The sequence below is a fragment of the Protopterus annectens genome, chromosome 8.part0 (assembly GCF_019279795.1).
Source record: "Protopterus annectens isolate FY-2018-M chromosome 8.part0, PAN1.0, whole genome shotgun sequence".
In the NCBI taxonomy this organism is placed as follows: Eukaryota; Metazoa; Chordata; order Ceratodontiformes; family Protopteridae; genus Protopterus; species Protopterus annectens.
Window position 1 is genome coordinate 1,748,167,317 of NC_056741.1, and position 144,179 is coordinate 1,748,311,495.

General features: G+C 38.6%; 1 protein-coding gene across 1 annotated transcript; it reads right to left on the reverse strand.

Moving 5' to 3' along the window:
* Positions 1-37,630: 37,630 nt before the first annotated feature.
* Positions 37,631-95,160, reverse strand: LOC122808555 (phospholipase A2-like). The gene is made up of 4 exons (XM_044079510.1): positions 95,093-95,160; positions 94,315-94,372; positions 84,929-85,010; positions 37,631-37,752 (listed from the first exon to the last, which is right to left on the reverse strand). The coding sequence occupies exons 1-4, from the start codon at positions 95,158-95,160 to the stop codon at positions 37,631-37,633; spliced, it is 330 nt and encodes a 109-aa protein (XP_043935445.1).
* Between the last annotated feature and the right edge of the window lie 49,019 nt (positions 95,161-144,179).

A 144,179-nucleotide genomic window follows, 5' to 3' on the forward strand; every position in this document is an offset into this window, starting at 1 on the left:
TGGATACCACATCCCACAATGCCGAATCCTTCACAAATGCTTTCTATGGACATCTCCGAGAATGCATGGATCATGCAATCCCAAAGAAATCCAAGTCCCTCTCCACCAAATGTAAGCGTCCTGTCTGGTGGACCTTAGCCATAAACAAATTGTATAACAAAAGAAGGAAGCTACTGCACGTCAGAGCGAAATCCCATGAAGGGAAGACATCTCTGATCAACATTAGCAGAAAACTACGTTCTCTCATAAAAACATCCAAGGCAAACTTTGAGAGAAAAATCGCTAAGGACACTAAAGATAACCACAAAGCTTTCTTCAGCTATGTTAGAAACCTGGGCGGAAACCCTCAGATATGCTCAGAGTTGGTTCACAACAACAAAAAATACATTGAACCCACAGATATTAATAACATTCTGGCTGACAGGTTCAGTGCAAATTTCTCCCCTCCTTCACCCCCAAAAGAAGAAATACTTATCCCAGCTGAATGTAATCTCCCTGTCATCTCAGATGTCCAAGTGAGAACCGCTCTAAACAAAGCAAAAAACACAGCATCAATGGGACCTGATGGTATCCCGGGGTGCATGTTATGTGAACTCCAAGAGGAGCTAAACCCACACATAAAAATGCTATTTAACCTTAGCCTTACTTCGGGATATGTACCTGAACACTGGCGTACAGCAACAGTGGTCCCACTCCACAAGGGGGTGCCTCTACAGACCCTGGAAACTACCGCCCCATAAGCTTAACTAGCCTGGTCTGCAAAGCTATGGAAAGAATCATTATGGAACTCATAAACAGAGACATAGGGGACCTACAGACACTTGACCCCACCCAGTTCGGCTTTGTAAAGGGCAGATCCTGCCTTTTAAACCTGGTTGACTTTTTCAAAACAGTCACTAGAGCCATTGATGAGAGCAAAGCAGTCCATACAGCTTACCTGGACTTGGCTAAGGCCTTCGACACAATACCCCACTCAGGCATCATAGATAAGCTAAACAGCTTAAAAGTAAACCCTTATGTCACTAGATGGGTTGCAAACTGGCTAAAGGACAGAACCCATAAAGTTAAAATCACTGGAGCAATGTCAGACTCAAAGCCAGTCACAAGTGGTGTCCCACAGGGATCTGTCCTGGGACCCCTCTTGTTTGGCATTTATTTCTCAGATGTTAAAGCAAACATGGGAGGGCTGTGGCTGATAAAGTTCGCAGATGACTGCAAACTAGGCGCCATAGTCGATACACCAGCAGACACACACATCCTACAAAAAGGCCTCACTGAAACGGACAACTGGTGCCGTAGTCACTGCCTTAAACTAAATGCCAAAAAATGTATAGTCATCCCTTTTGGAAAAAACAAAGTACCCACAAATTATCACATAGACAGCAACCCACTGAGTACGGAAAAAGTAATCAGAGACCTAGGGACCCAAGTAGACAGCGACCTCTCATTTGACACTCTTGTTGCCAAAGTGGTTAGAAAAACATTCTGCCTTGCACACCTCATCATGAAGGGATTCACATCCAGATCCAAGGATGTCATTGTACCCCTATATTCCTCCCTCATCAGACCCATGATTGAGTACAATGCCCCATTTGGTATGTACCTCACCCAGCATTTGCAACAGCTGGAGAGACCACAAAAGTACCTCACCAAAAGGATCAAGGGTCTCCAACATATGTCTTATTCTGCCAGACTAAAGAAACTTCAGCTCTATTCAGTAGCATACCGCCTGCTCAGAGGTGATCTCTGCCTGACGTACAAGGCCATGTCCAGTCAGGATCTGATGGACATGCTCCACCTCAAAAAATCCAAATCCATCAGGACCACGAGAGCTAAAGACTTAAACCTCGGCACAAGTATGAATAGGACATGCTGGAGGGATAGATTCATAACCCAGAGGCTTCCCATGCTTTGGAACAGGATCCCAGTTCATATTAGGCAGAGCCCCTCACTGACTCTCTTCAATAGAAATCTTGAGTGGATGGGACATCGTAAGTTTACCCCAGGGGTCACATCTGTGTCACTGCTAGACAGGGGCACAGTAAACTAATTCTATTATATAAGGGGACCTTCATTGTGTCACTACTAGACAGAGGCACAGTATTCTAGATTTATTCTGTACATTTTTGTACCATTTCATGGGGTGGCAAAAGCCACATCACTATGGCTAGGCTTACAAATGCCCCAGGGCAAATAGCCTAGTACTATTCTATGAAACTAAACTATGAAACTGTGAAACATGAAAATAAAAACATATAAAATGTGAAATCCTTTTTTCAAATCTTAACAAATAAAGAAGTAAATTCTCATAGTATTTTATGGGGAGTGGTTTATCAGAAGCTTAGAATGGTAACAAGAATTCAGAGTGTAAAACTAGACATCTCAGATCCTGTACAGTGCTGTAGTGGTGATAGACTACATGATGGTGTTGATTTATTCACTGGCTTAAGAAGTTTGTCAGTAGAATAACAAATGCAACTCAAATTCCTTGCTATACCAGTAATAAATTATGCTAGGAACATAATAGTAGCTCTAAGGACTAAAGTACAGTAGGAAATTAAGTGAATGCAAACCAACAGAAATTGGAAAATAATATTGTCACTGTTGTGAAGGAAAACAAGACTCACATTTATATATATGCAAAAATCTGAATAAGATGATAATAGTTAATATGTTTACCTACAGGGTTGGATTCCCACCTTTGAAGGAAATTGACTAGGCCTGAAATGGTTTGTAAATGCAGCTAGCCTAGTACATACATATGAAGCTATGAACCTAAAAGAGAATATCACCTACTGCTTACTGTTGAAGGAGTAATCTCCGTAATGTCAGATGATGTCTTCTTTTCAAGTACTAGATGCAATTTAGGTTTTATGACAGATAAATCTAGATGAAATAACCTTCAAATTATGTATATTTAATACATCACCAGGAAAGACCAGATTCCTTGGATTTCTTTTTGTATTTCATCAACACCCCATCAATTCATAAATTATTCCAAAGAGCTGTTAGTGGTAAGTCAGAAACTAAAAAATCATGAAAAGAGACTGACACAATTGTTAAACAGACCAAGACAGCATACTTTCAAATGATTTAAGAGTGAATACAAAATGAAAGTTGTAAGCCTGAAATACATAGCCATACCTCTCAACTGTCCAGATTTTTGCCTCATATGTTTGGTTGGTTCCTCATAAAATTTGTGTTTTTTTTTGGCAAATCATTGAGGACTCAAGTCACTAAATAATGAGAGACATTTGAGTTTCAGACTTTGTATCATTCAGAAAATGCATATCAACACAACACCTTTTATTCTAGAAACATTCTATGTTCATAGAAGGAATATGTAAAATCTGTCCCTATTTTTTCCATTATCTCCCCATTATTTTTTTGCTTTGTCCAGATTTCTTGTGTTAGGAGGTTAAGAGGTATGAGTAATACTTTAATGTCAGTAGTATTGAAACCTGATCAAAGAAAAGTTAGAGCATTTGTGCAAATGCCTGAGTAGAGTAGGATTATCTGAAGAAGGTTTTGTACCCGAAAGCGCTAAGGATTTGACAATTGTTTTTAATGAAGCTTCCTGGAATTTTATTTGTTGATTTTATCCATTGGTCCTGTTTTTATGGATGTTTGTCATGTAATTAAGTTTTGGAACACAGTGGTGGTCTGCAACGTTTTATTTATTTTATTTGGACTGTGAGGTGCGTATAGCAGACCTTTGGTGAGGTCCCCACATTTTGTTCTTTCTGTCAAAGTCAGAAGACAAACACACATACAGACTAGTGCAGTATCTTGTAAGGTGTGTACCTAATATGGCTGATATAGCTATAGCTCTAAGAAAAAGTTTAGAGCAAGATCTAGTCTGGGAATGGAGTTGTGAACAAGAAAAAACACAAAGCTTAGCACCTCACTGCACCTCCTGCCCCCCCAAGAATAATATATTCACCACTCACTTTACACTTCAGCAACCAATATTTGGATCCCCCTTCCAGTTAATGGCTGCCTTGGAATTCCAGCTACATGGCAAGCAACCTTCCCAAATGTGACTTTTAAACAACTGCTCAACTCACCCTACACTTTAACAACTAAGATTTGGACCCCCACTTCCAGTTAATGGCTGCCTTGGAAATCCAGCTACAAGACAAGCAGCTGTCCCAAGGGTGATTTCTATGAAACTGCTAAAGGTATGTCGCTGTTATCCACATTCAGTCACATTTGTATTCGACCAGTCCATTAGACTAAAATAGAGTAGTGGCTTGTACACTCACTAGGTTGTTATACTGTAGGACCCCCTTCCCATCCCACTAATATTACAACTTTGTTTTTTGTATTGGCATTTATTTTTCTATTTTTTATTTAGTAAACTGTAGACTGCAGCACAGGAGTTATAGTGCCCAGTCTATACTTGAGTCTATAAATCCACTGCTCACAAGCTCAAAAATGGCTTACTTAACGTCTCCTACTTTCTAGTAGTGGCACTGATCTGTGATAACGTATGGCAACAGATATTCTTTTTCCCTTGTTGGTTCTCAAGTTTCTGCCTGCTCCATTTGCCCTTGCTTTGCTCAGGCTTACTCCTCTCCCCTACCCTACCCTATTTCCACCCACCTCCACTTACTATACATTTATTTTTAGACTTAATTTTCCCCTCCCTTTCCCCTCCTCCCCTTCTTCTCTACCACATCCAATTACAATCTATCATCCTCTCACCTTACCACACACCCACTACTTGCTCTTCCCTACCAACTTTAACACTACTACTACATTCAATCATTCTCTATCATCCTCCCACCTTACCACACACCCACTATCTACTCTCCCTTACCAACTGTAACACTACTCCACACCCCTCCCCACCCTTCTCCTCCCCAACACTACACACCACTTTACAAATCACAAACACTATCTCATCATCCCCAAGTTCTTCTGTAGCAATTACACTTTTCTGTTGTCCTGACTTCCCTATCACAGCACTCCTAATTAAATGTACAACCTCTTACCACTACTCTACTTCCTACCACTCACACCCACACATGTGCATACATTCTCCTCTCTTATTTTTTACTCTGCAGCATTCCTCCTCACAAATGTATTTTCCACTTGTACCATGCTGCTCATCTTTACCTCCACTCCTCCTCTTCTTCTTCTACTGTTCCATCTCTCCTCTTATCATATTTCTATAGCTCCCATAACACTTCCACCTAATTCTTTTCACTCTACAAGAGACTCACAAACTCAATACACCTTCTAGATATCACCCTCTCTTTTTAATACCTTGATCCCACTTCTACTCAAAACCAAATCAGTCCTCCACCCTCATACCCTCTAAAAACTAAACCTAAATATCACTACTGCTGCATTAAGATTCCTACTCTATTTTTCACTACCAAAAGCATATTACTTTCAGGAGATATACACCCCAGCCCAGGCCCCCTCTCCTGTCATGCACTTAAAAACCCTGCATACACAATCACCTTCATATTCCTCCAATTCCTCCACCAAGTGTCTAACCTTATTCTCACTAAACATACACAGCATTCTTAACAAAGTCACTGAATTCCATACATGGATGGCCCACTACTCTCCTGACATAATTACTCTTGCAGAAACATGGCTAGAACCCCACAGCTCTGATAATGAACTTCTTTCCCTTGGTTTCAACATCTTCTGCTTAGACAGAGTCCATAAAAAAGATGGAGGTGTAGCCATAATTTACTCTGACCAACTTGTCACCTTTGTCCATTTCTCTCTCCAATTTCCATCCTGCAGAACTCCTAATTGTTAACTGCAAACTCAATAACCACATAAAATTGACAATTGCTACTATATACATTCCCCCAAGTAATAATATCTCCATTTTGGAACAAATTATTTCCTGGATCACACACAAGATATCTAATGAAACTACAGTACTAAGATATGTCAACATTGATTGGCCCAAACCACTTCAACAAGCCATCCAACTCCAGCATTATTCTTGATTGGATCCTTGTATCAAATCCAGACCTATACCACCACCCTAAAATGCTACCTGATTCCATAAGTGACCACTCTCCAACCTTTACTCAAAGATACTACCTTCAACAAATTAGGCCTCACAAAAACATAAACTGTCATAGCCTCTCAAATTTCAACCCTGATGAATTTAACAACAGATTCTCCTCCATAGACTGGTCCTTCATAGGTTCATAGATTAGTACTAGGCTAACTGCCCTTGCAAGCCATTTTAAGCCTAGCCAATTATCCCTTGTGAGACTCAAACCCTGCACCTTGTGTTTGTAAGGCAAACACCTTAACCATTAGGCCACCCTCCCCATAGGTACATACATATCCCAAGATGATGCCGTAAAAACAAATTTAACTATATTTTTCTTGATATCCTCAACTCCCTTGCTCCCCTTAGGAAAATTAGATTAAAATCTCTCCTTGCACCCTGGCTGTCAAAATCACCTGCTTGCTTAAGCTCAAGAGGGACAATGCCTGGAAAAAACAGCTAAAAACAAAATACTCCATCCATCACCAAACCTATAAATAACTTCAAATCCTCACTAAAAACATGTCAACAATGATTAAAAAAATATCACCTAAATCCTCAGACATGCTATCACAGCAACCCCATGAAATTTTGGAACACTATCAATAAGATTCTTCATCCTGGTAACCCCTCTACACCTAACCTTAAAACCACAGCTTTGGCCGGCTAAGATCTAATTGTATTCAACTGGATGTATAAGAGAATTTAAGTACCTTTTATCTGCACATTTTTCAAATAATACAGCATTTAAATAGATTTTAACCCAGCCACTGGGGATGCACAAGCCAGTGCATTTCTTTGTGCCGGTCCCAAGCCCGGATAAATGGGGAGGGTTGCATCAGGAAGAGCATCCGGCGTAAAACCTCTGCCAAATTACTTATGCGGAGAACATTTCATATTTCCATACCAGATCGGTCGAGGCCTGGGTTAACAATGACCACCACCAGTACTGTTAGCCAACAGGGTGCTGGCGGAAATTGGGCTACTGTTAGCCGAAGGAGAAGAGGAGGGGGAAGGCATGCCCGAAGGCTGGAAGAGAGGAGGAAGGTTAGGAGTGTAGTAGTGAGGGTAGGAACTTTGAATGTTGGCAGTATGACTGGTATAGGGAGAGAGCTAGCTGATATGATGGAGAGAAGGAAGGTTGATATATTGTGCATGCAAGGGACCAGATGGAAGGGAAATAAGGCCAGGTGTATAGGAGGTGGGTTCAAATTGTTTTATCATGGTGTGGGTGGCAGGAGAAATGGGGTAGGGGTTATCCTAAAGGAGCAGTATGCCAAGAGTGTTTTGGAGGTGAAGAGAGTGTCTGATAGAGTGATGTTTATGAAGCTTGAAATTGATGGTGTAATGATGAATGTTGTTAGTGCATATGCTCCACAAGTTGGGTGTGCTATGGATGAGAAAGAAAAATTTTGGAGTGAGTTGGATGAAGTGGTGGTGAGTGTACCCAAGGGTGTGAGACTAGTGATTGGAGCGGACCTCAGTGGGCATGTTGGTGAAGTGAACAGAGGGGATGAGGAAGTGATGGGTAGGTATGGTGTTAAGGAGAGGAATGCAGAAGGTCAGATGATTGTGGATTTTGCGAAAATGATGGACATGGCTGTGGTGAATACGTATTTTAAGAAGAGGGAGGAGCATAGGGTGACATACAAGAGTGGAGGAAGATGCACTGAGGTGGATTATATCCTATGTAGGAGGGGCAGTCTGAAGGAGATTGGAGACTGTAAAGTGGTGACAGGGGAAAGTGTAGTTAAGCAGCATAGATTGGTGGTCTGTAGGATGATGTTGGTCATCAAGAAGAGGAGGAGAAGTGTGAAAGCAGTGCCAAGGATTAAATGGTGGAAGTTAAAAAAGGGTGATTGTGAGGTGGTGTTCAGGGAAGAATTAAGACAGGCACTGGGAGGCAGTGAAGAGTTACTGAATAGCTGGGAAACTACAGCAGAGCTAGTAAGGGAGACTGCTAGAAAGGTGCTTGGTGTGACATCTGGACAGAGGAAGGAGGACAAGGAGACCTGGTGGTGGAATGAGGAAATACATGAGAGTATACAGAGGAAGAGGTTGGCGAAGAAGTGGGATTGCCAAAGAGATGAAGAAAGTAGACATGAGTATAAGGAGATGAGACGCATGGCAAAGAGAGAGGTGGCGAAGACTAAGGATAAGGCATATGGAGAGTTGTATGAGAGATTGGACACTAAAGAGGAAGAAAAGGACCTGTACTGATTGGCTAGACAGAGGGACAGAGCTGGGAAAGATATGCAGCAGGTAAGGGTGATAAAGGATAGTGAAGGAAACGTACTCACAAGTGAGGAGAGTGTGTTGAGTAGATGGAAAGAGTACTTTGAAGGGCTGATGAATGAAGAGAATGAGAGAGAAAGAAGGTTGGATGATGTGGGGATAGTGAATCAGGAAGTGAAACAGATTAGTAAGGAGGAAGTAAGGTCAGCTATGAAGAGGATGAAGAATGGAAAGGCTGTTGGCCCAGATGACATACCAGTGGAAGCATGGAGATGCTTAGGAGAAATGGCAGTGGAAATTTTAACCAGATTGTTTAATGAAATTTTGGAAAGTCAGAGGATGCCTGAAGAGTGGAGAAAAAGTGTTTTGGTACCTATCTTTAAGAATAAGGGTGATGTGCAGAGCTGCAGTAACTACAGAGGGATAATCAGTCACAGCCTGAAGTTATGGGAAAGAGTAGTGGAAGCTAGGTTAAGAAGGGAGGTGATGATTAGTGATCAGCAGTATGGTTTCATGCCAGGAAAGAGCACTGCAGATGCAATATTTGCTTTGAGAGTGTTGCTGGAGAAATACAGAGAAGGTCAGAAGGAGTTACATTGTGTCTTTGTGAACTTAGAGAAAGCATATGACAGGGTGCCTAGAGAGGAGTTGTGGTATTGTATAAGGAAGTCGGGAGTGGCAGAGAAGTATGTAAGAGTGGTACAGGATATGTACAAGGGTAGTGTGACATTGGTGAGGACTGCTGTGGGAGTGACAGATACGGTTAAAGTGGATGTGGGATTACATCAAGGATCAGCTCTGAGCCCTTTCTTATTTGCAGTAGTGATGGACAGGTTGACAGATGAGATCAGACAGGAGGCCCTGTGGACTATGATGTTTGCAGATGACATTGTGATATGTAGTGATGGTAGTGACCAGGTTGAGGGGATCCTGGAGAGGTGGAGATATGCTTTAGAGAGGAGAGGAATGAAGGTCAGTAGGGCTAAAACACAATATATGTGTGTAAATGTAAGGGAGGGTAGAGGAATGGTGAGGATGCAGGGAGTAGAGTTGATAAAGGTGGATGAGTTTAAGTACTTGGGATCAACAGTTCAGAGTAATGGTGAGTGTGGAAGAGAGGTGAAGAAGAGAGTACAGGTAGGGTGGAATGGGTGGAGAAGAGTGTCAGGAGTGATTTATGACAGACGGGTACCAGTAAGAGTGAAAGGGAAGGTCTACAAGAGGGTAGTGAGACCAGCTATGTTATATGGGTTGGAGACGGTGGCATTGACGAAAAGACAGGAGTCAGAGCTGGATTTGGCAGAGTTAAAGATGTTAAGATTTGCATTGGGTTTGACTAGGATGGACAGAATTAGGAATTGGTATGTTAGAGGGTCAGCTCAGGTTGGACAGTTTGGAGACAAAGCAAGAGAGGCGAGATTGCATTGGTTTGGACATGTGCTGAGGAGGGATGCTGGGTATATTGGGAAAAGGATGTTAAGGATGGAGCTGCCAGGTAAGAGGAAAAGAGGAAGGCCTAAGATAAGGTTTATGGATGTGGTGAGAGAGGACATGCAGGTGGTTGGTGTGAAAGAGCATGATGCAGAGGACAGGAAGAAATGGAAACAGAAGATCCGCTGTGGCGACCCCTAATGGGAACAGTCGAAAGAAGATGATGATGATGATGATGACAGCATTTAAATAGATTTATTTGTGTTGCATTGAATATTAACTGAACTGTAGTCTCATTCATTGTTATCCTGTCACTGCCTATTTAAGTTGTACATTTAGGAATATTTTCTGCTTAAAACCTCAGCTTTGGCCGGCTAAGATCTAGCTATATTCAACTGGACATATAAGAGAATTTAAGTACCTTTTATCTGCACATTTTTCAAATAATACAGCATTTAAATAGATTTATTTGTGTTCCATTGAATATTAACTGAACTGCATGTTTTGACTCTGTTTTCTCAGTTAGTGCTTGCTAGATTTTTATTGCTGTTAGTAATTGCAGGTAGGGGTAGTCTCATTCATTGTTATACTGTCACTGCCTTTTTAAGTGGTACATTTAGGTATATTTTCTGCTTAAAACCTCATCTTTGGCCAGCTAAGATCTAGCTGCATTCAACTAGACATATAAGAGAATTTAAGAACCGTTTATCTGCACATTTTTCAAATAATACAGCATTTAAATTGGTTTATTTGCGTTGCATTGAATATTAACTGAAATGGAAGTTTTGACACTGTTTTGTCAGTGCTTGCTAGATTTTTATTGCTGTTAGTAATTGCAGGTGGAGGTAGTCTCATTCATTGTTATCTTGTCACTCCCTATTTAAGTGGTACATTTAGGAATATTTTCTTCTTAAAACCTCAGCTTTGGCTGGGTAAGATCTAGCTGTATTCAACTGGATGCATAAGATAATGTAAGTAACTTTTATCTGCACATTTTTTCAAATAATATAGCATTAAATTGATTTATTTGTGTTCTATTGAATATTAACTAAACTGGAAGTTTTGACCCTGTTTTGTAAGTTAGTTCCCCACCCACCCTGCCTGTTTTTGTTTTGGTGCTAATCTTGGTGGCTTTGAAACTGCCCGCCCCTCTTGTAAATTTGTGTTTGGATACTCCTTCTGGGCCCGTCTCATTTGCTAACTCAACTGAGTGCAGTGAGATCATATTCTGATTTCAGGCACTCCTACTGTGTGCAAAGAGAACATCTGGGAAAGAAAAAAAAATAATCTTGTTTCCTGCCTTCCTGCAAGTGGTCTAGTCTGTTTGTAGGCTTCTGGGCCCCCAAGCCTTTCTGTTTTGGAGGGAAGCCTTCTAGCTTAATTTTGTTTCTTAGAACTTGCCAGTTTTCTAGTTTCAGCACTCAAATCTGTTTCTTTGAACTCAGCACTTGTTCAGAACTCATTGTAAGCACTAAGTAAGCTGCAAATTACTACAGCACTCAACTTTCTTCACTTGTCTAGAGGAAAGCAGTTTTTAGGACTTAATAAATAAGCACATATCCAGGCATGTCTAAGGGTCAGCTCCTGGTGATTTCTCCTGTCTACCTGATGAATCTGGGCATCTTGGGGCAATGCAGCAATTGCCTCATGTACACAGACAACCCTCTCCTCCTACCACCCAACACTACAACCTGTGAGAGATGCACTTATATAGCCAAACTGGAAGCAAAGCTCTCTTCACCCAAGACTGGACTAGACAGTCAAGAGGAGAAGGTAAACACTTGCACCACACTCATCACATAGTCCCTCAAAACCTACACCACCAAAACACACACATAGAAACACAAAACACACATCTACATTCACGGAGGCTCTCAATAAAAACCTGCCCAAGCATCAGGGACCTCCAAAGCAGAAACGCAAGCAAACTCCACCCCCCCAACACAACTCAAATGACACATAGCCCACAAACTCAGTGTGCCACTCAACCACAGCCCATAAGGCATAACAACGTACCCAACACTCTAGTCATAGGTGACTCTGTAGTCAGGCACACTGATGTTCCACTCACCAGGCTAAACAAGGAGAAAGTTACTGTCAGCTGCCTGTCAGGTGCCAGGATCTGCCACATAATGCACTCACTCACTCAGGTCACTCCACAACAAGTACAAATATGACACTGTCATTGTCCATGTTGGTGTGAATGACCTGAGACTCACCTCCCTGGACTATATGAAAAGAGACATGGAGGAGCTCTCTGATCTTGTAGCCCAGGCAGATATGACCCTAGCCCTGAGTAGCATCCTGCCATCACCCAGAATGAAACCACAGTACAAGGACAAAATGATTGACTTCAACAATTGTTTAAGCTTCTGGTGTCATTCTAAGGGGATCCAGTATTTGTCTGCCTGGGACGACACGATCGACAGACCACAATGCTTTGCCAGAGATGGCCTGCACCTGTCGCCTTTGGGACTCCAGATACTGGCTAAGGCTCTTGCCACCCCTATAGTGCCTTTTTTAGGCAAGGTTCAAATGACAAATTCACCACCATAACAGGTACAAGCAAGCAAAATCTGAGGGTAATGCTACTCAGTGCTAGAAGTCTAAACCTCAAAATGCACTCACTCGAGGCACTCCTTAAAATGGAGAACATCGACATCTGTGCAGTGACAGAGACCTGGATCAAAGCTCCAGAGAGCACCCCTGCATTATCAGGCTATAATTCATACCACACCTTTCAGCCACCTAACCCAGAATGAAGCACTAAAGGTGGAGGCGTGTCCATATTCATCAAGGATATCCACACCTCCAGGCTAGTTGCACAGCATAATGCATCCAAGATTATCCAAGTGCAACTAACTCTGGACAAGACCGCAATCCAAATTGTAGCTTGCTACAGACCCCCCATCATGCCCCAGGATTCCCACTCCTCATTTCTTGATACACTGGAAAGTATTAGGGTACAACCTAACACCCTAATAATGGGCAATTTCAACTACCCCACCATTAACTGGGAAAACTACTCATGTACCAACTCTTTTGCTCAACGTTGTCTGGAATTCATAAATTTCAACGCCTTGGATCAACTTATTCACACCCCCACCACCAGGGGTAGCAGTATCCTAGACCTGGTCATTACCAACATGGGCAACCGGTGTTCCACACCAGAGGTCAATTCCTCATTGGTCAGATCTGACCACAAGCTAATCACCCTAGACATCCACATCCCGCCCCCACCCCCAATTAGGGAAACCACCGTAAAAACCTTCTCCAAAGCCAACTTCACACTTCTTAAGACAGAAATGGCAACCTTCATGACACCCATGCAGACGGACAATAGAGGTACACCTACTGAATCCTACAGAAATGCACTTTATAAGCACTTACACGAGTGCATGGATCATGCTATCCCTAATAGAACCAAGACGGTATCCTCCAAAAAAAGGAAGCCAATATGGTGGTCCTCTGCCATAAACAAACTCTACAACAGAAGAAAGAAACTGTTGCAAAAAAAGAGTAAAATCCCATGACTGGAGGAACTCCCTGGTCAACCTCAGTAAGAAGCTGAGATCCCTCATAGAATCCTCCAAAGCTAGTTACGAAAACAAAATTGCCACTGACTCTAAAGACAACCACAAAGCATTCTATAGCTATGTCAAGAATCTCAATGGCAACACTCAGATCTGCTCTGAGTTACAGCACAATGGCACTAAGTATACAGAACCAACTGATATTGCCAACATCCTGGCAGATAGGTTCAGTGCTAACTTTACCCCCTCTCACCCACTAGAGGGCCCATCTCTATACCGGAAGAATGTAAAGTTCCTGTAATCATGGCTGCACAGGTAAAAAACACACTCTCCAAAGCCAAGAACACAGCATCCATGGGACCTGACAATATCCCAGGATTCTACATGAACTACAGAATGAACTGGCACCCTATTTAATGCCATGTTCAATCATAGCCTCACCTCAGGGTTTGTGCCCACTGAATGGCGCACTGCAATGGTTATCCCACTCCACAAAGGGGGAGCCACGACGGACCCTGGGAACTACCGCCCCATTAGCCTGACGAGCCTGGTCTGCAAGGCCATGGAACGTATCATCATGGAACTCATAAACAAAGACATTGGTAATCTCCAAACTCTGGACCCTACCCAGTTCGGATTTGTAAAAGGCAGATCATGTCTCCTAAACCTGATTGACTTCTTTGAAGCAGTCATCAAAGCCATAGATGAGGGTAAGGTGGTTCACACAGCTTATCTAGATCTCGCCAAGGCTTTCTACACCATCCTCCAATCTGGAATTATAGATAGGCTCACTAAACTAAGTATAAATCCCTATGTCACAAGATGGGTTGCCAACTGGCTCATGGACAGAACCCACACTGTGAAAGTAGCAAACTTCAAATCTGACTTCAGACCAGTGACAAGTGGAGTACCACAGAGTTCAGTCCTGGGTCCTCTCCTGTTTGGTATCTACTTCTCTGAAGTACAGGCTAACACAGAAGGTCTTTGGCTAACAAAGTTTGCAGATGACTGTAAACTAGGAGCCATAACCGAAACTCCTAAGGATGTGGACATACTACAAAAGGGCCTCACTGAGACAGATGCCTGGTGTCAAAGCCATGGCCTGAAGCTCAATGCCGAAAAGTGTATTGTCATCCCCTTTGGTAAAAACTCTGTACCCATGAACTACCACATAGCTGGTAGTCTACTTAATGCCGAAAATGTGATAAGAGACATTGGGACACAGGTGGACAGTAGTCTCTCCTTTGATAATCACATCGCCACAGTGGTCAGGAAATCCTTCAACGTGGCTCACCTCATCACAAATGGTTTATCATCCAGAAAAATAGAGGTCATTGTTCCCCTCTACTCATCACTCATTAGACCAATTATAGAGTACAGTGCCCCTTTTGGTATGTACCTCACAAGACATCTACAACAACTGGAAAGGTCACAGAAATACCTCACAAAAAGGATTACTGGCCTCAAACAGATGCCCTATGCAGACCATCTCAAAAAACTCCAGCTTTACTCCGTTGCCTACTCAGAGGCAATCTCTGCCTAATATACAAAGCTATGTGAAACCCAGAGCTGTTGGACATGCTCCACTTAAAGAAATCCCAATCCCTCCGAGCTACCTGCTCTAGGGACCTAAACCTTGTCACCACAATAAACAGAACATGCTGGAGGGATAGATTCCTGTCCCAGAGACTTCCTATACTCTGGAACAGACTACCTATCTATGTCAAACAGATCTCCTCTTTAGCACTCCAAGAAAAATCTTGATGATTGGATGGGTAATAGGAAATTCACCCCAGGGATCACTTCTGTGGCTCTGCTCGACAGGGGCACAGGAAAATAATTTTCTCGGGTGGCGAAAGCCAGGGTACATTTTTGGCTAGGCTTATATAGGCCCTAGGGCCAATAGCCTAGTACCTACCTATGAACCTATGAACTCTTGTCCTAACAACACTTCCCTAGAAACCACCATTATGCTAAACTCCTACTTCTTTGACTTTATCAGTAAATTAACCCAGAATAGTAACTACTCTATAATCTCTGACCCCCCATGACAGAAAATCACTTTCTCACTCAAATCCATTCCCACTAGTTACATAAAAACTCTACTTAACAAATTAAAACCATCCTCTGCCTCAGAAGATAATTGAGTCTATATTAAATCAGCGAACACTTAAAAAAGCGAACGCTGATTTATCGACCCCATGTAAGCGAAAGCTTACAATTCTGAACACTTAGAACAGCGATTTTTTTTCCAAGGGGAAAACAATCGCTGTTCCACAAAAAAAAAAAAAACTTTAAAACATTACATAAAGTGGGGGGCTTCACCCCCCCACACTCCCCTACTTAAATATACCAACTCCGAGATCGCACTACCATGACAAAAACAGCAAAGTAACGGAGGCGGCCAAGCGATTTCTCTCCCAGGGAAAGAAATTGCTTATATGCCATTTTGGTATTTTGCCATTTCGTGCTTTCAAGTTCGATCAAGATGCATTTGAAAGAATGCATCTTTGATCATATAATAGGAACCCAGATAATCTACCCCCCCTTCCTTAAACTTGCTCCTAACTCTGTAGCATACCATATCTCCATCCTTATTAACTGATCTATCCGTGACCCAACTGTTCCCACAATCTGGAAACAATTTTACACTTTACCAATCCACAAGGGAGGACACTCCACTAAACTTTCAAACTACCAGCCTATAGCCATTTTGTCCCCCCTATCTAAACCACTGGAAAAATGTGTACACAAGCAGCTCATGGACTATCCTCTTCAAGAAAATCTACTCACCACCACCCAACATAGATTTTGTCCTAACTACAGTACAAGTACTGCTCTAATTTCCTTCACAGAAACTGTCTCCCAAGCCAAAGACAATAACAAAGTTGTTTTCTGTCTCCTTTCAGATCTCTGTAAAGCATTCAACATGGTGTTTCACCCCAAGCTCCTTTCCAAATTGTCTGATTTAAGTCTTTCTAATCCGACTGTCTCATGGTTCTTGAGTAATATCACTAACAGACAGCAGTCAGTAAAATGGTTCTCTTCCTTCTCTCCCTTTCTTCCCATCAGTACAGGTGTTCCTCAAGGCTCCATTCTAGGCCCATTACTATTTAACATCTTTACTAACTACCTCCACACGTCCTGTTCTAATTCTTCTCTTATACAATATGCAGATGATTCCACAATCATCTCCATCTCTGATAATCTCTCTGACCTTCACAGCTTAACCCAAAACTCTTTCAACTCTGTTGAAAATTGCCTTACCAATAATCAACTCATTCTCTATCCCCCCCAAAAAACAAACATCTCTTATTCCTCCCCAAATCCATCACTCATCCTAAACCTACATTTTCTATCATATCTCTTAAAAACACTGCCATAAATGTTAAAACACATACCAAGATCCTGAGTGCGATCATTGATGATCAACTCAAATTTGATATACACTTCAATTATTGCATATAAAGGACACACTAAAATTCTGTTTGCTCTACAGAAATAAAATAAATTATTCCCCAATGATTTGAGACTCTCCCTAGCCTATACCTATTTTCTATCTAGTCTTCTTTATGTCTCGCAGATCTTAACTAACCTACAATCCTCTCTAAAAATAAAGTAGGTAGGTTCACTGTAAACCAGCCCTACAACTCCCATCACTGCATCTCACTCAGAACTCTAAACTGGATAGAATTCTCCCAACAGCTCCTATTACTGCAACAGCTGCAAACCCACCTTCTGTCCTGGCATCTCCTCCCTCATCTCTCTTTATACTTGGACTCTCCGGAGCTCTGACCAATTACACTCGGAAATCTACAAGCCCAAAAGAAAGTTGGTCACCATATATATAGCTACTCAGTTGCCCTAACTTGGAATAAACTACCCCTGTCCATCAGAACCATATCCAACACTGACAAATTCAAAAAAGATCTAAAAGAAGATCTATTCAAATCCTGGATCTGCCCCTGCCAAAACCCAACCTAACTCTTCTCTCTCATTACTCTCACTTCTTACTTCCCTTACCACTACACTCTTTTATCTGTCTATGGACTTCCCAAGTCTAATCCACTGGGATGTATCCTTCTCTAATCTACATATCCCTGACCATACTTACCTATTCTACTATCTACTACAGTAACTACCATTGGTTGTTTGTACCAATATACCCTTCTGCCTGCTAACTGATCTATATTGTACTGCACTTGGAAACTGTTTTCTTTGTATTCAGAGCTTTGTATACTCTTAACTATTATTTGTATCATCGATGTGTTATATTTGTGGAGCTTTTCTCCCTGGGCCTCCACTGAAAAAAAGGCTCATGCTCTGTTGGACGTACCCGGTCAATAAATGCAAAAAAAACAAAAAAAAAAAAAACAAAAACAAAATAAATAAATAAATAAATAAGAGGTCTGATGCGTGCGGGGAACATATTATATGCTGTAGTACTAAAATACTGTGATGGGAAGAACCCAGTAGTGTTGCAAGTAGTTGGCAGTTAGAATTAAAAAAGAGATGTGATTTTGCAAGACCTTAAGGATTTGCCTGTGAGTCAAGGGCATTTAGGTATGCACAAAAGGGATATACTCAGATAAAGCAATGCTGCATATATATATATATATATATATATATATATATATATATATATATATATATATAGGAAATTCAATGATTATGTTTATGGTAAAGATGTTCACATGGATACAGGTCACAAATCCTTGCAAAGCATAGTCAGAGAGTACAGAGTACAGAATTGTAGAGAATATTACCTAATCTGTAGAAGTATGATGTGAAAGGAAAATACAGCCCAGGAAAGGAACTGTACATATATGATGAGTAGAACATATTTACCAGAAATACATGAAGAACTTTTATCAGAAGAAGTAGAGATTCCTTTAGTAATTCGGCATTTACTAAGGACAGAAGAAAAAACTAGAATAATTTCAGAGATGTACTGTCAGTCGCTTAGAAGTACAGTTACTGAATGGCATTATAATGTTCCCTAATTCTTTCTTTCCTCATATAAGCATCTGATAGCTGCTGTGGCTGGGGTGAAGTAATGGATTACTGCATGGCTGAATTATAAAACACAGAAGGTTGTGTGAAAGGGACAATTTCCGAGGAAAGAAAATGACTAGTGAAATACTGCTGTGGTTAGTTCTAGTCCAGTACTTTTCAATGTGCTCACTTCAGACATACCTGAAGGAAAGAGAGAACAGGATCAACTTCTTCACTGTTGGCATAAAATTAGGGACAGTATTCAAAGATAGGGTTTAAGGTCTAAGGAAGGCCTTGAAAAGAGTGAAAAAGTGGGCCTGCAAGTGGCAGTTGGGTTTCACTGCAGACAAATGCAAACACTGCACTGAGGTTACAACAACCCTGGTGGAGTAGAGCTAATGGCAGCAGAGGAGAATAGAGATCTGAAGGTGCTGATCACACATGATATGGGTCACAAGGAGTGGAAGGGCAGCAACAGCAGGCATAAGAATGGTAGGGTATATCTTCGTTGGGGGCAGACGTAGAAGAGAAGTAAAAAGGTTAATGCTTCTGCTAACTGGGCCGTGGTCAGGCTACAACTTGAGTACTGTTGCATTTCTAAGGCCATACCAGAAAAGGGGCATCAGGATGTCTGAAGGAGTTCAGATGAATGTCATGTGAAAGTTGCAGTGGATGTAGAAGGAAAGGATATGACCACAGAATACGGAATCTAAAACTGTTTTTGCTTGAGACCAAAAAAGACAGGGGACATAATATAGTTACATAATATCGTGTTTGGGAGATGTGAAGAGGTTACAGGGTGTGATAAGCAGGAAGGACAGAGGATGAAGGAGGAGGAAGCACAAGCAGGAGATTGTAGGGAGCATCAACTGCTGCTTGGACTTGCAGAAATACTTCACAGGGAGAGTTGTGAACCTATGAACTGGATTACTGGAAAGAGTGGTACTGGATGAATCCATGGAAAAACTGCAGAGGGCAAAAGACAGGTAGAAGAAGGGTAAATGGGAAGAGAGAAGACTTGAACAGAGGTAGGAATCCCAAGATGGTGGCTAGTGAGTTTTTGCCTGCTACCTCTTCTTTATCTAAAAATTTAAGTGACATTTTCTCAGAATCTGTCTTTTTCTCTTTCTCTTTGCATTACATTTTGATACTCTGGACTGCTTTGAAGTAGTCATCTTTTTAGAATTAAATTTTTTTTCAGTTCCTGCAGTGTTGCTGACTCATCTCAGTGGCTGAGGGAATTTCCTAATACAGAGTAAGGAGTGTTAGACTTTATTAATTCACAAACTTCCTAAACAAAATACTCTTACATCTTTACACCTGGGAAAAATGTAAAGCTTAAAAGAAGCAAAACTATTGATCAGGAAAAGAAAATTTAACTTTACAGAACTAAATTTGACGTAAGCTTGGCTGAAGTGAAAGAAGCTTTAAGTTCTTTTTTTCAGCAAATGAGAAAACGACCACCAGCTTATGAGCATTACCAGTACCCTCAAAGAGCTTGTTAAAAGGACTTAAGAAGCAGTAAGAAAGTTTCTCACTGTGAGGATAGTACTTCTGGTATTTTCACCAAAACTCATGAACAATACAGTGAAATTCCTTTGTTGAAACAAACAATTCTCAACTTGTAAGCCAGATGTATGCACAACAAGGTTACTGTGAATTGTCTGAGCAGTATGACACCCCTTCTTCACCTTTTCAGACCGTTCAAGAAATATTATAGCAATAACCCATGCCTGGGTGTGGGTAATGCTGGATTTACCCACGGTTGGCGTGGTTTGGTCCCGAGGGCGAAGCCCGAGAGACCAAACAAAGCCAACCGTGGGTAAATCCAGCATTACCCACACCCAGAAGTGGTTATTTATATTAATGACATTATTTAAGAAAAGAAATAATTACTTTTCTTAAATAATGGCATTGTATAATGCCTCTTTACTGCCCTTCCGCAGCTGTCTGGTATTCTGGAGCAGTTCTGATGTACTGCGCATGCCTACGCAGTACATCAGAGCGGTGGGCAAAAGCAACGGAGAACGCAAGATCTCCGTTACTTTTTTTTACTGTTTCGCTATGTTAAATGGGTTTAACATAGCGAGACAGCTTTAAAATAAGCAACGGATATCTCCGTTGCTTATTTTAAAGCTGTCTCGCTATGTTAAACCCATTTAATATAGCAACTTTAAAAAGCAATGGAGATCGCAAGATCTCCGTTGCTTTTTACACACTGTGTCGCTATGTTAAAGAAGTTTAACATAGCGAGACAGCTTTAAAAAAGCAACGGAGATCTCCGTTGCTTTTTTTAAACCTGTGTCGCTATGTTAAACTCTTTTAACATAGCGAGACAGTGTTTTATACTAACGGAAAAAGTCCGGGCGACCGGACCTTTTTCCGTTAGTGTATTGAGGGATTTACAACGGGCACGCTGGTTGGGCTGGCCAATCAGCGTGCACATTTTAGGGGAGGAATTGTATAATAGTCAAGTTAGAAAATCATCTACCTCAGAAGTTGCTATGGTGATAGAATGTGCTTAACAAGCTCTCTGAGTCAAGGCAAAATCTGACCCATCCAGACCTGTATATGTAAATGTTTTACATTACCAAGATACTGCCAAAATTATTACAATGGCCATTAAAAACAATGACTTCTTCCAAAATGGTCAGAATGACCTTAAATTGTTTGAAAGAAACTTTCACCATAATGTCAGTTGCTTGTTTCAGGAGTGTATTTCCAGGTGGCTTTCATGTGGCACAACTGCAAGCATCTGCTTGAAGACATACAGGAAATTCAGACACTTTCTTAAATTATTTTATTTCAGTCCTGTGTGAGATAATAGCCTTGTTCATCTTACATCCATTATCATTGCTTTAAGTAGTGTATTAACCCTGTATGGCGGCCTTATTTAAATGCTATGGTTACTTTTTTAAATTTCTAAGTATTACACAAGAAGGAGCCAGGGATCTGCACACCAAATTCAAAAATCCATAAAAAATGTCCAAACCAAGTAAGTAAACTTGTACTCAATGTTTATTTAAGCCACAAAGTCTTCCTCAGAACAGGAAATAAACACATTCAACACATCCTGTTTAAATACTACAATATAACTCCCAACTTTTGCCACACTGCCACCTGTGGTTGGAATACCAAATTTTCAATATATTAAAAAGAACATACAAAAAAGCATAAGACTATTTAAAAACATATATATAAATATAAAACACTCCCTTAACGATATAAGATTAAAAAACAGTAAGTTGATGGCCAACAGGCTTGACTTGGAAAAAAGGAACCAGAAATATGTATTAAAATACAATAAAATAAATAACTCACTTCATTGTTAATAAATTGGACCCATGATGGAGCAATGCATGTACAAAAACATTTTTTTAAAAACAAAAACTACTGGAAAACATGTATCATAATTTTGCACATTAACGTATGAAATAGCCAAACTACCTTATCAAACTTTTCAATTTCAAAACACAAGAAATTGACAACATGTTGATCAAGCCTGGAAAATGGTATGCTTCCAACCTCAATTGCCAAAGCAATTCTCTGAGTTCCAACAAATGGGAAACAGGCCCCCCCCCCCTGTTGTCATACACAATCTGATCAATCTGAAACTGTATGAGCACCTATATAAACATCTATATGCCATCAAGAAAGAAAAAAATGGCTAATGCACTTGCTAAACACATTAGCGAGTGCCCGGGGCATGGGTTTAGCTTCACAGTGATTGATCAGATTGTGTATGACAACAGGGGGGCCCTGTTTCCTATTTTCCTGCTTGGATACTTCTGTTGGTCAAATGACGAACAATCCTGAGATGAGCAGCTATCTATTTTGAGAAAGATGATGTGATGGAGGAGGTGTTGGCTGTGATATGCCCACATGAGAGGCAAAGGTGGATGCAATATGTTGTCACTCAGACAAAGAAACAGCATCTGTTTTATGGATCATGACAAGACAAACAAAGAACAAAAGAACAAAAGTGATGCATGCATTTACACACCCTTGTTAAGTAGTACAGTGCATGGACTGGTCACATTGTGCTCCAAGCATTATTGTACCTGTGGTGCCCGTGCACTGGCCCAGTAACAAGGAGCCTCAATCCTCACCACTAGCACCAGTGAGGGGTGTCCACATTGGGAGGATAGCAAGTACACACACAGTAAAGTACAATTTATCTTAAGCGCACACAGAGATCACAGTCAGTCTAAGGCTGATTTTTCGCTTTCTCTCCATATCCCCAGTAAGACTCCCCATTTACGCAGCTGTAGGGTTCAGATCTCAGTTGAGACGTCTGGTCAAGCCAAAACCTCCAGCACCCTCTCTATCCAAGCAGTGCTTCGTGTCCCTACCCAAGTAGCTGATGCGCACACACACACACACACACACACACACACACACACACACACACACACACACACACACACACACTTTGAGATTTGAGTTATATACAAACACACAGACACTCTGGGGAAGGCTGGCACAGGTTCTCCAGCTATGCCCCCTTCTGCCCAGACTATACTGTAGTACCACCTGCCACCAACCACCCTTATCAGCTACTATAGTGACCCTTACCAAAGGGTGTCCATTTCTACGGTGCAATGTTACTGTTATCCAATTTGTAAGTGTGACTGAGACTTGAAGGCTATTTAGGTGTGGCCTATACAGTATCACCAAATACATGCAAGTACTCTAAGAACTTAAATATCTGTACACAAAACAGTCACATTTCAATAGTTTAAATATATTTAATAATAAATAATAAAAAACACAAGACAATACTTATCAACTCAACACAATAACATTAGAGAGGTCAGAAATCACAGGAAATACTGTAAAACAACATTGTAGGATAGTCTCACATAAATATAGAAACAGCTAGACTAATCTTGCTATTTCTATCTATCTCTAAGAAAAATACTAAGATCTAAGATCCTACTTATGGAGCAAGGCACAGTGCTGGTGAGTTGTTGTTAGATTCAGAAGAAAATACAAAATGCAAAATCTTTCTCTCTGAGAAAGTCTTAAATTGATAATACACATTACTGTTGAGCCATTTCAGATTACATCATTCTTGACACTTCTGCTTAAGTTTCCCAGGCTCACAGAACTTAAAATGTAATATTTCTTTGTAATCTGTACCTGCCAGGAAGCCACAACAATAAAAGACACTTTACATGTGAAACCTAGTAATTATCTTTCTCTTAGGACAATAGAAAGAAATTCCTGGCCAAGACATCCTGTCTCCGAGTTTGAGATCACACATAGTTGTAAAATTCTTTACTTATCAGCTTTTTTCCAGCAGGGTGCAATGTGGTTACATTTTTGAAGTTCAGCACATAACACAGTTTTCTTACATTTGTCAAACAAGCCTGTGGATCATATTAATACTTACAATGACATAGAATTATTTATAAAATTATATCTAGCTGGGCTGGCAGCCCCTCAGTTTGTCACAGTACCAACATAAGCCAGGAAGTGGGCAAGCTACAATCTTTCGCATCATCATTTATACAGGTGGGGGTCAGTCAGAACGCCACGGGTCAACAATACTGGAATAGTTGAGAAGGGTCATAGATGGTACCTGTGGTAAGCCTGCACAATGCTAGTGTGTTATGGGGGTTCATGTCCTTGGGTGCTGGTGTGAACTGTTGATTATGTGTACCATCTGTCCCTGCAGATGCAGGTATGGTGACATGTGCTTCAGAGGAGCAAGCACACATGGCCTGCATATATGTGAATGTGGTTGCATCCCCTGCTGTGTTATCAAGGCTGGTGGCTGGCTGCCACATTTTCCTTTCCAGATGGGGTATTTGTCATTTAGGGGGCATCTACTGGGGAGTGGACTAATATGGAAATACATGACCTTGAGTGGAATATGTGGGCTGTGAACACAATGGAGCTGGACAAATGTCATGAACATTCAGAGGACCTTCTGAGGCCACAGGTGGAGGTGAGGGTGGAGCCAAAGATTGTTGTCTTTGTCCACTTGAGCAGTCAGGGTTAGTGGTGGAGACTGCAGTGGAGCCAACCATGCATATAGAGTGATTATTGACACATACAGTATGCAGCTGTTCACTGTCTTATATTTTCCATTTGCCAGCATCTGCATGGGCTTACTAATGGCTGCCAGTTGGTCTGCTGTTCCCTGCAGTAGTTGGAAGTACTCAGTGGGACCATGGACATCTTCCCATGGGCCATATAGCTTACTGAGCATTTCTGACATGGTCTAAACAGCATCTTTCTGTGCCTAAGTCACAACCCTATGTATTTGATGGCTGTTGCCTAGTAAAACATCAACATAATTTTGTAACTGCTCCTTGGGGTGGTGATTCATAGGTTCATAGGCTCATGGATTATTACCAGGCTGTAAGCCTAAGACACATTTTAAGTCTAGCCAAGCTTAAAAATGTATGTCAGAAGTGGGATTCAAACCCATGCTTCCAGGGAGACTGTGACCATCCTGATTTGTGATGGGCACCAGTTCAGCTCTTCCCAATATCATATGTGTGTGTGCTTTTGAAGTTGCACACCCCTCAATTGCTGGTTGCATTTCTACTGCATTTATACTATGTTTGGGATGCACATGAACAGGACATCCATCACTAAACATGTGGTGCAGGACGGCCATGCTGGGCCTTCATAGTCCCCTCATCTGTGGGAGACGGGAATGTTCCCTCAACTGTTAGTGTTGCTGACAGTGTCACTCTGTTCTCTGACTATGCCATATCAACAGTGCCAACATCATTAGCCTCAAGTATGTGCTGATTTGTACTGTTGGATCCGGTCCCAGTGGAACCTGTGAAAGCACATGGATGATATAACTTTCATGTATGTGCTTTCACATAGATGACATAACTGTCTGTAAGCCAGTACACCACCAAACAGCAGACAGATAGAAGCATGCCAGGAATATACGCAGCCCATGAGAACATTCCTTTCTCTGCAGGCTGTGTCCATTTCAGTCAGGATGTCCTCGGCTGACAGAAATGTGGAATGCTATATGTGACTACTGTATGCAGAGATGTTTGCTAGCATCCACTTGCAATGGTATGTCATGCAACTCACATATATCATACTCCACAGACACATGGCTAGGCAAAACCTGTTCCTGCAACTGCTCATGATTGAAGCCCTGATGTTCCTGGGTGACACTTAAACAGATGTTGAAGTCTGTCTACACCAGACAGATGTGTTACCAATATGCTAGATGACTGGCATTTGCCAGTACTGACGTGGAGCATTTCCAACAGACACTAAGGCAATCTTGACCACTCCAGCTCTCACACCAAATCCACCACTTGGAATTAGTGGCTTATCAGTTTCTTCGCTGTAGATTATAAGGAGCTCTGCTGTGTCTGTCAGTTGAGGATGTCCTGTGGGACCAGCCCCAGTGGCAGATGTGGCTGCAGTTATATCTTGTGCCCTGATCTTTGCACAGAAGCTCATGTTGTTGACTCTCCAGTGTACCTGCAGCAATGTCCTGTTGTCTCCACCCATAACATTTACTTCCTGTACCATTTCCTCCCTGACCTGGTCCCTGAAGACCATATCTACTATGTCCTTCTTCAGGGTTCACCTTTTGTGGGTGCATTAGGGCCTGTATCAGAGCATTCATTTCTGCTGAGGTAGTTTTCTAACTGTTGCCATTGTTTTATCATCATGGTAGCTCCAGTGCACCTATGGAAACCCAAATGGATTAGTGTGTGTGTGTGTGTGTGTGTGTGTGTGTGTGTGTGTGTGTGTGTGTGTGTGTGTGTGTGTGTGTGTGTGTGTGTGTGTGTGTGTGTGTGTGTGTGTGTGTGTGCATACAGGACTGTCTGTGTTGAACAACACCCACCACCCTTCTGACCTCACCAGCCATGTAGTGTGTACAGCCTTGTGCAATCTTATGATATAACTTCTGTGACACTGTGCCATCCAGATTGTATGTATGGGTATGTCCACACACAGTAACCCATGATGCAGTGCCTACAACCCAGTATTTGCCCACTGACCTGCAAGCCGAGCATCTCATTCCACAGGGGTCCACAACATAGCCCCTCTTGTGCTATCCTTGTTTTAAGTTTTTATTTGATTGTACATATTCCAACAACAATAATTCAACAATTTGAAAAAAAAAAAAACTATATACAAAAGTCTATAACAAGAATTATATACACCAAACCATCAGTACTTTTCTAATAGATCATTAAATTTCTGCCAGGCTATGTATTGATGAGTTACATTTCTAGTTCTCATTTTTATCGTCGATAGTTCATTTTTACAAACAGATTTGACTAGACAAATAAATTCACTAGTAAAAGAGACAGTAGTTTTGCATTTCCAGTTTTTAGTTATAATTTTCCTAGCAATAGCTAGGGCAGTCTAAAGAAGAAAAGAGGTATTTGGGATAATGAAATAATGTCTGGGATTGGGGCATTGAACAAAATCAAGGAATCTGTAATAGTACAACTATTTAACCACAATGCTTGTCAAAATCTTCTAAAATCAATCTAGAAAGATGACACTATGTTGTATTCTAATTTTTATATGAATCCAAGCTGCATCAATGGCTTCATTACAGCTCCAGCATTTTATTTGTTTTTCTGATTTATATATAACAACAATTTTGTGGAGTGTTAGAAAAACTCTGTGTAAAACTTTCCATGTATAAATCTTCTGGTATAGAAAGGAAATTCAATTTCCTGCAGATTTTAAGGATAATTTCTTACTTTTCTTAAAACATGGCTATGATCATGTACAAAACCTGACTAATAAATCCTAGCACACTCCTCTTTTTGCTAGCTCTCTGCTTTCATTCCTTACCTAGCTTCTCCTTCCCTGATTTCTACAGCTTCTCTCCCTCACTACTTTCTTCTATTCACTCTCTCTATCTGCCTGCCAATTCCATTTCTTTCCCTTGCTTATTCTCCTTTCAGCTTGCCCTACAAGTCTATTACTCTATTTTACCTTGACTACATTTTCATCCATGCCACTTCTAGTACTTAAAACTTTCCTTAATTCTTTGTGCGTCTCAAATATGTATGCATTTTGTATTGTACACATTATGCATCTGTTATATTTTATACTGTATATGTTTATTTTATTTTGTATACTGTATACTTTTCTCTAACCGCCTTTTATATTTACTTAAATTTTGTATTTGTGGAGCTTTTCTCCTCAGGCCTCCACTGAAAGGGGGCTATCATAGGCCCAGTCAGATACTCCCAGTAAACAAATATAAATAAATAAATAAATAAAATAAATATAATATATTGTTGTCGAGTAATTACAGTATGACAGTTCAGGGGGAACTAATTAAATTCTAATAATCTTATGTATGATTGACAGGTATGACTTACCTTTAGATGGATTATTATTTATATTAGAAATGAAATTGAATATTTTTGGAATAGTTTTAGTTTGTATGTCTAATGCTATTTTAATTTTGTCTTGAATATTTTCCTTACATGTTTGTATATTTAACGAACTACTATTTCCTAGACTGCATGTAGCAATCAGATAATCAGCCGAGTGCATTTTATTCCCATTCAGAAATTGACACCAATAAATTAAATTGGTATTCTTTAAGTCAAACATTTTCCTTGAATTAAAAGATATTACGCATCCATTTGTGAAAGCTATAGGAAATAATATTATTAGTAGATCTTTGATTAGATAATTCAAATCCATAAATCTGTTGAATATTAATAGAACTTGACTTATGAAAGGGTAGAGAGTAAACTTATCTTTTTCATTTAATATATAGTCTTTTAAAACCCAAAAGAAGGTACTGATGTCCAAATTTGTATACGTTTACGTTTCTATTATAGATTTGTTATTATCTATTAGTTTATTTTCATGTATTGAGTTCCAACAGGAAGCATCAGAGGAGTCAAGCTACTGGAGTATTACTTTAATAATTACAGATTTAGAATATAAGTCAAAATTAGGGAAACCAATGCCTCCCTCCTCCCAACTTTTGATGTGCCAGTTTAAGGAGATTCTTGCTTTTCTGGGATACCATAAGAACTTTAGTAAAATAAAGTTTATTTTTTTTAACTTTTTTAGAATGGGGGCAGGATTAATGACTGACTAAAGAATATGCTTTTTGGTAAGATTATTATTTTGATCACAGTAATTATATCCTCTAATGTGAAAAATAATTTATTCCAATTGTCTGTTAATTTGGATATTGTATCACTTAGGTGTTAGTAGTTAACTAAAACTGATGTTTTATTATTAGTCTCAATAGTAATTCCTAAGTATTTTAACTGTAAATTGTCCCAGTCAAAATTTGTTGTAAGAATTTAATTAGTGGTTATCCCTTTGTTTATAACGAAGGCTTTTTGTTTTATTGTGATTAAATTTCAGACCTGGAATCTTTTCAAAATAGTCCATAGAATTAACTATATGATCCAACGAGAGTTCAGTATTACCACTAGTGAGCAGTATGTCATCAGCAAAAAGTTAAATTTTAGAAGAAAAATTTTCATTTATTTTAAAACCTTTAATTTTTATGTTACATCTTATACAGTTAGAAAATAGCTCTATAATAAGTGCAAATAGCAAAGGGGATAAAGGTCATGCTTGTTTGGTACCTTTTAAGATATCAAAGGGGCTAGATGTAAAGAAGACTATTTTGACAAACTAAATTGAGTTATAATGCTCTTTAATTAACTTTATGAAGTCAGTGCAAAAGTTCTATTCATTTAGTACTCTGAACAAGTATGACCAATTCACAGGGTCAAAAGCTTTATCCAGATCTAAGCTTATTATGGATAACTTTTTTTTTATTTTTGTTTGCCATATCAATCAAAGAAAAGAGTCTTATATTATCTTGAACTTTCCTATTAACTATAAACCCAGTCTGATCTTCATTTACTAAACCAATGAGCATTTGATTTAATCTTTTTGCTAATATAGATATGAAAATCATATAGTTTTTATTTAAAAGTGATATAGGTTGATAAGAAGAACATAGAGCAGGGTCCTTATCTAATTTTAAAATGGGCGTAATAAGAGAACATCTCCATGACAGGGGGGAATATTAGATGTACTCTTAACTTTTTCAAAAGCATTTAATAATGTTTTAAAAATATTATCAGGTAAAAGTTTATATAGCGAAGGAATTAGCCCATCCTTACCTGGTGCTTTATTAGTTTTAAAATTTTGAATTTGGTCTTTTAATTCCTTAAAGGAAAAAGACTAATCGGTCTTGCTTTTCTGTTCTATTAATAGTTTATGATGTACGTTTTACTTTAAAAAATATCCAATAAGTTGCTGTTATTCAAGTTTGACTTTGTTTTATTAATTTCTTCATAATATTTGCTAAAACAGTTTAATATATCTTTTAGATCCACAGTTTTAATAGTGATATTTCCTTCTTTATAAACAATCTCCTTGATATAGTTTATTTTATTCATGTTTTTCAATCTAGTAGCTATTTTATGAAGGCTCTTGGGGTTTATTGAATATGACTATAATTATTTTTTTTCTAGATTAATGTAAATCTTCTGGTGTAAGTTTTCTAGGTATCTCTGATTTAAATTTTTCAGCTGTGTGCTTGCAGCTTTATCATTGGCTTAAGGTTTAATTTTAATTTATCAGTTTCAGCTTGGAGAGCATTTAACTCTTTACCCTATTTTTTTCTTTTACAAATAAACCAGTTCTTTACTTTAATTTACCATATAAGTAAACTTTTAAAATGTCGCATAGTGTGACATCAGTGACCTCACCATTATTGTTAAATTCCATAAATTTATTTATCCCTTTTAATAACCTTTCATTAAAGCTTTTTTTTTAGTTATATATGCCAGGTGTCCTTGGCAAGAAATTAAATTGTTTGGACTTGAAGTTAATTTAAATGTAATAGCATTATGGTCAGATAAGGAGCATGAAACTATTAGCACCTCCTCTAGTTTGGTGTATAATGCATTGAATACCAATACTTTATCAATATTCCTTTGAGTCTGAAATCTAAAATAATTCTTCTTCTTCTTCCGGCTTTTCCCAGTTAGGGTTCGCCACAGCGGATTACCTGTCCACTTATGACTGGCAGTGGAGTTTTTCTGGTGTCGAGTTACCAGCCTGGTGCCCAACCTTCCACAGAAGGCACACACATGTACACACTCAAACCTAGGCCAATTTAGAGTGTCCAATCCACCTACAGCATGTCTTTAGAATGTGGGAGGAAACCGGAGCACCCAGAGGAAACCCATGCAACCACAGGGAGGACATGCAGACTCCTCACAGAAGGCACCCCAGCCAAGGAACAAACTGGAGAACCTCTTGCTTTGAGGCAGCAATGCTAACCGCTGCACCTTCGTGGCCGCCCAGTCTCAAATCTAAAAGAATAGTGAGCATATTTTAAAGAACAATCTAATTTTAAATCTGATACATCCTACATATACATTGTATTAAGATAATGATTTAAATGTTTCGCTACTGAAGATAGCCTGATTTGTTTAATATTTGTAGTGTCTTTGTCTGACAGGATGCAGTTAAAATCACCAGCTATCAACATTTCTCAATTAGAGTATAGTGTTATAATATCTAAGTATTTCTTAGCTATTTTAGAACCAATCCCAGGGATCTAATAGGTATTTAAAGGGTATAGATTTTTTTATCAATTTCTATTACCACCAATCCCAGCATACCATTCTTGTCAGAATAGGAATCCATTATTTTAGGTAGACCTGATTTTTTTTTCTAGAGAATAAGAACACCTGTTTTTTAACCAAACTGAGAGCCAATTAAAACTGAATATATATTTGAACAACAATCTATTTAACTCTTTAGTCAATAAATGAGTTTCTTGTAGAAAAACAATGTCTGATTTATGTAGAGCTAAATACTTATTTAAACTGCTTCTCTTTAAAGGGTTGTTTAACCCATTTATGTTTAATGAAAGGCATTTATATGCTGGCATCTATTGGAATGATAGGTATAGAAACTACTATGAAATAATTGAGTGCATTAAGCATTACACTAACAAAAGACCAAATTGTTATTAAAACACAATAAGGATTATGTGAAATTTTCAGAATTAAAAACATTTTTAACCTTCAACATGGAATAAAGTATTCCAGACTTAATGAAAAGTTCATATAAGCCACTTACTAACAACACCATAACACAACCAGTCACATTGTTTCTACTACTTCTATGTACATAAATTGAAATTTTCTTAATAAATATTTTACACTTTTTAAGAAGATGTTAAATTACTAGAAAAAACCCCACAAAATAATATAATATATAATAAGACTATAATATATAATAAGACCTATCAAATGAATGTTAAATAACTATTCATTTATAACAATTAGCATTAATTGTACATGACATTTATTTATATATTAACTGTCATATTGAAGATATGCTCAGACTATTCTTTGTACTTGAAATATTTATATAAATTAAGAAACTCTGTGTTAAAAGCAAAAAGTGTCTTTTTAAGGTACATATGCCTGTAATTTAACCAGAATAACACTTGTGTCCTATATGTACATCATTGCATAACAAACAGATTACCTGTACTTATTACACTTTGCAAAAAGGTTATGAACAGTACCTATATTAACATTTTGTTTAAGTAAATTACTTACAGTTTCACCACATTCATTACAAATACCTCATAACTAATTACAGATTCTCATCTAATCTCTCACACAGACTAGAAACTTGTGAAAACAGCCTGCATAGATTTTGGCTATTTACATTCATATTCATTATATAACAAGGATGAATTGTAAAGCAGACTGCTAATGCCTGTATGTTATGCAGAAATATAAGTTATCTTAATGAAACTGTTTGTGTTTTTCAACTTATATTATCCCAGTATTCCCTATATAAGACACATATCTGAGTGTTCTGACTAATAAAATGGTGCTACAGCATTATCTAGTATGAACAAATGCTTCAGCTAGGAACAGTACACATTAAAAACTTCAGAATTACATTAACATGTACCAGCTACAGAGGGAATAGGACACTCAGTAGTAATGTTGAAAATATTTAACATAAATTTCCACTCAGCTATTAAGTGTACATTTGTGTATTGTTTGATGTTTAATGAGAACACCTCTGTATCCCACATCAAATAAATACCCTTTGTGCATCATTTCCCTTGTTCCCCCTTCAATAACTAAACAAATATTTCAAGTGTGTATAGCTAAAATAAGCCATTCAAAAGCCTAACAAATTAATATTATATTAAATTGCAATACTTATAGTGTGTCTTTAATACTGGGAAATATAATTTTAAAAGCTAGAGCATTTAAAAGTCCATTTTAGTAATCCTTTTCTGTGTTCCTGCTTCTGAGGGGTTAGAGGTCACGTTGTACTTCCGCTCTGATTCAGAAACTATTCATGAAGGATTCAAAGTGAAACAGAGGCACAAACAATCTCAAAACAAACTGAAAACATTCTAAACCCTTCTGAAGTAATTAGGCAGGAAAATAGACTGAAAAGAAAGTATCTAAACACAGAATGCTCATGGACACATTCTGTACGCTACATTTGAACTGAAAAAAAAATGTTTTTGAACCTCAAGTAAGCAGAGGAAAGTTATACAATCTTAGTAACATCACTAGAAGGACAAGGGGGTTAAAAATACATCAGTGCACACATTTCAACTATATCCCCCACTGTCAGTAACACTATATATAAATATGTGTTAAATATTAAAAATTAAAAATTAAAACAGCAAAGAGTTTTAACATTTCCTCCTACATACATACATTTCCCAACAGTCAAACCAGCCCCCAAACCATACATTTCCCAACAGTCAAACCAGCCCCCAAACCAGACTCATTCTATTAAAGTTACTCAGTTACTAAATTATTGTTGAAAAGGAAAGAGTGAGAGGACAGAAAAGAAAGGAAAAGGAATAAAAAAAAAATAAAACCATTCAAGTATGGTATTCCCCTTCATATTCATAACAGTTTAGTTAAAATAAGCTTATTACTATATACTTTACTCCATCTAGTGGCAAAACTGCAATATTACAGTAGCAGGGAGACTAATACTTGTAAACTGAAATTAATGTAAGGAAAATAGAAAAGTATTACCTTTATGTGATTTCATTTAAAAGATGTTTCAGAAACAACCTATTTTAAGACAATTAACATCTAAATAACTAACATGTAATTTTATTTGTCTCTGAGCTTTTTTTGTTCTTTTTAACTGTCCAGTCATCCCTTGTAGCCTGTGTTTTTAAAGATACACTCAGGTCCATATGATCAGTAGAATTAAGTAAATTATTTTTCTGGATTAAGGAAACTGCATCTTCTAAGGAATCAAATGTTTTTCCCCTCTGTCAAGAATAATCTTGGTTTTGCAGGGTAGATTAGGCAAGCTTTTATTCCAGCTTACTTCAGTGATTTTAATAGAGGAATACAAGCTTTTATTTTCAAAACCACCAGAGAGGAATAGTTATTGTCAAATCTAATGAAAAAATTACCATGTTTTATGGGTGAAGCAGACCAGGCTGTTTTCACAACTAGATCCTCGTCTTGATTAGAAATAAATTTGACTGTTATAGATCCTGAATTTGAAAGTTTTTGCTTGGTGTCACTACAGTCAAAGATCTATGAGCCCTCTCTATGTCAAATGACAGGGCTTCAAGAAGATTTAATGTTTTAGGGATCCAAGTGGATAATAAGTTTACCATGTTATCTCCTTCTAGTTGCTCCATAAATCCAGATGTTGTTCCTCCTCACCCTATTCTCCAGTTCATCAATTTTTCCAAGAACTTGTTGTTTTGTTGAAGGAATAACATAAATGTTATGTTCTCCTTCTGTAAGTCTGCTGTCTATGTCAGTGATAGAATCCTCCATAGCAGATATCTGGAATTTCTTTTGTTTCACAACTTTCGTGATTAATTCAATCTGCTTTGCAGTCTTCTTTTATTTTGTCAACATTGAAGTCCAGTTTATCTAGTTTTAAGGACAGATCTTGTATACTACAAATAATAGACTCTTTCTTCACTGATTTTTTTTGTCAAACTACTTTAGAGTGGTTCATCTTCCTTTGGTAAATCTTTATCTCAAAGTTTTGACAGGAAATATTTGAAATATAAGTTATTCTTTTCCACCAAAATGTCCCAAGATGTTTCCAACATAATTTTCCAACTTGATAGAATGATTTTTGATGAAAATGACAATTTAATTTTGTCAAAAATGGATAAGACAAGCAGAGCAAAATTTCTGTGCTGCTAACTGCTTGCAATCATGGCCATACCCCCAAACCTCCCCTGTGCTACCCCTTGATCCCCAGCCCCTACAAGTATGTCAGATGTCATACCTTTTCCCATGCTTTGTGCATTTGTCTTCCCATAGGAGTCCAACCTGCAGTGTTTGGACAGTGAGACATGGACAAATGCCCCCCCCCCCATTGAAACAGTGACTGTTCTGGCTATTCCTTGTGCCATAACTATGTTTGCCATCCTCACCCTAATGTAGCCTGCAATATTCCTGCCAGGGCCATTGCCATACTAGTATATGCACACAGTAGTCATTTTTGTGTTAGTTGTGTGTGCTGGTTGTACACCCTGGAATTGTCCCTGCAATGTGTGTTTATTCATTACAAGAACTCTAGTCTGCTGACAATTTCCCTTTATTTCAGTTTTCTACACAGCAGTCTATATGCTGTAGCTTATCAGTCTCTGTAGCATTATGTTTCACAGTATGGCACACAAGCTGTTCATTGTCCTATTAAGGGGCTTATAACATTGTGATTCTGCTAATGAGGTAATGCAGTATTCTCTGAATCATGACACTAACACAATGCATTATCTGTCCTGTTCCATGCTGTGAAGCCCAGTCTGCCTCATGCATGTGCTATGTGAGCTGTGAAGGTATGTGCAGTTTTTAGCCAAGCCACAATATAACACTTCTGCTGCATAGTAATGATCATGCTCATTGAACTACCTAGCTGTCCATCATAGCTGGTCACATAGGGTATGCATGCCCATGGAGCCTGGCTGGGAACCTGACATCTTGCCCCTTTCTACTGACTACTTGCGTTGTAGATGGGCATCCCTCTACTGTGCTGCTCACTTACAGCTGACAACAGCTTTAATTTTTTAAAATTTGTATGGATTTCCTTGCCAACTGATGTATTTCTTTGTATTCCAGAACATTATTGATTCTATCAACTATTGTGTTAGTTTTGTTCAGTTATTAGCCAAATTTGCAAGTACAGAAATAAAGTTTATTGTTTTATGGCTATAGAGTTTTGGTGAGTATATAAATGTTAACTTCCAGGTTGTTTATTTGAAAAAAATATATTCTGTGTGTGTCATGTTATTGCATTCTCATTATTCCTCTCAAAAAATAATTTAACAAATAATGGAATGGAGGGGGGCTATAATGTTGTTTACACTTAAGGGGCATTTTAGATAGAACTGTTATCTCCTTCTGCCATTAACAAATGTAACAATATTTGTTAATTTCAGAACAGCATTACAGTGCTGGGCCAAAACTCCTTACCATAATAGGTTCATAGGTAGGTACTAGGCTATCGGCCCAAGGGCCTAAGTAAGCCTAGCCAACAAGGTTCCCTGGCTTACGCCACCCAAGAAAGTTAATTTCCTGTGCCCCCTGTCCAGCAAAGCCACAGAAGTGATCCCCGGGGTGTATTTCCTATTTCCCATCCACTCATCAATATTTTTCTGGAAGAGTGCTAATGAGGAACTTTGCTTGACATAGATGGGTAGCTTGTTCCAGAGTATAAGAAGTCTCTGGGACATAATGGGAAGGAATGCTGTTTTGTTGAAACAGAAAACACTCAGTTTAGCTTATAGCATTCTCTCTTACAATGTATAGTTGTATAAGTATATTTATAATGTTTGAACCCTTGCATTGCTGGAGTCCTTTGCTTAAACTGCAGAAGTACTGTCTCTGTTCATTCCTGCAAAGGTGCAGATTATCTTTTGTCAGAGATAAACCTTGTCATTGTATCCATTGACAACTTTTCTTTTTTCCTCTGATACATTTTCAGAGTTACTGTGTGACTAGTTATGAGCTATACCACCATAATGCCAAATGTCATTAACTTTAGCTATATAAATGCTGAAAGTATTTTTTTTGTCTGTTGTGACCAAAGTTTGTCAGAAATTAACTTAACCAAAAGTGATTAATTATCTACAGTAGTGGTTCACACTTCAGCTGAAATATTCCAGCGTTAATAAATGGAAGCAGAATATTGAGAGAAACCAAAACCATTTGTTTACTAATATTTCTGTGCATTCATTGTAGGTGAAAAACATGTCTAAGCATATAATAATGGTAGGAAATACATAGTAATAATAATCATTTATTTTGTAGACTTAAGTGCCTGGTTTCAATCTATTTCCTTTTGCAGGGATATGCTCTCTAAACTTTATTTGTGATATTTGTGTAGAGTTTACCTAATAAGTGTTGTCTTCTTTTTTCTACTTAGCATTCTCAGTGCTCTGTATAATCTGTGTTGGTATAGCAAGCTGTCATTGTATATACAGTAGTCTGATCATGCACTGTACCGTCTCGTGTAACTTTTCTGACCTTGCCTACAGTTGTGTCATGTGGCTATAATAGGTTACCTTTTAATAATTGTCAAGCAGATAAGAGGTCACCACACAACATTCTGAGCATTGCTAGTCTTCTTCTTCTTCTTCTTTCGGCTTTTTCTCGGTCAGGGGTCGCCACAGCGGATCACCTTGTCCGCACATTGAATGGCAGTGGAGTTTTTATGGTGTCGAGTTGCCAGCCCGGTGCCCAACCTTCCACAGAAGGCACACTCACACGCACACCTAGGGCCAATTTAGAGTGTCCAATCCACCTGCAGCATGTCTTTGGGATGTGGGAGGAAACCGGAGCACCCAGAGGAAACCCACGCGACCACAGGGAGGACATGCAGACTCCGCACAGAAGGCACCCCAGCCGGGGATCGAACCGGAGAACCTCTTGCTGTGAGGCGGCAATAGTTCTAAATGAATGACTTCTCAAAACCTTTAAAATTATTTTATGGTAAATTAGTTAAGTTATGTAAACCACCCTGTGGTGGTTATTGCAGTAATTCAATGCACCTACAGTAAAGTAAAAGCACTTGCCTTCATCTCTTGCCTTAGAGTGCTGTTTGGGCACAAGCATATCTGCCTCATGTAGATCAGTGAATAGTTTTTTTGCTTCTCTTTTCATGAAGAGAACTGTTTGGTAAATGATGACAGGATTCAGAAAGTAAATCTTCAAGAAAGAATATTGTGGGATGAAAATGATTAACTAATTAATTTTTTTATTTTTCTCTTGCAATTTTGCATTCTTTTTTAGGAGCAGGAAACATGAAAGAGCACTAGGAAATGCTATTATAGAAATACAGTTGTTTATTTTACAAATCTTGGTGTTATGCTTTAGCTTTTAATTGTTTGCACTTTGTCCCTTCATTTGGAATATTTATTTACATCCAGTTTTTTGTATTCTGGGTTGTAATGAGCTTTAGCGAAGCACAGGGATGCTTGTTGATTGCATTCACAGATGTGCATCTTACAGGGGTTGTTGTTACCTGAAAAGAAAATCTTCTTCTTCTTTCAGCTTTTTCCCGGTTAGGGGTCACCACAGCAGATCACCTGTCAGCTCATAACTGGCAGTGGAGTTTTTACAGTGTCAAGCTGCCAGCCCGGTGCCCAACCTTCCACAGAAGGCACACACTCAAGCCTAAGGCCAATTTAGAGCGTCCAAGTCACCTACAACATGTCTTTGGGAGGATACTGGAGCACCTGGAGGAAACCCACATGACCACAGGGAGGACATGCAGACTCCGCACAGAAGGCACCTCAGCCAAGGATCTAACCGGAGAGCCTTTTGCTGTGAGGCAGCAATGCTAACCGCTGCACCACCATGGCCACCCTGTTACCCGAAAAGAAAATAAAGAAGCAAAATCTTGTACAATAGCTGGTATGAAATCTGATGTACTTCTTTCTTTATCTAAAACTTTCGGTTAGGTCAGTAACTGAATATTGTGATTCAGTATGTCTCTTTAATAAAAGTCATTGAGAAGACTTGAAAGAATGCAGAGAACATTCACAAGGTGCAACTTCCCTGGGACATATAGGTTACAGGAACAGGGTAAGGACTCTCAAATTATTCTCTATAAGGTATAGGCTCTTGAAGTTTGATTTAATGTTAATGTATAAATATTAACATTATTGATGTACTGGCTTTTTACATTGGGGTGTAATTAAAAAAAAAAACATAATACTGTTTTACATAACACATTCATTTTTGATGTTACGCGATATTCTATTAAACTTACACAGAACTTTTTTTGTCTATCCAATATGCTTCCATTATCTATAATAACTGTCCTTAACCTGGTATATTTAAACGTTTACAAGATTGCCAGTTATGAGATGTCATATTTGAACCACCACTTGAATGAAAGTGAGCTCTTTTATGACCATAAAATTCCGGAGCTTGTTTAACTTCTACATTTTAACACTGTAACGTTGTAACCTTTCACTGAATGATTCTTACAACAGTTACACTTTGTTTCTATTCCATTCCAGTATCCATCTAGGCCTTACTCCTGCATGGGGGTGAGACACAGTTTGAGATCTTTGTTGAACTTCAGATGCACCACATACACAAGGTTTGGTTTGCCTACCAAACTCATTCATAACATTTTACAGACTACACTGGCAAAAGAGGCATCTGATGTAAAAGTCATGCTTTCAGGATTTCTTCTGTCATGGAATATGGAAGCTTTGTCATGACCTTACACAGATTAGAATGAAACCTGCAAGCCAGTAATTATATCGACTGCTTCCTAGATCTAACATTATACAATGGAATAGCTCGATGCCAGACTTTGGAAATCCAAAACACTAAATGGACTTTTAACCAAACCAAGGTGGACAGACATGCATTTGATCAAAAATTCAAATGTGTATATATTTTCTGTGGAAATAAAAAACCCCTGCACTCATTGCAAGATTGGCTGTCCTCACCCTACTACAAGGTTTACTGTGACTTCCTTGAACTCTTGTTTGGTTATTCTTGACTGTGAGCTTATTTGCTTGACTTCTTGTTTCCATGACAACTGTTGAACTGTTACTCACTGCAATGAAATATAAATGTTCACAGGTATGTATTTAAGTCTACCCTGAGGTCAATGGTTAGTAAAGAAAAAGTTATATTTATTTACGTGTGTTAGTAATTATTCTTGGTCTGAGATGGAGTGAAAATATATAAGATGGGAGGGGGATGATATCTCCCATATTGGGAGTGCAGAGGGGTGTGACCACTTGCAAAAATGATTATTTTAACACATTTCTGTGAACTCTTGGTTTGAAATACATATTTGTATATCGTATAGTTACTTGAGATAATGAGATCTCTGGGGAAATGTATGAGCTGTTGTGTTTAAAGCTCATTTATTTTTAGGTACCAACAGTAGACCTCATTACAATTACAAATCAACTTCTGTGTCACTGCATCTTAGAATTAAAGGGGTATCCACAACTGAAGCAACCTCTTTTGATGATCGTGGGTGTGACCACTTGCAAAAATAATTATTTTTGCACATTTCTGTGAACTCCTGATTTGAAGTACATATTTGTAAAGTTTATAGTTATTTGAGATAATAAGATCTCTGGGGAAATGTATGAGCTGTTGTGTTTAGTGTTCATTTATTTTTAGGTAACAACAGTAGACCCCGTTATAATTACAAATCAACGTCTATGTCACTGGATCTTAGAAGTAAAGAGGTATCCACAACTGAAGCAACCTCTTTTGATGATCTTGGCTTTCAATGTTCAGTTCAAAATTAAAGTTGCACTTGTGATTTTGCAAAAACAGGATATGCTACAAGGGTCCACTGTCACCACTGTTCGCTCTTACAGCTCCATTACATTTAGTAATGAGAGACCACACTATGGAGCTTTGCCAGTGACTTACAGCACAACAACTGCTTTAATGCCTGCAGAGGGAGTTTATCGTGACCTTCTTCTCAAAGACTCCATTACTTCTATATTTGTTCCTTAGTAGTTATATTTCCATGATCCCTTCCATTCTGTACCTGCTCTTCCTTCTCATGTTGACACAGTGCCTTGACACTGCTATGTAGATACAAAAGTAAAGACCTCATTCAGTATTTTTGTCATATTTACAACATTTTCAAGCATATCTTTCCTTGCTAATGTTTAGTAATTCCTCTTTGTTTCCTTATATATTTGAACTTTTTTCTCCCATCCCTTACCCTCCAGCTGTCCCCCTTTTTAGACGCATATTGGCCTGCAGTATGAACTTTCTGTTACCTTTTTTGTGGTCTCCCTGCTCCCAGAATAGACAACGCTTCTCATCTTTTTGTAGGCCTGCCTTTGTTTTCTATTGATGACATGCCCTACCTTCTGTTTAAATGGACTGGTTGTCTCTTTTTCTCACTGCTTTTCATTAATCAGTGCTCTTCCATATTTCTTTACCCTTCTTTCCAAACATATCAAAGCCTAAGCAATGTTGTAATGCTACTCCCTATCATTATTTCACAGACTGTAAAACTCAGAACTAGATGATCACTGTTGGCCATGTGGTACTCTGACCTCAAATGCCACTTCATTCTTCACTGGGTAGGACTAGGTTAAGGGTATTCTCACTCCTGGTATGAAAATTCACTCACTCACTGCTTGAGTCCAACAACCACAGATGCTTCTGCTCTTTCCTTCCCTCCTTACACCAGTGTGGGCATCTCCCAGTTCAGTAGCATAATATTAAGATTCCCTATGAATTTAGTTCTCCATGTACTTTACCCATAAATCACTCATGCTTTGAAGGCCATCATCATCATCCTCATTACTTTTCATCCTTTTCTACATCTGATGGTCTGTATATTAGTACTGCCTGCCACAGATGGCAAATCTCCCCCTTGTGCCATATTTCATTGTTAATCTCTAGTTGCCCATGTTGCTGTTATTTTGGCAGTATGTTCTAATGGATAGCTTTGATACTGCGCTCTTCTCTTCTTAAGCTGTTGAAAAAGAGAGAGCACATACTCATACCTCTCAACTGTACAGATTTGTGCAGAATGTCCAGATTTTTGCCTTATAGTTTTGGTTGGTTTTCATAAAATTGTGGTTTTCTAGCAAATCATTGGCAAGTCATTAAAGATTGAGGTCAGAAAATAATGACATACATTTGAGTTTCAGACTTCATACCCTTTGGAAACTTCATGCTAACACAACATCTGTTATTATATCAATGTTTTAAGATTGTAAGAGCAATATTTAAAAAGGGTTCCTATTTTTGGGCCTTTGCCCCCCCCCCCCATTATTTATGGCTTTGTCCAGATATCTTGCTCTTAGAGTTTGAGAGCTGTGCACATACTGTGCATGTTGTCACAATGTCATTAATATTATTAATATTAATCTCAGCCATCTGGAGTAATACAAATGACTTGTAAGTAAAGCAAGCAAGTGATTAGAAGTCGAAAGGGTAGAATTTAAGGAGCCCAAAATGGTTATTCACTTTAAAAAAACTCTAGTTGGAGCTTATGTGAATTTTATCAGCTGCATCTTTGGAGAATGAAGATGAATATGACTAACAAAATGACTGAATACGAATAGAAGACAATTAAAAATGGTAACAGGTATGCAACAGTGCAGCTGTAATGGAAGATTGTAAAGACTGTGACCTACAGGACAACAGTAATACGTGGAAATGTTATCACGATATAATGAGTGTTGAGAGGTTTTGTGTAGGTGATTATAGTGGACAGAAATTAGGCAGTTTGTGTAAACTGCTTATGGCTGACAAAAGGAGAGGCAAGCCAAGATCAAATGTTTAGAAAACTTTACTTTCATTAATATTTCATTGTCGATATATGTGCGCTCTGTCTTTGAATTTGTATTCTGTATAAGTTTTCAATGGTTTGTTCTTGCTTTGGTGTCTCTGTTTATGCATCACTGTATACTTGTGTACACTATTTGTATCTGTACTGGCTACTTTTGATTTAATAATTATTATTATTATTGTAAGTGTTCTTACTATATTGGAACTTTTCTCTCCAGGCCTCCCCTGAAAACAGGCTCCTGGCCCAGTCAGACATTACCCGGTTAACAAATGTAATAAATAAATAAATAAAATACACACACATACATGCAGACAAATTATTATAATCATCATCAAATATTGAACTTTTCAAAAACTGAATGAAAAAAGAATGGTCATTTTACAGTGACACTAAGATGATCAAAAAGTACAAAAAATTTTTTTTTGATGGGGGTAATCACACTGCACTCCCATACCCCCTCTTAATTATATATACTAACTGCACAACAATGGTGTAAGGACAAATTATTCCCTCACTTTGCAGTAATGTGATATTACACAGAAAGCAGCTGGCAGGCTGAAAAACATGGAAACAGAGCATTTGCTTTTCTGTGCATTCTGTTTTATTAAGAATGAGAAAAAACAGTCACTCTTCTGAGAGTTTGCTCTTATGAATAGTAACCTTATATATACATGCATAATATATAAAAAAATATATATATATATATATATATATATATATATATATATATATATTTATTTATTTTTTTGTATATTTGTATGACTGTTTACCACACACATATAATGTTCTCTTTTGTAATACAGATCTCCAGTGGTCCTGCCATGTATCCATACATTCCATATGTTAATTAGCTTTGCCAGTAAAAGAAGTTCATTTAATTCTGTAGATTGACAAGTTCATAGGTAAGTACCAGGCTAGCTGCCCTTGCAGGATGTTTTAAGTCTGCCCAATTTCCCTTTTTGTGCTTGAATTAACCTATCCAATTTGATTAGAGATTGACCTTACCCATCTCTGGTAGATAATTATATATTACCCCTAATGAGAATAACTAGGATCATTCTATAGATGATTTGAGGGGACCTGTGTGTGGGATAAAACGTTTAGGAACTGCCTCTGTCCATTACTAGTAGAAGAGGCAGTTCTGAGGTGAATTTTCTGTTTCCCATCCATTGATCCAAGATGCATTTGAAAATGGAGAGGGGACTTTGTTTTCTGTGGATGGACAGTTTGTTCTAGAGCAGGGAATCTTCAGTGCGATATATACCCGTCCCTCCAAACCATTCTGTTGATGTTGCAGAAGAGGGTTAGATCTCTAGACAGATTGTTTCTGATGGCATTTGATTTGCTGATGTGCAGTAAATCTATCATTATTGCAACAGAGGATGTGTTGTATGCCAGACACAGGTCACGTCTTAGCAGTATGTAGGATACCGAGCATAGTGACAGAGCTTTGAGTCAATCCGCGTAGAACATGTTGTTTAGGCCTTGTATTCTTTCAGTAAGTTATCTCTGAGGTCATTCCAGTTGTTGCATGTGTGTGGACAGTTACATGCAAAAGAGGGCATTATATTCAACTACTGGCCTAATTAGGGTGGAGTAAAGGGGGGCAATGATATCCCTAAATCTAGACATGATGCCTTTGTTTATAAGCTGAGCAATATAGAAGGACTTTTTTACAATGGACAGATGTTGGTCAAAACTTAGATCACTGTTCACATATGTTCCAAAATCCTAAACAACTGGAACAACTCTTAGGGGTGTATTATCAATGTGGTAGTTCCCTGGAGTTGAAGATTTCCCAAAGGATACTATAATGCAGTTTTTGGAATTTAGTTTCAGTTCATGATTTTGGCACCAATTATTTATTTATTTGGAACAAAACTTGCAAGATGGCTAAGTCACATGGGGATTCAATGACTGCTTCTAGCTTGCAGTCATCTACAAACTTAATCAGCCAGAGATCTTTAGTGTTGGATTTTACTTCAGAAAAGTAGATGCCAAACAGGAGGTCCCAGCATAGAACCCTGGGGACTTCACGGTTACTGGTCTCTTTGTGGAGGTAACGCCCCTTAATCTGATTCCTATACCCTATCTGTGAGTCATTTGGTAATACAGTAGATGACATATGGGTTTATTCACAGTTGATTTAGCTTTTCTACTGTGCCTGAATTTAGAATTGTGTCAAAAGCTTTGGCCACGTCGTATTTAGGATTAACTGATTTGAATGGGTATTTTAGAGATACACAGTTAAATCTCTCATGCATAACACAAACCAAAAGCTACAATTCAAAGAGGAAAGGGATGATGATGAAGTTGGGGGGGGGTGTGGATAGTTCAAGAAATAAAGAAAGAATGATATTTTGGATGCAGATGCTTAAGATAAGTAACAACAGTCATAGAGAATGGTTAAGGAGAGGCAAATTCAAACCAAGAGATGAAAGGTTAATATTGGTGGCCCAAGATAGTAGGCTATTTACACGCTGGTTTACAAAGTCCATTGAACATGTGGGAGAAACAGACAAATGTAGGTTTTGTAAAACCAAATTGGAAACAGTCCCTCACCTTGTTACTGGTTGTGATATACTAATGGCAGAAGGACTGTATTCTGAAAGGCATAATAACGTGGCAAGACTGTTGCACTGGAGATTGTGCAAACATTATGGTATTGAAGTGGCTGAAAAACACTGGAAACATGAGCCACAAAGCATCATAGAAAATTATGAAGTTTATATCACATGGGCTCACCCATTTCCAACAGTTCAAAAGATAGATGTTAGAAAAGACATAGTGGTCCATCAAAAGAAGACAAAAATAGCACTGATCATTGAAATAGATACACCCAGTGACTACAGTGTGTTGCATACAGAGAGACACAAAGTCATAAAATATCAGATCTGCAGGCAGAAATGAGCAATGTGGAAGAAATATATCCAGACATTTCCAACAGTAGTAGGAGCAATGGATCTTATAAAAAAAGAATCTACAATCGTATTTAGATATGCTACCAATCCACGTAACCCTGTACGAATTGCAGAAGGAGTCATTACTGGGCACATTGCGGGTGCTGCAAAGAGCACTTTTGGCTGACATGAAAGAATGAAACAATACTAATTTCATGAACTTTAATTGTACTTTGACTTAGGAATGGGGTCCATTCCCGTCATGATATTAGAAACCCAAAAGATTTGGAGAAATTAAAAAGAGTAGAATATTATATTCATAAAGTAGCAGAAAGTATACCAAGAACTAAGCCAGCACTGGAATGAAGAAAGGAGATTCTGCCTATAAGGATGACTGCAGTTAGGGGTACACAGAATAGACAGGAGGGAGCTGGAATTTACTGGAGGAAGATGGCAAAGGAACCAATATATTGGGAACAAATAATTAGAGAAGGAAAGGTAATAGAATGGGAAGAGGTCAAGAAGACATTTGGATTGCAGGCTAGTGATTATCTTTCCTATCAGGGACTGATTATCAGAGCATAGAGAAAGAGAAAGGGACAGGGAAATTCTAAATGCCTTGCACTAGCTGAGTTTTTAATTGAATCTAGAACAGAAGCGGCTGTTAAAAAGGGATAATTAGTAGTGCATATAAAATATTGTATGATAACTATAGAAATCAATCAGAAGAGGTCAGAAAAGACTGAAAAGAGAGACTGGACATGCAATTCACAAAGAAACAATGGAAGGATATATTTATGCCTTCCAAATATGCAACAAAATCTAGAAGATTTAGGGTTTTGGCTTGGGAGTGTTTGCATAAGTATTTTCTTACACCAAGACTCCAAAGAATTTTTCTTTGGGTAGATGGCAAATGTTGGAGATGTGATTTTATTTATTTTTTTATTGTACATTTGTCTACCGGGAAAGTCTGACTGGGCAGGCTGCCCATTTTCAGTGGTGGCCCAGGGAGAAAATCTCCATCATTAACAGTACAAGATCATAAAAATAGGAAGAATGTATTACAGTAGGAGTACAATATAAAGCTAATCTTAATACCTTATAAAATTGTTGTCATACACAATTCACAGTGTTTACATTTAGTGGTAGTTATATATATAATATATATATATAATAGTATATAGCATATTATACAGTGGACAATGCATTCAAATAAAAAAGCGACAGTGCTAACACTTTGATAAGAAAGAATAAGAACTCTTTGAGATAAGAAGGAATAAAAAATAGAAATACAAAAGCTGAGTCAGACCTGTATATGCTAATCGTTAGTAGCATAACTTAGTTTTCAGACAAGGTAAATGAACACAAGAAGTGTTTCACTTAATGCAATATAAGGTTGATATTGTATACTATTGCAGGATTTGATTTTGGGGGTAGTGAAATATAAGATAGTGTACATACTACTGTGATAAAAGACACTATTATTTGACACAAGTGATAGTGTTAGCCTTATGTGAATAACATCCTAGGTATCAAAAATCCAGAAAAAATGCTGAGGTTAGGCTCCAGTGTCCAAATCAAAGTAAAAAAGCAGTCTTCAGTCTTCAATAAAGGTAAAAAAGCAGACTTGAATCGAAGAATAAAAGTATAAGAAGTCTTCTTTATTGTCACACAAGCGCTTTCACATATTGCTTCCTCAGGTGTGGAACCTGAGGAAGCAATATGTGAAAGCTCTTGTGTGACAATAAAGAAGACTTCTTATACTTTTATTCTTCGATTCAAGTCTGCTTTTTTACCTTTATTGAAGACTGAAGACTGCTTTTTTACTTTGATTTGGACACTGGAGCCTAACCTCAGCATTTTTTCTGGATTTTTGTTTGCCTTTACTGTGTTTGCAGAGGTATTCTGGTTGCTATTGGGCATTTTCTGCATAGTACTAACATCCTAGGTATGCTTTACTGTGTAGGACACATGCATTTCCAAAAAGTCTGTATATACTGTGTAAGTAGTTTAGCCTGGGTCAGAACAGGTGCAGATCCATGAGCTAGATAAATGGGATTTGAGAAGGTTTTTGAAGTTGGCTTTGTTGGCTGTAGTTCTTATGTTAAGGGGTACGGCATTCCAGATTTTTGCAATGTAGTTGGAGTATATGGAGTCACCTGAGCTATTTTTACTTTTCTATTAATGTCCACTAGTGGTTTATTACTGGATCATGGCAAGCATTTACTTGAGTAGTGATTTAATAGGCTTTGCAGAGCTGTAGTTTTACAGGTTGGTAAAATATTTGATGGGTCATAGTAAGTTTTTTAAGGGTGAGTAGGTTGGGTAGTTGTATCCAAGATAGTTGTTTAAGGGTCTGGCAGTGATGACCTAAAGGCTGAATCAGTTGCAAACTTTGCTGTTTTTTGTAACAGGTATTTATAGTTTGGCTAAGTTAGATTTGTTGAGAATAAAGAATATGGGGGATGCATAGAGAAGTGTGGAGACAAGGGGGGGGTTCTAGCAATAATGGTTTTATTATTATTGGAAAGGTATTTTTTCCATCTGTATAGACTTCCAATTTTTTTGTGAACTTTTTTATTGTTTGGGCAATATGTAGGTCGAACTTCATGTTTTGATCTATTATAACAGGCTGTCTGCCTGAAGGCATTTATAAGCCTAGCCGGAATGTGTTGGCTTTTGCCACCCCTTTGATTAGTTCCCTGTGCCTCTGTCCAGCAGAGCCATTGAAGTGATCCCTGGGATAAACTTTCTGTTTCTCATCCCCTCGTCAAGGTTTCTCTTGAAGAGGGTTAGCGAGGAGCTCTGCCTAATGTGGATTGGAATCTTGTTCCAGAGCATGGGAAGTCTCTGGGACAGGAATCTATCCCTCCAGCATGTCCTATTTATTGTTGTGGTGAGGTTTAGATCCCTAGAGCATGTGGCTTGAGGGGATACGGTTTTCTTTAGGTGGAGCATGTCCATCAATTCTGGGTTGCACATGGCCTTGTATGTCAGGCAGAGATCACCTGAGTAGGTGGCATGAAACCAAGTACAGCTGGAATTTCTTCAGTCAAGCTGCATAGGGCATCTGTTTGAGGCCAGTTATCCTCTTGGTGATGTACTGCTGTGGTCTTTCCAGCTGTTGCAGGTGTCTTGTAAGGTACATCCCAAATGGGGCATTGTACTCTATGATGGGTCTGATGAGTGATGCGTAGAGGGGTACAATGACCTCTTTTGATCTGGATGCAAATCCTTTTGTGATTAGGTGGGCCACATAGAAGGATTTTCTAACTACTTTGGTAATGTGATTATCAAAGGAGAGGTTACTATTTACTTGGGTCCCCAGATCCCTTATTATGTCTTCTATATTTAGGGGGCTACCACCTATGTGGTAATTTGTGGGTACTTTGTTTTTTCCAAAGGGGATGACTATGCACTTTTTGGCATTTAGCTTGAGGCCATGGTTTGACACCAGGTATCTGTCTCAGTGGGACCCTTTTGGAGGATGTCTGTGTTCATCGGAGAGTCAATTATAACCCCTAGTTTGCAGTTGTCTGTGAACATGGTCAGCCATAGTCCTTCCGTGCTTGCCTGTACCTCTGAGAAGTATATGCCGAACAGGAGGGGGTCCTAGGACTGAGCCTATGTCCATCAATTCTGGGTTGCACATGGCCTTGTATGTCAGGCAGAGATCACCTGAGTAGGTGGCATGAAACCAAGTACAGCTGGAATTTCTTCAGTCAAGCTGCATAGGGCATCTGTTTGAGGCCAGTTATCCTCTTGGTGATGTACTGCTGTGGTCTTTCCAGCTGTTGCAGGTGTCTTGTAAGGTACATCCCAAATGGGGCATTGTACTCTATGATGGGTCTGATGAGTGATGCGTAGAGGGGTACAATGACCTCTTTTGATCTGGATGCAAATCCTTTTGTGATTAGGTGGGCCACATAGAAGGATTTTCTAACTACTTTGGTAATGTGATTATCAAAGGAGAGGTTACTATCTACTTGGGTCCCCAGATCCCTTATTATGCCTTCTATATTTAGGGGGCTACCACCTATGTGGTAATTTGTGGGTACTTTGTTTTTTCCAAAGGGGATGACTATGCACTTTTTGGCATTTAGCTTGAGGCCATGGTTTGACACCAGGTATCTGTCTCAGTGGGACCCTTTTGGAGGATGTCTGTGTTCATCGGAGAGTCAATTATAGCCCCTAGTTTGCAGTTGTCTGTGAACATGGTCAGCCATAGTCCTTCCGTGCTTGCCTGTACCTCTGAGAAGTATATGCCGAACAGGAGGGGGTCCTAGGATTGAGCCCTGGGCAATGCCACTTGTAACCGGTTTAGAGTCAGACCGAGCTCCTGCAACTCTTACCATGTGGGTTCTGTCTGTGAGCCAGTTGGCAACCCATCTCATGATGTAGGGGTTTATGTTCAGGCTGGTGAGCTTGTCTATAATACCTGAATGAAGAATGGTGTTGAAGGCCTTTGCAAGGTCTAGGTAGGCTGTGTGGACCACCTTTCCCTTGTCTAACTGTCTCAAAGAAGTCCACCAGGTTTAAGAGGCATGATCTGCCCTTAACAAAGCCGAACTGGGTAGGGTCCAGTGTTTGGAAGTTCCCAATGTTTCTGTTTATGAGATCCATGATGATGTGCTCCATAGCCTTGCAGATCAAGCTAGTCAGGCTTATAGGGCAATAGTTCCTGGGGTCTGTTGTGGCTCCACCTTTGTGGAGTGGAATAACCATTGCTGTGCGCCACTCTATGGGCACATAGCCTGTGGAGAGGCTGAGTTTGAACAGTGTGTTTAGGTGAGGGGTTAGTTCATCTTTGAGCTTGTGTAAGACGCAGCCTGGGACACCGTCTGGTCCCACCGATGCTGTGTTTTTGGCTTTGGAGAGGGCTGCTTTAATCTGAGTGTCTGTGATTTCAGGGGCACTACATTCTTCTGGTATGGTTATGGGCCCTTTTGGGGGTGAGAGGGGGGTGAAGTTTGCACTAAACCTGTTTGCCAGGATGTTGGCGATATCAGTTGGTTCAGTGTATTTTTGTGCCATTCTACACTAACTCTGAGCAGATCTGAGAATTGCCACTTAGATTCTTGACATAGCTAAAGTATGCCTTGTGGTTAGCTTTGGAGTCCTTGGCAATTTTTCTTTCAAAGCTAGCCTTAGATGATTTTATGAAGGATCATAGTTTCTTGCTGATACTGATCAGGGATGTCTTCCCTTCTTGGGATTTTACTCTTTTCTATACTAGTTTCCTCCTTCTATTGTATAGCTTGTTTATGGCAGGGGTCCACCAGACAGGTTTCCTTTTCTTGGAGGAGTGAGTCTTGGTTTTGCTTGGGATAGCACGATCCATGCATTCTTGTAGGTGCCTGTAGAGTGCATTAGTAAAGGATTTTGCAGCTTGGACAGTGATATCCTTTGGCATGGGGGCTTTGAAATTTTCCACCTCAGTCTTAAGTAACGTGAAGTTTGCTTTTGAAAAGTTTTTCACAGTGGTTTCCTTGACTGGGGGGTGGGGCCGGAATGTGGATATCCAGAGTGATTAGTTTATGGTCAGATCTAAGCAGTGAGGGGTTGACCTCCGGTGTGGAACATCAATCACCCATGTTGGTGATGACCAGGTCCAATATATTGTCACCTCTGGTGGGGATGTTGACCAGTTGATCCAGGGCATTTGAGTTTATAAATTCTAGGAAATGTTGGGCAAGGGAGTTAGTACTTCTCCCAGTTAATGTTTGGGTAATTGAAATCACCCAATATCAGGGTGTTTGGTAGGACCTTTATGTTTCCCAGTGTTTCCAGAAATGTGGAATAGGGGTCTTGGCACATGGTGGGTGATCTGTAGCAAGCTACAATTTGAATTGCAATTTTACCCATTGTTAGTTGCACATGGATGATCTCTGAAGCATTGTGCTGTGCCACTAACCTGGAGGTGTGGGTATCCTTGATGAATATGGATACGCCCCCACCTTTTGTATTTCGGTCCGGGTTTTGTGGCGAAATGTATGGTATGAGTTGTAGCCTGATAGTACTTGGGTGCTCTCTGGAGCCTTAAACCAGGTTTCTGCTACTGCACATATATCTGTTTTCTCCATACTAAGGAGTGCCTCGAGTGCATGCATTTTGAGATTTAGACTTCTGGCATTGAGTAGCATTAACCTCAGTTTTTTGTTACTTGTGCTATTTATGGCAGTAGGCAGTGGCGGCTGGTGACTTCAAATTAAAGGGGGGGGCTGCAGGAGACAGCTGAATGGGTGGGGCCAATGGGAAGGGGTGTGACCAACTAGAAAGGGGTGGAGCTATGCTCAAAACCACAACAACTGGAACTTTAATTAAATACGCTGCCCTGGGTGCCAAACCATCATTATGAGAGTCCAATCAAGACAAAATGAAGTGTAGAAGAAAACATATTTCAGTGCATTGGCTACATGACAACTTTAATGTCTAGATGGAAACACAAAGGTTGTGAGGCATGAAAAAATAAATTGCTTTTTAAATACATTACTGGAATGCCAGTTAAAATCAAGTATAAAAAAACAAGCAGCACTCAGCTCAAACCACTTCTCCTTGCACTGCAGTTCTAATTATAATTTATATTCAACTTTATAAAATTACCAAGTAACATGCTGAAAGTAGCAATCTCTGTTATACCCCCACTTGTAAAAATGTTTCTTATCCAAAAAAGACCTGCTGCCTGACAGCAATTATCTACTTGTTTCATGGAGAACACATGATCAAAGTAAAAATTGAGAGCTTAAGATAAATTTCTTAAAGGATTACTGCACAAGTTATGGACCACACATGGTAGATTGGCATTCTGTTTAGTTTATGGTTAAAGCCTGCAAAGATAACTGCAAGTCTCCAACAAATGTAATGAGCTTCTGAAAATACTGTAATCCTGTCCTTTATTACAAATAATGTCATATGCATTTCAATACCTAAGGCTTATATGTTATCTAGTTATGTAAATATTCTCTGCATGGCAACAATGAAAAGGCTTTCAATGTTGGTAATTCTTTAACAGTATGCTTATTAAAGCTTACTTGCATCTTACAATCTCCGACAAGCTTACCTGATGGTCATTAAAGCATTGCTACTTTAATACAGAGCAACAGGGCACTGCAACAGCATGCATTTTCTGAATAATAAGAAGCATAAATCAACAGTATAAAAATATGACAGAAAACCAGAACATTCTGCAAAATCAAGGACAGATGGAAAGCCATGGTCATACTTGTGATCTACCTTGGATGGGGGAATACTCTGCACACTTACACTGCATAACTGCTCCTTGCCTTGCTTGGGCACATCCAGAGCCACTACATTGGGGAGTGGGATTCAGCAAGTAGGTCACGGTTTGAAATGTCTCTGGCTGACGGTGATGGCTCTGACACTCATACCTCTCAACCTCAGAGCAAGAAATCTGGACAAAGCCATACATAGAAGTGGGACACAGGCCCAAAAATAAAGACAGTTTTTAAATATTGCTCTTATAAACTTAGAAAGATAATAGAATAGTAGTAGGTCTTGCATTAGTACGAATTTTTGAAGTGTATGAAATCTGAAACTCAAATGTCTGCCATTATTTTCTAACTTCAGTCTTTAATGATTTGTTACTAATTTGCCAGAAAACCACAATTTTATGAAAAACAGACTAAATATGTTATGCAAAAATATAAAATTGCCACACAATACAGCTGGGAACATGTCAAAGAATGGACACCTTTTTAAAATTAGTACTGTTAACTTGAGCAGCTGACAAAATAAGAGCATCTACATGTATTTCTGAAATAAAAGTAATCTATAACTCTGATCATTACAGTAATTTATAATTGTAAACCCTCCATGTTTTCTTCCAAAATTGACATTTTGCAGAGGGATTATTAGGGGGAGAGCAACATTTTGAGCCAAAATTGGAGACTGTTGAGAGGTTTGGATATTCCTAATTCTATAAAGCGATTTATTTGCACGTACCTCTCAACCTCTTAATGCAAGAAATCTGGATAAGGCCAAATATATTGGGGGAACATACAAACAGTACTAGAAAGACAGTTGATAGAATAACAGGTCTTGCTTTAGCATGCATTTTTCTAAAGGTTATGATGTCTGAAACTCAATGTCTGTCATTATTTAGTGACTTCATTCCTAAATGATTTGGCAGAAAACTACAAATTTTATGAGGAACAAACCAAAAATAAGAAGCAAAAATCTATTCATTCTGCAAAATTCTGGACAGTTGAGAGGTATAGTTCAGCTGGGGCTGTCTGAGTTTGCTGCCCTCCCCCCCTCACAAAATCATGGTCAAATGGAGCATCCCCCCTGCAGCCATTCCAATGTCCCATTCCTTGGTTATTTCGCCCCATTTGCCATAAACACTGTAATGTGCATACTGCTTTACTTCTGCGATGATATGGATTTCATTTGAAAGTTTTATTTTATATTTTACAGCATAAACCCTAATAGATATCTGCTAAACAAAGCAATGCAGTCTCACAATGAAAATAGACTTAGCATTAAAACTTCTCTGCCCTTGAAACTCACATTCATTGAAACAGCATCAAAACCCACATTCAAAGAAAATACATTTTGCCAGTGGCAGATAAAGATTAATTTTGGGCTGTTTTCAAATCATAGGCCCCTTGAACACGAAACATACACATGCTCTTTGATACACCTTTCTGACTGTATTCAATTATATTCCTTGTATAATACAGTACAGTTGTTAGAAGGCATTTTAAATTTATTGTTTTGAACATTTTTCCAGTAAACAATGAAACAAAATGCATGCACCAATAATGACAAAACTGCCCAATTCAGAACATTTCCATCATAAAAGTCTACTCAAACTTCTACAGTCCACCAGTATCAGTAAATATGCACGATCTCTGAAGAAGTAAAAGTCATCTAAATAATTCCACATTAAAGAAATCTGTTAACTAATGAAGAGGTTACTGCTAACAAACAACTTTATATGTCATTGTTTCATCTACAAATAAAGTGCCTGTTGCCCTTGAGGAATAAATTGCCTATGTTGCATTAAAAAAATGATAATGCTAGTAATATTACAATAGGGAATGGATGGCAAACTGATAACAGGTTCATAGTTACTAGGTATCTTCGCCAAAGAGGACTGCAGCATCCATCCCCTTTACAACAGAGTACAGTATCAGCAATGGATCTACCTACTGTGGGAGTGGAACCCACAGCCTTCTGCATCAAAAGCAAGTACATTACCTGTTGTGCTATTTGCAATGTAAGCAAACTCGTCATAAGCAGCACTAAACTTTTGTTCCCCTGCAGCACTCAGCTCCTTGTAAAGTCTACTCGACACTCAGCTGTATCTCTGAACTTTGCAGCACAAGAAATCTGGAAAAAAACAAAATTTATTTGGGGGGGGGGGACAAAAGCCCAAAAATCAGGGACACATTTTAAACATTGCTTGTGTAATGTTGGAAAGTTGCTAGAATAAAATGCTGTGTTACCACAATGCATTTCATTGCCAAGTATTGAACCCAGGACCCTGTGCAAAACAGCCAGAGCAACATACCACTATGCCAAAGCATCTATTTTTATGAAAGAAAGGAAGACTGAAACTTAAATGGCTACCATTTAGTGAATTCAGTTCTCACCATAGCTGTCAACATCTTAGCACAAAACACCTGAACAAAGCCAGTAAAGGGGGAATACAGCCCCCAAACATATTCAGTGAGTTCAGTTATCACCATAGCTGTCAACCTTGGCACAAAAAACCTGGACGAAGCCAATAATGGGGGAATACAGTCCAAAAATAGGGATAAATATCCACTGGGGACACCAGAGCAAACCCACACAAACACAGGGAGGACATGCAGACTCCACACAGAAGGCACCCCAGCCAAGAATCAAACCAGACAACCTGTAACTGTCAGGCAGCACTGCTACCACTGTACCACTGCACTACTGTCTGTGTCAAGTAACAAAAATACAGAAAACACAGATTTTATGAGGAACAGAACAAATATGAGGCAAAAATCTGCAAATGTTTTACAAATGGTGGTGGGTAGGGAATTCAGGCTCTTGTCACTTGGGCCCAAGGTACAGGGTTCAAGCCTTATTCTCTACCCACCACCATGAAGCAACTGGGACATTTCACACACACACCCTATCTGTACTCAGCAATCACCTGTCCTCAGACCAGCTCCTCCAAAGCAATCCTGCAGACCAATCAGTCTGCCATAATGGCCCACACATGCTGTTGGGTCTGATGTGAGGAGGCTGGTGCCTCCTGCGGGTGATGCAGTCTGGTGACCTTCTGGTTTGTGCAGTGACATCCAGACTGCCTAACAGAGCAGTCTGGAGTTCAGAAATGCCTGAGCATGCGTGTTTGGAGTTCTGGTATGCCTTGCACAGCAGTCAGGAACTAAGCACACATGCGTGGAATCTGAGAATTTGTATTTTAATATGTTCTATGGTGGGGGGAATGGGGAATTTATTTTATCCATTTTACAGGTGGGGGGCTGCAGTCCCACAGTCCTATAGCACGAGCTGCCCCTGGAGGCAGGTTTGTCTTTTTAGCCTTGTTTAAAAAAGGCACTATGGAGGTGGCAAGAGCCTTGGCCAGTATTCGAAAGCCTAAGGGTGACAGGTGCAAGCCATCTCTAGCGAAGCAGTATGGCTTGTCGAGCATGTCATCCCAGGCTGACAGACACTGGATCCCCTTTGAATGACACCAGAAGCCTAGCCAATTTTTTAAATTGATAATTTTCCTTTATGCCGTGGTATCATTCTTGGTGAGGGAAGGATGCTACTCAGGGTTACGATCATACTGTCCTGGGCTATGTGATCAGAGAGCTCCTCCATGTCTCTTTTCATGTAGTCCAGGGAGGTATGGCTCAGGTCATTCACACCAACATGGACAATGACAGAGTTGTATCTGTACTTGTTCTGGAGTAACCTGAGGGCTTGTGTTATGTGTTGGATCCTGGCACCTGACAGGCAGCTAACAGTAACCTTCTCCTTGTTCAGCCCAGTGAGTGGGATGTCATGTATATTTGCTTGAATGTTTATATGGAAAACTTAAACATTTATATACTCTTATTTAATTGTGAAATATCTTGCAATGCTCTACCAGGTTCTTATCTACTCTTATTGTATATTTTGTACACTTGTATTTTCAACCAAAAGGAGGAATGTCCTCTTATTGTATACTAATGGCTGTAAAGTCTACAATCTGTATGCTACTACTCTGTAATGTCTCTTTTGTAAAATTTTCTTCTCTCTGTAAACTTATGGAGTTTTTCTCCCTAGGACTCCGCTGAAAATAGACACTTGTCCAGTCGGACTATCCTGGCAAACAAATATTAAATACATAAATTAATAAATAAATGTTGAGATCAATATGGTGGGAGGTTAGCTGAGCTACAAAAGTAAGAGTTAGAATAATTTTTTACAGTGTAAGTTTAACATCTTGTTCTATGTAAGATTTCATACAGTAGTTGAGAAGGTGTGTGCGTGTAGTATATTTGTAGTTTGGAATGAGTTTTCATGGAATTACAGCAGGAGGGACTGTTTGATTAAGTAATAAATGGTAGGGGAGTGTAAGAAGTGGTATTTAAGCAGAGCTCCTGAAGAGTATTTGTAATTGATGAGTTGAATTTTAGTAGGTGAGGTAGTTTTGTTGGTAAGAGGAGTAAAGAGATATTTGGGTTGTGATTGGATGATTGAGATTAGGAGGGTTGGCTTGTTTGAAATATATGTACAAATAGTGGGAGTGGGTGAGAATTGGGGGTAGGGTAGGGAAGCAGGGTGAGCCCTTGAGAAGTAAGGGCAAATGGAGTGGGGCTGACCTGATCACGGAGATTTCCAAAAAGAAAAAAAAAATCAAAGAAGCTACACAAGGTCAGCAAATATTAGGCCTTAGTTATATCTATATATTAGCTAGGAATAGTGATGGACAGCGTAAAATTATGGAAAAAGAAAAGCAGAGTGGAGGGAAAGAAAAGGGGGATTTTATATAGAATCACTGGAAAGGTACAAGTGAGACAAATGGCCAAAAAATGTAGGGTGAAGAAGAAAGAGAGAAGCAGGAGGGTTGCTGATATTCTTCAGCTCTATCTACACAGATTAAATTTCATAATTAGCACAGGGTGACATACTTAAAATAGATGGAGGAGTTTGTCATTCTTTTCAATGTGTTGTGGAGGCAAGATTTGAAGCAGACTAGGCAGAGGAGATGTTCCGCACTGTGAGTTTACACGAGTTGATGCCTAAAAAGGGAGAGGAAATCCAACAAAGGAGTATGAAAATAAGGGGTTTGAATAGGAACTGGAGAGAGTTGGAGGTGGGGCAAGAGAGCGGAGTACAGAGAATGAGAGCTTTTGAATTACAGATGACAGCAGAGAGAGAAGCAAAGATAGTGGGTTAGAGGGAGGAAAAGAATAGACAAGTTGAAAGTGAGTTACACAACATTACACATTGCTATAAATTTAATTATACATCAAACTTTAACATACAGTAACTTCTCTGCAAGCTAGAGGCAGTGCTTACAGGCTGAGACTGCGGGAATACTTTGAGCACAATTCAACTACAATTAGAAAAAAAGCGCATAGGGAATATCGTATAAAACATACATATAGTAAGCAGTTTGAAAAAAATCAATGCAGCAACCTGCTGGACTAGACAGCTGTGTACATGCATTATACAGAGCCAACAATAATGATTTCACTATATAGTCAATACAGTGATGGTGAAGAAAGACACAATTGGCAGCATATGTTTTGGGAGTGTAATGAATTGGCAGACTTTAAAAATTCCCTACACAGTACTCCTGTCAGGAATACTGGGTGAGCAAATTTATTTATTTATTTTATTTTATTTTACATTTGTTGACCGGGCTAGTCTAGCTGGACATATATCCGTTTACAGTAGAGGCCCGGGGAGAAAAGCTCCAGTATGGACAAAATAACAGAGATTAATAACAATTTTCTTAGTAGATTTATACAAGGTACAAGAGAGGATAACTATCACATTTTAAAAAATAAGTACAAGTTAACAACAAAAAGCAGAATCTACATAGTAAAGTTATTCAGAGATCTAGGAATCCCTTAGTATTCACCTCTCAAATCCAGAAAGCTTCAGGTAGGGCCAGTACGGGGACAGGAATAAAAAATAATAAGGTGTGTTAAGCCATACTTTTAATCGGGATTGGTACAGGGACATAGCCATTGAGAAGTAAGGTGTCCTTTGATTTGTCTTTTGAAGAGAGAGGTGGACTGAAGAGTCGCTATTTCTTGAGGGATTAGATTCCAGTGTTTCCCTATGGAATTAGAAAATAGTGCATCACCAGCTTTGTTATGTGATTTAGTTATAGATACTAGAAACTTGTTGGCAGAACGAAGTGTGTTTAGGTTCTTATATGGAGAGATAAGTTTAGCCAGACTTGGAGTATTTTCAGGGAAGTGAAGGGTTTTATGAATTATAAGTAGTTGTTGGTAAAGTAATTGGTTATTTAGTTCTAGCCAATTTAGTTGATTCAGGTTATAACAGTGGTGGGTTCTAAGGGGAGTTGCATTAATGAATCTAGCTATACTGTTATAACAGGTGGAGAGTTTATTGATGTTATTTTTAGAGAGTGTGGTATAAATGGTCGAAGCATAAAAAGAGTGGAGAGCAGGTGGGTCTGTGCAATGGTTTTTCTGGCTGCTGGGGTAAGGAAAGGTTTAATTCTATAGAGTGTCCCAATTTTTTTATTCACAGCTTTAATAGTACTATTTATTTGTTCATCAAAGTTGAGATGGTTATCAATGGTTACCCCTAATAGTCGAGTGGTATTATCAGGGTTAATGCAGGTTGAATTATTTGAGGTAATAGTAAAGAGAGGTGTAGGAGATTTATTAGTAGGAGTAAAGAGAAGGAGCTTTGTTTTTTTGGGATTAAGTAGGAGGCAATGCTGCATAAACCACTTTTCAACGTTATGAAAGGTTGTCTGGGTGATGGACTGGAGAGAGGGAGTATTTGTGGCAGAGCAGATCAATGTCGAGTCATCTACATATTGGATGCAGGTTGCTTGAGGTATATTCAAATATAGGTCATTGATAAATACTGAGAAAAGAAGGGGTCCAAGGATAGATCCTTGTGGAACCCCTACATTTACTGGAAGTAAAGATGAAAGGTTATTTTCCCATAGAACTGCTTGTTGTCTATTTTCCAGATAGCTTCTAAACCACTGTAGAGTATGAGAGCTTAAAGAGAGGTTGTTAAGTTTGTCAAGGAGTATATTATGGTTAACCATATCAAAAGCTTTTGATAGATCTATAAATAGAGCAGATGAGAGAAGGTTACTGTTTCGATTTTTATTTATAGAGTCAGTAAAAGACAGAAGGGCAGTGGTAGTACTGTGATGGGGCCTAAAACCATGTTGACAGTCAGCTAGAAGGTTGTTTTGAAGAAGGTAATTCAGAAATTGTTTATGTATACACCTTTCCATTATTTTAGCTAATGGGGACAGTAAGGCAATAGGACGATAGTTGGATAATTCGGAAGAAGGGCCTCCTTTATGAAGGGGAATTATGTGCGATATCTTCCAGACTGAGGGAATTTTCCTTTCAGAGATGGTCCTATTTATTAGAATAGATATAGGGTGATAGATAGCTTTAGCAGCAATTTGTAAGTATTCAGAAGGGAGCTGGTCAGCTGATGGGGTGCATGGTTTTAGTTTTAAGAGAAGCTTATATATGATAGAAGAAGACACAGGTTGGATTTGAAAGTGATTAGTAGAGGCTGGAGAGGTATCATGTGAGGATGCAGTAGGTGTTGGTAGAGAGTTTGCTAGTGTTAGAATGGCTTCTGTAAAGTAGTTATTAAAGGCATTTGGGATCAGAGTAGAGGTATTAGGGTTAAATCCTGAGGGGTAGGAGTAGTAGAATGTCGTGGTTCAAGAAGGTTATTTATACCTGACCAAAATTTTTGAGGGGTATTTTGTGTAGTTTGTTGAAGGTGGAGATAAAATTCCTTTTTGTCTCTAAGAGTGTCTTTCTTGGTAGTATTTCTTAACTGTTTATAGAGGAGATGGTCAGATGGAGATTTGGTAGCTTTCCATTTGGACCAGGTTTTATTTCTAAGGATCATTTTTTCTTTTGTTTGCTTAGTAAGCCAAGGGGCAGTTTTGGCTTTTATCCTAATAGAGTGGAATGGAGCATGATAGTCCAGGATTTGCAGAAATTTTGTGTTAAAGAAGGAAACTGCTTCATTGAGTTCGAGGTGTGATAAAGGTGACCAGTCACATGCATGTAATTCCGTAAGGAAGTTATCAGGGTTGAAAAATTTTTTTGAGCGGCATCTTTTAAGTTTATGCATATTAGGAATATTCAGTTTTTGTCTGATCACATATGTAAGTGTGTGATCACTAATACTGTCAGGAAGTGTACCTGGAGTATAGTAAGTGTGGGCATTATTAATTAGAATCCAGTCCAGAATTGTTTCTTTCTTATTTGGTTTATGTGTTCTAGTTGTAGTTGTTATTAATTGAGAGTAACCATGGAGATTAATATGGTTAGTAGGTTGATGGTCTGCACAGGTTTTCCAATCAATGTTGAAATCACCAAGTATTATGGTTTCTTGGGATAGTTGACTGGACAGGGAACTAAGTAGGCTTTCTAGCGTTTGGGTATTGTTGCCAGGGGGAAGGTACATACATATTAGATAGATTGCTTTATTATTGTTTATCTGTAGTTTGATTGATAAAATTTCTGATTTAGGGCTTGTTAATGGAACTTCATTAAATTGGGTAATTTGTAGGTTTGATTTATAAATAATGGCTATACCGCCACCTTTCTTCTTTATACGGTCATTTCTAAGTATGTTGTAGCCAGGAGGGGTAATTTCTTGGTCTAGAGTGGAGGGTTTTAGCCATGTTTCTGTTACACATAATATATCAAATGAATGCAAGTGAAGGAGTGCATGTAAATGGTGGATTTTGTTATTCAAACTTCTGATGTTAATATGAGCTATTAGAAGGGAATTTTTAGTTCTAGTTCCTGATGCAAGAAGAGGAGAAGAGTTAAAGTTTTGGTTATGATTGATAATGGTCGAAGGACCAGGATTAGGATGAATGTCACCATGTAAGAGGAGTAGCTGATGGGGAGTTGATAGTACTTTAAGCAGTTTGAGACAAATATTAAGAAATCTTTTGTTAGAGTTGGGGGTAATGTGAGAAACCCTATGATATTTTAGCAGTAAATAGTTGGAAGAACAGGTAATGTTACTATGTTTAAGGGAGCTAAAGGTAGATAAAGGTAAAGTTTGCTTTATGTGAAGGTTTTGTTGATAGAAAGTTTTAAATTTCAATGAGGTGATATGGTATGATAAAGAAAGAGAGGCTAGAGTAATAATGGAGAGTAGAGCATGGATGAGAAAGGGTTTTAAAGTTAAAGACATTATAGTGAGGAGATGAGGGCCTATGGTAGGTTTTTTAGAAAGAATAGTTAGGTAGAGATAGCACAGTAATACTGTATGAAGAAGGGATACAAGGAGAATAAGTGTATAGAAATTGAGGAAGGGGATAGTCAGTGTTAGATAGGAAATGAGTATGTATTAGATAGAAAGTAGAAAGGATGTAATATAAGTTAGGTTATTAAAGTGCTTTGTGGGAGGAGGATTGAAGAGATAAGGTATAGTAGATTTTAAGGAATAGTGTTGTAGTTAGACGTCAAAAAGGTGGGAGGATATGATATTATAGAGTGGAGGGGGTAGAGTGATAAAGATAAGGGGGAGTTCTAGTTTGTTGGAAGGAGATTGGTTGAGAGGATAGGGGGAGTGTTTAGTGAGGTATAAGTTCAGGACCCCTGGGGGTGGGTGGGAATTGGGGGTAGGGAGGGGAGCGGAGCGGGGCAGACACAATTAGTGAGAGAGCAGGGGAGAGGAGTGGAGAACAATCAGAAAGAAGCTATCCTAGGAGAGTGGGTCTGGATACAGGGAGATAGTTAGGTTAACTAGTAGTAGGAGGACAAAGAGTAGGTTCAGCTCAGGAGAAACAGTTCCCTGAAAAGTTACAAGGGAGGCAGGAGAGTAGTGAAGATATTAACAAAGAGCACAGGGATAGAGAGAACTAGCAATAGTAGATTGGTAAAGGCCAGAAGAACTAAAAGGAATAAGAGTCAGGCAGGAGAGACACTGTAAGCATGAGGTGTGGGAACTATGAATAGAGGCTAGGGATAATAGAGACAGTACTTTAGGTAGGAGAAGGGGTAAGAAGAGAGTACTAGAGTCACAGATAGCTTTAGGTTTAGTGCAGTATATAGTTTAATCAACAGAAGAGAGGAGATATAGTGAGGGAATCAAGCAGTCTAGCAAACGGGGGGGGGGTGGCTGCTGACGAAGACTGGCAGAAGTCTAGTTTCTATATCAGGGGTGAAAACCCAGGACATAACATCAATGTCACTATTAAAAAAGAACAAATATCAATGAAACATACAGTATAACTTTGGTGAGGGTTACTCCAGGTTATAAAAACCAGTTTACAGAGTGAACCCAGGGGAAACAACCCAGGCAGGTAGTGGAGGGTGGAAGTTGCAGTTTTATGAGTCCACGCGGAGCACTTTTCTGAAGTTGAGAGGGGAATAATTAACCCTAAACCAGCTAGAAAGAGATAGAGAAAAGAAAAAAACAGTTAGATTACAAATTACAATTAGGTTAATTAGGCTAGTCCAAATAAAAGCAGTTGCATTACAATACACTACGTTTATGCATGTCAAGGTACAGATCACTAGGCAGCTTAAAAACAGCAAAGATATAAATCCTTAGGATACAAAATTAAGCAGCTATGAGCTGATTATAGTCCCTATATCTCAGCAGTAATCAACAACACGCTTAATACATGAGAGTGGTTGCATTTACACTACACTGTGCAGTACTTCACGGGCGGATACCCTCATTATAAAATTATGAATGTATTGGAGAAATAAGTTATATTTATAAATTACAGCCCCGTCCAAGAGAACACTAAAAGGCTGCAAATACATATATTTAGAAGTCCAAGGGAAAGACAAAAACGATGTTGCCAAAAGAGAGGCCAAAAGGTCACCAAACTGAAAAACAACTTAGAAACGGCTACAATAGACAAAATAAGTCGGAACTATGTCCCTGACCACTGAATAGAGCTACCAGATAACTAAAAATAGCCTAGCAGGCATAGGTAAGGAAATTACTGGAGTCATTAGCCATGCAGTAAAAACGCGGGGTTTTATATACTCAACTAGAGATTCCCCAACACGTGGAATCAGTATGCCCAACACAATGGTCTAAGAAAGTAAACACAACTGTATAGCACACAAAGCCCTCCACCAACATATAAAAGACAATATATTAGAAGCGACAGTAGTTACAGTCAAAAAATAAACAGGTGCAAGCTGATAACTATCTAAGCAAATCCCTAAGTCTTAGCGACCAACACTATCAACTACCAACAGCTAATACTACCAAGCAAACAAATGTAAACAGATAACAATAGTTACTCCAATCCCCAAACATTTGCGACCAGCATTACCAACTAGCGACAGTTACTGCAAGAGAGAGAACATGTAAATGCCCATAAAACAAGCTGCACAAGTCCCCAGACACTGGCGAGCAACACAATCACAAGCGACAGTTACTAGCACTAGAAAACATGTAAAAGTAGGGGAATTAAGCTACACAAGCCCCCAAATACTAGCGACCAACACTATTAATAAGCAACAATGCGAACAACCGAGAAATAAGAGTATGCAGATAAAAATTAGCTACCTAAGTTCCCAAACACTAGCAACCAACATTACCATCAATAAATCCTCAAGCACTAGCAGCCAGCACTATCAACAGGCAACATTAGGATCCTCTGAGGAAACATATCAATGTAGTTAAAATTGAGCTAGCTAAACAAGGCAGATAGCGCTGCACAGCCCTAACCTACTCACCACCAAATGAGTGTAACTAAGGAAATTATTCTTTTGAGCTAGGATACAGGATCTGAATTGCCAAGACATAGTAAGGTTTTGTTAAGGTTAATTATGGTGGCTACCAAATAAGCAATTACTAGAAAATGGAAATCAAAATCTAAACCAACCCTACTTGAAGAAGTGAATATTGTAACTGAAATAAGAAGTAGTGAATATTGTAATAGAGATAAAAGAACAGGAAGTGGGATCTTTAGAAAATGGTAGCCATAAATTACATAGAAAAAAATGGAAAATGTGGGAATGATAGCTACATAAAATGTTTTATAGGATAAATGAAGTTTAAGAGTAGGCAGGAATTGAATAATTTATGTAATGTTACTTAGATTATATGACATATAACAATATATGTGTTGTATAACATTTATAAATGTGAACTTGTTGATATGGTTTGATTACTTTTATATATATGCCCTTGACAAATCCAAACTGAAACGAGTCCAGTGTTTGGAGGTTTCCTATGTCCTGATTGATTAATTCTACAATAAGTCTTTACATGGCTTTGCACATGAGGCTGGTCAAACTTATGGGTCTGTAATTGCCTGGGTCTGTGGAAGGTCCTCCCTTATGCCAGGGAATGACTAGCTATCTCCATTCGCTTGGTAAAAAACCTGTATGGAAGCTGAGATTAAACAGTGTTAGGGGTGTGGCTAAATCATGCTTCATGCTATTTAAGATGCATCCATGGATGTTGTCAGGACTCAGTGATGCAGTATTTTTAACTTTTGATAGCACTTTTTAGACTTGTCCTTGTGCGATAGCTGAAAGTGAGCAAGTGTAAGATGTATGTTGAGGGGCAGACAGAGGGGAGAGAGGAATAAAGTTAGAGCTAAATATATTGGCCAGTAGGTTCGCTGTATCTTTAGCCTTGATGTAGGTAACATCATTCACAATCAGCTCAATGCATTGCTGCATTGTGCTTTTGAGATGATGAACATAACTAAAAAGACCTTGTGATTGTATTTGGCTTGGGTAGTTATTTTAGCCTCAAAAGTGGCTTTGGTGGATTTCATTAAACTTCTGATTTGTTTGCTTATTTCAGTTCCTTCTGATTATTTTCTTGTTTCCTTTTTCTATTTTCTAAAAGGAAAATGTTTACTTTTGTTTATTCCTTTTTCCATTTAGAGCTGCCCCACAAACTTTTCATGTTATACAGTTAGGCAGAACCTCCTGCTTCAGTCAGACCCCTACTGCCCCAAACTTCCTAGGGCATCTAGTAGTTGCTTATTGATCCTCTCATCAACCTATTGTATCTCTCTCTTTTAACAAAGCTAACCTTCCCCTTTGTAAGTTACACTGACAACAAATCTAAATGAAGATTCATTAATTGCCCTTCCTATATGTTGATAATGATAACTGAATTTCTTCTCCTGGTGATTTTAATGTATTTATATGTTTCTGTACTCTACTTTGCTCCATCTCTCTGTTACTGAATACAGGTAATGACTTTGTAAATATGTTATAACACTGTAACACGGTGCTATGCCATTTCTCTCATCTTATATATACTATGAATGTTTGCTTCACTTCCATGAGATTTTTTTTTATAGTAAACATAAGAAATAAGCTATGATCTTCTTTATTGCCAAGCATCCCTTTCATGTGCCTATTGCTTTCATAACCTCTCCTCTCCTCTAGATGACACTATACTCACTGTAACCTTTTAAACATCTTGGTTTCTGGCTCAGTCACCAGTGTAGTTTACTTTTGGAACTCATGTCACCATGATTACTAAACTTAAGGCTGTTCTGAAAACTAGTAAAAAAATTGCACATCTGCTAACTCACAAAGCTAGAGGCACGGCTGGAAAATAAATACCCATAACACTGAACATGGCATTCCATTGACTGTTACTGACTGTTATACCCTCTACATTGGGCTTCAGGTCATTGTGAATAAAGTTTCTAGATATCAGAGGTACAGTCTCCTCACTCAGACTACTGTTGTGCCATCCTTGCTAAAGATGAAGTCTTACCATTAGCACTTAGAGCTAACATGGCCTCCTGCTCCCTTCTCTACACAGCTCTTTACCTGGAGCAGTGTCCCACCCTGGCCTTCTTCTTCATGCACATAGATTTAACTCTCATTTTGCAGTTCTCTCTTTCACTCATTCAAATCTGTCTTTCATCTTGCTAGCCGCTTCTCTTAGTGGGGTCACCAACTACGGAACTCTCCACTCTTGACTATACGGAGCTCATCTGTTCTCTGAATCCGATCATCAGGCAAATGTTGCGTGCACATAGCTAGGGTTCCCCTGCCTTGATATTCTTTGACCACACTGAATATCAACCAATGTTGCTGAATTTGTGATTATATTAACTCACTGGTTTGTAACAGTTAACTATCTCTTATTTTATATGTAATGCTCTGCTTTCGGTATGTACAATACTTTTCCAACTATTGCAATTTATCTTTTTTAACTTATTATATAATAAGGCCATTCTTGCAAAAGAGTCACTAGCCAAGTCCATGGGCATGGCCAGAATTATTGGAACTGTATACCAACTTCTAGAATATAGTGCCCTCACCTGCCTCACAAGTGTAGCCCCAACCCCAGAAAGTACATGTTTCTGGACAGTGAAAGATTTATGATAGGCATAACATCATGTCAGTTTACCCACAATCCTAACTTGGAGCTCCTGGAGATCCAAATCACTCATAACAAATCCACCTATTACTTCATTTTTAGCTATACAACCCAGTCAATGTCCTCCAAATGTCATGGGAAATTACCTTAATAGAATTGAGGGGATTAAATCTCAAACCAAATACCTTCCTGCAAGTGACTTTAATTACAAACACATTGATTGGCACACTTACATCTCCAAAAATGTATTTGCTCTGCATTTCCTAGAATCTGTTAACACCAATGAGCTGGAGCAAATTGTGAAACTATTCACTACAGGCTGTAATATCCGTGATCTGGTGCTTACCAACCCAGCCCCACAGCTGTACTGCACTATGTGTCTCCTCATCTCTGATTAAATCTGACCACAAATCAGTTAGCCTTTTCTGGGAGGCCTGGTGGTATCACCCACAACAAATGAGACCACCTTTAGTGACTGTTTAAGGGCAAACCTACTTCAGCTTGTAGAACACCTATGAAAAATTCCCAACGAAACCCCACAAAAAGACCAAACTGAGAGCACTGCTTCATTCATCTCCACTTTTTACTAGCATCTAAACAGCTGCATAAAAAAGTCCATACCCATCTAAAAATAGCGGGGATTCTATATTAATAAACTGTATAACAAACGAAGGAAAATAATGAAGTTATAAGAAATCCCCATCAGGTGTGGTAAACAGGTAGGTGTATTCAGGAGTTACCTAATGTGGACCCCTTAGTGTGTTAAGTTATCCTTATACCTCAAGACCACACTAAAACATGCCAGCAAGAACTTAAAAACACTGTTAGAAAATGTAAAGTAGAGTACAATCTTAAAGTCACTACAGATACCAAAGAAAACTATAAATGTTTCCTCAGTTATAACAGGAAATTAAAGAATAATGTTCAACAATGCACCAAGCTCATCTATAATATCACACATTCCACTCTCCAAGGATATAAGCATTATATCAGCAGAAAAATGTAGTGCTAACATTACTCAACCTACACACAATGCTGCACCCACTATACCTGAAAATTTAGTTTCCCTTGAAGTCACCTTGGAGCAAGTCTTAGAATCTTTGTGAAAGGTTTAAAAGAATGTTTTTATGGGACCAGACACCATACCAGACTGCATTCTCATCGGTGTCAAGTATGCACTATCCAAGCCCCTGCTTAAGCTGTTCATCCTTAGACAGTCCATAGGGTTTGTCCTTAATGCCTGGAGATCAGCCATTGTGACTCCTCTGCACAAGGATGGCCCCTCTATACACTCAGGTAATTATGGGGCCTATCAGCCTTATCAGCCTTATATGAAAAGCATGGTATGCATCAGACCAGAACTCATTTATGCAGACATAGGCAGATTAACTGATGTAAACCCCACTCACTTTGGTTTTGTGAAGGACAGGACATGTCTCCTAAACCTACTACTTTTTAAAATAAAGTTGTGGGTAGTAGTCAGACTATACACACTGCTTATCCTGACTGGGTCAAGGCTTTTGACACTATTTTCCCATGCTGGCATTATTGAAAAATTAGACAAACTTAATGTAAACCCCTGTATTGTCCACAGGATTACAAATTGGCTATCCAAGAGATCCAAAGTAGCAAAAGTTACTGGTATCAATTCACTAAACTAGGCTTTTATTTTGCAGGCATCCAAGTCAATATCCCTGAAGTATGGTTGACAGAATGTGCTGATGATTGCAAACTAGTTACTATTATCCACTCATCACTGATACTAAACTGCACCAGTAAGGGTTAGAGTATTCACATAACTTGTGCACTTAAAACAATCTCAAGGTAAATGCAAAAAAGTGCAGCTTAGTGGCTTTTGGCAAGAAAAGCTGCTCTCACCTCATATGTTGTAAATGGTACTCTTCTTTAAACAGATACAGTCATAAGAAACCTGGGTACTTATGTGGTCAGCTCCACCTCACTCAATCATTATGTGTCCGCCACAGTCAGTAAATATTTGGCCCAGTTAACTTCCAGGGGAGTATCTGCAAGATCTGAATAAGTCATCATGCCACTGCATTCTTCCCTTATTATGTCCATCATAGAGTCATAGATTCATTGATTGTTACTAGGCTACAACCCAGGTGGGCCTCTCTAAGCCTAGCCAAGTTTTTTGAAAGAATAATGATGCCCTATGTCTGAGTAGGACATTGAGAGCCAGGCATTTAAAGCTACCTCAGTCCATAATGGGCATGGATGCCAGGCCTGGTGTAAATGTTATATTCCCCATCCACTGGTCTAGGTTGTGCTTAAACTGGGTAATAGTCGAACTCAGCTTCACATGGATGCAAGCCTGTTCCATAGGAGGGATAGTCTCTGGGGCACATATCTGTCTCTCCAGCATGTTTTATTTAAGTCACAGACACAATTCATTTCCCAAAACCTTGTATTTGACTTACGAATATGTAAGAGATTCATAAGTGTGGGGTTTACAGATGCCTTGTATCATCAAATACGGTGCCTTCTTTGGCATATACAAATCCAAGCATATCGCTTAGCTGGAAAGGCCCCTACAGTTTTTAGCAATAAGTAAGCAAATATACAAAGAAAGGTCTTAAATCCTTCAACTACCACAATAAGTTATTACAACTCTCATTATACTCAGGAGCCTACCTGCTGCTCTGAGATAACCCATGTCTTGCTTTTTGAGCCATGAAAGACCAAATTATTGTACGTTTTTTATTTTTTATATTTTTTCCCCTAACAGAGTTGTTTGATTTTCAATTGAATTGTACAGGTTATAGGTCACATTAAAGGTGGGAAAAGTTTTGAAATGATTTATTGTGGTCTCATTTTTTTTATTTCACAAAAACCTGGCATTTTAACAGGGGTGTGTACACTTTTTATATCCACTGTGTGTGTGTGTGTGTGTGTGTGTGTGTGTGTGTGTGTGTGTGTGTGTGTGTGTGTGTGTGTGTGTGTGTGTATATATATATATATATATATATATATATATATATATATATATGATGCAAACTAAGGAATTCATAAAATACAGTATGATTATATCTATAAACTGTATATACATGTGAAATATATGCATATAAGATGCCACATTAAGAGGATGAACAATGTTTCTTAAATGTATTCTATTATTCATGATATGGGATGGTAAGTTACCTAACCATTGTAATGGTAGCAGTTGTAGGGTATATTCAATAAAGAGATGCTCTTTATGTGAAACTTTGAAGCATTTAATGATTTCTAGATATTTTATGTCAGGGGGCAGGTGGTTCCAGGTAGTAGGTCCCAATCTAGAAAGGCTGTCTCACCTACAGCAGTTTTAAGTGGATGGTGTACCAGAAAGAAATTATTGTCCTGTATACTTCTGAGTATATAAGTGTTGCCCTATAAAGCTAGTTTCACTCTTACAAAGGGAAGTGATCACATTTTAGAACATTGTATGTTACAGTACTTAAAAGAAAAGGGGCCTTATGAGTTACCAAAAGCCAAATTAAAATTTTTAGCAAAGTACAGTGGTACATTTGGGAGTCTGCTAATAGAATAAATCTGCAAATTTTATTATCATCAGTCTGCTTTCTGTGATATTGAAGGCTGAATGCATAACAAGAAAAGAAAGGCCATATTCCAGTTTGGGCATTACAATTTTTTGGCAATGAGACTGCTGGCAGAGAGGAGGTGACTGAACTGGTGACATAGTTTTAATTGAGTAAGGACTTTATTACTTACAGAATCTGTCCATGTGGAAAAAGAAAGGGTAGGTAGGGTCAACTATTAGGCCTAGGTTCAGTGACATTACGTATTATATTCCCAGTAAGATCTGTTAAGAGAATAAGGTGGGTAGTGGGTAATTCCTTGGCTGAGGTAAAGGCCATGGCATCGGTTTTCTTGGGGTAATTAGCAGTTTGTCAGAGGTGGACCAGGTGCATAACTGAGTAGAATTGCCCTTTAACTTATAGTCAGAGTTGTTAGTACTGGATTGCAGGAGCAGCATATCACCTGCATGCATTATTAATTTAAGATTTGGAAGTTTTAAGGGGAGATTATTAAGAAAGTGTGAGAGAAGAGAAAATGACACAAAAACCACCAAACCAAAAACAAGCAGCAAAGTAGATAAAAATGACCACCACAGATCCAAGAAAATTGATTTATTCACCTCTTACCTCTAGTGGCTCCGCAAACAATCTCAAAAGAGCATCCATAAATATACTCACCAATTAAATAATTCAACAATTAAACAATCATTAAACAAATAAAACAATTAACGCATACTAAATCGTGTACTTCCAGTTGCATTCAATGTTTAATCCCCTTGGTACCAAAGTATCATACTTTAAGATATACAAAGTTTCCTTATACAATAATTTATCTTTAAAATCATCATATTCCACCATCCCTGAATGTATTTGCTCTAATATACAACCTTTTAACAACGCTGGGTTACTATGGTGAAACTTTTGAAAATGAACACCTAAGGTACTTTCAGTTTTAACATTTTTAACGTCCCTAACATGCTCCTGCAGCCTAATTTTAAAAGACATCCCACTTTCTCTCACATAAAATAAGTTGCAAGAGCATTTTAGTATATACACAATGCTCTGAGTATTGTGTTGAAAGATTTTACTCTTCTAACATATTTTGGAAGAATCACACCAAGTTCTTGTAAGCAAGTAAAACAGCTTTATTTTACATGCATGGAGACCTGCTACATGATAGTAGTATGCCAGCAGTCTGGCTACTTGTACTTTGAGTTCTGCTTTTATAGACCCTTCTGCACGTACACACACATAGCACACAGAACATTCATCAGAAGTGATAGTTTGATTACTTGTTTTTACCAGCTAGTGCCACAGTTATTCTTGCAATATTAACTTTCTTATCAGCAGTTTAAGATTAACTTCTGCATTCCTCAGTGATCAACACATTCCAGAACATTTCAGTTTGCACGCAGTGAACATTTTTCTGCTTAACCCTTTATATACAGAATACAAAATATGTTGTACTTCAGTATTTTTCCACATTTCCCCCCTTACAACATTTTGTATACTGTTTATTTTACACAATCCCAGATATGTTTTATACCTTCTCATAATCAGAAAAATATGCTTTTGTAGCATTGGCAGAGATAACCTTCGATATTATCATTTTGATACATGGTATGCAACAGCAGCCAAGCAGCAAAAATATGACTGCACCAACACATATAGCAATTAAAATGTTCATCAACACAGAACCCAGTTTCCAAATAAGTTTTGGAAAAAGTCAGTCAAGGGGTTTGGACCAGGTTTAGTCAGTTCAGAAACTTGTTGAATTATTTCAAGATGACTCTGGATTTCATGCTCGTTATCAGGAATGAACGAGCAGCACTCCTCGTGTATGAGAGCGCAAGTACCTCCCTTCGCCGCTAGGGTGAAATCGAGTGCCATACGGTTCTGCAACGCTACTGTTCTCATCGCCGTTAATTCATCCGTCACCAATTCTAGCGCTGAAAATGTCGCATTACTCAGAGTCTCTAACAGTTTTGACAGTTTTCTCAGTTCCCAGATGGATTTTACTGTCCCATACACTGGCAAAATACCAGCCCAAGCAATTACATCATCACCTAGGTCCATATGTGAGAGTCCTTTGCTGCTGACGTGCGCCAAGTCATGGTGATAAATCCATGACGCATCAATGTTACCTACGGGATTAATAGGTTTATTAAGAGAATGTGCATTTCATATTTTACCTTGAGGTAATGCATTTACATGTCTGATAGCTGGTATCAGATATCCCAAAAAACAACTTCCTGACCAGCCATATGGTAACCATTTATATGCTTTCCTACCACAAATAAAATAACAATCATTCGTTTTGAGGGTTATATTGGTTGGAAATTCATAACTCCCATTTGGCTTTAGCCTTTTAAATAACAGGCCATATACATACAGCATTTTTTCAACAAAACTAGTATCATTTACATTGATGTCTTTTTTTATAGCTCCAAACTTGGTCTCACACTGCCCTTCTAGGGTACAATTATGAACTATTGTCAAATTACATTGGCTCAGCTCCACCTTAACTTTTCCAATCTTTTGAAAACACACTGTTCCGTTTTGGCGCCCCAGAAGAGGCAGCGCCACCTTGTCTCTCAGTGGTACTTCTGTGGTTTCAAACAACAAATTATTCCAAGTATCATTTGTTCCCAGAGGGGCTGTCCCTAACATTAAGCCACTATGCACAGTAGGTATTGCAGTACATACCCAACAATTTGAGACATTCATTGAGGATGCATATGCATATTTAATCGCTTGATATGTATTAAAGTTTGGATGCCAGCTGGTGTGTTTGTCTCTTTTTGAATGGCTAGCTTCATTAAAAAATAGAAATGGCCAAAACAGAAATATTACAATCACAATAGTTATAAACAATAAAATATTGCAATAGAACCATTTTCTCTTATTCTCATTATTGTCCTTCATGGTTACTGCTGTCTGTTTGTTCCCCAGGGGGATTCAAGTTTTTATCTAACTTAAAATGTTTTACAATTTTACAATGCGTTAGGTGGATCCATGAGGACCTTTCTTTAATCCGAACTGCCGTTGGAGTTGCGATCAACACCTGGTAGGGGCCCTCCCATTTGGGGGATGCCCAATTCTTTCGCTTAACGATCTTGACCCAGACCCAGTCGCCGGGTCTGATTTCCATGATTTTGTCATCTCTTGAACCTGAAAAATAATCATTCATTAAACAGCTGTTAGTATTGGTCAGCATTTTCCTCATGTAATCTGCTATCTCCTCACCCCCCTCACGTTCCGCAGGCAACAAGTTTTGCCACTGCGGGACGTAATAAGGTCTCCCGTACAATAACTCAAATGGGGTGACTCCTTTTGAGGTGGGAGTTGTCCGCATGGAAAGGAGGGCTAGAGGTAGACAGGTAATCCAAGACTGATGTGTCTCGGCCATGAGTTTTCTTAACTTGCCTTTTAGAATGCCGTTGTGGCATTCCACCAACCCTGCTGACTGTGGGTGGTAGGCACAATGGTGTTTCAGTTCAATTTGGAAAACTGTAGACAGTTTCTGAATGATCTGATTGACAAAATGCGTGCCGTTGTCAGAGTAGATGCATGTAGGAAGTCCAAAGTGCGGGACAATGTGATTGACCAAAATTTTAGCCACTGTTTGAGCATCCGGATGTGTCACCGGAAAAGCCTCAACCCACTTAGTAAATGCATCTACTATCACTAACACAAACTTCTTTAGTTGTGCCGGGGTCAATTCGATGAAGTCCATACATATTGTATGAAATGGATAGGGGGGTGTTGGAAATGATTCTGGGGCAACTCTGACCCCTCCCCCATGGTATTTAGCACATACTATGCAGGATAGACAAAAACGTTTTGCATATGCAATGAAACTCTTGGTCCAAAAGGTAAGGTGGATAATTCTAACCATAGCTGCAGGGCCCAGATGGGAAGGGCCATGCACGACTAGTGCTGCATACCTAAAAAGATTAGTAGGCAAAAAATATTTATTATCTGGTCCCACATAGATTCCTTTGTTCTGTCTAACACCATACCTAGTCCAGCATTGTTTTTCCTGTACTGTGCTAAGTTCCTGCATGACTTGTAAGGTTTGTAAATCAAACTTATCTGTTGGTTGTAATTCTGTAGGTGTGGTTTCAAGTGAAAAGGTACTGGACATAGCTGCCTCTTTGGCTGCTTTGTCTGCTAGGGCATTACCAAGTGATACCGGGTCCTTAGCATGGGTATGAGCAGCGCATTTACAGATGGCCAAACCCCGTGGCCGTTGGATGGCTTGTAGTAATTCAAGGATTAGTTCTTTGTGCATGATGTCTTTTCCCGAGGTTGTAACCATCCCCCTATTTTTCCATTGCTGAGCAAACACATGTACCGTAGAGAAGGCATATTGACTATCTGTATAGATAGTGACATTCCTGTCCTCCAAAAGGAGACATGCCCGTGTTACAGCAATCAGTTCCGCTGCCTGAGCGGATAAGTTCCCGGGGAGTGGTCTTGCCTCTATTATCTGAGTTGCAGTAGTAACTGCATACCCTACCTGCGTGGTGCCTGTTTCTGTTTTGCGTGCCGACCCATCTACAAACAGTGTCCAGTCCGCATGTAGTAAGGGTTGATCTTTAAGATCCGGTCTTGGTAGAACTTTAGAATGTATGAGATCTAAGCATACATGCGGGATACCCTCTTCAGCAACGGGTAGCAATGTCACTGGATTTAAGGTAGCGCATCTCTCAATTGTCATGTGTGGCTGTGATAACAGCGTAGTCATACAAGATAAATGTCTGCTAGGTGACAAAAATGTTAACTTGTCCTGCAGAAGGATGACTGCTACAGAGTGCGGGACTTTTAACGTAAGATCATGGAACAATACCAACGTGGCAGACGCTTGTACCGCCAAAGCGGCTGCAATTACTGCGCACATTCCAGAACATTTCAGTTTGCACGCAGTGAACATTTTTCTGCTTAACCCTTTATATACAGAATACAAAATATGTTGTACTTCAGTATTTTTCCACATTTTGCAACAAAACTTTTCTTTTGGAAAGAATCTCATACCATTTATTTTAAGAAAACTATTCACAATATATTATACACATAACATTTATTACACTTGTAAGTACCTAACTTAACAGAAAGTTGCTTACCCAACTTATCTAAAGGGGGAACAAACCTACTGTGTACTATAAAATCTGCTAAATTACGTCCTCTTTTATAAGAGATACAGGAGAAATGTTTGACCAGCCCAGATAATTCTCTATCTTTAAACAAAATAGGCTAATAATATCTTAATAAGTCATTAATCTGTCCCCTTAATATATTATTTGTTGTAACAAAATACATTTTTTCTACAACTTCATTTTGAACCTCCCCTCTCTGTTTATAAGATGTATAACCATTCATTTGAGAACTATATTCATAAACTACATTATTATCTTGTTTATTATTCTTATTTCTAAACTCACGCCTATCTAAAACTTTATTCAAGGCCCCCAAAATAACTTCTTCCCTGTATCCTCTACTAATAAACATTTCAACTGTATAAAGGGCTTCCTGAAGAAAATCCTGTCCTGATTACATAGCCTATGTAATCTGGTAAATTCTCCATAAGGTAAAGCCAAAATTAAATGAGGGGGATAACAACTAAACCCATATAAAATAAACATTTCCCTCATCTTCCTTCCTATGTACTGATGTAAGAGTCCTCCCATCCTTCATGCCAAATAGGTCTAAATCGAGAAAGGAAATATGTTTACCTATTTGTATTCCTTTAAATCTAAAGCCAAATCTGTTATTGTGAATTTGCTCAATAAAATCATAAACAAAATTCAACTCCCCACAAAAAATAGAAATTAAATCATCTATATAATGAAAATATTTTACTACTTGATTCTTAAAAAATGCATGTTGATACAAGTACTCCACCTCAAATAAAGCCATAGTAATATTTGCATACATGGGGGTAAAAGAAGCCCCCATGGCTGTTCCCTGAATTTGATGATATAATTCAGCATTAAATGTAAAAAAAACAGTTTTTAAGAGAAAACATTAATAATTCGATAACATAATTTGACCTAGGGTTGTTACTCAGAAAATAATAAACAATTTCCACACCCTGTTGGTGCTGTATGTTCGTGTATAAGCTCCATAACCAATAATACATATAATCTCTCCAATTAACATTATTAATCTTATCCAGAATATCCTGGGTGTCTTTAATATATGAAGGAATTTTCTGTACTACCGGCATTAGATATTCATGTAAAAAATTCTTAAATTGTGGAGAAAATATTTTTGTGTAGACACTATAGGGTATTCATTAAGATTGCCTTTTCCCTTTTATATTTTGGGAGGACAATAAAAAGTTGCTATGTGGTACCCTTTAAAGTTACATTTTTTCTTCACATCCATTTTTGAAAAATAACCCAAACATACAACTTTATTTAACAATAAAGCTTATTTTTCAGTAGCTTCATTATACTTCATGATATCACATTTTTCATAAACCAAAACACCATTCAAATGTTTATAACACATTTCAATATTTTGTATGTAATTTAGTACAACAATTTTGTTTCCCTTATCCGCTGAATAACTAATTCCCTGTTGTTTTTAAGTAATTCAAGGCTTTCCACTGTTCCTTAGTAAGATTATAATTAAAGACATTTTTAGACTTGTGAAAATCAAGAAAAAATTTTCAGCAGCAGGTATAAATGCTATAATAAAACTTTGTATACCCTCATTGTTAAAGGGAGGTATAAACATACTCCTACTTTTAACTGTAGTAGTATCTAACCTACAGTAAGCATTAGTTTAGTTTTAACAAATTATTTTCATCAGAAATATATGAATAGAATGAGGTATCTCTACTCTCATTTAAATCACTTAAATCACATAAATCACATTCACCATCCTTTTGATTAAAAAAACATTTAAGATGCAATTTCCTAGCCAGTCTGAATAATTACATTAAAAAACAGAAAACCGAGAAAGTACCATGGGCACAAATGTTATGCCCAAATTCAAAACAGAGAAACATCAGATAATTCACATTCTGACAAATTAACCACTATAGATTGAGTCCTGTGAGCATTGTCATTTTGTTTTTTATGGCCATTATCAAACTGTCCTTCCCAGCTATTAAATTGTACCCAGGCATTTCTACCTCTTTTTCTGTGATTAGGTGGGAGTTGCTCACTGTTTCATCTCTTCAATACTGTTCATTCAAAACAGAAGGATTCTTGGCCCTCTGCAGTGGTGGGAAGGCTCCCCGCTTCATGGTCCCATTCAGACACCATGGTGGTGTCTTCAGAAGAGGCAAACAAAACCCCGGAAGATCTTTTAAAAGTTTCCCTGAAGTGCAATGAGGTATTTCCTTTCTGTGTATGTTTCCATAGGAACACTTTACCATAGTCACACAAATCATGTTTCAGTTTGTTCTTCTTTGTGCTAATTAAGTTCAACTCGTAGGACTTAAGGTTTTCATTAATTTCAACCAATAAAGTGTCCAAATGAGTAGGGCTAATCTGCTGATGCAGGTCTGTACAAATTTTAAGTGCCTCATACTTCATCTTCTTATGTTTAAGTTGGTCTCTTTCTATCAAGCTTTTAAGCCATTCAATAGAGCACCAGTGTGCCTCTGCAATCCACCTCACTGTAAAGTTCTTATCATCCTCATCATTTACATTGAATGGTGTACTGGGACTCTTAAAAGCTCTTAAGCCCCTAAGTGTAATGTCTAATTCCAGGTATCTCTTGAGGCTCATAATATTAAAATGTACATTTGTTTCATAGGTTCATAGGTTGGTACTAGGCTATCGGCCCTAGGGCCTATACAAGCCTAGCCATAACAATTCCCTGGCTATTTCTTCCCACACTATTTACTTCCCTGGACCCCTGTCTAGCAGGGCAACTGACATGATCCCTGGGGCGAATTTCCTTTCTCCCATCCAATCATCAAGGTTACTTTTGAAGAGGGCCAAAAAAGTGCTCTGCTTGACATGTATGGGCAGTCTATTCCAGAGTCTGAGGAGTCTCTGAGTCAGGAACCTATCCCTCCAGCATGTTTTGTTTATTGTGATGACAAGGTTTAGATCCCTGGAGCGTGTGGCTCTGAGGGATTGGGATTTCTTTAAGTGTAGCATGTCCAATAGCTCTGGGTTTGACATGGCCTTGTATGTTAAGCAGAGATTGCCTCGAAGTAGATGATATGCGACAGAGTATAGCTGGAATTTTTTAAGGTGGTCAGCGTGGGGCATCTGCTTTAGGCCTGGGATTCTTTTAGTGAGGTATTTCTGCGGCCTTTCCAGTTGTTGCAGATGTCTTGAGAGGTACATACCAAATGGGGCATTGTATTCTATAATGGGTCTAATGAGGGATGAGTACAGCGGGACAATGACCTCCTTTTTTCTGGATGAAAAGCCCTTAGTGATGAGGTGTGCCACATAGAAGGATTTCTTGACTGTTATGGCAATGTGGTTATTGAAGGTGAGACCATTGTCCACCTGTGTCCCTAAGTCTCTTATCACACTTTTGGTGTTTAGTGTACTGCCACCCCATGTGGTAATTCATGGGTACATGTTTTTCCCAAAGGAAATACCTATACATTTCTTGGCATTGAGCTTGAGCCCATGGCTCTGGCACCAAGCATCTGTTTCTGCAAGGCCCTTTTGTAGAATTTCCACATCATTTGGGGTTTCAATAATGGCTCCCAGTTTGCAGTCATCTGCGAACTTTGTTAGCCAGAGTCCCTTAGTGTTGGCCTGTACTTCAGAGAAGTTGATGCCAAACAAGAGCGGTCCCAGGACTGAACCCTGAGGTACTCCACTTGTCACTTGTCAGGAGCTGGATTTGGAGTTGGCTACTTTTACAGTGTGGGTTCTGTCAGTAAGCCAGTTGGCAACCCATCGAGTGACATAGGGATTAATTCCCAGCTTAGTAAGTCTATCTATGATTCCAGAGTGGGGGGTGGTGTCAAAGGCCTTGGCAAGGTCCAGATTGGCTGTGTGGACCGCCTTACTCTTGTTTATGGCTCTGGAGATAGATTTCTTTAAGTGAAACACTTTCCAGCTTACTACAAATATCCTGGAGTTCAACTGATACCATAGCAGATACATGCCTGTTGCCGAGGCACTAGAAAAGAGAAAAGAACCTATCACAGATCCTTGTTGTACACTTAAATTAAGTTTACCAGTAGTAAAAGAAGAGACACTTAGAAGTTTCTGTCTTTTCAATAGCTACAAAACTAACAAATCATATATCTTTCAAAGTTGAGTCATTTGAGTTTGTTGAGAAAAAAGGTATGGTCTACTGTTTCAAAAGCCCTTGTCATGTCAACAAACAGACCTGCAGTAATAAGTTCATCATTTATGTTGCAATAAATGGTATCAGTAGACATTATCAGGGCTGTAAAGGTACTGAAGGCATTGTGAAAGCCATGCTGTACATCACACAACAGGCCATAGTTGTTAATGCACTTAAGTAGTTGCTTATATAAATGATTTTCAAATAGTTGGGTAATAATTTACAGGGTAAAAATAGGGCTATAATTAATCAGCCCATTAGGAGAAGTGATTTTTGGTAGAGGGATTATAACTTTGTGCTTGAATGCTGGTGGGGCTGTGCCTGAGGTGAGAGAAAGTTTAAAGACATGAGTAAGGGGTTTAGCGATTTTTTTTCAGCAGCAAACCCGATGAAGGTGGGATGAAGTTTGATTGCTTGAGATCCTGAATTTTTGAGTTTGCAAAGCAGGGTCTTGGTCTGTTTTACTGAAATATCAGAGAAGTGAAAGGTTGTTGCATAAGAGACTAGAGAGTATAGGTCAGGGGATGAGGATTCTTGCTCATCGTAGATGGTGAAGTAAATTATTGGAAAGGTTTTAGTTATGTTGGTTGCAACAGACTGCAAAATGTGAGCATAATCAGAGATTCAATGCTTTTTCATTTTTGGTAGATGAAGAGTTATTTAATGTCCCTGTTAAGGGTTTTATTTCTTTTTAAAATAGATTGGGCCCAGAACAATTTACTTTCTGTTTCTGTTTAAAGTACAGGGCTTTTGCAGTAGCTGCTGCAATTCTTGTTTATTTCCTTACAAAAAGTTTGATGTGGCTCCATAGTGTCAGGTTTCCTTTTCCAGTTCTTCCAGGCTGAATCTCTGGCTTTAATTTTCTTTTTAAAAGTCATGGGCAACTCTGTGCTCTATGCTTTATTTTTGTAAGTGGATTCAGTATGTTCAGGCATTGCCTATACAGTCCACTCTAAAGTATTGAGTAGGATATTGAGATTTGGTAGCTTATTATTAGACAAAGATGTTCCTTTAATAATTTGAGGAGTTTTTTTAAATGTTTATAATGATGAAAGGATTTAATGGGTGAGTGGTCATTCCGAGCATTGGGGAATATTTCAGTGTGAACGTACTTGTTTTGTATGTTGGCTATTACAAGGTCAAGCATTGTTATCATATTGTTTCAAGTAGAAGCCTGTATTATCTGGGCCAGGCTAAATTGTTACAACATTTTGTTCAGAGGTGGAGAGCCTTTCCCAGTAACATTAATATTGAAATCACCAAGAATAAGTGTGTGTTAGGGACATAGAGAGTGAGTGTGTGTGTGTGTGTGTGTGTGTGTGTGTGTGTGTGTGTGTGTGTGTGTGTGTGTGTGTGTGTGTGTGTGTGTAAATTTTGGCAATCTACATGTGAGTATGTCCACCTAATGTGATGTGAGACAGTACCCAGCTGGGACTCTTGTTATCTGCAGGATGAGAATTAGTATAATCTACAACAGTACTTGACATATTCCTTTTGATTAAAGTCAAAGCAGCACCAGCAGATCTGTGACCGGGTCTATTATCATTATAGATATAGTAGCTGTTTTGTATAAAATTAGAGGGGCAGCAATTATCCTTCAGCCAGGTTTCTGATATAGCCAGAGCATGTGGATTTTTTGTTAACTGCCATGCTTCAACATCGGTCCATTTATTATTGTCTACATGCATTAAGGCAAGCAATTTTAAGGTCTTTATTTCTGATATGATAGATGATTGGGTTCTGTAACTGAGGGCTAAGAAGTGGTCCTGGGTTTGAATGAATATATCTTGAATAGTCTGAAGTCTGAGTAGGAGACAGTGAAATTTTGAGAGATGATAATTTTTGGGATGAGGATTAGTAACCTCTGGCGGTGTATGGATTGCAATATAAATTGTTTCTTAGTAACGGTAGCAAGGTTTTTATTGTGTCCTTCAGCAGATTGTGCATTCTTATTTACCAGTAGTGGGGATGAGTGGGGTTAGAAGGTTTCTGACACGGATGTGAAAGAGGCAGAGTATCGGTAATGAATAGACTGAAGGCTAAAGGGACAGACACAGTAATAAGACAGCATGTTAATGAAAGGGTTGAAAGTGTTGAGAGATTAAAAAATTGGCATTATGAGTCTGCATAATAGTTGCATTATAACTGTAAAGACTTAGAGAGTGGGTGGAGAAATGTGCCAGAGGAGCAGTAGATAACATATAGCAGGTTCCTGGACGGTGATAAAGGTGGAAAAATTGAGAGAGGGTTTGTAGCAGTCTATGACAGCAAGTGGTGACATCTTTAACATCCTAATAAGAGTAGGTGGAAGCCTGGGTAAAAGAAATACCCCAGCCTAAATTTTCCTAATGTTGTAAATCAAGTGTGCTCCACTCAATTAAAGAGTGTAAACTTCAGGCAAAAGAAAATAGTTACTTTATCAACTACCAAGGCTGTCTAAGGAAATGAACTGAAAGTGCGGCCTATCTGCCACCTAAGTTATGAGTTAAAATGACCAGAAAGTGCAACTTGACAGCTACACTATGTGTTAAAATGAGCAGGTGAAAGAGAGAGACCACAACCTGACACTTTGGTTATGACTTAAAATGACCAGAAAGTACAGCCTGACACCTAGACCATGCATTAAAATGACCACATGAAAAAAAGAAAGAAAGACCACAGCCTGCCACCTTGGTTATGAGTTAAAATACCCAGATGAGAGAAGGACCACAGTCCACCTAGTCTATCTGCTGCATAGAATGCTGGAGAAGCAGAAGTATAGAGTTTGAAGTAGCTGGGAATGAAAAGAAAGTGCAGTCTGTTTACATTTAGACAATGAAGTAAACGGGTCTAATAAGTGAAGAAGGAGGATGCCAGCCTGTCTGCCACCTAGGCTGTGTCCGTAGGTTAAACAGTCTCTGTTTAAACGCCTGGAGTAAAAGTATAAGGAGTAAAGACCTAATAAGAGAAGAAGAAGTTCAGTCTATCTGCCACCTAGACTGTTAGTGTGGAAGTATAAAAGGGTAAAGCTGTCTGCCTTTAAGCTGGTCTTCATGATTGTTGGGTAGAGACAAAGTTATGATGTATGATCTTGCTTGATGAGTACTTTTATTTACTCATAAAATATAGCAAAAGTTTTAAGTATGTCTTCTTAAACAAATGGTACACTGAGGCCTTCTGGTAAACTGCCATTTATCAAAATATGTAATCATAAACCATAATAATTATGATGTTTTGTTTGAGCTCTAGCATATTCCATTGCACAAAATAAACAATTTTTAAAATGTGGTATCTGGTGCAAACCACTATCAACAACTAAATGGAAAGAAAAATAGTTTAATAAATAGTTATAAATAGTTAAGCACTTTTGACTTCTATAGTCTTCATCAGAACAAATGCATCAAACACACAATTAATTAATAATACTTGATTCATCACATGATCTCACACAGTCAAGAAATCATTACTTGCACATGTTTAAAATCTAACAAAAAACACCTTAGTAATGTAAATAAGTAATTTTTAGAGTTTAAATATCATTTTATAGGTGAATTTGATTTAAGACGAAATAAGGTGTTTTTTTCTTAGATTTTAAACATTACAAGTAATGATTTCTTGATTGTGTAATATTGTGTGATTAATAAAGTATGAGTATTTAATTAATTGTGTGTTTTTTATGCATTTGTTCTGATGAATACTATAGAAGTCGAAAATGCTTAACTATTTATAACTATTTATTAAACTATTGTTCTTTTCATCTAGTTGTCGATAGTGGTTTGTACCAGATTTTACTCTCATACCAGTATTTTCTGAATACATCTGTTTTTTTCCCAAATTTTAAAATGTGTAAGCGAAAACATACATGGTATATGTATGCCTATTCCCAATGTCTGACCTACTGACCTTAAATAAAATTCAAATTAAAAGAATAAAATTAAAAGAATCTTCTTCTTCTTTCGGCTGTTTCCATTAGGGGTCGCCACAGTGGATCATCTGTTTCCATTTCTTCCTGTCCTCTGCATCTTGCTCTGTCACACCAACCACCTGCATGTCCTCTCTCACCACATCCATAAACCTTATCTTAGGCCTTCCTCTTTTCCTCTTACCTGGAAGTTTCATCCTTAGCATCCTTTTCCCAATGTACCAAGCATCCCTCCTCAGTACATGTCCATACCAATGCAATCTCGCCTCTCTGGCTTTGTCTCCAAACCGTTCAACCTGGGCTGACCCTTTAATATACTTATTCCTAATCCTGTCTACCCTTGTCAAACCCAGTGCACATCTTAACATCTTTAACTCTGTCACATTCAACTCTGACACCTGCCTTTTTGTCAGTGCCACTGTCTCCAACTCATATAACATAGCTGGTCTCAATACCCGCTTGTAGACCTTCCCTTTCACTCTTACTGGTACTCGTCTGTCACAAATCACACCTGACACTCTTTTCCACTCACTCCATCCTGCCTGTACTCTCTTCTTCACCATCTTCCACACTCACCACTACTCTGAACTATTGATCCCAAGTATTTAAACTCATCTGCCTTTGCCATCTCTACTCCCTGCATCCTCACCATTCTTCTATCCTCCCTCTCATTCACACACATATATTCTGTCTTAGTCCTGCTGACCTTCATTCCTCTCCTCTCTAGAGCATATCTCCACCCTCTCCAGGGTCTCCTCAATGTGTTCCCTACTCTCACTATCTATCACAATGTCATCTGCAAACATCATAGTCCACGGGGACTCCGTCAGATCTCGTCTGTCAACCTGCCCATCACCACTGCAAATAAGAAAGGGCTCAGAGCTGATCCTTGATGTAATCCCACCTCCACCTTAAACGCATCTGTCACTCCCACTGCAGATCTCACCGCTGTCACACTACCCTTGTACATATCCTGTACTACTCTTACATACCTCTCTGTCACTCCCGACTTCCTCATACAATACAACAACTCCTCTCTAGACATCCTGTCATATGCTTTCTCTAAGTCCACAAAGACACAATGCAACTCCTTCTGACCTTCTCTGTACTTCTCCATCAACACTCTCAGAGCAAACATTGCATCTGTAGTGCTCTTTCCTGGCATGAAACCATACTGCTGATCACTAATCATCACCTCCCTTCTTAACCTAGCTTCTACTACTCTTTTGCATAATTAAGAATATCTTATGTAAATACATTCTGATTCCTTGCTGCTTACCGCTCATCATTCTGCATCTCCCTTGCTATCTTTACATATATTTGTGTTCTGTGTTTTATTCACATATGTATATATTTATATCTTTTTTTTCTTCCAAGCCTGCTGAACATCAGTCCACCCCCCACTTCTTCCCTTTTACTCTTTCCATACAGAATCAGAGGTAAGAGTGTCTATGCCCTTTTATTATTCACTGAGTGTGCTGGGCCTAACAGCCTTCGTGTGGTTGTGGTGTTATTCAGGTGGTCATAGGTGTCCTTTGTGATTATGTCTTAAATCAACATACATGGCAGCAATTGTTGGGCATGGCTGTAGTTCCAGCCTCCCAAACAATTTGCTTCCATATAAAGGAAAAGGACAACCCATTTGAATTGTTGTGTTTGTTTGTAGCACATCAAGGCAAGAAAACGACAGAAGATAAATATGGTAATTGCTAGTCAGTGCAGGGAGTGGCACTTACTGTTGCAGGTAATGGTTGTCCCAGAGCAGGAGTAGGAATAAATCTCTGTGTAAGGATTATCGATAATTGGGTAATACTCTAACTTCATAGCGTGCACCATAACAGTTATCGTGAATCAGCAATATCTAGAAAAGCAGGGAGAAAGAATGGTTGACTGATAATATAATAACAAAAACAAAAAGAGGGGAAAGAGTTTTAAATGGAGAAAACCAGCAGCTTTCATTTCTTTATCTTTGTAATGTATGACATGTACAACTTCCCTCCCTCAATACTGTATTAGGTGCGTTTGACAGGAATTCTGACATTTCACTGACATTTCATAATTCCAAAACAGAAATCACGAAACTGTTAACAGTTTAAAACATTAAATTACTGAAAAAAAAACACACCAGGTTTTGCAGCTGGGCAAGTCCTCTGCACCACTGACATGGGGGTCTGCATCCACATACCTCCTGCTAATTGCTATACCAGCTCCAAGATGGCACTACTGTGGGGTAGGCGCAAATTTCCCAAACCTTACTGTTTCATGATCTTACTAAAAAAAAGCCAGTACAGCAGATTTTTGAACAGCTGTACTTGCTTTTCACCATTCAGTGTAGTAAGACATTCACCAAATGTTAGACACCTGTTTGATAACGTCTCTGAAAACCTCCACCCTGCAGTGAATTATCCTCTCAGCCCAATTACTTCACATCCATTTACCATCTTAACTGAAAGCTGACTCCCCAAATCTCACTTGCTGTAAAAGACGACTTCAGCATGTACCACAGTAATGAAGTACTCTTATTGTTGGCATCATATCACTTCTAACTGATGTCTCACCTTAAAGCAGGTGTTCATAACTGTAACCACTGGTCCTTGAATGGCACCGTTTCTGTAATCTAACATAAAGGTTGGCAATATGACAGACTGCTTAAGGCAATGCGGCATTAATGAACATATTCTATAATCATGGGTTTAGATCTCACTAGCTCCACTTACATACTCAGGCCATATGTAAGCTGCTTCCTGTGGACATGGGTTTGACTCTCCCAAACTCAATGTGTGTAATGTGAAAATTGATTAAGTCATTTAACCACTCAAGAGCTTGCAAGTTACCTGCAAAGGCAAGGAATACTGCTAAAGGTGACTGCCTTTAATCTAAATGCTATTTCCTCCTTCGTGTGTATTTGTTTACTTAAGCACCAGAGCTGTTGTTTCAGCTGGAACCGCTGTGAGAGCAGCAGGAGAATTTACTGCCTTGTGGTACAGGCCTTTGGCCTCTCATTTGATATTATGAGTTGCTGTGTCTTTCGGCTTTTAGGGTTAGGGGTCGCTACAGCGGAACTCCGGTCCGCTAATGATTGGCAAGGGATTTTTATGTGCCGAGTTGCCAGCCCTGACACACAACCTTCAACGGAGGTACGCCCATTCACGCATGTCTCCACACAGAAGACGCTTTAGCTGAGAATCGAACAGGACAACGTCTTACTGTGAGGCGACAATGCTACCGCAGCACCATTTGATATTATGAGTGTGATTCCTAATTTAGTTATCTGCAAAACATGCTTGAAACCATTATTTTTGGTAGTCTTATCAATGATGTGTCTCTGTAAATTCTTTTATTTTATTTTCAATTAAAATGATTTTGGACTAAGGAGAGTGCAGGGGTTATAATCCCATAAAATATTCTCTTTTGCATACTTTTACAAAAAGAGTAGTGAGTGTGATATGGGAAAAGGAGTCCTGCTCATATGTTCCACTAAATGTCTGCTAAAATTATGGTGTCAGCAGATAAAATTATAGTGTGTACAAATTACAGGACACTAAACTGTGTCAGTGGCTGAATCAGAATTCCCTGACATCAGGAAGTTGAAACATTCTAGCAATCTAATGAGAATACACTAAACAGTAAGTGATGGGGTGTAGGATGAAGGGATTGAAAAGGCATTACTCCCTCTCAGCTGTTTTTTTTGTTCCTGTGTTGTCATAGTGGAGGTGCTGGTGTATCACATATGATGTCTAGACTGGTACTTTCTATGATATGGTAGTGACATCAAAGGTGATTGTATTGTTAGGAGATTCTGCCGGTTTGGGTGGTACGAAGATGGAAGTGGTGATTATATTTAGTTGTGGTAGTTTGGAGATGAACTTTGGTGTTGCACTGGTTGGTATATATATTTTATGGTGTTTATATAGTTTAATTCATGCATTATATGTTCTTTGAGAATTCATTTCTGTATTTTATCTTTCTATAAACTATAATTCCATATTATTATTTTTTTGTGAACTGTTCATAAGCTGGCGATGACAGAGTGGTTCTTTTAATGTTTTTTGAAAAGCATGGTGTCAGACAAACACCCATTTTCTTTCCTACTTTGTTGCCTTCATCATATTTTTGAGTGCTTTATCTTTTAATGTTAAGTTGGCCATTTTAAAACTTCTTTTTCTTTTGGCTTTTCCCAGTTAGCGGTCGCCACAGCAGATCACCTCTCCGCTCATGATTGGCAGTGGAGTTTTCTACAGTGTCGAGTTGCCAGCCCGGCACCCAACCTTCCACAGAAGGCACACAAATGCATGCACTCACAGCTAGGGCCAATTTAGTGTCCAATCCACCTGCAGCATGTCTTTGGGATGAAACCAGAGCACCCGGAGGAAACCCACACGACCACAAGGAGGACATGCAGACTCCGCAGAGAACGCACCCCAGCTGAGGATTGAACTGGAGAACCTCTTGCTGTGAGGCAACAACGCTGACCGTTGCACCACCGCGTCCACCCAAGTTAGCCATTTTAAAACAAATTGCCAAATTCTTTGCTGTATGACATTTCTTCAGCTATAGCTCATGTTTTTGAGCTAGAAGGACCCCATTAACTGAGTATGTGTACTGAATATGAGTTCACCCTCTCATGTCACTGATGCTGTTACCATAACTACAGGTATGCCCTGACCACTTCCTGAACCATTCTCCCCCATTAACCATATTAACTTACTATGTTATAAGAAAAGCGCAGTTTGGGTCTGAACTGTCTGCAAACAGCTAAAGTTAACTTTGAGTATGTGTCTACCTGTTTGAGCCAATATTCATTTTCCCCTGGAGAGCACCCTGCTTTGGCTTGTAAGCAGCCCCCCCCCACACACACACACACTCATCTTCCACTTTCTCTCTTATTCCCTTCTATTAGCAAATAATATCCATAACTGATCAATACTGTGTGTTTGTTAATTTAAACTGAGACCACAGTAGCCTACTGATACAATGTTATCCTGTTTTTCCACCTGGCAAATGGTTAAGAAATGACTTACAGTTTCAGAGCAGTCCTTGGTCAATTGTGATTGTTTCTTAAACACAAACTTGTCTTTGCTTTGGCTCATTAGCAGCAGTACAAGAACTGCCTGCTCACACCCTTGTTCTCCCCTCCCCCTTCCCTGTTTATTACCTTAAGACAATCCCAAAGTTAATAAATATTACCTGTGGCAGGCACCATTTTTACAACTACAACCACCCTTGTTACTATCATATGTTCATTTATCAGTTAACTCTGTTACCTGATTGTTTCCAGCTCCCTCATAAGAGCAACTAACAGGGTCTCTACCCGCTTCGCTCCTCACCCTGCCCCCTATTCCCTCCCGTCCCCAGTGGTCCCACCTTTATTACACTCACAAACCCCTCCCATCTTTCCAGTAACCAACCACAGCACTAAGCCAACACTACCTCCTCCATCTTCCCACTACTATTACACCTCCTCAACTAACATGTACAAGCATACCTTACTTATGCTCACAGCATGCACTCTCCTTGCATATCTTACATCCTACCAAAGCTCCATCATTCCCCCACTCAACCACTACCACTGTACTACTACTCACACCACCACTCATGTCTCACCCTCACTCAGCTCCCCTCCCACCAACTCAAGAAACATCCCTATGCACCCCACATATTCTACCAACTATATTACTCAAGCATAAAACATCCCTACAACTTTACACAGTAACCCTCCCACCATACCTATTACCCAAAGAGCACAATCATAAAGTTTCCCTTATAAACAAACACATGCAACAACTGAGAAAACTAATAACCTCATGCATATCTAAACTAGCCCTAAGTGGAGATATCCACCCCAACCCTGGCCCTACCATCTCCAACCCCAATCCTCATAATCAGACTAGAAACCACAACTTCTCCCATATTACAGCCAATAGAAAGCCAAGTGACTTCCTTCTACTAAGCCTAAATATTAGAAGTATATCCAACAAAGTCCATGAACTCCATGCCACTATAGACTTGCACTCCCCAGATATAGTCATCCTGACAGAAACCTGGCTAAAACCTCACATTACCAGTGAGCAAATACTCCCCACAGGTTATGGCATACTAAGAGTAGACTGGCTAAACAAGAAAGGAGACGATGTAGCTATAATATTTAAACAGCATCTAAACATCCAGATCTTAAAATCATCAGCTCCACAAATAGGCAATGAAGAAATAATATATACCAACCTCAAAATAAACCAAAACAAAACCATCAACATAATTGGATGCTACTTCCCATCTGGCCAAAACATCCCTCCACTAGAAAACCTCCTCAGCTGGTCTACCCACCATCTCCCCCAAGAAACTATCATTTTAGGTGATTTCAGTATTGACTGGCAATCCTGTTCTGGCAACCATCCAACCCATCATGTAAACCTTCATGACTTCACCCAACTAGTCCAGTCGCCAACCAGGATAAATAAAAACTCCAGCAAGCACACTACCCTGGACTGGATACTAGTCAGTAAGAGCCCCCAGTCATATATAACAGGCTGCTTATCAGATAGCCTCAGTGATCACTCCCCAACATTCCTACTCAAAAAATACCTATACCAAGCTAAACCTGTCATCTACCGTCAAATACATAAAAAACTAAACTTTAACCCACTCACATTCATCTCATCCCTCAAAGAATGTAACTGGCATCCTCTAAAGTACCTCATCCTTGATGACGCAGTTGAATTTTTTAATACTACCTTCCTGAGCATCTTTAATTACCATGCCCCCATGAGACTTTCCAGAATCAAAGCACAACCCTCCCCATGGCTACAGAAAAATACTAAGTCAGAAATGAAAAACAGGGATAAAGCCTGGGAGCACTGGTGCAAAACCCAAACCCCCCCCTCAGCTAGACAGAAATTCCTAGAACTACGCAATAGAGTCAAAAAGCTAATAAAACTGGACAAATTCCAATATTACCAGTCTGCCCTAGACTCCTCTCAACACAGCCCCAAACAATTCTGATCCTCCATAAACTCCATCCTCCACCCAGGTAAAGTCAGTACCCCTCCTCCTAACATCTCTCACTCCTCAGAAAATATTGCTACCTCATTCAACACACACTTCACACAAACCATACTATCCCTAGCTAAACAACACAACCCCCCTCCCCTCCAACCCACACCTTCAACTAGTAATCTCCCCACTGCCTTCTCTTTTTTTCCTGTACCTACCTCCAACATAAAAAAACTCTTAACTAAACTTAAGCCCACCATATTAGCAGCAGACAACCTCCCAAGTGAATACCTATAAATCGCAGCTGATGCTCTGGCCTACCCAGTATCCATCTTGATTAACCAATTTCTGTCAGAAAGTTACGTTCCACACTGTGGAAGGTATCACATATAATTCCCCTCCACAAAGGCGGACCCTCCACAGAACTAACCAATTACCGCACCATAGCTATTCTCTCTCCACTCTCCAAAATACTAGAGAGATGCATACACTTTCAGGTCTCAGACTACCTCCTTACTAACAACCTCCTTTCCAATACTCAGCATGGTTTCTGACCAAACCATAGCACCATCACTGCCTTACTCTCCTTTACTAACACTATCCTTCAGCATAAAAACAATGGCTATCTCTCCTCTGCTACTTTCCTAGACCTATCAAAAGCATTTGACATGGTCCCACACAAACAACTTATCTCTGTCCTCAATAACCTATCCTTCTCACAATCGGTCACCAATTGGTTTCAGAGTTACCTGTCTGACTGCCAACAATCCGTTGTATGGCAGAATGACATATCTCCCCAACTACCTGTCTCCATAGGGGTTCCCCAAGGATCCATCCTTGGACCCCTGCTCTTCTCTGTTTTCACCAATAATCTAGCCTTTGCCACCAAACATGGCACACTCATACAATACGCAGATGACTCAACCATCATCTGCTCAGCCCAGTCCCTACCCAAACTGCAAAAAGTCACACATGAAGCCTTTTCCTCTGTTGAAACTTGGTTATCCGATGCCCAATTAATACTCAACCCAAACAAAACTAAACTACTCATCTTCCAACCCACCAAACATACTCAAAACAACTCTCACTTTAACATCACAGCAAAAGACAACACAACTATATACCCAACTGAATACAACAAATTGCTAGGAGTGGAAATAGACAATAAGCTAAAATTTGACATTCAAATATCCTTGACCATAAAAAAAGTCCGCAATAAACTAGGAGCGCTATACAGAAATAAGCAACTTCTCACCAAAGCAGCAAAGATTTCAATAGCAAATTCCCACCTTATCTCCACCCTACTTTATGCCTGTCCAATATATACCAACCTAAGGCAATGTGATTTAAACAAGCTAGAGACCTGCTACAACAAAATCGCCAAATTCGCCACAAGGGCATCCTACCTTAGTCACCACTGTCTCTCACTTGCTGAACTGGGCTGGCTTGAACTCCCTCACCTCCTTCAATGGTATCAACTCTCACTTGCCCACAAACTAGTAAATCATCCACTAAATGTCCCATCCCTCCAGAATCTACTCCAACCCTATCGCACCACCAGACCACTAAGATCCAGCAACAAAAATCACTTGCAGATCACTAAAGCCATTAACTCTGCTGGTGAAGCACTATTCTCTTGCACCATAGCCAAATTATGGAACTCCCTTCCACCCACAATTACCTCAGTACCATCATACACCCACTTCAAAACTTTACTAAAAGCGCACCTAAAAACATGCTGGCTATGCCCTTGCAACTCCCACTCTAATATCACCCTCCCCATCCAACCACTACCTTTCTTTCCACTCCACTAACTACCTTGATTATAGCAAGCGCAGATGCTCATAAGCCAGTACTTATTATACAGCAGGAACTTCTTCTTGTAACATTTGTTAATGTCTGTTATGTACTTCACAGATAAATATTCTAGTTGTCTACTGATGTACTATGTTCTTCATCTGTAAATATGTTGTAAGTAATTGCTATGTAAATTGTTAATCACTATGTAATCCAATGTAACTACTGTGTTTATTTTAACTGTGGAGCTTTTCTCCCCGGGCCTCCACTGAAAATGGACCTATGTCCAGTTGGACACTCCCGGTCAACAAATATAAATAAATAAATAAATGCCCACTTCCTGTTCATTCTTTCTCAAGTGTAAACAGTACTCCATATATGTCATTCCATTGTCAAACTCAGTCAATCCTCCATGCTGTGAGTTCTGTGCACGTCAGTCCTGGCGCTGCTCAGGCTGTTACTTCTGTCATTAACATTCTCTCCAGTAGAGCTGGAATCTTTATACCATAAATCTATCTATAGGGTCCCTAGTTTGGCCCCATTCTTTAGTCTTAATACCACATAAAAATGTTTAATTTTGATATAATTCTTTTATTCTCATTACTTCTTTAGGAATTCAGTATGTTGTAATAAGAATGAATATGTGACACATTACCTTGCATGTGATTTTTATACTTCACTGCTGGCTTTGTTGCTTTCTTTCTCCAATAATTATGGCCAGGATGCTATACCATTACAAGAAACATCACTGTCAAATAAAGAACGCATGATTCATGCACTGAGCCCATCATTTATGTGATAAGCTACAGATCCTACATAGGACCTGCTAGTTTTTGCATAATGTTTTCTTACTTAGTCCTTCCTTCTAAGTCCTACTTATGACTTTGTTTATCTAATACACCAACCCAGCCTTCATAGGGTGGCACAAAATGCTTGCCTTATACACTGTTGAATTTAATCACTGTTTTCATTTTTACCCCACTTCAGAAATTCTGCTTCAGTCAAGAAGTCTCTCTTTATGAAATAATACTTTCACCTATCTCCTCTAGTCTGCATATCTTGTATCCATAAATGTTGTTCTCTTATTCCTGCGCATCTGTCTCTTATTTATTGTAAGACACTCTCTACTGCAGCTTTATGTGGAGTCCTTTGAGGTACTTAACATGTATTGCATCACCTTTCTATCTACTTTCCATAAGGGCAGAAGTGCATTTCTGTTCTTGCAGCTGTGGTTTTCAAGTCTCTCCTGAAAAAAACTGTTCATAAGGCAGTGGGATGTACCCAGTAAACAAATTGCAGTAAGTTACTTAATCAGTGAACAATATCTTTTTTATCATGCATATCATCAGTGCTGTTACTGAAAATATTGGTCCTCACAAACCTACTCTCCTTGGATTCAAATTTTGGAAGTAGTATTTTTAATGAGGAACATCTTGCCAAAGATCATTTGGTTAAACCTAACTGACTGAAATGACTCTTTGAAGAAATTAAAATTGCTGAAAAATTATTTCTTATATGCATTTCTGCCCCTCACCTCACAGTACACATCCCCTTTAATAAATTACCTCCCAGGTTATTATACCTTAGAAAAAGAGGCTCAGTAACCTTGGTTCATTCAGACCACCTTGACCAAATAGTTTTTGGCAAGGCAGGATGTCACCAGTCAACCCTATTTTATGCATTCCCATGCTTTAACCATTACCACATAGATCCTTCTGTCTGGTGTCTACATATGTCCTTTTTCTAAGAGACAAGTACCCTTTGGGAGGGAAGAAAGAGGAAAGATCCTCAACTTGTATAGTTCAGTTCTGTATGCCTCAGGAGTATTTTTTTTATCATAGTTCTCACAATCTTCAACATGTTAGAGTAAGTGCGTTATGCATACTTCCACTGTGGATAGTCTGCTCCTGGGTGTATTTAGAGTTATTTTTAAGTTAAACTGCCTGCTTTTGAGGAACCTGCATATTGTTTGTTTGGGAAAGACTGAGAAAATAAAGCCCACAAGAGAAAACCTTGATTTTAATGAAAAACATAGCAAAAATTACTTTTGCAGGGGCAACTTCCCCAATACCCAACATCCCCATACCCCTGGTTTTGTAAATATACTAATAATGGGACTGCACAACTTTGAGAGTAAGGGAAACTTTCATTCTGTGATCTTAGCAACACCAAACTGCAGGTGACAAAACAGTGATTTGATTAAAAATGATTGACTAATTCCATCTTTAGGAAACTCCACTTAGTGTAAGCCAAATATCCCAAGTAAAGTTAACACTCTGTACACTTGTTAGGTTCTTTTGGCTGCTTCATCAGAGCAACCTAAGACATTGCTTACTTTTTGTAATTCTGTAGTACCCAGGGAGGTATGGAACAAGCCACAGAGCTGGGAAGTCCTTCAACATAAAGTACAATTTAATAAGGCATGTGGCTCATGGGTAGGATAGTAATGAGAATATGCTGGCCCTTTTGCTGCAAATAGATGCATTATGAATTTAAAGACCTACCCATTTAAAACGTGGTATATGAACGTACTCACTGCTTTGTGGAAGTGAAAACTATGCAGTATAGGAAACCAGAGATCATGATAGACAATTTGTAGAGAAACTAAATGTACCGCATAGCAATCAGGCATTCAAGTGGACAGACTGTGAAACCAGACAGTGTTATGGACAGGCAGTGTACGGCTTACAAATAAACAGTAAGTTATTCATTCGGCCAGGTTCTGTTCAGGGTCACTGAGTGATGGCTGTATTATAGCTGACTTTATCAGTCAACATTTTTCTGAGTTCCATACATTTTGTACCTTTGATGTACTTAAAAAGCTTCTATGAAATCACTACTCTGCCTGCTGTCCACCACAAACACAGAACTGCATATCCATTCCTATCACTGCAGTCTTCAAGTCTTGAAAAATTGATCCAAGTCTCTACAGTGGTTAGTCATCTTTTCATTGTGAACAAGAGAGAACATTTGTGTAATAAATTGTATTCTGTAAGTCGAATGGCAAACAAACACATGCAAAACATGGAATTTTTGTTAGAAATTAAATGCTGGCTGAGCTGTTTTGTTGTTATCTGTCGAGTTCATTAACGGGAGTTTCATAACTTCAGTACCCACAGTAACATCCATAATCATTGTAATCCAGCACAGGGTCACTGCGTGGAACTGTGCACTTAATCATGTTTCTGAACTGCCACAGGGCTTTTGGTGGTACTTCTGCATTGACAATGCCCACTGCATGAGGAGAGACAAAAAAACTCTTATGTTTTCACTATTTGCTCATGAACAGCTGCAAAACATTTCCTTTTTTTTCTGAATAATTAACTTCATTCATTATCAGTAATGTATACCATTTCCAACCAGCTTCAAACAAAATGAAAAGTAATATACAATTTACATAATCAAATATAATTTCTAGATTAAACATTTCTTCAACTCAGAACTATTGCAGACATTTTCCTTTTATTTATACATCTAAGTGTGTGTGTGTGTGTGTGTGTGTGTGTGTGTGTGTGTGTATAAAATCTTATTTCATTTCTTTCTTATGTCTTTCCTATATGTACACCTGCTAGGCAGAGATTTATTGACCCCACATAATTCTATACATTCTCTATGTGTATTGCAACAGTGAAAGCCATCTGTTGATATGCGATCTTAATTTCGCTTCGGAACTTCTTTGTTTCATTTTTGCTGTTTCGTCCACTATGGCTATAATATCCTTCCAGCTTTGCTCTAATCTTGACTTCCTTCTCCATGTTATTGCTTTTTTGCCACAGTTAGGGGTAAGCTTAACAGTACTTTATGGTACCTTGGCTCATTTGACTTCTAGCCATAACTCAACATAAATAAATTATGTTAGCTCTAGTTGCCCATTAAATACTTGGTTTAACATTTTATGGAAATACATTTTAAAATTCACTAATTCAGAACATACCAGAAAATATATTCCTAACTTCCATTGCTCCCCCATACATCTCCAACATAGACTGCTAGCTTGTGGGAACCTTTTTGGTAACCTGCTTTATGTATATAAGTACCAGTGTAAGCAACTGCGGAAAAACATGATAAACGTTCTTGATTTTGCAGCATATTTTGGTATGACATCCACTTTGGTCCACTGATTACATGTTAAATTAACCCTGCCCTGTTTTGCCAGTCAAACTTCATCTTGTCTGAATGAGCTTTCTTTTTTCCTGTAGAAATATATATTCCCTGCTTAAAGATACTTTAACAACAGCTGCTTCTGCTCAAAGGTTTTATTAGAAATTTCACTAAACAAGAGATCTTGCATGTTTCTCTCTTCCTGGCTGTTCTTATCTGACTGCGTTAACTCTCTTTTGAGGCCCTCTTATCTCCAATTACCACTTTGTTGGAGGACTTTCTTTTGCTTTCTCCCAGGTAATTAGTTCTTCACCATATCCTAGTTGTTTCCAGTATTTTGGTTATTTGTCTCCTTTTCTCCACCCCCCCCCCCCCGTACTCATTGGTGAAATCTCTTGTCTCAAGACTTTAAGCTCTTTTTCTTTTAATATTTCCAAGTTATATCTGTTATAAGTTTTATTGCAGACCTATCTTCTGTTTTGTCATATTGAGTTCAAAGGTTCAGTCTATGTATTTGCTTTGGCAGTATATCTTTGACAACAACTTTTTTTCCTTCTCGCTTTTTATTCCTTAAACTGGATAATGTATAAAAGTTATACATGTGTTGCCTTGTAAAAGTCTACAGATTTGATGATCTAGTCTCTCTGTCTCACCTGTCATTGTTAGCTTCTCCTGTGTTACTTTTGCACATTTTCCATTCTATATGAACTTTTGAACCTTCTTTTATATATTATCATCAAGTTCTCCTCAGGAGGGGCATGAAAGCTTGACCTCCATAAAATAGTGGGATATATAACATTTTTACAGCTTGCATACTATAGTCAAGATCCATTGTGTTCCGTCTGCACCCTTTCAGCTCATCCGTTGTCTTCTGTTTTACCTCTTCCCATATCTCTTTGACTGCAAATGAAACCTATTGTGTTAAACATACTTCTAAATATTTTATTCGTTCTTGCCCCATAGATCTGGGTATGTCTGCAATAGTTTAATGAAAGGACCTTTGTTTTTCCTTCATTAAACTTACACCCTAATAGATCTTGGGAAATCTATTAATAATTGAAGTAAAAAAGTAATAATTTGTTCTGGATTAATGAGATAAAAGAATGTGTCATCTACAAATAAAGCAGTTTTGAACTGTTTCTCAAACCAGTTATATATCATAATTTATGAATGCCTAATCTTTATTGTTAGGGGGTTCTGAACAGAGAAAGAAGTGGGGACACTGGTTCTTTCTATATTTTACCCCTTTATAAGTTATTGGTATCTAATAATCATCCTCCAGGTTTTATGATTACTGATGAGCCTCTGTTTATGGTTAATATTGAGTTTGATTTCTCAGAAAACCCATATTTTTAATATTATTTCCAGACATCTCCAAAATAATCCTATCAGGCTCTTGCACTGTATCAAGGCTGACTCTTGCTAATGGATTTTACCTTTAGTATCCTGCTGTATCAAAATTTCTTTAATGATATTATTCAATGTTTGCCTACCCTCCACAAATTCACACACTGATCTTGTTTTTTCAGGTCAGGTAATAGCTTTGCAATTTGGGTTGCCAGCATCCTCATTAATAGTAGATAATTATGGTTGAAGATTCATATTTTTCTTAGGGTGAGGGTTTAGTGGAATTTTCTCATGTTCTGGTATGATGGAAACTATTGTTCTTCTCCAAGATTGAATCCCAGTCTATCGTAGCTATTTTTCCCTTGTTTCCAGAATTCTGTGGGTATGACATCTTTCCCAGAGATGTCTCTGTTTGCAGCATTTGAATTTGTGTTTCATCTTTCTCTTTTGTTATTGGGCTAGTATGCCCTCAGTCTCTCCAGTCTTTCTTCCAGGTGTATCTAATCTGCCTAGATATTTTAAAATATCTGGTCTAATATCACTTTATTTATTTTTCACAGCACAAAGTATTTTATAAAATTCCTTAAATGCATCTAATATTCTTTTAGGACTTTTTGTTAATTTTTTTGTCTGAGGTCCATATTTTGGATATCTACCTTCTGCCTTCTGCTGTATATGTATTTTTGCATTTTAGGTGTATTTTCAAAATATCTTTGCTAAGCTGACTCTCCTCAGCTCATTGTCATCATCCAAATATAATTTACAAAGTACAAAAAGTAATCCTCCTTGGGTAAGGGGTGTTCAAAATAGCCAATATAAGTAACTGAACAGAGCAAAAGAACTCAAACACCAGAACATGGCTGCTCATACCAATACAAATAAAAACAACTTTCGTGATATAACATAATTGTAATAAAATAGGTTAGCACTTTCATGACAAAAATCGCTTCATCAGACCATGATACATAAAACAGAACCAATCCATTTATATCTAATAACATCATCTGATATCTTCAAGCACTCCAGTAACCCATGCATGTCTCTACATTGTCCTTAAAGAAATACATCAACAATAACATTAAACCCTACAATAATAATACAAAACACCAATGCATAAAATATATAGATTCTTTACACTCTATCCATTTAACCCATCACCTTTTATATCTACGGGATTTAAGGACAGGCTTCAAAGGACCATGTTCATTTAAGCTGGATCCTTTATCCGTTCTCAATATAATAATCCATCTTAACTCTATCGTCTCAGTGGCGTTTACAAAGTCATCCTTTCCTATACTTTCATAAATCTTATCAATTGCAAGAAACGTAAAAGTGTGTGTATAGCCTTTCTCTAGTACATGCTTTCCAAGGGTGTTCATACTATTGCCCTTACATATACAGTAAATATGTTCCCTAATACTTCTCTCAACCTCCTGTTTATTTTACCTATGTAAAAGGAGGTACAAACTGTGCAAAAAAGCAAGGTATACTATATTGAATGTATTACAATCTGCTCTAACCTTAAAAGAATTCTGGATACCTGCATCTGGATGTATAAAACAATTGATCCCATCTGTAAAACTACAGAACTTGCCATTCCTACATGTAAAGGTACCAAACACACCAGACTTATGGGAAGATCATTGGTTCCTAGGTGGATAACATAACATCTGTTTCAATGATCTCTTATTCTTATAGCAAAATTAGGGATGGGGTTCCACTATTCCCTTGATCTTTTCATCTATAGTAAGAATGGGTCAATGTTTAATAAATATATCCCTTAAGGATCTTGAATCACTATTATAAAAAAGGGGATATCCTGCTGATATAATCGCCATTCGATACACCTACGTGGTGAAGAGAAATAAGATTTAGCTCGTGTGTCTCTCAGAGACTCACATGCTTTAAAGTCCTGAGTTATCTCCTCATTTGTATATCCCCGTATAGTAAAATCCCAGTGTAATCTTGTTAAATCTCATCTAAACCATTCAGCTCTAAAACTCAATCTAGATAACTGCATAGTTTGATACTTCACTACATTTCAAAAGATATGTGTGGAGTGCATACTTGATCTATGCAGAACTGAGACCCTATGGCATTCCTTATTATAAAGCTCCATAGTGAAGGTCAGATCATTCTGCATACAGATTATTGCATCCAAAAAATCAGTCACAGGTCCTGAATGGTTTGTCTGATTGATTTTTTGTGGATCAGTGTGGATTTATGATTATGGAAGATATTATTAGAAATAATCATGTAGAAATAGAAGATATTTATAAAGAATTAGATAAAATTAATAAGCGAATTGATAACAATTTGTTGTTTCCGATAGAAGGAAAAAAGGAATAAATATAATATAAAACAAAAGATAGATGAAAAAAAAACAAGTACCTTATTAAAAGGAAAAGTAGCAAATTTGAAAGGGATACTAATGAATACAAACAGCATAGAAACTACCCTAAGCCAAGGTATGGTAATGGGTATAGGAAAATAGAGTCATATATGAAAGATAATAGGGGGAGACAGGTAGTGGGGGTTACTGAAAATAGAAGGAAAGAAAATGAGTGTGAATATGAGGGTAATTTAGAGAATTAAGATTGAATGATCATATGGAATACCTGCCCTTGAGAAGATCAGAAAGAATAAAAAATATTCCCAAAAGTTTTTTTTCAATACAACTCCCACAGGCAGGAAAAATATTAGGGCAAAAGATACAAGTAGGGGAAGATGCTAGGAATGAAATTGCTGTAGGTGTTCAGGACATGGAAATTAATAAGTTGGACAGTCATACTTAAACTTACAAAAATTACTATATATTTCATTACAGTAGTATTAATTTAAATACCACATATTTTAATTTGTTTATAAAGGGTTTTAAATTTATACCAAATAAAAAATATGGCATAAATAAGTTAATTATTGACCTAAAGATGTTTATACTGCGGTGGTGGTGCTGCGGTAGCGTTGTTGCCCGTTCAATTCTCAGTTAGAGCGTCTTCTGTGTGGCGACATGCGTGAACGGGCGTTCCTTCATTGAAGGTTGTGCGTTAGGCCCAGCAAGCCAGCACGTAAAATTCTACTGCCAATCATTAGCGGACCAGAGTTCCGCTGTGGCAACCCCTAACCGGGAAAAGCCAAAAGACACAAACATTTACCTTAAGATGTTTACTAGAAAGAAGAATTTGGAACATATATTTTCTAATACAGAAAAAGATATGAATATAGAGAAAGAAGGTCCTAAGAGAAAAAGTATTTACAATCTCCCCTTCATCCTCAATTAAAAATTTTTGAATCTATAGTTGAGAAAGAAATAAGGAAAGGTGTGGGACCCAACCTTTCTAACAGAGAAAGAGAATTATATAAATTAAGTAGTGATAATAATATAAGAGTTATGAGGCCAGATAAGAGGGGAGGAACAGTGATTATGGTCCATATTATATATGTTGGGAAAATGATGGAATTATTAGGTGATACTAATAAATTTGAAAGGGTATCTAAGAATGAAATTAATATAGCTTACAGCAAAATAGACTGTGTTTTAAGTGACATGTTAATGAAAGACGTGATAGAAAAATAAACTTATAATTATTTGAAAACCGACAAGCTTATTATTCTATCTATATTCAGAATCCCGAAAGTACATAAAGGTACAGTGGACCCACCTTTAAAACCTATTGTGGCCGCAAATGGGTCCAAAATGCATGCCATGGTAACATATATTGATGCAAAATTAAAGAAACTGTGGACTGGATATGATGGTATTATAAAAGATCCATGGGACCTTTTGAGGATGGTGGAACAGAAACATTATAATACAAGCCTTATTTTTGTTACAGTAGCTATCATAGACCTTTTTTCAGTCATACCTCATAGTCTTGGTATAGAATGGTTCAAAGAAGTGTTGGCAGGGTTGGGTAAGTTTAATTTTAAAGAGTTTAGGGTACTTTTAAAACTTATGGAAATAGTTCTCTGAAGCAATTTCATTTTCTTTGAGAGGGAATTTTACAAGCAAATAAGTGGGGTGGCAATGGGAGCTAGCTGTGCTCCCAGCTACACAAACCTTATTTTAAAAATTTGGGGAAATAAATTTGTATTAAATTCCCCCTGTGCACAATACTGGAGTTTGTACAGGAGATTTTTAGATGACATATGTATTTTTGGCATGTAATGAAGAAAAGCTTATGGAATTTTTAGAATATATACAACATACGACAGAGTTTCTAAGGTTCACCTATAGCATCAAAAGATCAAGCATTATTTTTTTAGATGTAACTACTCACTTAATGGAATGGTTAATGAACAATAAAAATTAAAATCTGCTATACACAGAAAAGAGACATTTTCTAATTTTTACTTGTATTACACAGGCTCACATCAATACAAACAGAAAAGGAGTATCCTCAAAAGCCAATTCATTAGAGCCTCTAGGATGACTTCAGAAGAGGAAGATTTTCATACAGAATCTAATAAAATGAAGGATATATTTTTAGATAGAAAATATCCTGAAAAATGAATTGATGAGGTCATTAAGGAAGTGAAAGAGGCAAGGGAGAATAAATATTGTCGTATTTTAGGAAGTATAAACAAGGGGCCAGGGGTAAATGCAACAGTAGGAGTTATGGGACCCTATACTAATAAATAAAAGGGAATTGAATATAAAGGAGCATTTTATATGAATTACAGTAAAGATGCAAATATTATTGGCAGCATTATTACTAAGTATTGGGAACTGTTCCAAAGCTGTATGAATACAGACAATGTATTCAATGGACCTATTAAATTTATTTATAGAAAGGACCCTAACATTAAGAACATTTTGGACAATAAGATAAGAATTGACCTAAAAAATAGGACTGGGAAAGTAGGTACTTATAATTGTGGTAGACAGTGTAATGTTAGTAATACAAGTAACATTTATATTCCTAGTAGAAATGGATTTATACAAGCCAAGATGTATTATAATTGCGATAATAAAGGGGTGATATAACTGGCTTATTGTGTGGTATTTAGGTCCTTTTATGTAAGGAAGACTGAAAGGGCCCTAAAGCGAAGGATATATGAACATTTATATGATATTAAGACCAAGAATATAAATAATGCTTTATATAAACATACAACAGTTTGTACAAATGGTAGGTTTCAATTTTTTGTGTTGGAGATGGTTCCTCAGGGCATAAGAGGGGGCTATGGGAAGAAAAGATAGAGTACAGGGAAATATACTGGCAGCTAGTATTGCAAGCTAGTCCCTGTATAAAGTTGAAGGCAGTGAGATTATAGCCTAGGACATTTTAAACATGATTTTTAAGCATAAGGTTTTTAAGTATTGGATTTATTAAAAAGGTTTATATATGGTTTTAAAACATGATTTTAATAAATTGTGCACTTCTTGTTTATCTATTTATTATTGAATTATTTAATTATATAATTCACAACATTATTACTGTAACATGGGATTTTTTAACACTGACAGCATTTTAAGTATGACAAGAGCAGATAAGGGAATTGGCCTCTAGATGGTAGCAAGGGAAGAGTTTTGGTTTTTTGAACATTAGTTTTACCATTTTTAATACATATAAGTATTAAAACAAAGTGTTAAAACAATTGAATGTGTTGTTTACATTTTATAATGTCTATTCCACACTACACTGTTTGAATTATTTATTATTTATTATATAAAGGAAGAGAATTAAAAAGAATAATTTTCAATCCGTTTGAAATTTGTAAATTATGGCATTCTTTAATAATTTTGTACTCTTTTATAAGTGGTAAATTATGCTGATCATCATCATCATCTTCTTTCGGCTGTTCCCGTTAGGGGTCGCCACAGCGGATCATCTGTTTCCATTTCTTCCTGTCCTCTGCATCATTCTCTTTCACACCAACCGTCTGCATGTCCTCTCTCACCACATCCATAAGCCTGATCATAGGCCTTCCTCTTTTCCTCTTACCTGGCAGCTCCATCCTGGGCATCCTTTTCAAAATATACCCAGCATCCCTCCTCAGCACATGTCCAAACCAACGCAATCTCGCCTCTCTTGCTTTGTCTCCAAACTGTCCAACTTGAGCTGATCTAATATACTGATTCCTAATTCTATCCATCCTAGTCACACCCAGTGTAAATCTTAACATCTTTAACTCTGCCACATCCAGCTCTGACTCCTGCCTTTTCGACAATGCTACCGTTTCTAACCCATATAACATAGCTGGTCTCACTGCCCTCTTGTAGACCTTCCCTTTCACTCTTATTGGTACCCGTCTGTCACAAATCACTCCTGACACTCTTCTCCTCCCATTCCACCCTGCCTGTACTCTCTTCTTCACCTCTCTTCCACACTCACCATTACTCTGAACTGTTGATCCCAAGTACTTAAACTCATCCACCTTTACCAACTCTACTCCCTGCATCCTCACCATTCCTCTACCCTCCCTCTCATTTACACACATATATGCCCTGCTGACCTTCATTACTCTCCTCTCTAAAGCATATCTCCACCTCTCCAGGGTCTCCTCAACCTTGTCCCTACTCTCACTACATATCACAATGTCATCTGCAAACATCATAGTCCACGGGGCCTCCTGTCTAATCTCATCTGTCAACCTGTCCATCACCACTGCAAAGAAGAAAGGGCTCAGAGCTGATCCTAGATGTAATCCCACCTCCACCTTAAATGTATCTGTCACTCCCACCACAGTCCTCACCAATGTCACACTACCCTTGTACATATCCTGTACCACTCTTACATATTTCTCTGCCACTCCCGACTTCCTCATACAATACCACAACTCCTCTCTAGGCACCCTGTCATATGCTTTCTCTAAGTCCACAAAGACACAATGCAACTCCTTCTGACCTTCTCTGTATTTCTCCAACAACACTCTCAGAGCAAATATTGCATCCGTAGTGCTCCTTCCTGGCATGAAACCATACTGCTGATCACTAATCATCACCTCCCTTCTTAACCTAGCTTCCACTACTCTTTCCCATAACTTCAAGCTGTGACTGATCAATTGCATCCCTCTGTAGTTACTGCAGCTCTGCACATCACCCTTATTCTTAAAAATCGGTACCAAAACACTTTTTCTCCACTCCTCAGTCATCCTCTGACTTTCCAAAATTTCATTAAACAATCTGGTTAAAAATTCCACTGCCATTTCTCCTAAGCACCTCCATGCTTCCACTGGTATGTCATCTGGGCCAACAGCCTTTCCATTCTTCATCCTCTTCATAGCTGTCCTTACTTCCTCCTTGCTAATCTGCTTCACTTCCTGATTCACTATCCCCACATCATCCAACCTTCTCTGTATCTCATTCTCTTCATTCATCTGCCCTTCAAAGTACTCTTTCCATCTACTCAACACACTCTTCTCTCTTGTGAGTATGTTTCCCTCATTATCCTGTATCACCCTTACCTGCTGCAAATCTTTCCCAGTTCTGTCCCTCTGTCTAGCCAATCAGTACAGGTCCTTTTCTCCATTTTTAGTGTCCAATCTCTCATACAACTCTCTATATGCCTTATCCTTAGCCTTTGCCACCTCTCTCTTTGCAATGTGCCTCATCTTCTTATACTCATGTCTACTTTCTTCATCTCTTTGACAATCCCACTTCTTCTTCGGCAGCCTCTTCCTCTGTATACTCTCCTGTACGTCCTCATTCCACCACCATGTCTCCTTGTCCTCCTTCCTCTGTCCAGATGTCACATCAAGCACCTTCCTAGCAGTCTCCCTTACTAGCTCTGCTGTAGTTACCCAGCTATTTGATAACTCTTCATTGCCTCCCAGTGCCTGTCTTAACTCTTCCCTGAACTCCACCTCACAATCACCCTTTTTTAACTTCCACCATTTAATCCTTGGCACTGCTTTCACACTCCTCCTCCGCTTCTTGATCACCAACATCATCCTGCAGACCACCATTCTATGCTGCTTGACTACACTTTCCCCAGTCACCATTTTACAGTCTCCAATCTCCTTTAGACTGGCCCTCCTACATAGGATATAATCCACCTGTGTGCATCTTCCTCCACTCTTGTACGTCACCCTATGCTCCTCCCTCTTCTTAAAATACGTATTCACCACATCCATGTCCATCCTTTTCGCAAAATCTACAATCATCTGACCTTTTGCATTCCTCTCCTTAACACCATACCTACCCATCACTTCCTCATCCCCTCTGTTCACTTCACCAACATGCCCATTGAAGTCCGCTCCAATCACTAGTTTCTCACCCTTGGGTACACTCACCACCACTTCATCCAACTCACTCCAAAATTTTTCTTTCTCATCCATTGCACACCCAACTTGTGGAGCATATGCACTAACAACATTCATCATTACACCATCAATTTCAAGCTTCATAAACATCACTCTTTCAGACACTCTCTTCACCTCCAAAACACTATTGGCATACTGTTCCATTAGGATAACCCCTACCCCATTTCTTCTGCCATCCACACCATGATAGAACAATTTGAACCTGCCTCCTATACACTTGGCCTTACTTCCCTTCCATCTGGTCTCTTGCACGCACAATATATCAACCTTCCTTCTCTCCATCATATCAGCTAGCTCTCTCCCTATACCAGTCATACTGCCAACATTCAAAGTTCCTACCCTCAGTACTACACTCCTAACCTTCCTCCTCTCTTCCTGCCTTCGGGCATGCCTTCCCCCTCCTCTTCTTCTTCAGGCATGCCTTCCCCCTCTTCTTCTTCTTCGGCCAACAGTAGCCCAATTTCCGCCAGCAGGGTGCTGGCTAACAGTACTGGTGGCGGTCATTGTTAACCTGGGCCTCGACCGATCCGGTATGTAATTATGAAAAGTTCTCCGCATCAGTAATTTTTGGCAGAGGTTTTACGCCGGATCCCCTTCCTGACGCAACCCCCCCCATTTATCCGGGCTTGGGACCGGCACAAAGAAATGCACTGGCTTGTGCATCCCCAGTGGCTGGGTTGTAAATTATGCTGATAATTAATAATATTATTCAATTATTTAATTAGGACACGATTACATTTTATTAGTGTGAATATATAAGTAGAATGTTTGATGGGTTAATTTGTCTGAAGAAGTCCCAATATTAGGGACGTAAAACACAGGGATTACGTTAAGTGTTTTATGGTGATTTTATACTGCTTATTCATGCAGGGATTACGTTAAGTGTTTTATGGTGATTTTATACTGCTTATTCTTTGTTCCTTTATTGTGGTTTATTAAAGACTTACATAACTAAAGATGGTGGGTGTTTGGTCTTGGCACCTCTAAAGTGTCTGCTCTTTCAGAGACTCACCTGCTTTAAAGCCCTGAGTTATTTTCTCATTTGCATATCCCTGCATAGCAAAATCCTGATGTAATCTTGCTAAATCTCATCTAAACCATTCATCTCTAAAACTCGATCTAGACACCCACATAGTCTGATCCTTCACTACATTTCGTAGGATATGTGTGGGGTGCATACTTCATCTATGCAGAACAGAGACCCTATGACATTCCTTTGTGTAAAGCCCCATAGTGAAAGTCAAATTATTCTACCTACAGATTCTCGCATCTAAAAAATCAATCACAGACCCTGAATGGTTCATCAAAAATCTCCAGAAAGAAGTGGTCCCATGCAAATATTCGACAAAGTACTCCAACTCTTGTATGGTTTCTGTCCACAGCATAAACACATCATCAACAAAAACAATGATAAAACTGAATGTGCTGTGAAAAACTCACTGATCCAAAAATATTCATATTTTCCCAATAGACCAACACCAGCATGCAGCATGATTCATAAATAATTATTCGACTAACCATACAAGAGTTGGAGTATTTTTGTCGAATATTTGCATGGGAACACTTCTTTCTTGAGATTTTCAATGAACCATTCAGGGTATGTGATTGATTTTTTAGATGCAAGAACCTGTACGCAGAATGATCTGACCTTCACTATGGGGCTTTATAGGAAGGAATGCCATAGAGTCTCAGTTCTGCTTAGATCAAGTATGCACCCCACACATATCTTTCGAAATGTAGTGAAGGGTCAGACTATGTGGGTGTTTAGATTGACTTCTAGAGATGACTGATTTACATCAGATTTAGGAAGGTTCCATTGGGATTTTACTATGCGGGGATATACAAATGAGGAGATAATTCAGGGCTTTAAAGCATGTGAGTCTCTGAGAGACACATGAGCTAGACCTTATTTCTCTTTACTGAGTAGGTGTATAGAAACGAGATTCAATCAGCAGGATACCTGTGTAGTGGCCCCCTTTTTATAGTAGTGATTCAAAGGCCTTAAGGGATATATTTATTGGCCCATAATTACTGTACATGAAAAGATCAAGGTAATAGTGGAACCCTATCCCTGATTTTGCTATAAGAATAAATGATCATTGAAATGGATGTTATGTTATCCATCTAGGAAGCACCGATCTTCCTATGAGTCTGGTGTGTTTGGTACCTTTACATGTGGGAATTGCAAGTTCTGTAGTTTTATTGATGGAACCAATTGTCTTATACATCTAGATACAGGTATCCAGTATTCTTTTAAGGTTAAAGCAGATTGTAATATGTTGAATATAGTATACCTTGCTTATTTCACAGTTTGTACCTCCTTTTACATAGGTAAATGAACAGGAGGCTGAGAGAACATATTACGGAACATATTTATAGTAAATGTAATGTGAAGCATGTCCTAGAAAAAGGATATACACACACTTTTAAGTTTCTTACAATTGATAAATATAGAAAAGGGTGACTTTGTAAATGTCACTGAGATGACAGAGGTTGTTGTTGTTCTTTGTCTTTCGGCTTTTTCCTGATAAGTGGTTGCCACAGCGGAACTCTGATCCGCTAATGATTGGCAGTAGATTTTTATGAAACGCTGAGGTGCCAGCTCAACTCCCAACCTTCAATGAAGGCACGCCCATTTACACACGCATGTCTTTTGAATGCTACCCAACCGCGGGGAGGACAGATTATTATACTGAGTGCTTATAAAGGATCTGGCTTAAATGGATATTGTCCTTTGAAGCCAGTCCTTAAATCCCGTAGACTTAAAAGGTGACAATGGGTTAAATGGATAGGGTGTAATGAATGTATATATTTTATACATTGGTGTTTTGTATTATTATTGTAGGGATTTATGTTATTGTTGAGGTATTTCTTTAAGCACGATTGTAGAGACTGATTGGATATATAAGAACCTTGGTTACATGAAATGCATGGGTTACTGCTGGAGTGTTTGAAGCTAACAGATGATGTCATTAGATATAAATGGATTGGTTCAGTTATATGTATTAAGGTCTGATGAAGCAATTTTATCATGAAAGTGCTAACCTATTTTATTAAAGTTATTTTATGTTGTGAAAGTTGTTTTTATTTGTCTTGGTATGAGCAGCCATGGTCTAGTGTTTGAGTTCTTTTTCTCTGTTTAATTACAAATATTAATTTAGATTTATTTTAAACTGTTCAGTTACTCTTTCTCTGCTTCATTCAGATGTCCTTTTTTATTTTGCAACTTTTTGATTTGTGTCTGCCACTCTACGTACTTCCTTTTGCTATTCACCTATATTTCCTTTGATTTTAAAAGTAGGGCACTGTTATTACCAGGGTGAAAAGATAAAATATGAACCTCCCTTGTGATGGCTATCTAAATGACATTCCCTCCTGGTCAACCCTTGCCTTGATGGAGAGGAACAAATGGGACAAATGGCTGGAACAAGGCTAATGGGCGACAGGTAGTGGGAGTAAAAAGTTTGTAAAGAGTTCTCTTTGCAACTTCTTGCAAGCCCGTTGCAAGCCTCAAGTTCTGGAGACTTAGTGACTTGTTTTAATAAGTTTACTAGTTTGCCTTTTTTCCTGTCCTTAAGAGTTTTATTTTCAATAGATATTTTTGGAAATGCCATTGTTTGCCTGCTCAACTTATTTCAGTCCTAGAAAGCTAAAAAAAATGTGGGCCGAATAATGTAAGATGGTTAAAGGCATTACTTTGAAGTCATCTGTCGTATAAGCAGTATCTTGTGTTATATGCATTCTGCCTAGCCTAGACCAGTTTCCTTATTTGAGAGAATAAAAGGTGCATTCCATGTCCCTATTTAGCAATACCGCGACATCAACCAATCCAAACATTTTCATGTTTGCTTTTAGGAACTTTCCTTGTTAGTTATCCATACCTGCCTTGGCCATCCCTAACAAGTATAGTATACGGTAATGAAAATAATTGTTTTGCTTTACATTTTCTTCATTTCTTTCTTATTTTTTTCTTGCAGGAATATATGTATTAGTAAAAGTTATTCTTTTGTCTATCCAGTAACCCATCATCAATATATTTCTTGCATTTGTCTTTGTTACGGTAAGGCCCCTTTTTGCTACTAAGGTAATTATTGCCCTCTTTTTGCTCACAGATAGCTTGTCTAGTACCTTTCCCTGAATCTCTTTCTTCTACACTTATTGTGTTCTGACAGATCCATATGGACCTCTTGTAATATTGCCAGTAGTTTATTTTTCCATATAAACTTCAGTACCGTGTTTCTTTCAATGGGGAGGCTTCATTCCATTTCTATTCTATGGCAAAATTCCAAATGTCTCACTAACTATGAAACATTTTGCACCAAAACAGTAGTCTGATATGATGACTTAGTTCAAAAATTGTAAAACAATAGTCTGATATGATGAATTAATTTAAAAATTGTAAAATACATAACGTTTTGTTGTGCACATTTTTATGCAGTTTGAATCAAGATTATGTTACTTCCCAAAGTCACAGAGTGCTATTTATAAGCTTACATGCCTATTTTTCTCATTTCTATAAAATATACATCAATCAGTTCAATATAAGCTTTGAAACGGCGGAGCATTTGATGAGTCATGGAAGCATGCTGTAGAAACAATGCTTTCCTGTTTAATTTTATTGGGTTAAGAGCTCCTCTAGGACCCTTAGGAAAACTATAAAATAATAGGTGGCCAGGCATGAGAGATTAATTGAAAAGAACTTACCTACTAATGCTAAGGTCATTTGTCTTTTTATGAGCTTTACATCCAAGCTGAGTAAAGACACACAAAAATAGCTTCACTCTAAAGGTTAATGGCCTTAACATAAGTGATACTTGAGATGTTCAGTAAAATTTTCTGTTACTTTTATACTTTATCTACACCTGAAGTTTGTAATGGTATTGTGATATTAATAGACTGTCCAGCATTGTACATGGCATCTATAGTCACTGGCTTTGCCAAAATTAAAGGTAACTCTAGCTTGTGCCCTGACATGATACTTGTAATGTTTCTCAAACATACAAACATATATCTGAATAGCTTGTGCATATTTTACTTAAGTTGTGTCAATAATCTTCCTAGTCCATTGTATTTCTCCTAGCTTGAAACAAGATGAACTGTAATATACCTATTTCTAAAGGTGGTGATAAGAGTCTGATTTCTGTTTATATAAACAAGGTTACTATAACCACCATTACATGCAAAAATTTTGAGCATATTTTGTTCCAATGCTTTACCTGTCACCTCCCTTGTGGCCTAAGCCAAACTTTAATGTTGTCAGTGCTGTGGATTTGGAAAATCAATTTGATTTATTTACACCTTTCTACAGCTTTTGATAACATCCATCACAAAAGAATTATAAATGGTCTTAACATCTATCATACAAACTCCATGTTATGCCTTTTACTTGATTGTTTGTCTATGTGTCCCTTTTACTCTTTGGTTTGTATGTTAGTTAGGATATTTTGCAGGCATTTTACTGTTCATGGGTGTTAGCTGGGTTTAAAGCCCTGTGTTTCTAAAGAATAGCCAAGCTATCCAATAATGCTATGCTGATGTGATCACTAAAAATGAGGAAACATGCATGTCCCCAGCTAGTGGGGTTTGGCTTTATTGGTTTGAATGTACCTATAAGGACTTAAGTAAAAAGTCATGGACATGCAAAAGCCATGTTGCTGAAATACATGATTGTCCTTAAGGGATCATTTGCATGTATCATATGGACCTCCATTACAGGAGGTTTAAAGTGTCGCGCAGTAAAAACTCTGACTTGGCTGAGTTTTTTTTTTTTTTTTTTTTGCAGTTTTTACTGAATGGTTTGTGTGTGTGACCTTTTTACTCTTTGATTTGGACATTAGTTGGGATATTTTGTAGGCACCTTACTTTTATAAGCATCATCTGGGTTTACAAGCCCTGTGTTTTTAAAATACAGTTAAACTAACCACTTATTTTATGCTGATCTACTGTTCTTTCAGCTTTTCCCGGTTAGGGGTTGCCACAGCAGAACGCCAGTCCACTAATGATTGGCAGTAGATTTTTATAGTGCTGAGTTGCCAGCCTGATGCCCAAACTTCAAAGAAGGCACACCCATTCATGCACGCACCTACCTGCATGTCTTTAAACATCACTCGACCGTGGGGAAGATGTGCAGACTCCACACAGAAGGCACTCCAGCCGAGAATCGAATGGGAGAACCTCTTGCTGTGAGGCGACAACACTAACTGCTGCACCACCGTGACCCTAACTGATTTTATGCTGACAAGGTCACTAAAAAGGCTGAAACATGCATGCTCACAGCTAGTGAGGTTTGGTTTTAGTGGCTTAAATGAACCCATAGGTATTCAGAAACCACATATCTGAAACTCTTGATGTCCTTAAGAGGTTATTTGCACATATACCATGGGTCTCCATTACAGGAGGTTTAAGGTTTCACACATTGAAAACTCTAGCTTGGCATTTTTTTCTTGCAGATTTTACTGAATGGTTTGTTTCTTTGACCTTTTAGCTTGCATGATATGCCTTTGATTGCAAACTGGTTAGATGGACGAAACTTTCCGTGAGGATTCCAGTGTAGACAGACATTTAATAATATATTCAAAACAACAATCATCCAGCAGGATTTGGATTTACTGAGTAAACCACTACTGCTGATGAGTTCAGACACTATGAAAACAATTAACACACTTTCCTGGGTTTATTTAAAAATAGTTCTAAAGAAGTTTGAGTTTCCAGAAAAATGAGGTCATCTAATCACAAAGATGTATAGCAGCTCAATTGCCAAAATAAAAACTGGAGGTATGGTCCCTGGTAAGTTCAGGATGAGGGAGAGGTGTCCATTCTCACCTCTCTTACTTGCACTATATTTAGAAACACTGTTTACAAAGATTAGAGCTTCATAGATATAATGATATGATCAATACAGTAACTAAAAAAAGATAACACTATGTATGGATGACATATTATTATATTTGACTAGTCCAGAGCAAGTCTTAGTTAAGAATAGTAGAATAATAGAAATATTAAGTATAATCTCATGGCATAAAAATAAAATAAAACCAAAGCTAACCACTTAACTTAACTACAACCCAACACATCATCTGGAACAAACTTATCCCTGTTTGTGAGGTCACAATAACAATAATAATGGACATCCCTGCCCATATTTAAGCACAGCTTAGATCTATGTATCGGAAACAGAACATTTACCCCAGGACTGCCTCCTGTCTACTAATGGACAGATGCAGCTCAAAAATACTTAATCCCATGCATGAGTCCCCTCAAATTATTTATGATATAATCCCAGTTATTGTCATTAGGAATAATGTATAATTATCAATCATGGGATGGGTAAGGCCAAGCTATAACCAAATGGGGTAGGTTATTTCAAGCACAAAAATTAACTTGCCTAGGCTTAAAATGGCCCTCAAGGGCAGTTAGTACTTACCTATGAACCTAAGAATTCATGAACAGTAAGATAAAATACCTTGGAGTTTGGTTGAAAAGGCAAGCAGCATTAGAAACAAAGGAAACATGGGAGGAGGTTAAGAATAAGATCACAAGCAAACTGAGGGCTTGGAAAGAGATGTTAATGGACTTAGATGAAAAGGTATAAGCAATACATATGCTTATAGTTCCTGTAGTCCTCTATATTGTTCAAGCCTTTTTTGTATCATCTTAGGAAAATACTTGTACTATATTAAAGAACTAAAATAGGTTATAAGGGATAGGATACATGTGAAAGTTGCATGGGAGAAAATACTACTGCTAGTTGTGCTGGGAGGGTTAGGACTATCTGATTTGAAATCTTATTATAAAGACACATGGGTGAGTTTAATATACCTTGTAGTATACAAGCAGTACAAGGAGAAATGGAAAGATATGATATGAAATTAATGCAAGATAAATGTCAAAAAGATGTAACAAGATCAGTCCTGCCACTGCACACTCCCTCCTTAAACATCCCCTACTTCTCATACCTTAATCTACTTTCTGTCCTTAACTCACTCTTCTCACTAGCTCTCTCTAATCTTCCTTGACTACTCTTTCTACTGTCTTCTAAAACCTATTAAACAAATTGCCTCAGAGAAATATTCAATTATAATTGCCTTGCCTTCATGCAACTACATCATGATAAAACTGGGTTTTTGTAACCACTTACCCCCAAAACTACACTCATCTTAATGACGTATTTCTTTTTATACATCTTGACATACTTATGCTATACTCCTGATTATTGTAAAAACGCTAGTACTGTCAACAATGAAGGATGGTGCAGGAAAAAAGTAATCCACTGCGTATAAGGTTAGCAACTTATTTAAAAGTTCGTTGGTCAGCGTAAAATCAGCGAAATACACTCGTGTGAAACTTCTAAGTAAGCAAAAAAGTTTTAATAAACAGAACAAGTAACGTTACTTCATTGTTGACAGTACTAGCGTTTTTACAAGTTTCAGTGAGATACTCCTGATTATTGACACTGTATAACATTGTATTTGTACTTAACGTCTTGTAATAATCCTGTAACATTGCTGTTTAATGCTAATTTATAATGAAAATTGTATAATATGTTGGAGCTTTTCTCCCTGGGCCTCCGCTGAAAAAGGGCTCTTCAGCACAGTCAGACAATCCCGGTCAACAAATGTAAAATAAATAAATAAAAATATATGCATTCATTAAACCATATGTTAAAAACAGAAAGAAAATACTAAATAAAAGAGAATTATGACAGTTGAAAATAACAGATAGTGGCAATAGCAGCTGGTGTGATTGATAATTTAAGGTAAGTTTGAAAAGGATATAACAAGATCAATATATGCTTTCATTAAACCATATGTTGAAAGCAGCAAGAACATATTAAAAGAGGAGAGGAAATACCAAAGGAAAAGAAAACAGTGGCAACAGGTGTGGGTGTGATTGATAAGAAAGTAGGAGAATTATGAATTTGGTGGAAAAAAATAAATACATGGAATACAAATGAACAAAGTGGAATCAAAATGAAAAATGTAAAAATGAAATGTGAAAATGAAAAAGAGATTTCCTATCTTATCAAGAGCTGTTAGCAGAATTAAATAGCATGAATGTGGATAATGGTGCAGCAACAGGTATCTCAGATCTTGTCAAGGCTTTGATAAAATCTAGAACAGAACTAGGCAGAGCCAAGAAATTAATGAGTAAGCAAATACAAGCTGTTACTAGATAATTACAAAGGATGCTAAGAAAAATGTGAAATGGATGTAGAAAAGAGAATAGATAAATAATTAATAGAATGTATGGTGCCAAAATAATGTCACAAAGTTGAGGACAGTCAAAATATTTGCTTGGGGATGTTTGCATAGTTATTTTTATACCCCATATAAGCTCCAAAAATGTTTTCTCGATCTAATGGGAGTTGTTGGACATGTAAAGAAAGTGAAAAAGATAGTTGGAAGAACATTTTTGTCTGTCGAAAATTAAGCAATTGCATATGAACATTCCAAGTTATTTTAAATCAGATATTCAATGAACAAGTAGAATATGATGAGAGAAAGCTTGAGTTAAGTCGTGACTGGGAATCCAAAGAACCTAGAAAAAGTAAAGCCTTACTAAGTCTACTGAAATGAAAAACAGGAACTTAACACCTGCAGTCGAAAATATAGAAAGTATTACAGATGGATTGTATGAAATGGAACTTATAATAAACATGGGAAAGGGAAATAAAAGTTATCTAAACAAATGGAATTTGTTGCGGCAATTTAAATAAAGGAGTAAAAGAAAGGAAAGGAAAAAGTGGGACTCTGGCGGGCAGTCAAACATGTAAACATGTAACCTTTAACTGAATATGAAATAGAGGACTGCGCAAATAAGGGGAGTTATAAAAACAATGCTTATTTAAAGGCAATAATAATTGGTGTATAATATATGGAATAATTCTAATCATTGAGATTGTACTGAAAGAACTGCGGTGGTAGTGCTGCGGTAGCGTTGTCGCCTCACAGTAAGACGTTGTCCTGTTTGATTCTCAGCTAAAGCGTCTACTGTGTGGAGATATGTGTGAATGGGTGTACCTTCGTTGAAGGTTGTGCATCAGGGCTGGCAACTTGGTACGTAAAAATCTACTGCCAATCATTAGCGGACCGGAGTTCCGCTGTGGCGACCCCTAACCGGGAAAAGCTGAAAGATACAACATTAAGATTGTACTGAAAATCTGTGGATTACATTTTTAAATGTGTTGACATATTAATCAGTAATAAAACTTTTAAAAAGACTACTTTATGTTTACTCAGACACAAAAGCAGGTAACTTACTTTTTAAAAGAGTACAAATTATGTCCCAAGACTGATATTTCTATATTCACTTGAAACAATCTGATACTCTAGATGTTAGCTATAGTCTGAAAGAAAAAAATATATATCCCAAGGCTCTTCATATGTTCATTTGAAGCAATCTGATATTCTATATGTCAAACAAGGGTGCCTTAAAAGGGCATCCCTTAACCTCTTAGTGCATTAATTCTGGGCAAATCTGAAATAATGGGGGGGGGGGGCGGCAAATGTTTAAAATCAGGGGACAGATTTTAAATATTGATTTTATAAGTTTAGAAAGCTGCTAGAGTAACATGTTTTGCATTTGCATGCATTTCCTGAAGGATATGAAGTCTGAAACTGAAATATCTACCATCATTATCTTCAATCCTCCATAATTTGTCTGAAAAGCACACATTTAAGAGGACCAGACCAGAAATATAAAAATCTGGACATTCTATGAAATTCTAGACAGTTTAGTCAGTACAAAAAAATTAGTCTGCCAGTGCAGTAAAGTCTGTGTTTTTGCATGCGATAAAACTCAAGCAAAGATTTTTTTAAGGTTGCAAACTGGTGGTCTGCTTTTAATATGGGTGAAAATATAGCCAGTTGTTTGTTTGTTTTGCAGGACAAAGCTACCATTGTGCTTTGCCATGGCAACTATTGACTTACTAATAGTTACCAGTTCTGAGCTGACTTTGTACAGTGAAGACAGCTTCACTAATTAAGATAAAAGAGGCTATTTCAGCCAATGAATAAACAGAGCAACAGGTTTTATATTTTATGTATAAGCATCATGGCATAGTATAACTTTTTTAAGGCCCTGCCTCCACACCAGTACTGTAGATTTACTTTTATTATGACTAACCTGCCTTCTCAACAGCAGGCTCTTTGATCATTTTTTTTGGAGGGTATGAGGCAAGCTTTGAGCCTGATACAACTATCTGTGAAATAAAAGTAGTAGTACAGTTATGTTTACCAGCTTTATAGGCTAACGAACCTTCATCCAGGTGTCATGACATGGCATATTTGCATCTTATTAAAATGCATTTTGCATAAATGAAGCTGCAGAAGATTAACTAAAAGAAAAAGAATAACTGCTTCCCTGCCACAACCAACAGAACCTGAAGCTGCCTCTTGGATGTTTCGAAAGTGCTGCCCTGAGAGGTTCACCCTACTTGCTTTTATACTAAAGATCCTGGCAATAGTGTGGCACAGCTCACCTGGTCTGTTTTGATCAGTAACAGCTGATACCTTTTTCGCATTAAGGATAACATAGAAGTATCAAAAAAGAAATCAGTACCATTAAAATAAAAATAATTGTCATAGATTATAAATGTGGGTTGAAATGAACTCTACAGTTAGAGAAATATCTAGTTATCATGACCTTAGTTGATTTGTTGTCTGTATCATCTTGAGATTAGTAATTATATGTATTCTAATTAATAACTCTCTAAGTAAATATATTATTTTTTTTGTTTTTGTAATCATATTATATAAAAATGTAGCAAAACACTTTTTTTAAGGATAACATGCTGATTTGGCATAGTGGTATATTGCGCTGACTGTAGTGCAGAAAGTCCCGGATTCAAGACTTGGTAGTGAAATGCATGGTGGTAACACATTTTGGGGGTGAGAGGATGGCATAATGGTTAAGGTGTTTGCCTTACAAACAGAACGTACATGGTTTGATTTTCACTTGGGATAATTGGCAAGGCTTAAAATGGCCTGCAAAGGCAGTTAGCCTAATACCAGCCTATGAATATGGAGGATAAAAACGAACACAATGTTTTTGTAGGAAATGCATTTTGAAGGCAGTTTGTCGTCAGTGCCAGCTTAGATACATGCTGTGTATAGAACCGCATTAAGATAATAAAGCTAGTATATTAAACACATGCATACATATATACAATGTTTGTTTTTGTGCATGTGTGTAGTCTTCGGCCATGCAGCTATGATATACAAGTGTGCATTACAGCTGTAGGCTCTTTCACCAACCAGATCCTGCAATCACTGTAAATGTTTATCAATGCACCTATGTCCAGTTTTCACATTAAGCATTTTAGTACAATAAAAAGTAAAATGAATGAATTTACAACATTGTCGTGTAGTGCTTTAAATAATGTTCAAATTTAGAAAAGCAGTTGTTCAGTTGATGTATAACTTTAAATGTTAGCAGCAAGTAACATGCTAGCTCGCAGTATAGTACGATAAAGGCTTATTTGAAAACTATGGTGTCAATCACTTACAAGTATCATAGCATAGACCTTTGTCTAAAAAGCATTTAATGTGGTTCACATTTTGCAATATTAATGCATTGCTGTTATTTTATTTCACATTTCTGTTAAAAAAAATTTCACTATTTAAGCAGGCATAATCATTTTGTCAGTTTCCACACAGTCAGAATCTTTTGACAAACATAAGCAATTAATAGCACAAGTTTTACTTTTTTATGTATGAGAGGAAGTAGACAGTCCACAAGCTTGTCAGTAGATTGGATTTGGCAAGTAACTGGGTTAAGTGTGGGGATGAGAATGAGTGCTTGATGGGCCAGCTTTCCTAATAGTCAGGGAAGGAAGGTCTAGGTTTTGATTCTGTTCATCTACTTTGCAACGGTGGATGACTAAGGGTGGGGCAGAGTAAGCAAGCCATGTATTTTTTTTTTTTTTACGTTATCTTTTTCTATCGTCATCTTGACCCTAAAGCCTTCACACACCTCCTCCGACCCTTTCATTCTGACATCCAGCCTTAGGGTGTGTGTGTATAGCAGGCAGGGGTTGTGTGGTAGTCACCTGTGGCTTGTTTTACAATGTTACCCTTCCACTCTTGCTGTTTTGGTATCTCTGTTGTGACAGTAGTTGCAGCACCAGACTTATTGTTGTGTGCTTCCATGTGTTCCAACAACACAGCTTCATTGCTGCGTACCAGCCCTTAGAGCTCACGTCAGTCTGCTACCCACCTCCCCACCTGGGTGGCTGAGTGACATCAGCTACAGTCTCCCAGCCTCATGACCATCTTGTCTAGTATTAAGACTTTATAGTTAACACCACCTGCTCATTTCTGTAATATGCACTTTTTGTTTTCTATATACACAGGGCAGATGCACGTAGGACCCTTGCACGGCAGAAAAGTCAGAAATCCAAAAAAACACGCCAGCAAGTGTTGGAAAATGCCAAATACCAAAAAGTATTTATTCACATAAGAGGGACAAATCCCCCTATAAATCTGATATAACAAATTCAGACCGGTTTTGGCTCAGCAGAGCCTTCATCAGTGAAATTCAAACATTCAAAATAATCAAAAGCCAAATTATATACATATATAGAGTGAAAAACCACATAGGAACCAATCAAAATGCTTAATTCAAAATTGGTCATTAAGACCAGGTGGGAACAGAGCTCCAAGTTTTACAATCCATTTCCTCTCCTTGAAACAAAGTAACTCATGCCAATAATATTTGTCTTTACATATACCCTTAATACAATCAATAATGACAAACTTAAAAGAAACTGATACATGTTTTAGACTATGTTTGTATAGTGCATTGTTAAGGCGTTTGTTCTTAATGTCACTCAAATGTTCACAAATTCTAAGACGGAAAGCTCTAGAGGTCTGGCCCACATAAAAAGCAGAACAAGTGCAGGTCACCAAATAGATGACCCACTCAGTACTGCAATTGGCCCAAAATTTAATGTCAAAGACCTCAGAAGTGTTTTTACTGCTGAATTCCCGAGTATGTAAAACACAAGTGCAAAATGAGTAGTGGCCACATGGAATACATCCTAGAACTGGTCTACCTGTGAGAGATAATTGAGTGGAAACTATAGTGTCCGGACACACCCTCTTATAATGACTGAGTTTAGAACCAATGGTCCATCCCCTCCTTAACGAAAAGGAACATCTGTCTTGAAGGAAAGAATTTAATTTGTTATCAGCCATCAGCACATTCCAATGTCTCTGTATAATGTTCATAAAGCCCTTAGTATTCCGTCCATAGGTAGTAACCAGACGTAAGGGCTGTTGAACCAAATCATTGTTCTTGTCTTTGTACGATAGTAAATCCTGTCTATTTAAATTTGAAGCCCACCGTTTGGCCAAGTTAACTGTACCTGGACGATAACCTCTATCAATAAATCTGCGGGCCAGGTCATCACGAATCTTGACATAGGACTGTTGGCTAGAACAAATTCCCCTGGCTCTTAAAAACTGGGATTTGGGTATATTCTGGATGATATGTTGTGGGTGGAAGCTGGTAGCATGTAATAAAGAGTTAAATTCTGGAAATTTCCTAAATAACGTGGTAGACAGAGTGTCATCCTCATTCCTATTGATCTCCACATCCAGAAATAACATCCTGGATCTATGGTAGGTCAACTTAAATTCGATGCCCCATATATTGTCATTAAGGTAATCCAGAAACTCTTTAAGGTAATCTTCATCAGCTTTCCACACCAACCAACAATCATCCAGATAGCGATGCCAAATATCCATCTCACACATATAAATATTATGATTATGGTCATAAATCATGATCTCCTCAATATATGCCATAAAAAGATCCGCATAAATGGGTGCGAAAGATGCACCCATAGCAGTACCTTTGGTTTGCCAAAAGCATTGGTTTTGATAGTAAAAAACATTGCTGGTCAACACATATTCTGTGAGACATACCAAAAAAGTATTAAATCCGGGTTGATATAGGCCAGATCTAGCCAACCAATAGTCCAAAGCTTGTAAGCCTGCCCAGTGTGGAATATTAGTATAAAGAGAGGTAATGTCCAAAGTACATAGTAGCCAATGGGGTTCAAGTTGAGTCTCATTGATAATGTCCAAAAACTGGGTGGTGTCTTGAATCCTAGCTCTTATAGACAAAAGTAGCGGTTTCAAATGTTGAGTTAAATATTCAGACAATGGTTCAGTAAGGGACCCATGTCCAGAAACAATAGGTCAGCCTGGTGGATTACTGGCATGTTTATGTATCTTAGGTAACAAATAAAAGTATTGTTTCTTGGGTGACAGGACCATTAGTGGTTCTTTTATGGACTGTGTAATTATGCCCTCCTCCACTGCTTGGGTCAAAAACTGGCCAATTTTACGCTGAAAATGAGGAGAAGGATCCAAAGGCATATGCATATAATATTCCTTATCCCCCAATTGTCTCATAGCCTCCTTATCATAGGTAACCCTGTCCAATACCACCACTGCCCCACCCTTGTCAGCTTGTGTGATAACCAAGTCTTTGTTTTTGGCAAGCTCATCAAGACTCTGTATTTCTTCCATGGACAAATTATTATGAGATATAGGGAAATCCCTAAGATAGCAGTGTACATCCTGTAATACACTTTTCTGAAAAACCCCTACTAGATGTGTCATCGGTGGATTAAAAGTAGATTTTTTAAACTTAAATTCATGAGGTGTACCACTGTCATTGTTAGCAAAAAACAATTTCAAATTAAGCAATCGACAAAAATTTACCACATCCTGAGCTAAAGACTGTTCAGGAACAAAGAAACCAGGAACAAAGTTTAACCCTTTATTCAATAACTTAATTTGTGCAGTAGTTAATTCGACAGAAGAAATGTTATGAACATTGAAATAAGAAATTAGTGTTGTGTCATCATTTTCAAAATTGCCTCCAGACTCTGTTTGGATGTGTCTTTTCTTATGTTTCCGCCCCCCTCGTCTGTATCCAGACCAGGAGGGTGCGACAAGTTATCCCTTTTGGCCTTAGGTAACCCGTCCATGGGGTTCTCATCAAATTCACCTTCTGTATTAGAGGAGGTATCTTCCCCTGAGGTGAAACTGGAAGAGCCAAAGTTTTTCTTGAGAATAGATTTAGGTCTCTTTCTTTTAGGAGTTGAAAACCTCTTATCACTGTTATTATTCTCCCTAGGTAATCTAAAGGAGACATTTTTAGATGTATCGAAAGGTTTACCTCTCTCATAGTCCCCTACATCCCTAAGCAATTTTTTAAGTTTTCTCTCCTTTAAAGTAGATTCCATCTTGGAAAGGTCAGTAGTTAATTTTTCCACTTGTGTCAAAAAAGAATCACAAGTTTCAAACTTATTGGCCTCTAAACAAATAATTTCCAAATCTTTCACCCCTTTCTGGACCTTGCGTTCATAAAAATCAGCCAAAGCATCCACAAATTTGGAAGATGCTAATTGTTGAATATGGCCCCAATCCTCAATTAATTGGTCATCAATATTTGAGACCAAGGGTTGTACCTTAACCCTAAGGCCACGTGGAGTGATTTGTTTCTGCTGATATGCCTTGAAAAGGCGTAAATGCCACACATTAGTCCTAACCATTTTCATATTTTTCCCAAGTCAACTAAAAAACATGTCACATTGTGTGTCCAGGTCAGATCCACTAACATCAGATGTAGGTAATGAACCATGTGTACCCAAACCGAACACAGATAGATCATCCACATCAGATGATAACCCCTGTATAAGGGGTGAAAGTGCCATATTTTGTACTAGAAGACCAGACCTCACAAAACACTATATAAACAACTAAATTGTTAAATGTAGTTGAATAACTAAGCACAAATGAGCCACTGATGAAGCGACAGCTAAAGAAATTTTGTGAGTGTATATTACATATTATAAGGCACACAAAGATAGTCAATGTATGACCACATATTATGGAGCTTATTTGAGAATAATCCAAAAAAAAGTGTATCCAAAAAAAGACCTTTATACAATAAACAGTACCGATATGTATATATAAAAATATATAATATATCCCGATACTGTGTATAAGTCTTATGGATAAAAAATGTAAATGGATTACCCAATACAATAAGCAGCCCAGGTGACACTCAGAAGCCCTGTAGTTGTCCCACTGCGTATTGGTATCAACACACAACAGTGTCCAAAAGTAATATAATACTATAAAAATCAACCACCAAACCAAATAAAGAGTATATATGGTTCAATGTACAGTATATGTATCCACTGACCAAAAAGTGCCTTATATCATGATCCAAACCATATAATCACACAACCAATTTCATACAGCTGTGGCAACAGCAAGGGCAAATGTGCATCAATGAAACATATATATAAAAATATATATATTCCATAAAATAAAAAATAGAAAATAATGAGGTCTGAAGAATCTTATAGGCAAAAAATGGTAATCAAAAGAGCTGTAAATCAATAAAAAATAAAAATTACAGCAAAAATGCCTGCAACAAAGCACAAATGTATCTAACCTGAACCCAGAGCGCGACAAGGTTTAACCAACGTAATATATAATATGTAAGCCAAAATATAGATACAGTAAAAACTGTCTTAAAACTAAAACCAAACTAATAAAGTTGAAAAAACATCATAATATGTAAGTCATATTATCAAAACTGCAACCAGAAATCCAATAGTATAGTAATAGCGATTATGTTGAATATTATCCACTGTTTGGATATGGTATAATGACAAACACCATATCAAAAACCGAAATATAAACATTTGTCCAGTATTAAACGAAAAATCTGTCCAAACAAGACAATATGCCACACATGAACAGTATAAACATTTATATAAATCCCGACCACTATAAAAGATGGTCTAATAGTCAGGAAAGAGGTAAGTAACAGGCCCACCTAAACATACCTCGTATATACATATAAACAAAAATACATGTAACAAATGTCCAAAAAGTTCACTGTAGATTTCGCATGATGAACAGCATCTCCGTAGGAAGACCTCAACGATTCTAAACATGTTGATACAATGTCCACTATGTTTCAGGTAATCAAAAGGCCACTCCAAAATAACGCCAAACAGAAAACAGCCTCAAAACGCTGGCAACATTACCGGAGAGTACAAACAGGAAGTGGAACTGCGTGCAGCAACAAAAGCACGACCACGCAGCAACCAGCCAGGAGCCCAATTCACTGACCCAAAGACATCTAACGTAAATTGAATAGTAGATTCCTAGTGGAATATCAGAAATAACAACTCCACAAGGATAAAATGCCCAAATAGAGACCGCACAAACCAACAGCGGTCCACAGCAACTGAAAGAAGTACATACACAGGGCAGATGCACGTAGGACCCTTGCACGGCAGAAAAGTCAGAAATCCAAAAAAAACACGCCAGCAAGTGTTGGAAAATGCCAAATACCAAAAAGTATTTATTCACATAAGATGGACAAATCCCCCTATAAATCTGATATAACAAATTCAGACCGGTTTCGGCTCAACAGAGCCTTCATCAGTGAAATTCAAACATTCAAAATAATCAAAACTTTGTTTACTTTGTTTCAAGGAGAGGAAATGGATTGTAAAACTTGGAGCTCTGTTCCCACCTGGTCTTAATGACCAATTTTGAATTAAGCATTTTGATTGGTTCCTATGTGGTTTTTCACTCTATATATGTATATAATTTAGCTTTTGATTATTTTGAATGTTTGAATTTCACTGATGAAGGCTCTGTTGAGCCGAAACCGGTCTGAATTTGTTATATCAGATTTATAGGGGGATTTGTCCCTCTTATGTGAATAAATACTTTTTGGTATTTGGCATTTTCCAACACTTGCTGGCGTGTTTTTTTGGCTTTTTGTTTTCTACCCATTAACTGATAATTGTTTTTAATGTTTTTATCAGATTAATATTCCTGTCAGTTTTATAACATAAATGTATGCATTTTGTGCAGAGCTTTACTCCCCCCCTTCAGGCCTCTGCTGAAAAGGGGCCTTGTGCTCATGCAGACTGTCTGGGTAAAGATATGATAATGAAATAAATAATTTTTAGCTCACTGTGAGTCATTAGGATTGCAGTCGCGGATCAGTCACTCTTTACAACAGAGCTGGCAGATCAGCCTGTGCATTTGTCCCCATCAATTACTGATTCCCTGTATGCATGTGCATGGAAACTTGTTGTCACTCATTACTGGATATCAGCAGTGAACAGCCGTTCTCAGCAGCATAAAAAAGAAGTTATGTCCTTACCATAACGTTCCATGTGGAGTGTTCATCTCGCCTTGGTTATTACACATGGGTTCGGAAGCTCTGCATCGAGAAGAAGCTCGAGGACATCCAATACCCACAATTCCCCTCTGCCTTTACCTCAGATCTAGTTTGCAAGCAAACCAGACATACAGCACGCACACCTGCTAACTATATACATAAAGTACATATATATACAAACATACCAAGAGTATGATAGTAACAGCAATACTGCAACAGCAGAAGGAGAATACTCCAGACCAGGCACCAAATCGAACGTTCTTCCTAAGGGTGGGAAGGGTGGGAGTAGATGAACACTCCACATGGCGTTATGGTAAGGACATAACTTCTTTATGTGAGAGTGTTCAATCTACATGGGTAGCGTCCTAGCTCCATGATCCTGAGGAACTCAAGGGAGAACGTTCTTGAGCACAGTGGAACCAAAGGTTGCCCTATCCCTAGAAACCCTGTCCACTTTGTAATGAGAAATAAATGTATGTGGTTTAGCCCAAGTAGCAAATGATGTCTAAAGGTAGCGAGCTGCATGAGCTAAAGATGTAGAAATTGATCTGGTAGAATGTCCTCTGGGTTTTGCTGATAATGTTTGATGAATTCTCATAAACAAAATGATACAATCAGTTAGCCACTTTGAAAGAGTTTGTTTAGACCCTTTCTGCTGTCAGCAAAAGCTATAAATAGCTGATCAGATTTCCTGTGATCTTTTGTTCTATCCAAATAAAATCTGAGTTGTCTATGGACGTCCAGTTTGTGCAACATATACTCTAATTTATTAGAGTGGTCTTTAAAGAAGGTGGGTAATTCAATGGACTGGTTAATATTACTAGTAGAACAAACTTTGGGAAGAAAGGATGGATTAGTGATACTCTGTCAGAATGAAAAATTAAATAGGGATGTTTGACTGAAAGGGCTTGTAGCTCAGACATAATAGCCACCAGAAATAACGTTTTCCATGACAAAAATTTCAAGGTGCAACGCTGGTTCAAAGGGTGGTAACATCAATTTAGAGAGCAATAAATTTAAATTCCATGGTGATGTGGGACTTCTGACTGGTGGTCTGATATGAAAAGAACCTTTTAAAAGGCTTTACAGAGTCTGTGAGCCATAATAGGTGCACCACTTTCTTCTATATGATAGTTAGAAATGGCAGCCAACTGTACTCTTAAGGTAGCCTCCTGAAATAAATCGGTTAGAAATTCTAAGACCTTATTCAACGGGCTGTAACAGGGTCCAGCTGATGTGACTCAGCCCAGATGACAAAACGTTTCCATTTACTAGTATAAGTTTTACAGTGGAAACTTTATGAGAAGCTACCAAGATATCTTGAACCGCCCGATGTAAGGGGATTGACCTGGCTAAAAGGGAAGCGGCAGCCAAGCTGCTAGATGGAGAGATTCCAGGGATGGGTGAGGAACTCTGAGTCAGTAGATCTGGCTCTGGGTCCAGCATCAATGAGAATTATAGTCCTCTGAAGGTTGTTTGCTTTCTGCAGAAACTTTGCAATCAGACTTAGTAGCTCCTGCATTTGGCGTTCATTGTAGGCTGGCCCCATTTGCGAAAAATGTTCTCCGCAACTGACTGTTTGAGGGACCACTCGTAGGCAATAGAATTGCCCTGCTCAGCCTGTCGGCTATGACGTTGGATGACCCGGGATGGTGGACTCTGCCCATTGCCAAATTCTCATGGCCTCTCTGCATAGTTGGTAGGACCTGGTTCCCCTTGCTTGTTTATGTACCAGACTACGGACATGTTGTCTGTCTGAACTGCAATGGTCCCTGGAGGAAGAAGGGAGCAAAACACTGCCCTCAACTCCAGAACATTGATGTGCAGATTGTACTTGGACTGTCTGTCCCTGAAAGATGCCCCCACCCTATCAGGGAAGGTCTCCGTGGTTATAAAACTGACTGGCGCGGGTAGCACAAATGGTCTTCCGCTGGATAGGTTGCAAGTCTGTAACCACCACATTAGGTGTGATTTGCATGTTTTCGTTATCAATATCTCGTGAGTTAGTGGAAGTTGTTGGAATGACCATTGAGCAAATAGAAGCCATTGTAGCACTCTCATGTGCAGTCTTCCCAATGGTATTGCTATGAGAGAAGCTGCCATGAGACCCAGAACTTTCAGAACAATTTTGCTGGGGATTTCCTCAGCAGAAGGAAATGTTGGATTGAAGTGCAACTATTCTTTCTGTTGGGAGTTTTAGAACTAATTGGCCAATTGTGAGTATCTAACTCCTATGAATAAGATATGCTGTGATGGCTGTAGCAACGATTTTTCAAAATTTACTGAGATGCCAAGGTGTGTACAAAGTTGTAGGTGTAATCCCTGGCTTGTATTAGTTGACGCCTGGTGGTGGCAGACAGGAGCCAGTCGTCCAGATACGGAAACACCTGGAATCTCAGATGAGGCGCTACCACTGCCATGCATTTGGTGAAGACCCTGGGGCTGTGGTCAGACCAAAGGGCAGGGCCCGAAACTGATAGTGACTGGCTTGATCTCTGGACGCCCTGGCCATTTTGATGTGGTAGTATCGTCCTTCAGATCTATTGAGCATATCCAGTCGTCCTTCTGTAAGAATGGAAGGATCGATTGAGCGTGACCATTGAACTTTTCTTTCTTGACAAAGGAGTTGAGATGACTTAGGTCCAGAATCGGCCTCCAGTCCCCTGTTTTCTTTGGAACTAAAAGAACCTTGAGTAAGTTCCGAATCCTATTTGGTCCGCTGGGACTGGTTGGATGACTCTTTTTCTTAGCAGCTTTGAAATTTCTGTAGCTGCTGGGTCTAGATGGGGTGGTACATCTGGGAGTTTCTTTTGGAATGGGGTGGATAGAAATGGGATTTTGTAACCTCTGGTAACCACGCTTTTACCCAATTGTCTGAAGAAAGGTTTTGCCAGGCCTGAGGGTATAAAGCTACTGCCTCCAGAGCAGGACAGTCGGGCCTCCTCTCAGGAGTGCTGAAAGGTTTGCCAGGAGGTTATCCCTGTCACCTTGGTTTCTTCCACCTCTGCCCCCTCTGCCTCTAGAGGGGCATCAGTGTCTGGAAAAGACCTTTGGGGTTTTGAAACCACATTTTCCCACCACGTTGCCCTTTGGGGTCTAGAAGGGTGGAAAACGGACTCCGACAGCAGACAGAGTCTTTCCCTCCTGTTCACACCGGTAAGGGTCTCCTTTACTTTAGGGCCAAAAGTGTGGCTCCATCAAATAAGGAAGACTTGAAGGCTTCCGCAGCGAACATAAGCGAATCCAGGATTGCCTACCTGCATAGGATATCAGCCTCATGGATGAGTTCACAATGGACGTAAGGGTGTTGAGATGCTGTAACTTTCTCTGAGACAAAATGGGTCAAATAGTTCACCATATCTGTCCATGGTCCTAGAATCTTTGTTAGGCGGATGGACAGATGAGACTCCTTTGGTAAGGTAAGCTTTGTCCTGTGGTGCCGTGATGTACTTATTTGGCTTCCTAGGGACAGGTTCCACAATCAATTCCATTAACTCATCCAAATGCCTTCAGCAAAACTGACTCATCCTCAGAAGGGGGAGGGCTTGCCAGTCACCTCTCTGTTTAAGGATCTCCAAGATGTCAGCAAAGAGACATCCTCTGAAGGTGACTTAGGGGACCCTTCTGACTCATCTAAGTCAGTATCAGATGTCAAGGATTCTTGTGGAGAATCCAAGTGTCTCCTCTTACACAGTCTTTTCCTAGGAACTTCTTCAACATCCGAAGCCTCCGAGAGACACTGGTGCCCGGCCGTGGGTGCAGAGGAGGATAGGAGAAGCTTTACCTGCTGATGTGGTTGTCTGAGTAGACAACACCTTCCTCATGGTATCTCCCGGTTCGAAGAAATGGGAAGAATCCCGAAACAGGCAGGACAGACCGATCGGATGGAGTCGAGTGCCGACCGAGAAAAGACGGTTCTGTCACCGAGGGCTCCACAATCATCAGGTCAGCCTCTTCCGTCTCCGAAGACTGAACAGGTCTCGAAGGAGGAACAGATGGAGATAGTGGCAGGCCTTCAAGTCTCGACATCAATTGAGAGGAGACGAAATAAGCTTGGACAGGGCCGTATGCTCCATAAGTTTCTGCACCACCGGTCCACGTCGGTGTCTGAAAGGGCTCTCAGAAACGAGTCGGGATCGGGATCGAGCCGACCTCAATAGAGTCGGTGGAGGGAGCTCCGTCACGGTTCCAAGACTCGGAGCGGAACTGCCAACAGTTGAATACTTGGAACCGGTGATCGATGTCTTTGGCTCCGGCGCCTTGAACGCCGACTTGGATGCCTGGTCTGAAGCATCCAAGGCCTCCTGGAAAGAGGGTTTCAGTAATCCTCTATCCATCAGTTTCCTGTCATGACCCTCCCACTAAAAGAGTGACAAATAGAGCAGTCCTCTTGTAAGTGGAGAGGGCCAAGACAGTAGACACAGGAACTGTGGTTGTCTGTGACCGAAGCCAGATTTTAATTTTTCTGACATGACAACAAGAAAAAATGACAGTCCAGTAATTAAAAGTCACTTCCACAGTCAAATCCGGTATATGTCAAATCCTGTAATATAGCACTACACAATATTTAGTCAAGTTATTTAAGTAGGGGAGGTAGGCCCCGAATAAAACTCTGTACCCTTTAGTTAACTAAGTAACTAATCTAAGGAACCGAGATCAAAGTCCACTCACACACCTACTCTAACTATTCATTGACTATAAGAAGAAATAAATTTTTTTGAAATTTTTAAACAGAAAGAACAATTCTTATCTGTAACAGCCTCGAGCTAGTCCCCAGCGAACTAGATCTGAGGTAAAGGCAGAGGGAATTGTGGGGTATTGGATCCTCGAGCTCTTCTCGATGCAGAGCTTATGTGTAAGAACAAAGGCGAGATTGAACACTCTCACATTTATAGATACAGATGCCAGGAAATAAAACACTGGGGCTACGCAGTCTGTTTACTTCCAGTAAAGACAGGAGGGGGACACAGCATGAGTCTTATGAGTTGTGTTATTCATTTATTTATTTATCTAATTTATACTGAATAGGTTGGGTCAACTATGTCAAGATCTCTTTTTCAGGTGAGACCCCAAGTACTATTTATACAGATTAGGAACCATTTGGTCAGGGCACATGGGAAATTTCCTTGATTTCTTTTCACCCATTAAGTGAGGTTATCTTTAGCACCATCTTAGGCTACTACTCAACTCAAGTAGCTGGACCCTTAGTTTAACATCTCATCCATAGGATAGCACTGTACTCGCCCTAATATTTCACTTCATTGTCAGTACTAGAACATGAATCCAAGCACCTGATGTGGGGATAGAACCACAACCTTCGAATCTGCCCAGCATTAACAATAAGTCTGATACCTGCTAAGCCACTGCCATTGCACCATTTTTATGGCATAGGAAGAGTCTGTACATGATCCTCACTAATGTTCTGCAGCTTTAGTCCCGCCGATACCCTTACCATAAAGTATAGCCTTCGCCAAGAAAAGAATATGAATTTACATACCTAATCACACCAGAGGGGTGAATATTAATGTGCAATTGCTAGCCATATTCTTCCATGCAACATAATTTCTGTCATTATGGAAAATGCAACTTTAATAATAATGATACTGCTATTACTAACAATAATAATAATAATAATGGTAATAATGCAGTGAAAGTGTAAGGATCAAATCAAACCTACTTTTTTCATGCTGCCAGAGCTTGTCTGTATGGAAAAATATAAGTGGCAATTTCAATATTTGATAATTTCATAAAACAAGAAAAGTAAGAATATGAGGACATATAGAACTTTGTCTGCCAGCATAGAGAAAATCACGTTTCATTTTTGCTATTATTGTTGTGTTCCCAGAGATTTTTAATCAAAAGTGTTCATGAGCAGCTATGGATTGCAGTCATATTTGTACCTCTATTGGCATTGAAAATATGTAGTGCAGTTATGTAGCATTATGTAGGAATTTCATTCTCCTTCAACAACACAATATTTGTCATATCAGAGTTTAGCAAAGGGACATGACGTAGGAAGTTTTAGGAATGGGTGAATGTGCCTCTTAACAGCTGTTTATTTCCCATAGAAAGATATCTGCTAGAGCTGTCTGTATAGTTATTTATTTTAACCAGTATATGTAAATAAAATGACTCATTAATTTCATCTAAGCAGACTAAACAGTCCAGAAAAAAAAAAAAAAAAAAAAAAAAGATAAAATAAACCTGTTGCACCCATCAAAAGCACAAGCCAACCAGACCAATGACAACTTATTTATTTTATTTATTTATTTTACATTTGTTGACCGAGCTAGTCTAACTGGATACATGCCCATTTTCAGTAGAGGCCCGGGGAGAAAAGCTCCAAGTATAGGCCGTGACATGACATACATAGTATGAATGTGTAACATGAGATACAGTACATTATTTAGATTCTACATAAGTAAACTTGTACAGAGTTGTTTAGTTAAGGCTAGGCTAAGATGAAATACAGAGAACAAAACAAAAATAAAACTTTTTTTTTTTTGGCATGTTTTATACCATACCTCTCAACTTCCAAGTGTAAGAAATCTGGACAAAGCCAAAAATAATGGTGGCACAAAGGTCCAAAATCAGGGATAAATTTTAAATATTGCTCTTTTAAATTTAGAGAATATCAGGTCTTCCATTAGCGTGCATTTTCTGAAGGATATGAAGTCTGAAACTCAAATGTGTGTCATTATTTAATGTTTTCGATCTTCAATAAATTTACAGAAAACTAAAAATGTTACAAGGAACAGGCTAAAAACATTAAGGAAAAATCTGGACATTTTGTGAAAATCTGGATAGTTGAGATGTGTGCCATGAACCTAACTGGATTCTTATTAAACTTCGAAAACAAGGGCCTCTATTATCTTTATGTTGCAGCTGCCCATTGACCACCCCATGTCTCAACAGCAAAATTCACAGTTCTTTTGATCCCTCCGGACAAACACATAATTATCACTGGAAACTTTGGCTTACATTTTTTGCGTCTACTGTACCTTGACATCTCAAAGCTCCTTGACATACTCAGACTTCTTCAGATGGTGACCTAGCAGACCTAATAGTAAAACTAACCACCACTCACATCTTGACTTCATCATTACCTCCCACCTCAGTAATATCATAAATCACACACCCACCTCCAGTGACCACTGTCCTTTAACATTTCATATACACAATCTAAAAATAAAATATTCCTGTAGAGCACTCTCCTACAGGCACCCCCCCCAAAAAAAAATAACCAGTTTGAAAGCCCATCTTACAACAATAGGCTGATCTCCAATCCTCAGCCTCACCAATCCAAATTCTGCTGCCAACTTATTCTAACAATGTTTACTACACCTTCAAAACAACTTCTTAAACACCTTTACACTGACTTGATAATCTACAGAGACAACTCTTCTCATGACATCATTCATAATCAACTTTGCCTTCTACAACTAAATAATTGGCTTTGTTCCAAGAACTACTCTTCAACCCTAAAAAAAAGGTCATGTGGTTTGACCCAAAGAAAAGACCCTTTAAAGCCAATAGTCATCTCCAGATCAAAGATCTAAACAACAACCTAATCGCATCCACCACATCATTTTGTTACCTTGACATTTGGCTTGACCACTCCCTCAACTTTCAAGACCACATTCAGAAAGTCAGATCCAAAGTCAACAACCTCCAATTCTGGGCCCAAAATATATCTCTTTTCCTCTCAAAACCTGCTTGAATAGTTTCTTGCCTGCACAACTAAATTATGACCTAAGCTATTTGCCCCTGTCTTATGAAAAAATGAGCAATACCACCTTACAATTGCTTTCTAATAAAATATGTAATTTCACCACCAACTCCACTCAGCCTGACCATCACTGCAAATCTCTGGAAAAGGCAAATTGACTATGCATTCAGGGCAGAGCCATCCTCCTTCTTTGTTCCCTTCTCTTCAACCTGCTATGCAAAGACAAACAATCCCCATAACTTTGAAACTAACTACATCCAAATCACACTACAACTTAAGAAACCAATACACAAATGACCCTACTTTTGTAACTCCATCTCCTTAACTTCATTCCACAAACCACAGCTTCTCTGTTCTTGCCCCTAAAGTGTGGCAGTCATTGTTATCTGATCTTACTGAACTTAGAGAGTACAAACAGTTCAAATCTCAGTTCAAACAATACCTTACTGAACAATCTAAGTTTGACTAGTCTTATATTGCAAGGCTATGGAAAGAATTGTCATAGACATGATAAACAAAGACATTGGAAATCTTCAGACACTGGATCCATCCCAGTTTGGTTTTATCAAGGGCAGAGTATGCCTACTAAAGTAAGAGGACTTCTTTGAGAAGTTCACAAGAGCTATGGACGAGGGCAAAATGGTATTTACTGCCTACCTTGACCTGGCAAAATCATTTGACACAATACCTCACTCAGGTATTATAGATAAACTCAGAAATTTAAGCATAAATCCCTATATAATGCAATGGATAACCAAATGGCTCACAGATAGGACACATGCAGATAGGGTGGGGAATCTACCTCCATCAAGAGGCATTGTTACTAGTGATGTTCCACTGAGCTCGATACTGGAACCTCTCCTATTTGGAATTACTTCTCTGAAGTCAAGGCAAATGTAGAGAGCCTTTTGCTGACCAAATGTGCTGACAACTGCATGAATGCAAGTTGGGTGCAATCACTTGAATTTCCTTAAGATGTAGATATCCTCTAGGAGGGTCTGACACAGACAAGTAACTGGTGCCAGAACCATAGCCCAAAACTTAATGCATAAAATACATATTTATGTCCTTTAGGAAGACAACCAGCCCTACAAATTACAACCCTGATAATGCTTCCCCTAATAGTAGATCCAGTGGTAAGGGACCTGGGAACTCAGGTTGACAATAACCTGAACTTTGATCACCACATATCCATGGTAGTGAGAAAATTCTTCTATGTGATGCAAATAAGCAAGGACATGGCAACCAGATCTAAGGAGATCATAGTCCTACTATATTCAGCCCTCATTAGACCAGTAATCGAGTACATTGCGCCCTTCTTCATGTACCTGACCAGGTATTTGCAACGGGTCTACTTTATTAACTCGAACACTCAAAAATTCGAATGCATAAAGATCGACACATATGCATAGAACTCTTAAACGTTTGAAAGTTAATAAAGAAAAAAAATACATGCGCCCCTCCACACCCCCCACTACTTAACTATACCAACTCTGAGATCGCACTACATTGAAGTAAATGGAAATCTCTACCTACGGAGATGTCCGTTTTCAGTTTTTGACGGCTTGCACATTCGATGCATATGGTTCGATCCATATGTATTCGCTGTTTTATGCTTTTGCATAAATAAAATAGACCCATTTGCAGCAGCTGCAGAGGCCACAGAAGTTCCATACTAAAAGAATATTGAGTGTAAATAGTATATAGTATGTAGACTGCCTCAAAGTCTTGTGTCTGAACATGGTCTCCTACAGACTACTGAGGGGCAATCTATGCATAACTTTCAATGCATTCTCTGATCCAACCCTGGTGGACTGGCTACACATTCACAAAACAAACTGCACTAGAATTACCTGATCTGAGGATCTAAACCTCATCTGTGACAAAAGCTAAACATGTTGGAGGAACAGGTATGTGTCTCAGGGATTACTCCTTCTCTAGAACAGACTCCCTAGTCATGTGGATCAGAGATCTTCCCTAAACCTATTCAAACACAATGTGGACCAATGGATGAGAAATTGCAACTTCATCCCTGATTTGTCACCTGTGACCCTTATGGACAAGGGCAGTTTGTAGATGTCTTAAGACACAGGCATATACTAAAGACATTCTAGTCTGTGGACATTGATAACTGGGAAAATTGGGGCATGAGTGGCTAGGCTTAAAAAGACTCTTGGGATGTTAGCCTAGTAGCCTCCTATGATCCTATGGATGTTAGCCTAGTAGCCTCCTACAATCCTAAAATGCATATGTCAGAACACAGGCCATGTCACCCCGCTCCCATGGTTGCACTATTGCATTCATCCCAGAAAACCTTGGCTGCTTAATCTCCTAACCTCAATAACATATAAACTCAAACTGACTGCTTCCCCATCTGCCTATTCATTCCCTTCTATGTATCTAATGCTAACTTCTCCTGTTATTAGTGCCTTTATTGCAGCCCTTAGTATTCTACAATTTATACCCCCCTCACTGCTAACATTTCCTATTGTACCTGTATGTACTATGTCCGTTCTTTTGGCTGGACAACATTTACCTCACCTATAACACCTGTATTATGCATTGTATACTGATCATTTATTTAAAATGCTCTTGTCAATATGTATATATTTTTAACATCTATGTTATGTCACTGTACTGTATAATTTAGTTATACATTTCATCTAACTTATCTGTTGTCAGAATGTGTGTAACCTGAGCTGAACCTGCAAATGGTCAAATATGATGAGTACTCTACCCTGGAAAGCAAATTAGATAATAATAAAAACATTGTTTCAGTATTGTGTGACGTATTTTGGGGAGTCATGTTGATTTTTTTTATGATCAAGAGATTACTTGTTGAAAAAAAAAACAGCAACAACAAAAAAGAGATTAATTGGACATTTGGGATATTCATGAATTTTGTGTGCTATGGAACATATAATTCTATGGCTCTACATGATTCAAAGGTGCACAAGGCATTGTACACAGCTTTATCCAATTGTGTAAGCACATTACTCTGTAAATGGTGTACATATTGAACTGATGTCCCCTTCTGGATTGTACAGACATAGGTGTCAATAAGAAACACTCTTGGTTGTGCTTCACCATGGCATTGGCCAGGTCTTCCGTTAGCTAATCCTTGGAAAAATTCAAGTACTTGAACAAGTGCTGAAGAGAAAAGTTTAAAGAAGTTGATGACATCCTTTAGGAATTGGAAGGTTTCCATAGGCCTAATGCCCTGAAGTCACAGATGTGCATTTGCAGCCTATATACATAGATTTGGCTACTACAAACACCTGTGACATGACCACCTATAGAGTCTACTATACTGTTAGATAGTAACATGTCTTCATGTGCTAAATATGTGATGGAATCATCCCAGAGGCCTCCCTTAGGGCCATTGGAACTGACCTCCAAATCATTATTAATAAAGGGAAGGGAGGTATGCCATGCTACTAATTTGTGAGCATGCTAGTGGAAAATGCAGACAGGCCACAGATGAGGCCTTTAACTGGGATACCAAAACAAAACTAAGACCTTAATCATCTGAATCAAAATGGAGATCTTCCAGTTTGCCTCAGCATAGGCTGGGTGGTTCCTCATTCCATCCAACTACCCAAAAATGCTATCTGTCATCTTTGCCTAGGCAACATTAGTTGTCCTTCTTTCTGAGCCTGTGAAGGACATTGCCAATACCATTGCCTCAATGTTTGGACCTCATGACTTAAGCCAAAGGATCTGTGTTACACCCCACTCTGACATCAGTCAACAGTTGTGCAGGTTAGTAATATAGTCACAGGCAGCCACTACTCATACCATGTCGGAGATGTTGAATGTGATGTGTGTCCTGCATGAAGAAGTGTGGCTGTTACAGGAACTGCAGAAAATTCTACAATGTCTGCAGAGCGACAATGCATACATGGTCAGGGAGCAGACAAATATTTTGTGGACAGTGATGCCATCCATTGATACATCCACATGGATGAGGACAACTGGTCAGCATGGATGTGCTACGGGATGGATGCGCATTGTACGATCATATGCCAGGTGTAAAATGATGACAGACACTATTCCACAAATAGCTTCATTGCCCACACTGTCCATATCTGCTTCTAGCCCTGGGTTCTGGTGCTCCCATGGATATGGCTGATGCTCTTCCAACTCCACTATGGAAATATTTCCCTGGGCAAGCCAATTAGGGTCTTATAATTCAATGCCATCACATTATACTGCTGCTGTAGTGTGAGCAACTCCTATCCATACCTGTTCATGGGGTTGTGCAGGATGTAGTCTCTGACTTCCCTACTCTCACAGCCATGTTGGTGGCAAATGCATCCATTGTCCATGACACCTCCACCTATGCTAGCAGTAATATCACTGTCACTGTACCTCATCCCCACCTTTGCAAATGATGATCATTCTGATTTGCCCAGCTTTTTGACCTGTGTGGATATGGCAGTTTGTGAAAACCTGGGTGTGTTATTCCATGAATCAGTTTTATTCTGTGTTTGTTATGTCATTATGATAGTTTTTGATCAGATGCCACATCCTTGCTTGTGCCATGATGTGTTGCATCTTGCTTTACCTCTTATAGGTTTCCACCACAACTAGTTCCTCTAATGACTCCAAAACTAGTTCTTCCTCTGCTCTTGCTACATGTAGTGCAGGCAGTGCTGCGCTGTCCCAATGTTGTAACAGTTTTCATAGAACCATGTTCTGAAGTATATTGCAGACCACCAATGACTTGCTGCAGGTCTCTGGAGCATACTGCAGTAAGCCACCAGATGTATCCAAGCAGCAGAAGTGGGCCTGTATCAGTTGAACCCACTTACATTCATCATCACTCCTTTTGTCATTTTCTACACAGGATCAGGGTATCACATCAATAGCTGCCATCTCTCTTAATTCAGTGCCACTATCTTATGTTTTAACAGTCTTTTCTTACTGGCACGGGCCTTCTCTCATTCAATTTATCAATCTCTTTGTTAGATCCCTTCATTTCCTCTTGGCTTTTTCCTGTCTCTTCCAAATCTTCTTCATTAAATCATCTTTCACTTTCCTGCACATATGCCCAAACCATAGTAATCTGTTGTCTTTGACATTCTCTGCAACTGGAGCAACTTTGTCCTCATTTCTTCATCTTTATCACAGTGTGCATCCTACCACCCATCTCAGGCTTGTCATCTCCATCACCTCTGTCTTTTTCAGCTGCTCTGCCTTTACTGCTCAGGATTCTGTACTGTACAGTAGTACTGGTGACACCAATGTTTTGTACACCTTACTTTTCAGCTTCTTTGGCATTCTTCTGTTGATATACTACCCCTGACATTCTGTGCCATTTGGCTACAGCCCCCCCCTCTCCGATTGTAGCTTTGACCTCCTCATTCAGACTTCCCTTCTTCTTAATCATCCCTCCCAGACACTTGAAGCTTGTTCCAATATATTCCCTTCTATTTCATCTTCAGCTTCTTCTGATTTCTCACATTTGCTGTCATGACAACTGCCTTGCTGGTACTCTGTTTCATCATGTGCACCTTCAGTTTTGCATTCCATTTCCCTATCACTTGTTGAAGTACTTGATCAGAATCTGCTTATGAGGTCACATAATCTGCATACAGCAGCTTTGCTTATCTGTCCCCTCCAACCTGCTTGCTAATATGGACCATCATCATTATGAAGTGCAGTGTGTTCAGAGATAATCCATGATAAACACCCACTCCTGCTGGAGTCTGAGCACTTTTTGTACTTGTGTCACTGGGTCATTGAATGTAGCCTGCATTAGTTCTAGTAATGTTTTCAGAACTTCAGACCATTGCAGGCCTGACCACATCTTGGGACTTTGTCTTATACTTTCTCCAAGTCTGATCAGTTGGACTCTATCCTCATCTATAGATTCTTCTTCGCTATCTGTCTCACTGCAAATGTCGGGTTGGTTGTGCTGCATCTGATCTGAATCCTAACTGCTCATCTTCCATCTTATCTTCTACTACTCTGTGTAATCCTTTATCAGTTACCCTCTCCAGAACTTTCATGCAGCGTTACAGGCATTTGATACCGCTGTACTGTCCACAGTTCTGAATGCCCCCTTTGTTCTTGTACTCTGGCACTAGAATATTAATTCTCCAGTTAACTGGGATACACCTTTCTATCCATACTGCATTGAGTATGCTCTGGAGCCATTTCTCCCCTAAGTCATCCAGCATCTTGATTATATTGGCTGTGACCTCATCTGAGCCTGCTGCTTTCCATGACTTCATTTACCTTAGTGCTGTTCCAGGTTTCTTCTTCCTTTTTCTTTGTAGGCTGTATCTGGGGCAATACAGCTTTGGCAGGATTTTTTCATTCAGACATTGCTGGAAGAACTCCTTCCATCTGCCTTTGATGTCCTGTGGACAGGTGAGCAGGTTGTTGTTGGTATCCTAAATGAATGATGTTTGATGATTATCTTCTTTATGTTTCTGTCTTTCTGCTTTGCAACCAGATAGACTATCTTCATCTTCTCTGATGAACCACTTTCCAGAAGTTGCTAGAGTGCCTCTGACACCTTGTTTTTGCTATTGCAACTGCTCTCAATTAGTATTTCTTCTTAGTCTGGTCAGTCTTTTCTATCTCCCATTTTTTCCTGCACCCCTTCTTTCTTTTGATATTTTCCTGAACTTCAGCATTCCATCACCAGCTTTCCTTATGTGCTATTCTCCAGCTAACTTCCAGGCCTTCAGCCTAGTCTCTGTTGACCATAAAGTTTTCTCCGATCACAAATGATTGTGGCCATGAGTGGTTTATGCTGTGGGTTGACTGTTTGCAATTTCTGAGTCTACCCCTATGCCCGTTCCTTACTAGAGGGAAGTCTATATGAGTTGAACCAACATTCAGTTCCATACCATCACTGAATATGTGTTTGGAGTGATGGAGGTGTGTTTCTACTGCATAAATGGCTCCAGTGGTACACTGCAGTATGCTTCAGAAATCTACAGCAAGATATTTGCCATATGTACAATGTTGCACAACATACTGGTATGCAGACAAATACAGCAGGGTATTGTCATTGGTAGAAGGAATAGCCAGAGCCAGCAGTGGAGGAGGGACCTGGTGGGAAGCTTGTGGAGGTGAACCAGGCTGCTGGAGATGACTGTGCAAGACAGACACTGGTCAGTATTCCGTGTTGCTGGCTAAGAAGCAATGTTTGGGTCTCAGCTATAGGCCGGATTGGGCATAGCAAACAATAATAGTAATACATGCTGTACTTCAACCAGGTTATACTATATGGTGCATGCACTGGCCAGGCTGTGCATTAAACATGAGCTACACTGGTAACAGAACACTGAAGGCAGGATGCAGTTGTCATCATATGGACAGGTGGGGAGAGTCATAGTGACAGAGACTGGCAATGGTCACTGTTAGGGCGAGTAATGATGTGGATGCACATGTGGTCATGTGAGTGTGTCAAGCAAGGAAGACTATGCATGGAGTGTCGTGTCTCCAGTATGGGATAGGTGTCTAGAAGTGTGTGGGGAGATTGATCAGATTGTGTGTGGGTTGACACTGCCCTGCAGATATTGCCACACTATACTTGCATCAATATAAGAAGTCCATGATAACTTCAGCACTTATATACACTGAGTGTGCATGCCTCCATTCATTGGGATGTCCCTCTAAGGAATGTCATTGGCATATTCAGTAGCTGGTGTATGAATGGTGTGCTTCACTGCATGAACATTGGACCACATGACATGGATGCCTGGCACATAGACCCATATATGTGTGCATCCATGGCAGACTGCCACGCTATCGATACTGGCAACAACTAAGGTGGACATGGCACTACAGGACTTCAACCTTTCCAGACCCATTCCATAGTGATTTTCCCCACTGGAAGTGGATAAGGGATGCCCATGTGAACAGCATCATTCCTGGCTTGTGGCCTTTGGAGGATAGACTCCCCTTGGTGCATATTACCTATATTAGCAAAACCCTTTGTGATGTCATCTCACTGCTCATGCATTACAATGGTCATCGCTGCAGTGGTCATGTATGATTTCCTTGCAGATATGTTGTATAACAGCTATGGAGATCCTCAGCTTGGGCAAAGGATAGGATTCCAGGCATTGTCAGCCACTGGAATGTCACCTTCCCACTGCTATCCCTATGTTTGTTGGAGCTGCCATTACCCACTATTGTTTGGGTATAGGAGATGAGGGTGCACCCTGTGCAGCCATGTCAGCCAGTTCCTGTCCTATAGTGGTTGCCTGAGTCTGAGAAGTGGCTTGCACTGACAATGGAGATGTGTCAATAGAAGGGGTTGATAAAGTGCCAGCCATGGCACAATAGTAATACAGTGTTACTGTGCCATACTTTGGCTGCTGCATTATCAGACCCAGATAGTTTCAGGTATGCTGACCTACATGGTGGAGAACCCATATGCCAAATCACCTATGAAAGCAGATAGAAACACCCTAGAATATCAGTGCTAACTTTTTACAATCCCAGTTTCCAGGGCTGCAACAGCTACACAATAGTATGGCATGCAAACAATTTAGGTCCATGCACCTTGTGCAGAATCCTGTTGCACCTGCAGCCCTGAAAATGACTGTATTATATGTGAGATTAAATGGCTGTGGCATGTGTCACTACATGAAACATATGTAAGGGCATACCAAGTTGGGGATTTACCCACAGACTCCCTTAGAGATGGGTGAAGTTACTCTCCAATGTCCAGTTCTTCACCGGGTATGAGAGAGAAATTTGTTATCTCACACAGTTATGCCAGGAGTTCCTCTGTCTCCATGACTGTGCTCTGTGTAGGTGGACCCACCCATCTTTGGCCATCCTCTCCTGCGTAATGGTGATTGCCTTGTTGAAGGCATTGTGGAGCATGTATTTATTTTAAACACATATCTTTAATGAATAACAGTAGCAGAATATAGATTTATAACAATACAGCTTTAAAAACTTACAAAATATCAGTGTACTGAATGCTATCCCTTATTTTCTTTCTACACAACATTCTCCCCTTTTTTAAAAACATCTGGGGTTAACACATTTTGTTTTTAACAATTTTAGCTTGGACTTACAAGCTATATCACGTCTTTCACCATCTTGCATTTCTGTTGTTTCACATAGCCCATTTTTTTAAACATATAACTTTCTAGTTTTCTCCTTAAAAAGGTCTTTGCTATACTCTTTCCAGTTTTTTTAACAATTCTTTTACTTCTGTCTTTTTTAGTTTTCCATAGATTTTTGTTTCCTTTTTATTGTTTTCTTACCCACTAGCATTAATAAAAGTATAAGTAATTGACTATGTTTTGGAAGCTTTATAACAGGGTCCCATTTCAACATAAATAATTTAACCTTTGCTTTCTCTACAAAATGTTTAAAATTTCTTTAAATATCAAATGATTGTCATATAACGTGTTTTGATTCTTTTCCAATGTTTTTATATCATGTCTAGTTTGTTATAATAATTTAAACTGCAGATGTTTTTATTTTATTTTTGAAGATTGAAAAATTATTGTTCTTAAAAAGCGTTGTAATAATTTGGAGCTTTTCTACATGGGTCTCCACTGAAAATGGACTTCTATCCATTTGTACCTTCCCAGTAATCAAATGACAATAAATAAATAAATAAATAAATAAATGCACCTTTATATACTTTTTTAACAACTTTATTAAATTATCACTTAAGACACAGGCAAACATACATTAATATAAAAGAAAACAAACCATATTAACGTTTCCAGCTACATACATTGTACATCACATATGTTCTTTTTTATAACTATCATCAGTACAACATTACACTAATTGCTCAATTCCTTCCTTTCTTTAAGTCTTTCTCCTCCTTCTAAAAATTAATCTGCATGTATCATTTCCACAATTTCCATTTATTTGTATGTAATCTGTTCCTTCACTTTTCAAAAGATCCTACCTCCAGTTCATTCATCCTTGTTACAGTATTCAATACTTCAAATAAAGTTGGTTTAGACTTTGATTTCCATTTTCTAGTAATTACTTTTTTGGTAGCCACCAGAATTAAACTTAACACGGTCTTACTGTGTTTATGCATTTCAGATCCTGTGTTCCAGCTCAAAAGAATAATATTACTAGTTACACCAATTTGCTCACCCAATATTTTTGATAGCGTACTCTGTTGGGAATCTTGAAAATCTGTAAATTTATTACAACCTCAAAATATATGTTCCCATTTGTCTCTTTCTTCCTCATTACACATCCAACATTTGCCATCTACCTAAGGAAAAAAATCTTTAAAGTCTGCTTGTGGTTTAAAAGTACCAATGGAAACACTTTCAAGCAAAAATCCTAAACCATTTGGACTTTGTTGCATACTTGAGAGCTATAGGTATGCCCCCCATTGCTTATCCAATCTCTCTTTCCAGTCTTTTATAACCTCTTCTGATTGATTCTTATACTTATCATCCAATATTTTATATGCCCTACAAATTATCACTTTTTTAACAGCAGTTTCTGTTCTAGATTCAACTAAAAGCTCTACCAGAGCATGTCTTTCACCGAGGATTCCCCTATCCCTTTCTCTTTGCCTATACTCTGATATCAACCCATGACAAGAAAGGCAGTCTCTAGCCTGCAGTCCAAATGTCTTCTTGGCCTCATCCCATTCTATTACCATTCCCCCTTTAGTTATTTGCTCCCAATACCTTGGTTCCTTTGCTAGTTAGCTCCAGTAAATTCCAGACTCCCCTTGCCTCTTCTTGGTACCCCTACTTGCAGTCATCAATACTGGCAAAATCTTTTTTCCTCCATTTTCATATTGGCTTAGTTCTTAGACTACTTTCTGCTGCTTCATAAGTATGATATTCTGTATGGATGTCATTAGTCTCCTTAAGGATCTGTGAAAGAACTGATAAGACTGTAGTATACTGGAATTAAATGGAAACATCTGAAATGTATCTGGAATGAATGTCTTTATTTGTTAATTACCTAAACTTGTGCTGAAGAGGTGCCAGTCTCTCTTTTATGATCTAAGTCTTTTTGTACTTTTCAGAATGAATTCTGCACTCACTGTAGTTCGGTTTATAAATGCTTTATTAGATGATAACAATATTTGAATGCTGTCTCCAATAACAGTGCTGATAAACAATAATTTTCTGTAGAAATGCTGAAATGCTGGATAACAGTAACAGTTATGATAATATATCCAAAGTTTTTGCATGTATATTCTGATTCTCATAAACAATAATAGTCTGTAGAAATGCTGGAATGCTGGATAACAGTAACAGTTCTGATAATATATCCAAAGTTTCTGCATGTATATTCCAATTCTCCTGAATAATATCAGCTGAAACAGTATTTTCCTCCTAAACAGTATGGATATTTGACTTTACTTCTGTACTCGGGCTCGAGTGTCTGTAATGCACAGAGCTTTTTTCATATCAGTCCAAAACCTAACTTACTGACTCCCCTGACTGTGTATGAAGTAACAATACCCAAACTGTGTGATGTTTTACACACCTCTTTAGCCTTGGTTTTCAAGTCTTGTCTTGCATTTGCCTAACAGTGCCTAA

Excerpts from the sequence above, each read along its gene's own strand:
- LOC122808555 (XM_044079510.1), bottom strand. The coding sequence starts at position 95,160 with ATGATTAAGTGCACAGTTCCACGCAGTGACCCTGTGCTGGATTACAAT. Across the intron at positions 94,373-95,092 it reads GATTATGGATGTTACTGTGG|GACTTCCCAGCTCTGTGGCT; the intron begins GTACTGAAGTTA and ends TTTATGTTGAAG. Across the intron at positions 37,753-84,928 it reads GACAACCATTACCTGCAACA|GTAACAACAACCCCTGTAAG; the intron begins GTAAGTGCCACT and ends TTTTCTTTTCAG.